Here is a 122,230-nt window from a genome sequence, read left to right as displayed (position 1 = left end):
TGTCTGGGCACAGTTGTCAGGGTCTGTAGAGATGGAAGTGTCCTTTCTGGTCACCATTTTACTGTGGGGAAAGGGGGAGGGGACAAGGAAGAAGTAATAGAGGGTTTGAGTCTGGGAGAAGAATACTTCATGTATAGTAACCGTAAGTTAGGGGGAGGTTCTGGTTGAACAGTTGATATGCTTGGTTGTAGATATAGCAGTATAGGGGTGGGGGGAACAGACGGCTATTTAGTGGGCATTGGAATTTGATTCTAGAACTCAGCAGTGATAGACTGGGGCCTTTGGTTCTAGATGCTACCCCCTGTACACACAGCCAGGGTCCCTCACCTTCATTCCTTTATCCCCTAGGTCCTCTGGACACAGATATGCAGCACACGGCCCGAGAGACCTCTGTGGACCCAGAACTAAGACTAAGACTACAGGAGCTGAAGACCAAAGGGGAGCTGGTGGACTGTGGACTCTCGGCCCAGAAACTGCTGAACTTGCTGCAAAAGGACACGTTCAAGTCTGGAGCCCATGTGGACTTCTATGATGAATAAGCCTCTGTCCTGGGCTTCCTGGGACTTTCTTCCCCCCTCTCTCAGGCACAGCCAGCAGCACTGTGCCTCCCCATATCCTTCCACAGTGGCACTGCCAGCCCTGCCTTACCCATACACAGATAAGCATCTGCACCTCCAGGCCTGTTAGCCCTGAGGACCTGGGTTAGTAGAAGGTTTAGGAGAGAGACATTGTAGGTGTTGGTGTTCTCTCTCCTCTGGAATTTGGGGGTGGGGAAAGCAGGTCAAGAAGCTGAAGTTTGAGAAGCGAAGGTACCCCCTGCTCCTCCCTGAGGTTTATGTATGAGAAGAGAGATGAGCTGGTGTCCTGTGAAAGGGCTCGTGTAAATTCAGGAATGGCCTGGAAGGTTGGCGGGGTGATACAGGCTCTGACCCACAGGGCTGCCCCGTGCTCAGGACTCTTCAATTTCACATTCTCAGTCTGATGCTATCTCCCTCCCTCCAGAGGGAAAGTAGGAAGGCAGTGCAGGTCCTGGAGAGTTTATAGACATGCCAAAGGCAGATGCAAATAAAATGTGATTATCCTTTATTGAGGTCTGCTTTTTTTCTCCCAGAGAGTCATGAGTAACTCCCCGGTTTGCAGTCACTCTGAACTGGAGGTGATGCCCTTAATTCCTGGAGTTGTTCTGGGGCTGTCTGTCTCCTCTCACCCACCTACTGGTGAGCCAGGTTCAAACAAAGATGGGCATGCCCAAACAGCCCTGCCTTCTTTGTTCTTATGCTAACCCTGCCCACCTGAGAGACATCCAGAGAAAGCAAGTGCAAAGAACTGTTCTGCTGTTGTACATGGTGCCTGATTCTAACCCAGGACATGGGCTTTACTGATGAGCCCCCACTCCTGGCTTCTGACCCGTTTTTACGACTGTCATCCTGTCTTCTGACCCGTTTTTACGACTGTCATCCTGTCTTCAGCTACTCACTTGACTCAGCCAGCCCATTCCACAAGCATGGAGCCTCCCATGGTTCTCTTGGATTTCCAGATCTACCCCTTGCCCATATGGCAATTCTCTGAGTGGGTCCAAATCTCTTAGGAGTCTGGGTATATGCCCTCTTGGTAAGGTGCATCTGGCCTGTGGTCCTGGTCCTCCGTGGAGTGGGCTTGTGACCAATGCATCTTTAGAGGGGGGCCCTGAGACACCGGCGGTGCAACCAAAGCCATCCTGCCAGTTAGTAGATGAGACCTGGGCTGGAGCTTTGTAGTGAAGGTAGTCCACACACAGCCAGCCATTTCCTCACCTCAGCCCATATTTAGGAGAGAGCATGGTTCCTGCCCTTTGCCTCCAGGACTCAGCCCTGCAAAGGGATCTCAAGCCGCTCTTTGCCCCTTGTGGACAGCAGAGGGCGCAGGAGGCCATACCTCCTGCAGAACGGGCACAGCCTCTTTCTGAAAGCAAGTCTTGGGATAGAGCTGGCAGTGCCCAGACAGCTTCCCTAGAGGGAGCCAGCAATGTACCTTCACCTCAGTTTGACCTCACTGGAGTCCAGAGTTGCTGTACTCATCCTTGCCTGCCCGCTGATAGATAACTAGCATGCTTCTCTAGGCCTCAGTTTCCCTATTTGAAACATGGATTATAATAAATTATAATTTGATCAGAATTGATAATCAGTTATGAAATTGTAAATCAATAACTGTAATAGAGTATAATGTGCTTCCATCAAGGAATCACTGTAGTAAATGACCGATGTTTGACATAGGGCCAAAGAAATAGATCATTTGGATAGTGTGCTGCTTTGCCATGTGCAAGATCCCAGGTTCAAGCCCAGCCTCCTCCACACTGAAGGAAGACAGTGTTATAGTCTCTTTCACTCTGCTTCTCTCTCTCTTTTAACCAGAACACTGTTCAGCCCTGGCTTATGGTGGTGCAGGAAATTGAACTTGGGACTCTGGAGCCTCAGTCATGAGAGTCTGTTTGCATAACCATTATGCTATCTACCCTTCACCCCTCTCTGTTTCTCTACCTCTCTGTCTGTATCCAAAATAAATAAAGTAAATAAATGGAAAAAATGGTTGACACAGTGCTAGCATTGCAGCAAATGCCCCCAAGATGCTAAAATAGTATTTATTGCTTTAGTTTTTTATTGTTGGTCATCACTAGGTCTTCACCAGTCTAGGATGACTTTTTCAGACAGAAAAACACAGAAATAGAAAGACACCACAGCTCTGAAACTTCCCTTAGTGTGGTGGGGATTAGGCTTGAATAGGGGAAACACCCAAGGCAAAGCAAGCACTTTACCCAAGTGAGCTATCTTGCCAGCTCTTTATTGACCTTTAATATCAAACCCCAGACCATCCTGGAGCCCCTTGTGCAGCTTCATCTCTGCAAGCAGATGCCTCTCTCTAGCTGCCTGTGACAAGAACTCTCACGGCGCTGCCGCTCTTCTGGACCTGGGTGAGGCTGAGGTTCAGTCTGTGCACCTTGTCCCACACTCACAGTACCCACATGTAAGTTGGTGAGCCCTAGAATTGGGAGCCCTTGGTCTCATTTTGTCTGCAAATGAGATGCTGCAGGCTTTCAGGCAGGACCTCTCTACCTGCCTCCAGTTTCCTCAGGACAAGGAGCTCTAAGACTCCTTCCTGAAAATCTTTCAAACTGTGGTCAGGCTGCATCAGATGGCGTTGAGTTTGTTTCTGCAGGGTGTTCTGGGATGTTCCTTCAGTAGTGGTGAGTGTTAGGTTTATTTCCCAGACCTGAACCCTTGTTTCTGAGGGACTGTGTGGGCAGTCAACACCAACCCAACCCAGGGGATGCTTAATGCAGATTGTCTCCACTTCTCACCAGGCTGCTTGATCAGGACTTGGAGAGGAGTAGTACCACAAGTCTCCATAAGGTGGCGAGGCCCTCCTCACCTCATACTTGAGTTCTCTGAGCCCAGGGATCTTTTTCTCCTTTCACTTTAGGACTGCACAATTTTGTGGGAGTCTCCTGGTTCCTGAAGGAGGCATACAGAGCCAGGATCGCTCTCTGCAGGGCCCAAGGCCTCTTTAGTTATCCATGGGCTTTGGCCTCAGCGATTTCCCAGGCCTCATTCCTTGGTTTGGCCTCAGACCTCCCAGTTCTCTCCCCCAATCCCCAACCCAGCAGAGACATCTGTGCTCCCAGAAAGCATGGCCTGACCTGGCCGTGGCCACTGCACACAGAAGCACATGTGAGCACATACACAATACATGCCTGTACACAGTAGCACAGCTGCCAGGTTAAGCACAGCCTCAGATTAGCCGAAAGACAAACAAGGTCTTGCTTTGTCTCTGGCATGAATGAGCTGGTCAGCGTTGTGATTTTTGTGTTTAATATTCCTGAGCTGGGGTGGGGGCAGCAGCTGGCCTGGGAGGGGGGATTGTCCAGGCCCACCCCTGGGAGCTCAGTACCTCTCTTTTCCTAAGCATGAATGACAGCTGGGCCTGGGCAGGTCAGGCGCTCGCCCCGTGACCCAATTCCTGTCCTTTGTCCTGTGAACACAAAGCAGGCTGGTGCCTCAGTCGAACCTCAACCAGACCAGGAGGTGCCCAGCCACTTATGCCTCCTGTTTCAGAACCAGTCCTCAGTGGCATGTCATAGAAGCCTCTTCCACGTCTCACATCAGGGACCTGGGCTCTAGGGTTCAGCCACCTGGCCTCTACCGACAGCCTCTCAAGAAAGCACCTTGATTGCTAATACAAGTACGCAGCAAGCCCCACTCATGTAACGCATTGCACACCCCTGTGTGGACATGCCCCTCACCACAGTGTTGACAGGAAGGTGAAGAGCAGTTCGAGTTGCTAGAGTGGAGACCCTATGGGTGGCAGTCTCCAGCTCCTATGGCATCTCTGGGGCCTGGGGAAGAGGACAGTGGATCAGAAGCCACTAGATAGCTTGCAGGGACATGAGCTGAGGACTGGCTTAGTATCCCGGCCTTGCTGGGGAAGGGTGAGAGGGTGGTTAAGGAAAGGCTGCAGTGAACCTTGGCTACTTCCCATCCTGGCCAGAGCACTTCTGCATGCAGTGCTGAGGAGTCAGGGCTGAGTATGGGCACTCTTAAACCTTGGATTTTTGTATTACGTGTATGATTTCACCACTCCCAAGTAAGAATTTTAAAATTCCTTTTATAGGGGGCTGGGTGGTAGCACACTGGGTTAAGTGCACGTAGTGCAAAGCACAAGGACTAGCACAAGGATCCCAGTTCGAGCCCCCCGCTCTCCACCTGCAGGGAGGTTGCTTCACAAGTGGTGAAGCAGGTCTGCAGGTATTTATCTTTCTCTTCCCCCGTCTTTCCCTCCCCTCTCAATTTCTGTCCTATCCAACAAAAACAATGGAAAAAATATGGCTTCCAGGAGCAGTGGATTTGTAGTGCAGGCACCAAACCTCAGCAATAACCCTGGAGGCAAAAAAAAAAAAATCCTTTTATTTCAGAGAGAGAGAGACAGAAACAGAGCTCTTTTGGTGTCATGGCATTTTCCATGTGGTACTAAGGCAGAAGTGCAACCAAGTAAGTTATCTTTTGCCCCCTCTTAGGTCTGTCTGTCTGTCTCTCTCTCTTTCTCTCTTTTAAATTTTAACTAGATCACTGCTCAGCTCTGGTTTATGGTGGTGCAGGGAACTAAACCTGGGGCTTCAGAACCTCAGGCATGAGAGTCTTTTTGCATAACCATTATGCTGTCTCCCCAGCCCTAAAATAATTACTTTTAAAAGTGAGTTATGAGCCTTGTGAGAATATAGGAAGTAATGACTGATCAGAAGGGGAAACTCAGAGGACAGAGTCCAGATTAAAGGTTAAGATTAATTGGAGGTCAGAATTGAACAGCCAGCAGGAGATAGCACACCAAGTAAAGCACATACTTGGCCATGAATGGGACTCTGGGTTTGAACCCCAGCACCATATGGGAGTACCAGGGACTGCAGTGAGAGAGCGCCATAGATGGTGGAGCTTCAGTGTTTCTCCTCTCTCTGCCTCTCCCTTCTTTTTCTTTCTTTCAAAAACCTTGACTGGGACAGCTGTTCAATGCAGTGAGCACATGTGCGGCCTGGGGGTTCATTTCTCAATGACACAAAAAGAAAAGAAAAAAGGGAAGGAGCAAGGAAAGAGTTCCTTAAGGAACAATACATGGTGGCCAGGTTGAGGCCACTGTGGGGCTCCATTTGGGGATCAGCACAGGACCCTGACTAGACTCAGTGTGTGGTGGGGGTGGGGAGGAGGTGGTGCAGGGGGCTAGGAATATGAAGAGGGAGACAGAACACTTTGAAAGGCAAAACAAAGAAGGCGTGCATTATTGGCTACTACAAAGACAATTTTCAGGTCTGGGTGGTCTGACTCACCCAATAGAATACATATGTTACAGGTTCAACCTACCCCTCCATCCCCACATACAAAGGGCCAGCTTTATAAGCAAAGCTGAGGATGTCTTTCTTTTTTTTTTTTTTAAAGGATATATATATTTATTTATTTATTCCCTTTTGTTGCCCTCGTTTTTTTATTGTTGTAATTATTATTGTTCTTGATGTTGTTGTTGTTGATAGGACAGAGAGAAATGGAGAGAGGAGGGGAAGACAGAGAGGGGGAGAGAAAGACAGACACCTGTAGACCTGCTTCACCGCCTGTGAAGCGACTCCCCTGCAGGTGAGGAGCCAGGGGCTCAAACTGGGATCCTTACGCCAGTCCTTGCGCTTTGCGCCACGTGCGCTTAACCCGCTGCTCTACCGCCCGACTCCCTGAGGATGTCTTTCTTTCTCTTCCTCCTTCTCTGTCTCTCACACTCTGTCAAAAAGAAAGAAAGAAAGAAAGAGAATGAAAAAAGTGGGGCTGGGTGGTGGCGCACCTGGTTGAGTGCACGTTATGATGCACTCAGGTTTGAGCCCCAAGCCCCCACATGCAGGGGGAAAGCTTTGCGAGTGGTGAAGCAGTGCTGCAGGTGTCTTTGTGTCTCTCTCCCTCACTATCTTCCCCTACCCTCTCCATTTCTGGTTGTCTCTATCCAATAAATAAAAATAATAAAAAAATAAATTTAAAAAAAGAGTATAAAAAAAACAACCATCAAGAACAGTGGAGTTGTGTAGGCCACTGAGTCCCAATGATAACGCATGTGGCAAATATATATGTTAATCCTATAAATGAATTTATATAATATGAATTATATAAAATATGAATGTTTGCAAATTCATATTTTAAAAATACATATTAGTTTTTATATAAATGATTCCATGAAGAGGAAGGTCAGACCTGACAGCAGTAGCCAAATATGGGGGGCTACCCTCTGGGCTCCAATACAGTCCCAGGCCTCCCATCTATCCCCTGGCTAGGAGCCAACAGCTGTTGAACAAAATGGGCTTTCTCTAAAGGGCCATTGCATCCTGCCTGGGTAGGACAGGAAAAGGACTGGGGCAAAGTGAGGGGGTTGAGAGGAATTGAGGTCCTTTGTTGGGTGCATCCAGACCCAAGACACAGACAGCGTGAAGTTAACAGACCCAGAGGGGCTGAGGCATGGGGAGACGGAGATTGAGAAGATAGCTACATGGGGAGGAAGATAGACAAAAAAATTCAAAAATAACGGAAGACATTTAGACGGAGAGAAATTGAGAGAATACACACACATACACACACACACACACACACACACACACATACACACACTCAAACACTCACACACACCCGGGCATGCGCTCATGTAGCCACCCTGAGCCTCGCTGGAAATAATCCCGCTCTTGATGCTGGGGCCTCAGCTGCACAGGCGGTGCCGAGCTGTTACCTTGCACATCTGTCAGCTCCAAATGTAGAAGCTGTCACAGGGTTGTGCGAGTGTGTGTGTGTGTGTGTGTGTGTGTGTGTGTGTGAGAGAGAGAGAGAGAGAGAGAGAGAGAGAGACAGAGTGTGTCTGTTTCTCCCAGAGAATTCTGAGGCCTTCGCCTGGCACAGGAAGACCCCTAAGGAGCTTGAGGTGCTCCAGGAAGTCCACGGTGTAGGAAGCAGGTTCTGCTCCTTCCTTCCCTGCACCAGGCCACACAATTTCAGGAGAGATTTCCCTGGGCTTGGCTTCTGTGGCTGGCCCCTCACAGCCATGGGAAAACAGCATCTCCTCATAAGTCAGGAGGGGATACAATTGAGCTATGCCACTGGGATCCCAGAGGGCTGGCCACATGTACAGGCCTTATGAATGCTGGTCACTCTGGGGATGTGAGGAGTATTTTCAGCCTGCTGGTCATAACAAAGAATCTCTTCAGTGTCTCACTCCCATCTTGCAGGGATGCATTGTGCTGACAGGTCCCTCTGGGGCTACTGAGGACACTGCCCTCCTCTGGCCTGCTATTATCAGCAGGACCTGAGGGTGGGCCCTGGGTGCTGACACTGGGTGCCAGGTATCTATCCAGGAGCAGAGGGCATTGGTACCAAGCCTGGGGTCACCAAAATGCTGGCCTCTTTCTTGTAAAGCTCCATGGAAGAAAGAACCCTGTGTCTTTTCTCTGTGGTGTCCCTTTTCAAGATTTTTAAAAAATATATTTATTTATTTATTCCCTTTTTTGTTGCCCTTGTTTTTTATTGTTGTAGTTATTATTGTTGTTGTTATTGATGTTGTTGTTGTTGGATAGGACAGAGAGAAATGGAGAGAGGAGGGGAAGACAGAGAGGGGGAGAGAAAGATAGACACTTGCAGACCTGCTTCACTTGCCTGTGAAGCCACTCCCTTGCAGGTGGGGAGCTGGGGGCTTGAACCAGGATCCTTAGGCTGGTCCTTGCACTTTGCGCCACCTGCACTTAATCCACTGTGCTGCCACACTCCTTTTCAAGATTTTGCTCCACACCTCACCACACCTCACATGCCAATGGCATGTGTAATTTTGCCACTTTGGGCTGCTTTTTCATTCAGGTAGAGAGACAAAGAGAGAGAGAGGGAAAGGCACTTCAACACCGGAGCTCACGCTGGGGCTAAACCTAAGCTGCGTGCATGGCAAGACACACGCCCTACCTGGCAAGCTGTCTCTCCTGCCCCAGGAAGTCCTGTCATGTGTTCATGCTCCCTCCTGCCTTAGTCTAAGCACATCGCAAAGGGGATTGACAGCCATGAGGAAGAGCCACAGGAAAAAAATCCAGGGAGTTCTCTCCAAAATTTTTTACAAGAGTCAGCCAGCCCTGTGTCAGAGTTTCTCCCATAGTTCCATGCCAGGCCTCCCCAGACTTGTGGAACTGGGCCTTCCAAGACATAACAGAGGACAAGGGTCCTGCCCCCACCCCACGGGCTGACCTGGCCTCATTCCAGCCCATCTTGACTGCAGGTCATCTCTCAGTCTTTCTTTAGAGCTGCCAACTTTGTGCTCAAAGAGTGAATGGAACATTCTCAGCACATTGTGGGTACTAAGGATGTTTAAAGCAGGGTGTCCTAAGAAAGAGGCAATGGAAGGTGAGCCCACCACCCAAGATCTTTTTTTCCTGTGCCCTCTGGGTACACATACATGGATGTCCATGACCCACATGTGTGGGCCTTCCCGGGGTATACCACCCACATACGGGGTATAGTATACATACCTTTGCCCCCTTGGTATTCGTAGCACAATACAGGTGCTTGCACATCTAGTTGTGTTTTGTGCATGGTGGGGTATAGCTACATACGTACCTGTGTGTGTTTTGGTGTGGAACTTGCCCGTTAGCAGTGTGTGCATTTGAATGTGGGTTTGGTTGTGTAAGCAGATTCACATATCTAATGCTAGTGTGTAAATGTTCAGTACAAAGAACTATAAGTGCACATCAGCATGTGCCTCAAGTAACAGTGGCTCTGTGTGTTTAAATCACACGCACATGCAAGAGTGTGCATTTATGTGATGATATGTCCCTGGGTTATTTTCAGTTGATAACTCTGTGTGTGTGTGTGTGTGTGTGTGTGTGTACACATGTATGCTTGGTGTAGGTATAGGCAGGAAACTATCTTGAAGCATGAAGCTGTGCATAGTTGTGCATGGAATTTATCGTGTGTGTGTGTGTGTGTGTATGTAACTTTGACATGATGCAGGTAGTCCTAGATAAAAACGTTGTGTTTGGGCCTGTGACTAAGTAACAACTGTGTGATAAATTCCAGTTACCCTTTAAGTCTTGTCCAGTGAGATGAAAATGTATACATGTTTTAACAGACCAGCAACAAAATGCCAGGTCCTGCAGCGGCAGGAGTGAATCAAGGAAGTCTCTCCCTCTCTCCCTCTCTCCAGCATCCCGGCCCCTCTCTGGCGTCGTTCCCTCACACCTAAGCCCAATGGTGTTTTGCAGTCTTTCAGCTGTTACCTCAGTCCCTCCTCGCCTCATTCCCGATTCACTCCGTTGCTATAGGTATGTTTGAAACCCCAGCGTGGTAGATTTTAATTAGTCTTCCTACAGATGGCCAATTAACATTCATTACTTTTGCCTTGAGCGATTAATTATGAGTTTGGATAGAAAAGGAGAGAAGAGGAGAGGAAGATGGGCAGGTGAATGAAAGGAGAAAAGAGAAGGGGGTTTGATTGGGAGTTTGGAATTTTTACACAGAGCAGGCTGGTGGGGGAGAGGGTGGGAAAGAGCTGTTTGAATCTCCTCAATCCCAAAGGCCTCCCTCAGCCCACAGCTGCTCTGGGCCCCTAATCGGCTTGGCTGGCCCAGCCCTCCAGGAAAATAGAGCTCACACCCTCCTTTGGGCATCCTTAAGCCTTTGGTGTTCCTTGACCCCAGCCCCTTTCATATTACTGACCCTCTTGTTCTTCCTGCCAGCGTTGGGTGGGAACCCTGTCAGGAATTGTCCAAAATGCAGCAGATAATCAATCCAGAAGTGAAGCTCAACTGATAGTCATTCACTCCTAGACTCAGAGTTGCTCATTGTACAGATGAGAAAACTGAGGCTCAGAGAGGAAATGAAAATGATGTGCCCAGACCAAGCATCTCAAGGAGAAGAGTCCAGCTTTGTCCACACCTGACTAAGCTGTCTACTGCCACCAGGGTGCTTGTGAGGAGCCACATTTCACTTTACCATCTGGAGCACACTCACCTGTACGGGCAGGCAGAGGAGTTCAAGGGTTCAAAGGTAATTCACAATCTCCAGTGAACACCCAACTGCTGAATGATCATGTGGCTTCCCAGCTTATTACAAGACTCCCTGGGTGATATTGCCAGGTTTAGGAATTGCAGCTATGTTCTTAATCCAAAATTCATTCTAAGAGTGGAGGAGAGACACATCTGATTGCAAAGCAATGATCTTTTGGGTGGAATGAATGTAAATGATTTTGTGTCCCTCTTTCAAACCACTTGTATTTAATTTTTTTCCTCTAGCACACAACACATTAATTGAGCAATATAGGGTACAACTACATGTTATGTGACAGGTTTTCAAAGTGTTATTTGTACAGAGAGAAAAGGAATCCATATTTGTTTATGATCTTAAAAAGAAGACCATAAATATGTACAGTTAATTTTCCCACCAAGGTTAGTGATGGGTTTCTATGCCTGCATGAATATACCACTCCTAGCAGCCTTTAAAAAAAAGTGGGGGGGAGAGTCAGGCGGTAGCACAGCGGGCTAAGTGCACATGGCGCAAAGCGCAAGAACTGGCATAAGGATCCCAGTTTGAGCCACCAGCTCCCCACCTGCAGGGGAGTCGCTTCACAGGTGGTGAAGCAGGTCTACAGGTGTCTTTCTCTCCCCATCTCTGTCTTCCCCATCTCTCTCCATTTCTCTGTCCTATCCAACAACAATGACATCAATAACAACAACAAGAAAACAACTAGGGCAACAAAAGGGAATAAATAAATAATTCTTAAAAAAAAAAAAAGAAAGTGAGAGTCAGAGAGAAGGAGAGATACTGCAGCTTCGTCCCTGCAGGCACTTCCATGTGGTAGTTGGGGGCTTGAACCTAGGTCCTTGCACATGGTAACGTGTGCATTCTACCTTCCAGGCCCTGTACATCAGTGCTTCAATCTTGCTTATCTCATAGTTATTGTCTATCTAGGTTCAAATTGCAGCTCTGATTTCAACTCAGTCTGTGTCTCAGTTTCCTCATCTGTTAGCTTGAGTTAAAAATAATAGGTGTTGGGGGCCGGGCAGTAGGGCAGTGGGTTAAGCGCACATGGTGCAAAGCACAAGAACCAGTGTAAGGATCCTGGTTCAAGTCCCCAGCTCTCCACCTGCAGGGGTTTGCTTCACAGGTGGTGAAGCAGGTCTGCAGGTGTCTATCTTTTTATCCCCCTCTCTGTCTTCTCCTCCTCTCTCATTTTCTCTTTGTCCAATCAAACAACAGCAACAACAATGGCAACAGTAACAATAATAACAAGGGCAACAAAATGGGGAGGATGGCCTCCAGGACCAGTGGATTCGTAGTTCAGGCACCGAGCACCAATGATAACCCTGGAGGCAAAAAACAAAAACAAAATAATAATAGATGTCTCATAGGGTCGAGAGAAGTGGAGGATGTAATGTATGGAAAGACTTAGAACAGCATTTTGCATCTAGAAAGATGTCAATAAAGATTATCTATTTTTAACATAAGCAACGTTCTTAATATTGAATGGTGGAATTTTGAAGAATTCTTATGCAGCTCTTCTTGCCTTACTGTATTAAAAAAAATCCACTAGTGAACATGCATTACCTTGGTGATAAGAAGACAGTGTAATAGGAGAATGGAAGGAGGTAGGAAAGAAGGGAGATGCATTTAGTTGGCTCAGAGCAAATGGAGTCCTGATGTTTTGAATTTCTGTTTGATCTCTCCTGTTATACTCATGCTCTGATGAGTGCATCGGCATGGTGTCTGTCTTCTGGAAGTCTTCCTCAAACCTTGGAAAACTTTCTGACCAGCAGGAGAACCCCTCCCTGTCCTTTCCAGAGTACCTATGTCTCTCTCTTTAAGTCCTTCATGTCCCCATGCATGCTATCTTGTCACAACCTCCTTTTTACTCAAGTCTGGTCTTGGGACCCATCTTGTGGCATATCTGTTTGGGGGTTGTGTGGCTCATGGTCCTGGTGAACAGGACTTGAGGGCCCAAGTCTCAATATCAGGGACCCACCAGCTGCTCCATTCGTCAATCTGCTCCCTTTTCCTCCCTCTCTCCCAGCACATAGCATCTTTGTTCCCTTGTGACATCAATGTGTGTGTGTGTGTGTGTGTGTGTGTGTGTTTGTGTGTGTGTGTGTGTGTTCATTCCTGTCAAGAAAGCTTAGGGCCTCATTTAACTGCAACTGCCCTTGGGTATCTTAGCTCACATTTCTAAGCATGAGAATCTGATGAACCTTGGTCCATTTGTTGGGTCCCTCTTTGAAAAGTCACTGACCAGGTCATAGATTGACTCCTGTGCACCACATGTCTATCCTTGTCTTGACCAACTATGGGGAGATGGGACAGTGATACATGATCTAGAATGTGACTGGGCCAGAGTAGCCTCAGATGGGGTGTGGGTGGAATAAGAAAATGGTTGGCATCTTTGATATTGTGCTCTTGCCATGTGCTCCCAAAATACTGCCTGCCACCCACTTAGCACTATTCACACTATACTATCGACATCCAGTTGCTTGTTCTATTCCACCCAATTCCCAGCATGCTAAGCTCCACAGGAGGGGCAGTCATGCTGTATCTTGTGCATTGCTGTCCTCAGCACCAGCGCAGGACTGAGCACAAGGTAGATGCTGAGTAAACACGCACTGAATGTTGGAAGAGGTGTCATGTAATCACACCTTTCTATCTGTTGATAAAGGTCTTCAATGATGTAAAAAGTGAGCTCATGTTTCAGAATCTCATACCTCTGGAGAGAACTGAAGGTCCGGTGAGCTAGAATAGTCAAAGAAAGCTTCTTAAAGGAAGCAAATTTAGTGAGATGAGGCTTCCATGGAAGTGAGAGGAAGGCTGGTTGAGCCTTTCTCGGCGATGCATGTCTGAGCAATCAAAGTCTTGTGTTGGTAAATCATAGTGTCAACACTGAGGACATCAGACAGGTGTGGATCTGGGGTTAGGTTTGGGGCTAGGTTCCTAGACATGGGGGACTGTGGCCTATGGTGCAGGGAAAGACAGGGTGGGAAGGCCTGTCTGTGATCCTTGGGGGGACAGGGAGGGTTTCCAGAAGCATTGCCAGTCGGCTCATTAGGATAATGAGAGGCTCGTCCAGCTCACTGAGATTCTGGGCTCGACACACCTGAGCACTAATGTGCTTATTAAAGAGTGGTGGTTGCCTGCCAGCTGCTAGGGCTGGGGGGTCCAGGTTAATGCTGTAGCATGGGGCAGAGACAGGAGTATCCCCAGGGTGGTTTGGGATGAGTGGTGGGCCTGGGAGAAGCATCCTGTGCCTTTGTAGAGGGAGAAAAGCTAAAGCCTGAGGCTTCTCAGACAAGAAGGATGAGTGGTGGGACCCAGGATGTGGCAGGAAGGAACTCATGACCCTCCTTCCTCTTGTGGGAGTACAGCAGAGAAACAGACAAAAGGGGTGTGGGAGAGACTGCTTACTCTTTTTATGCCATAAGCCTAAGGAGCCCTGGGTGTCTGCCACATGCCTTTCCTAAGTGACACAAATGCGAGCAGAGGTGGCCATGAGAAGACTTCAATAGGGAGACAGGGTGGCGGCACTTATGTGCAAAGACCCAGGTTAGAGGCCCTGATTTCCACCTGCAGGGGGAAAGCTTTGTGAGTGGTGAAGCAGTGTTGCAGGTGTCTCTCTTCTGCACTATCACTGTCAGAAGTGAGACTAGAATAGGCCTTGAAGATTGAGCATAGGCTTAGCAATGGTCAGTAGAAGAACAAAAGCCCTGGAGTGGGAGGTGAGCTGGTGTGTGGGGATAGGAACACAGCTAGCAAGGTGGCCTGTGGTCTGCAAAGAAGGTATGGCGTCTTTACTGGCGTCTTTAGGCAGCAGGGCTGAGGCACTGGGGCTGACAGGCTTACAGGGAGCTGTTCTCCTAAGGATAAGGGTCTACATCATCAGGCCTCCTATTCTCAACACCAGACTTTCCAGACTCTTCCAGGCTGTCTCATAACATTCCTCCAGTCACTGACACTGTGGGTACTTCCCAGAGAAATCCAACAAGAGGTCAAAAGTCATCTTCTGCAATGCCTTCCCCACTAATCCTATCCTAATTTCTAACTGTTTTTCTCTCTCTTTTCTTTCTTAAAATGTTTTATCTTTGCTTTTTTTATTGGATAGAAACAGCCAGAAATTGAGAGGGGCAGGAGAGATAGAGAGATAGAGAGGGAGAGAGATGAAGAGATACCTGCAGCCTTGCTTCGCCACTTACGAAGCTTTCCCCATGCAGGTGGGGAGCTGCGGGCTTGAACCTGGGTACTTGTGCATTGTAACATGTGTGTTCAATCAGGTGCACCACCACCTGGACCCCTACTGTTTTTCCTCTTTAAAAATATTTATTGAGGGAGTTGGGCGGTAGCACAGTGGGTTAAGTGCACATGCTGTGAAGCGCAAGGACCGAAGTAAGGATCCCAGTTCAAGACCCTGGCTCCCCACCTGCAGGGGAGTCACTTCACAAGTGGTGAAGCAGGTCTGCAAGTATCTTTTTCTCCCCCTCTCTGTCTTTCCCTCTCCATTTCTCTCTGTCCTATCTAACAACAATGACATCAATTACAACAACAATAAAAAAACAACAAGGGCAATAAAAAGGAAAACAAATAAATATAAAAAAATAGGGAGTTGAGTGGTAGCGCAGTGGGTTAAGTGCATGTGGCGTGCAGCGCAAAGACTGGAGCAAGGATCCTGATTTGAGCCCCTGGCTCCCACCTGCAGGGGAGTCGCTTCACAGGCGGTGAAGCAGGTCTGCAGGTGTCTTTCTCTACCCTCTCTGTCTTCCCCTTCTCTCGTTATTTCTCTCTGTCCTATCCAACAACAACCACATCCAACAACAATAATAGTAACAACCACAACAAATAAAAATAGCCTCTAGGAGCAGTGGATTCATGGTGCAGGCACTGAGCCCCAGCAATAACTCTGGAGGCAAATAAATAAATAATTTATTGGGAGTTGGGCGGTAGTGTAAGGAATTAAGTGCAGGTGGTGCAAAGCACAAGGACTGGAGTAAGGTTCACAATTTGAGCCCCTGGCTCCCCACCTGCAGGGGAGTCGCTTCACAGGCGGTGAAGCAGGTCTGCAGGTGTCTATCTTTCTCTCCCCCTCTCTGTCTTCCCCTCCTCTCTCCATTTCTCTCTGTCTTATCCAACAATGACTACAATAATAATAACTACAACAATAAAAAAACAGGAGCAACAAAAGGGAATAAATATTTTAAAAATGTATTTGTTAATATTAAATTGATAAGACAGAGAAATTGAGAGGGAAGGGGGAGATAAAGGAGAGAGAAAGATACCTGCAGCACTGCTTTACTCTTTGTGTCCTTTTACCCCTGCAGGTGGGGAGCAGGGGTTTGAATCTGGGTTCTTAGGCAAGGAAATGTATGTGCTCAACCAAGTGTACCACCACCTGGCCCTTCCTAATAATTTTTTCTTATTGTTTCTCCCAAGGGCATGGAGACATGAGATAGGATCTAATAAATGTTCGCAAATGCACACCTCATGAAAAAGTCGGTGCTCCTGACCTTCTAAGTAACGTGGGACTGAAGGCAGGACAGTTTCTTGGCAGGGACTCTCAGAGGCTCAGGGGCTCCAGGCACTCCCCCCCCCCTACTTTGCTGTAACCTCTGCCTTTCTATCTACACCTAAATCTCACTTCCCTCTGAGCCACTTAGTTTGAATGCTGGAAAGAGAATGTCATTGTTAGAGGTGAGCTCACGATGACCACCTGCATCCGGTGAGCCAGGCCTTGGAGTTCACACCAGACAGTAGGACTATGTGGAGGTGTGGGCAAGTAATGAACCTTTTCTTCCTTTAACATATTCCATGAAATGGTGTTTCTGAAGCATCTTTCATTTTGCTGTTCTTGGTTTTCAAGAACACACATTTAGTGATATGGGTACTATTGGAAATAAACATCACAAGTTTTTTTTTTTTTCCTTTCCCTAATATAGTAGGGAAGACAGACTACCTGAACTACCAGATGAGCTTTTATTGTCTTTAAAACATTTTTTCCCACTTTGAAACCTTTTGGGATTACAATTTTTGGCATGATTTCTCTGTTCTGTCCCAAATGGTTTTGAAATGTTTATCACTTCTGTCATGGAGTTTTGCTCCTGTTACTGATGGCAAAAAGAAAAATGTCTAGAGCTTCCACTAGAAACGCTTTAGGAAAACAAAATGCTTGGGAAAAGCCCAGCCCATAATTTATAAATTGTAAAAAAAAAGAAAGAAAGAAAAAAAGAAATAAGGAATTAAAAAATTTTTAAAAAATTTATTCTCTTTTGTTGCCCTTGCTGTTTTATCAGTTGTGGTTATTATTGTCATTGTTGTTGGATAGGACAGAGAGAAATGGAGAGAGGAGGGGAAGACAGAGAGGGGGAGAGAAAGATAGACACCTGCAGACCTGCTGCACCGCCTGTGAAGGGACTCCCCTGCAGGTGGGGAGCCGGGGGGTTCAAACCGGGATCCTTAAGCCAGTCCTTGCACTTTGCGCCATGCGTGCTTAACTGGCTGCGCTACCGCCCGACTCCCATAAAGAAAGAAATTTTATAAACAAACGGTGAATTTCAAATTTGGAAACCAGGGTCAGCTGAGACCTCACTGCACTAGCCACCTGTGTATTTCAAGCTTGACACAACTTCCCTCATCTGAATAATCTGTAGAAGTCCCTCAATTTCCACCAACAATCCAACATGTTTTCAGCAACCTTGGAGCTTCCTGTATGTTATGCCTTCACTGCGCTTACAAATGTTTTGAAAATTTGCCAGCTTTTCAAATGCCTGAATAGTGTCGTACAAAGAATTGACAGTACTGAGATCACTTTGGAGTTCTTTCATATTCCGACAAACCTCAACACCATTAAATCCCTAAGACGTGCATGACAATGTGTGTATAAAGCTCTTGGCTCATCTTCTGTAAACGTTGTAGCAACAACATTAAAGCTTCACTTGTGGCAGCAGCTCCAGTGTAGACATAACCATGCATTTTATCAAAATCAGTTTCCATCATAATTTAACAGAAGGACTTCTCAACGATCTTAGCCATGACCCATAACATACAGGAAAGTCTGCTGAATTTAGATGGTCTTGGGACAGGTTTCCGCCACAATCTTTGCAGAGAGCTTGGCATCATTACTCTTATCAGTTGTCTCATTATATCTCATGAGTAATTTATAGAAGCAATGCTCATCTTTACTATCTTATTAATGTTCTAAATGATTGCTATGTGTCAGACCCTATTTTAAGTGCTTTAGATTTATTCACTGAATCCTCCCAATGGACTCTTAACTGGCAGCTTATATGACTTACTCCTGCTTTTCAGGAAAGGAAACAGGTATTGAAAGAATAAGTAGATTTGCCCAAGTTTCACACTAAGTTTGCATAATTGGTAGAAACTACTTCAAAGTAGTTGTAGGTTTTCTTTATATTTCTTGAGTTTTAACTTACAACATTTGTTCACAAGTTATATTTCCTCATGCCCTTGATAGACAGTTTTCCCATAAATAAAATATTTAAAGCTTCAAATATATTTTGTTTTTCTCAAAAGCTTCCAGCTCATCAGAATACAGTTTACAAAAGACAATGTCACCAAAAAGTAGATGTTTACTACAAAACTCACTAATATGAATGCATTTCAGGTTTTTTCCTGAAATTTCCATAATTTGTCAAGTTTAAATTACTTCCACTCCTGAATTTGTTAGCAGAACAGCTAGGATGAGTCAGAAAAGTCCCATCTTTTATAATGCTCTGTTCTATTCACCAACAAATTTGATTACAAGGATTCCTTTTTTTTTTTTTTTGCCTCCGGGGTTATTGCTGCACTATGAATCCACTGTTCCTGGAGGCCATTTTTCCCATTTTGTTGCCCTTGTTGTTGGGCTTGTTGTAGTTGTTATTGTTATTATTGTTATAGCTGTTGTTGGATAGGACAGAGAGAAACGGAGAGAGGAGGGGAAGGCAGAGAGGAGGAGAGAAAGATAGACACCTGCAGACTTGCTTCACCGCTTGCAAAGTGACCCCTTGCAGATGGGGAACTGGGAGCTAAAACTGGGATCCTTACACTGGTCCATGTGCTTTGCTACCACCCAATCCCCTAAATATTTTTAATTCACCTTGAAGTTTTTACACTTTGAAGGTGGTCTTGGATTTATGAATTCTATTCCATTTGTTCATAAATTCCAAACCATGTGTGAAATCTTTGCTTGAAATGTGTTACTCTCTAAACAAACCCTCATGTCAACCCCTATTAACTCTTGATGGGAAAATACTTGATTACTCCTCACTACTGCTATTGGCATCATCCTATGATAGTAAACTCTTGGAAATTTTTATGGAAAATAGAAGCTCAAACTTTTGTTTTGACATCACTTTTTTAAATTCCTGTGATTTAAGTATTTATTTAGAATTTCTCAGTGATTGTATTCCATTTCCAAGAAGAGAATGCCAATGACAGATTCTCTAACACTTCTTGTTATGACACTTTCCATGTTTTCTCAGTTATTTTCTAAGTAGATTAATGTCCCAAAGCAGGGCTCTTTCAGCCTAGTGGCATGCTGCTGGTAAAGCCTAGAAATCATGAGTCTTTGATTTTACTTTAAGAAACTGTTTTATTGTTATTTCATTATTTTTCAGTTCCAATTTTTCTTTAAGGGTTTTTAAATTTTTCTATCTGGAAGTAATACTATATTTATAGTCCTTTGGTATTTTATTATTTTTTATTTTTACTTATTTATTGCTTCCAGTTGCTGGGGCTTGGTGCAGGCCCTAGGAATCCACTGCTTCTGTGTTTTTTGTTTTTTGTTTCTCCTTTTCATTCGATAGGACAGGGAGAAATTGAGAAGGGAAGGGGAGATAGAGGGAGAAGGATAAACACCTGCAGACCTACTTCACTCCTCATAAAGCGTCCCCCACAGCAGGTGGGGAGCAGGGACTCAAACCTGGTCCTTGTGTATCCTTGTGCATAGTACTATGTGCACTTAATCAGGTGTGCCACCACCCGCCCGGTCCTTTGGTATTTTACCAGGCATGTTTATCTTGAAAAAAACAAAAGTGAATTTCTACTTAACGCTCTCCATAAAAGAAAAAAGTGAGTCAGGCGGTAGTGCAGCGGGTTAAGCGCATGTGGCACAAAGTGCAAGGACCGGAGTAAGGATCCTGGTTCGAGGTTCTGGTTCGAGACCCTAGCTCCCCATCTGCAGGGGAGTTGCTTCACAGGTCGTGAAGCAGGTCTGCAGGTGTATATATCTCTCTCCCCCTCTCTGTCTTCCCCTCCAATGTCTTCTCACCATTTCTCTCTGTCCTGTCCAATAATGACGACATCAAAAACAACAATAATAACTACAACAATAAAAACAAGGGCAACAAAAGGTAATAAATAAATATTAATTTTTTTAAGTATGTTGGAGTAGGGCAACAAAGTAAAAATCTCTAGGTTGAGGGTGAGGGTGGATGTTTGACTTCTGGGGGGATGGAATGGGACACAATCTTTTGATGGTGGGAATGGTGTTCATGTACACTCCTATTAACTTGTAGTCATATAAATAACTATTTAATTAATATGACAGGGGTGTGGTCCAGGATGGCACAGTGGATAAAGCATTGGAGTCTCAAGCAAGAGGTCCTGAGTTCAGTCCCTGGTAGCACATGTACCATATGATGGCTGTTTCTTTCTCTCTTCTCCTATCTTTCTCATAAATAAATAAATATATATAAAATCTTTTAAAAATAATTAATATGAGAGGGGAAAATTGATTGAATGTCTCAAACTTTTTAATGCACAGACCATAGGCTGAGTCTTTGAAACGTTGACTCTCTTAAAAGCTTAGACCAGGGAGAACAGAAGCAAGCGGTGGCACAGCTATATACAAATAATGTCAAAAGACATAAATTATGGTGATGTGTATGATACAGCAAATTGAACAAACGGATTTTCAAAGTTAACCCAATTGCCAAATAATTTGATTACAGCAATATCTACCTATTGTCTTCTTAAACCCTAAGATAGCAGGAACCTCCCGCTTCCTCTATAGAGCCTATATTTCCCCTACTCCTCTAACCTCTAGGGTGGGGCTCATTTTCCTGCATGCTTCTCTCAATTCATACCAAATGATATTATATCTGCTGATCCCAACCTAACCAATGCAACGAGTACCACCTCAGCATGCTTCACTTCAGACTGAGTCCAGAGACGTCGGGCATGGAATGTCAACCCTTCAGCCTCATTATTCGGGTGAGGCCTTTCCTTTCTTAGGATTCTCTAATTCCATTTCAGGTGGTTCACTTCCTAACAAAGTCCCAAAACCTAGATATAGACCAGGTCCCATGAGATAGGGCATATGTTCACATGTATCCATAAATTAGGGCAAAATATATACCTGAAAGCAAAAGTGCACAATAGTCTGCAGTGAGTCAATATATGCAGCAAGCAAGTAGAAAGACCTAAAAAGACACCATAAAGTTCCTAATGAAATAGTGTCTACTTAGATATAGATACTCTCCTCACCTACTTCCTATTACACTTCCCTCACTCATTCCAAAGCTAACTTTATCAAAGCAAGGACTGCAAAAGCTAAATAAGGGCAAGAGACTGGCATACTTTAACGATAACTCTTTAGTCACTATCAGGCAACCCCATCAGCTGGGGCTCTAGTCGGGGGAGTCCTGAGAGTCCCAAACAGACATGATGGGCCTAGACCTCAAATAGATCCCTCTCTCCATTGTTATTGGTCATTTCTATCAGGAACAACACAATAGACCCCTTTGTGGGCCTCAACGTGGATCAACGATGGTAGAGAATGTTCCATCCTCCGAAGGGAGGCTGGACAACATACTCTATGTTCCACCTGAGGAAGCTGGGTCTTTCTGTCTCTTTTTCCATTCAAAAAAAAAAAAAGTCAACCTGGAGCAGTGAACCTCTGGCAATGACAAAAATATATATATGCAGGGAGTCGGGCTGTAGCGCAGCAGGTTAAGCGCAGTTGGCGCAAAGCACAAGGACCGGCATAAGGATCCCGGTTCGAACCCCAGCTCCCCACCTGCAGGGGAGTCGCTTCACAGGCGGTGAAGCAGGTCTGCAGGTGTCTATCTTTCTCTCCTCCTCTCTGTCTTCCCCTCCTCTCTCCATTTCTCTCTGTCCTATCCAACAATGACAACAACAATAACTATAACAATAAAACAAAAAGGGCAACAAAAGGGAATAAATAAATAAAATAAATATTAAAAATATATATATATGCAATTTAAATTATGTTAATTGTTCTTGTCACTTGATTTAACATTTTATTTCAGTAAAATGCAGATAACACAGAACTTACTGTCCTAATATTTTTAACTGTATAGTTCATTAGTATTCAGTACATTAATGTTGGTGTACAACCATAAGCACCATTCATCTCCAGAACTGTTTTCATCTTGCAGAACTAAACATCTATGCCAATTGCAAAATAACTCTTTATCTGTCCCCTCTTCCCCTACCACTAGTGACCACCATTTAATTTTGTCTCCATGATTCTGATTAGTCTAAGGGCTTTATACAAGTGGAATCATACAGCACCTGTACTTTGTGACTGATTTATTTCATGCAGCATAATGGTTTCGATCTTTCTCCTTTCCTTCTTTTCTTTTAATTTTTTAAAATTATCTTTATTTGTTGGATAAAGACAGAAATTGAAAGGAGATGGGGAGATAGAGAGGGTAAGAGAGAGACACCTGTGGTCCTGCTTCATCTCTTGCAAAGCTTTCCCCCTTGCAGGTGGGGACAGGGGGCTCAACCCTGGGTCCTTGTGCATTGTAACATGTCCACTCAACCAGGTGCACCACCACCTGGTTCTCCCTCCCTCCCTCCCTCCCTCCCTCCCTTCCTTCCTTCCTCCCTTCCTTTCTTCTTTCCTTCCTTCCATCCTTCTTCCTTCTTTCCTCTGGCTTATGGTGGTGTGGGGGATTGAACCTGAGACTGTGGAGCCTCAAGCATGACAGTCTCTTTGCATAAATATTATGCTATTTCCCCCACCATAGTGGTGAAGCATTAGCAGTGACCAAAAAAAAAGCAATTATTTTATATCCTATAGCTATATAGAATATAAATATATACAGTCTCTACAGGTGTCATCCTGCAGTTTGTGGTTTCTGCTAATTCTCAGAGCATTTTATTTTCCTTTGCAGTTTGTGATTTTTGGTTGTGAGATTATCTTTTTTGAAACTTTGTCTAGGGGAGTTACTTGAAGATTGGCTTTGAAGTATAACCTTCTCAAAAAGAGGAATAAATATCTTGTTGGATTCTGCCAGTGGATATTAAATTTTCATCTTGGAATTTTATAAGGGCTCCTAATATTTCTGGCCCCAAATTCAAGTATAGTGGGACTGTGGTTAGGAGCTCTTATGAAAACATCTTTTCTTCCTTTTTTACCCTGTCCCCCAACTGAAAGCTATGCCTGTCACATATGTCTACCACCTCCCTTTAGGGAAGTGAATTTTTTTTCTCTCATTCTCTCAGTAAAGAAGTAACTTTCCAGAATATTAATATCTGACATCTTATACCAAGCTTGTCCCCTGTCCCTTTCGCTGATGGACCCTAAAACCCAAGCTCTGGATTCCCAGTGAATTGGGATTTGTTCCAATACAAACTCTAACTTCACAATCTATTTATCTCAGTCCAAGCTTTCAATAATGTCTGGGCAACTGAGAATTTTTAAAAATTTTCATGCCAGTTCAGCCATCATTAAAAAAGTGATGATTTTAAGACTGACAAAAGACTGAAAATTGAAGTTGAGTGATAAATTTGTAGAGAGTCATTAAAATCATCCTCGAAAAAGTATATTAAAAAATACACAAGATAAAAAGTCTTGGCTTTGAAAAAAAAAGAATTCCCCATGGAGCTTCCTAGTAAGATACTTAAGAGTGAAACATCATAATGGCTAAATTTAGTTTATGACTTTTAGGGAAAACGGATGAAACAAAATGCTAATAGTTGTACCTAGGGAGCAGGGTATATAGGTATTCAGTATAGCACTTTGTCTATTTGTATATACATCTGGAAATTTAGGTATGCTGTATTGGGAAGGTTCTCTGGACATCTAGTCTGCTGTATTATTCAAAACAGATTAGACATTATATTCAATGACTGAACTAACAAAGAGAGACTCTACAAATGACCCTGACCAAATTGTTCACTAATGGAAGGAAACCGGGATCCTTAGGCCGGTCCTTGCACTTTAGTTACTTATTTTATAGAGACAGAAATTGAGAGGAAGGAGAGAGAGAGAACCCCACAGTAGTTCTTCACCATTCATGAAGCTTCCCCCTCCTGCAGGTGGGGGTGGAAATTTTTTTCTCAGTGAAATTCTGAGTGGGCATTAAGAACTCAGCAGAGTCAATAGCTTAGTATGACATATCTGGTCAAGGCTCCTGTTCCAGTCTGAGGCAAAGAGATTTCCATGTCTTTCCTTTTCCAGTTCTATAGAGAAATATTTGAATAATATCACATTTGTAATCCCAAGAGAGACCCCTAATTTTCAGGAACAGAACACCCTATACTTACATATTGAAGAGAAATAATGTATTAGTCTACAAAGGAAATGTCCTGTTATAGAGAAAACCCTTGTATTGTTATCCAGAACACAGAGCTTGTTCTCTAATTACTTCGTTTAAGAATTCTAAACTCGGGCCAGGTGGTGGCACACCTGATTGAGTGCACATGTTACAATGTGTAAGGACCCGGGTTCAAGCCCCTAGTCCCCACCTGCAGGGGGAAGGCTTTGCAAGTGGTGAAGCAGTCTTGCAGGCGTCTCTCTGTCTTTCTCCATATCACCCCCTTCCCTCTCAACTTCTGGCTGTCTCTATCCAATAAATAAATAAAGATAATACTAAAAACAATTTTAAAAAAGTCTAAACTCAGGGCCAGGTAGTGGCACACCTGGTTGAGTGCACATTACAATGCGCAAGGACCTGAGTTCAAGGCCCCACCAAGGCTCCTACCTGTAGGAAGGAAGCTTCACAAGTAGTAAAGTGTAGCTGCAGGTGTTTGTCTCTCTCCCTATCACCCCCTTCCTCTCGATTTCTGGCTGTCTCTATCCAATAAATACATAAATAAATATAATTTTAAAAATTTAAAAAGAAGTTTAAACTCTAGATATTAATTAATCAAAATTACTTAAAATCAAGCTTAATTTATTCAAAACGCAGCCTTTGGAGGTGGGGAGGGGAGGCATATAGTAGCTCAGAGGTAGAGGGTCTGCCTTGCATGTATGAGACCCTGGGTTCAATCCTGGTAGCACAAGAGAGCAAAAAAGAAATATAAGTCTGGAGCCAGGAAATAGTGCATCCACTTGAGCACATATGTCACAACTGGCAAAGTCCCAGGTTCAAGCCCTTTGTCCCCACATGAAAGGGGAAAGCTTCATGAGTGGTGAAGCAGTGCTGTAGGTATCTTTCTTTCTTTTTCTCTGTCTCTCATTTCCTTGTAGAATTCTCTATCTCTATCCAATAAATAAATCAATAGATAAATGTAAGTATGGAATTCATGTGTGGTGGAGTCATGCCTTGTGCTGACTCTATCTCACTGTCATAAAAACTAAAGTAGAAAATTAGGTTGGCAGCATGGGAGGTGGCACAGTGAATAAAGCACTGGACTCCCAAGCATGGGCTCCTAAATTTACTCCAATATACCATGTGCCAAAGTGATGTTTCAGCTCCTTCCTCCTCCTCTTCCTCCTCTTTCTCCTCCTCTTCTTCCTCTTTATCCTCTCTCGCTCCCTCCTTCCCTAATAAATAATTTTTTTAAGAAAATTTATACAGAAAATTGGGTTACAAAGCTCAAGTCTCTAACTTTGATCTCAGGTTATCACATTAGAAAAAATTAAGTCTCCAGCATTTGCTGCTGTTACCTTTTCTGATGTGTGACATTCTCACAGGAGTGAAGTGATATCTCATTGTTGTCTTGATTTGCATTTCTCTGACAATCAGAGACTTGGAGCATTTTTTCATGTGTTTCTCGGCCTTTTGGATCTCTTCTGTGGTGAATATTCTGTCCAATTCCTCCCCCGATTTTTGGATGGGGTTATTTGTTGTCTTGTTGTTGAGTCTGGTAAGCTCTTTATATATGTTGGTTATTAAACTCTTATCTGATGTATGGCATGTAAAGATCTTCTCCCATTCTGTGAGGGGTCTCTTGATTTGGGTAGTGGTTTCTTTTGCTGTGAAGAAGCTTTTTAATTTGATGTAGTCCCATAGGTTTATACTTGCCTTAGTCTTCCTTGTAATTGGATTCGTTTCATTGAAAATGTCTTTAAAATTCATGCGGAAAAAAGTTCTTCCAATATTTTCCTCTAAGTATCTGATAGTTTCTGGTCTAACATCCAAGTCCTTGATCCACTTGGAATTTACTTTTGTATTTGGTGAAATACAGTGATTCAGCTTCATTCTTCTGCATGTTTCAACCCATTGTTTCCAACACCATTTGTTGAAGAGACTCTGCTTTCCCCATGTAATAGTCTGGGCCCCTTTGTCAAAGATTAGATGTCCATAGGTGTGGGGCCTCATTTCTGGGCTCTCATTTCTATTCCACTGGTCAGTGTGTCTGTTCATGTTCCAGTACCAAGCAGTTTTGATGACAATGGCCCTATAATATAGTTTGAGATCTGGCAGTGTGATGCCTCCGGTTCTGTTCTTTTTTCTCAAGATTGTTTTGGCAATTCTAGGTCTTTTCTGGTTCCAGATAAACATTTGTAGCATTTGTAGCATGCTGGAGAGGATGTGGGGTCAAAGGAACCCTCCTGCACTGCTGGTGGGAATGTCAATTGGTCCAACCTCTGTGGAGAACAGTCTGGAGAACTCTCAGAAGGCTAGAAATGGACCTACCCTATGACCCTGCAATTCCCCTCCTGGGGATATATCCTAAGGAACCCAACACATCCATCCAAAAAGATCTGTGTACACATATGTTCTTGGCAGCACAATTTGTAATAGCCAAAACCTGGAAGCAACCCAGGTGTCCAACAACAGATGAGTGGCTGAGCAAGTTGTGGTATATATACACAATGGAATACTACTCAGCTGTAAAAAATGGTGACTTCACCGTTTTCAGCCGATCTTGGATGGACCTTGAAAAAATCATGTTGAGTGAAATAAGTCAGAAACAGAAGGATGAATATGGGATGATCTCACTCTCAGGCCGAAGTTGAAAAACAAGATTAGAAAAGAAAACACAAGTCGAACCTGAAATGGAATTGGAGTATTACACCAAAGTAAAAGACTCTGAGGTGGGTGGGTGGGTGGGGAGAATACAGGTCCATGAAAAATGATGAATGAAATAGTGGGGGTTGTATTGCTAAATGGGAATCTGGGGAATGTTATGCATGTAAAAAAAAAAAAAAAAAAAAAAAAAAGAAGTAGAAACGCAAAGCAGAAATTGACTGAGTTTGGAGTATGGCACCAAAGTAAGAAAGCAGAAGTATACTAGAGTTTGCAGTGAGTACCTCCCTAATACTTCCTCTCCACTTTTCCAAGCTTTGGGTCCATGATTGCTCAACAGTTTGTTTGGCTTTGTATGTTAACTCTCTTTTCAGTCACCAGGTTCCAGGTGTCATCAGGATGCCGGCCAGACTTCCCTGGATTGAAGACACCACCAATATGTCCTGGAGCTCAGCTTCCCCAGAGACCCATCCTACTAGGGAAAGAGAGAGGCAGACTGGGAGTATGGACCGACCAGTCAACGCCCATGTTCAGCGAGGAAGCAATTACAGAAGCCAGACCTTCTACCTTCTGCAACCCTCAATGACCCTGGGTCCATGCTCCCAGAGAGATAGAGAATGGGAAAGCTATCGGGGGAGGGGGTGAGATATGGAGATTGGGCGGTGGGAATTGTGTGGAGTTGTACCCCTCCTACCCTATGTTTTTGTTAAAAAAAAAAAAAAAAAAAGAAAAAATTAAGTCTTTGCTTTAAATTTGTAAAAACAAGGTATTCTTACAAGGTCTTCTTAAAAGGAAGAGATATTTGTTGTAAACCCACACATTTTACAGTGGAAATTTAAAATCCATAGTCCTCCCCACCTAAGAGTTTAGCTAACCAAATGGTCAGGGTTCAAGTTCAAAGTGTCTGGGCTTTGCTTGCATCATTTAGAGGCTCTGCAAGAGAAATCTTCAAAGCTGAGGGCTTGGTCCTGTTCTTTTTTCATTCTATTGTAATGGAAATTCATAGCTTTACACTGCTTCAAAACAAACATAGTCTTAAAGTCTTTCTCATATTAATATGTTTGAGCAACAAATCTTCCCTGAGTTCAGACAACTGTGTGGATATAGGGAATATAGAAATTAACAACATTAATGAAGTTCTTGTGTAGTTGACATTCTCACATTGTTTACTTCATAAGCTTTTGACAATTTTTCTCCCCTAAGAAGTTGGGCTGACATGGGGCCAGGTGATAGCTTACTGAGAAATGCTCATAGCCTGCTGTGCATGAGGCCCTGGTTGGAGCCAAAACATCACATGGGAACCCCATGAACAGCACTGGGGGAGCTCTGTGTATAGTGGAATAATTCTGTGGTGTCTCCTCACTGTCTTTCTCTCTCAAAATTAAAAAACAAAGAAACAAAGACAAAAAAAAAAAAAAGATATTTCAGACCAGGGAGTTTCCTCAGTGGTATTAACCTCTCACATGTGTGAAGTCCCTGATTTCACTCCTTGGTGCTACCTTTTAAAAGGGGGTGAGGGTCAGGAACAGAGCATGATGGTTGTACAAAAGACTTTAGTGCTTGAGGCTCTGAAGTTCCAGGTTCAATCCCCTCCATCACTATATACCCAAGCTGAACAACACTCTGGTGAAGGAGAAGAAAACACATATGTAACTTTCAATGTCCTAGTCATTAAAAAGGTAACAAGAACAGATAAAAATAATCTGGATGATATAGCTTATTTAACTCCAGTATACATCAAACATCATTATAACATGTAATCAACACTGAAAGTATTTTTTAAATATTTATTTATTCCCTTTTGTTGCCCTTGTTGTTTTATTGTTGTAGTTGTTGTTGTTGTTGATGTCATTGTTGTTGGATAGGGCAGAGAGAAATGGAGAGAGGAGGGGAACAGAGAGGGGGAGACCTGGTGACCTGCTTCACTGCTTGTGAAGTGACTCCCCTGCACGTGGGGAACCTGGGGCTCGAACCGGGATTCCTTTACCGGTCCTTGCGCTTTGTGCCACCTGCGCTTAACCCGCTGCGATACCGCCCAACTCCCCACTGAAAGTATCAATGACATTTCACTTTCTAAAAAGCACACAGCCTTCCATATCTAGCATAGACTTTTCATCTACAGAACACCTCAATCCAGACCATCTGCACCTCAAGCATTCAATAGCCACAAGGCATCCATATTGGAAAGCACAGCTCTATACCATAATAGTTAATGTTTATCAAATGCTCACTGCATGTCAGCCCTACTTAAGTTCATTCATGGGGATTATAAATTATTCACAATCACTTTATAAGTTTGTTGTTGTTGTAAGTTATCACTTTCAAGGCCATTTGCAACTGTAATAACATCATTCTAAAAAGTTTTGAAGGGATGGTCTTGTGTTTCCATTTTATAAATAAAAATTTAAAAAAGAATATATTCGGGGAGTCGGGCAGTAGCACAGCGGGTTAAGTGCAGGTGGCACAAAGCCCAGGGACCTGCATGAGGATCCCGGTTCAAGCCCCTGGCTCCCCACCTGCAGGGGAGTTGCTTCACAGGTGGTGAAGCTGGTCTGCAGGTGTCTATCTTTCTCTCCCCCTTTCTGTCTTCCCCTCCTCTCTCCATTTTCTCTCTGTCCTGTCCAACAACAATAGCATCAATAACAACAACAATGAAAAACAATTAAGGGCAACAGAAGGGAAAATAAATAAATAATAAAAAGAATATATTCATTTAAAACAGCTTAAATTAAGTTATTAAATATGTGTGTTGATATGGTATTAAAGCATAAGTTTATTGTGTATTATGTAATAAATATTGTGTATTATGTAATAAGTACTTTAAATATGTTAAGGATAATAATAAAATGTAAATGAAAATGCACCTTTTAAAGTGTCTGAGGTGTGTTGTATGTCAGAGGTTGATCTGTGCTGAAAGGACAGGATACATGTCCCAGGAGAGGGCTCAGTGGATGGGGTGTGTTGGGTATTCAAACATGAGGCCCCAAGTTCAATTCCTGGTATCAAATGTGCCAAAGAGACACGTTCTGGCTTCTCCATCCCACAGTTCTTAATAAATAAACGATTCCTTTAAAATGTCAAAAAATAAATAAATAAAAAGTCTTGAAGGGGGCCAGGTCTTGGTACACTTGGTAAAGTAGACATGCTACAGTGTGCAAGGACTCAGGTTCAAGCTCCGAGTCCCCATCTTCAGGAAGAAAGCTTCTCAAATGGTGAAGCAGTGCTACAGGTATCTTTCTCTCTCTAAGTTCTTATTTTATTTTCTTAATTTTTTATTATCTTTATTTACTGATAGAGATCGCCAGAAACTGAGAGGGTAGGGGGAGGGAGAGAGGGAGAGAGAAAGAGCGACACCTACAGACCTGCTTCGCCACTTACAAAGTTTTTCCTCTGCAGGCGAGGCCTGGGGCCTTGAACCTGGGTCCTTGCACACTGTAACATGTGTGCTCGGCCAGGTGTTCCACCACCCAGCCACCTTTCTTTCTCTCTCCATCTCTGTCTTCCCTGCTCCTCTCAACTTCTATCTCTATCCAATAAATAATATATATATATATTAAAGTTTTAAAGCTTTTGCGGGTCATTTTTCTAAATGATGAGAGTGGAAGTAAAATGCAAAGGATTTTACTGAGTGAAGTGGAAATGAAGGTGTTGGAAAGAGACTGAGACTCAAGTTTGTTGAAGAAGGAGAGTTAATGGAGTGAAGGAAACATAAGGACAGAGTCTACTTTTTTTTTTTTAACCAGATCACTTAATTGAAGACATGTTGATTTACAAGATTGTTGTTGTCACATAGGTAGTTTCACAACTCCTCAAGAGAGATGTCAGCACAACTCACCCACCAGCAAATTGTCTTCTCCCTCTACCATAGAACACTGGACCTCCAGTTGGTTCCCTTCACCCCACTCTCAGTTTCTCCCCCATTGAGCCCTTGGATCTGCGTAAATAGACCATAATTGATTACTGTTCCATTCTGTACTTCCCCTTGCTTTGCTTCTTCAGTTCCACCTGAGAGTGAGATCATCCTGTATTTCTCTTTCTCCTAGCTATTTTCACATAGCATGATTCTTATGTTGGGATCCATCCATATTGTAGCAAAAGAGATTATTTAATCATTTCTTACAGCTGAGTAGTATTCCATTGTATGCAATACTACAACAACCTATTCACTTATCTATCGTTGGACACATAAGTTGTTTACAAGTCTTGATTACTGCAAGAAGTGCTGTGATGAACACAGATATGCATAAATCTCTTTGCATATGTAGTTTTTTTTCCTCCAGGGTTATTGCTGGGGCTCAGTGCCTGCACCATTAATTCACTGCTCCTGGAGGCCATTTTCCCCCCTTTTGTTGTCCTTGTTGTAGCCTTGTGGTTATTATTGTTGTTGTTGATGTCGTTCCTTGTTGGATAGGACAGAGAGAAATGGAGAGAGGAGGGGAAGACAGAGAGGAGGAGAGAAAGATAGACAACTGCAGACCAGCTTCACCGCCTGTGAAGCGACTCCCCTGCAAGTGGGGAGCTGGGGACTCGAACTGAGATCCTTATGGCGGTCCTTGTGCTTTGTGCCACATGCGCTTAACCTGCTGCACTACCGCCTGACATATATATATATATATATATATATATATATATATGAAATGAATTTTCAGATAACATGGTAGATCTACTTTTAATATTTTGAGGACTCTCAGGACTGTTTTCCACAGGGGTTAGACCAACTTATGTCCCCCACCAACAGTGTAACAGAGTTCCTTTTTCACCACATTCTCATAAGCACTTGGCTGGACATAAGACTTTTTGTTGGGCAGACAGACATGAAGATGAATGAATCACTGGACACTTGGGAGACCAAAGATATAAGGGACTGGAGATGCTGTTGCACCAAGTTTTCTATAAGTGCAAAAGTTCTGTTGGATAAACACTGCTTGGTCTGGGCTGGAATTATGGTCACAACTTCCCAGGTGGAGGATGGGGACTTAGTAAGAGAGATTTGGGCACAGACAACTTCACCCTGCAATTATCTATGATAGAGCAATGAGAGGAAGGTCAGGTTGAAGTGAGTTGTGAAGAATGAAGTCAGTGAATGAAGAAACAAAAGGGGGTGTATGGGTGATATGGGCTTGAAAAGTGCTTGACTACAAGGACTAGCTGAGTAGCTGGATACAGAAGATTCCAGAGTGAGAGTTTGAAAACAATTCCCCAATCTCCTACCAGAGCAAAGGCAAGAGTAAAAGTTCCAGAGTGCCTCTCAAGTCAGGCATTGGTCCTGTGCATCATATTCTTCTGATTTCATTGCCACAGAGGTCCTACATAATTCCTGCTAGTTCACAGATGTATAAACAGATGAAAGATTATTGGTTGCAGTCTCCTTATTTCGAAGAGACAGGGTCTGGATCCAAGTTATCTCAGAGATAGATAGTGGGAAGGAGAAACACTGAGATGGGACCAGAGCCATGGTGGCTGGTCAGGGTCATAGCTTCTGATGACATGGTTCATAGAGGAATTTAGGCTCCTCTACAGGAAGTGAGGTGCTTGTTTTCAGATGAAAACCCGGGGTGGGGGGTGAGGGACAGGCAGGTTTGGGAAGGTAAATGAGGTAGTGCACCAGGTTAAGTGCACGTGGCACAAAGTGCAAGGACCGCTCAGGATCCTGGTTCAAGCCCCTGGCTCCCCACCTGCAGGGGAGTCGCTTCACAGGTGGTGAAGCAGGTCTGTAGGCGTCTCTCTGTCTCTCTATCTCCCCCTTCTCTCTCAATTTTTCTCTGTCTCTACCCAATAACAAATAAATAAAGTTAAACAAAAACAAAAACAATGAGGTACTCTAGCACAAGAGAGAAGTGTTCAGCCTAAGATCTCTGCAGGAACTCAGCAGCCTGGGAGGGGGTATGGGGGGTGATTGGGGAAAGTGAAGAAGAGACTACAGACTTTGGGCACGGTGGGAGGGAAAAGGCATGTATGCATACCATCAGCTATGGGGGGCAGTGTTGAGAAGGGCTGGAAAACTTAATAGAGAGACTAGGCAGAGCACAGACACAGGAGGACACTGGGGGAGGGACTGTCAATGATACTACATCCAGAAGGCAAAGGAAACTGAGGTTCCCTAAGGGTGTCAGATTCATCTTTTAACTATAAGAAGAAGAGGGGGAAAAAAACCAAAACTGGGTGAGGGGCAGGTAGAGATCTACAGCAGGTGAAATTGAGAGAAAGGGGCATTGGGTGAGGATTGGCAAAGATAGAACTGCCATTATCCAGCACACCCCAGCTTCCCATCCCTAATGTCACAAAGCTCTTGGGGGCCAAAGTGAGGTGAATGGGGTGGCACCTGAACCAGGTCAGGACCACTGGACTGTTCCAGCTCAACCCAGATAGTGATCAAATTTGTCACTATCTGTTTTACCTTCTTCCTCTATAAACTGGGCTGGCAGGCAGCTGAATATTTAAGTATGTTTAAAGTACCACACGTGGGGCAGAGGTAGATAGCATAATGGTTATGCAAAGAGACTCTCATGCCTGAGGCTGGAAGGTCCCAGGCTCACCAGGTCCAATCCCCCCCACACCACCATAAGTCAGAGTTGAGCAGCACTCTGGGAGAGAGAGACAGAGAGACAGAGAGACAGAGAGACAGAGACAGAGAGAGAGATGAATATATTGTAAAGATCTACTAATAGGGAATAACACATATAACTAGGAAGGGAAATAGATGTGGTCAGTGTTAGGTACAAGGCTAGAAATGACCCAGGTAGATTCTAAGCTTCTCTAGCCCAGTTTATTGAGTCTGAAGTCCATGTCTGAGATCGAAGTGGGGATGTGCAGCTGGAAAGATGGGGTTCATCTCCTGGCAAGGGATGCCAGGCCCTAGGGGCAGGTTCAAACTTATCTGGCTGCAGGTCCCTCCATCCCAGCCCCAACACATGGTGTGTCTCAGCACTGCTTACCCAACAGAACCCGCATCCCTGCGGAGACTTTGCTCCGACAAAAACCCACTCAGCTCCCACCAAACAGAATGGGGATTTCCTTGTTCTGTCCCTTTCCCCAGTTCTGCATCCCTGAGCCCTTAGTGATAGGACCATGTCTCCTCGGAATCTTCTCCCTTTCCAGAACTACGAGGATGGGGAAGAAACAGAGAAAAGGGGAAGGGAGGAGCAGGAGGTGTGATCGAGGCTGGGGGGGGGGGGGTAGACAGAGAGTCAGAGTAAGATTTTAGAAGAGTTGAGAAAAGAACCAGAGCACAGAGAATCGGAAAGATAGGGAGACCTGGAAAAGAGGCACTGGCGGGTGAGACTAATACGGTAACAATTCCCTCTGCTATCCGTGGCCCTGGGTGGCTCTGGACCGCAAAGGGCTGCAGGGGTGCGGTCGCCTCACCACCCCCCAGCCACCCCCTCCGCACCTTGCCCAAGGGGGGCCGGAACAGCGTCTGCGCGCTGGGGCTTTTCTGTGCAGTCGAGTGGAAAATAGACTTTAACCCGCTTTGTGGAGACCGAGGCGCCAGGAGCGCTCTCCAGAACCGGAGCTCCCCGGGCTTAGACGGGACACTCTCAAGACCCGGCCTGGAGTCCCTGCAAAGTCTCACGACCCTCTGACTCTCCGGCCTCCAGGCGCCAGGAGGCCGGGCGGGGATCTTAGCGGGCAGCAGCGAGGAGGCCCGAAGCGCGACGGTCCCCTTCTTGCAGTGCCCGGGTTGCAACCTCCCCACAGAACCCCCCACCTCCAGCCTGCAAGACCCGGCTGAAAAAGTTTGCAGAGCTCTGGTTTCCTCGCCAACCGCCTTCCCACCCACCCCACCCCCGGGAATTAATACACGAAATGGAAACTGGCCGGAGTCGAGTTGCGCGCTGCTCCGTGACTGCGGGTCGAAGGTGGGCGCGGGGGGAGGTCCAGGCTGCCTTCCTCGGATGACGGAGGTGTCTTCTTGGGGGCTTCTCAGAGCTCCTGGCCTGGCCTGACCCGACCCGCTTGCACCTGAACCTGGCGAAGGCGAGGGAGAAAATCTCTCCGGCCTTTGGCGACCAAAGCGGGGCCTCAGAGCTGCCTCTGAATCCCGCGAACCGCGGCTGGACGACCGCCGGGGTCGGCTGGGGGGGGGGGGGGGACTGCTGTGGGGATGGGGGAGGCTTCCCTCGCACCTTCTCCGCCCTGGCCTCTTGTGGGGGAGAACTGAACCACCCCTTTCTGGGGCTTTCCCCCCTGTAACACCCAGAATCACCAACCCTCACGAACTTCTCCAGACCGTGACCCCAGAGAGGCCAGGTGGGTGAGCGAAGGGGCGCGAGAGGCGGAGAGAGACGGGAGCTGCTCCCCGGGAGGACTTGTGTGACCCTAAACACCCAGCCTCCAAATTATCTGAGACCTGAAAATGACAGAATTAGAAAGGGCTCCGCGGAGTTCCCCGGGGAATGGGGCTGGCGCTCCTCCCCAGCCCCGGGCCCCTACGACACCGTCCTCCATCCTTCGCGGGAAGAGCTGGTCTCGGTGGCTTCCAGACTCTGCTCCGCGGTGGACGCGGGAGGAGAACCCCGCGGCAAAGTGGGAGAAGACTCAGCTCGCCGCGCCCAGGCTCCAGTCCGGTTTTTGCCTCCGACTGTCGGCTGCGTCCCCACCCGCAGCCCCTCGCCCCGCCCCTCCCGCCCCCCACCTTGGGGCAGGTGAGCGGCGGCCAATGGGCGAGCGCGGGGCAGGTGCCCGCTAACTCGCGCCTCGCACGGCGGCGGCCGAGGCCCGGCTGGGCAGTGCGGGGAGGACCCGGGGCGGGGGTCGGTCCAGGCTGGACTCCGCAGGGAGGGAGCCGGGCTCAGCCTCCGGGCCATAGGGGCTGCGGGCCGCCTCGCTCGAAGCAGCGCCGGTGCCCGCGCAGGAAGCCACCGGCTCGGCCGCAGAGGCCCGCGCGCCTTAGCTGTGCGCGGTGGCCCGGCCGGGTGTTCGCTAGCTCTCACGCCCCTGGCGGCTCAGCGCCCGGCTAGCCCGCAGCAGCTGAGCGCGGGCGGGCGGAGGAGGTGAGGGGTGCTGGTGTGTGTGCATGTGCCTGGCTGGGTGCACACCCCGCACGGCGGCGGCGCCTGGACGCGGAGCGCTCCCCAGAGCCCGGCTTCCAGGCTCGGCTCTGGCGGCCGCGACCATGTTCCAGCCCACGGCCAAGCGCGGCTTCACCATCGAGTCCTTGGTGGCCAAGGACGGCGGCACCGGCGCGGGCACTGGCGGCGGGGGCTCGGGTTCTCACCCTCTGGCACCGGCTGCCTCAGAGGAGCCGCTCCGGCCCACGGCACTCAATTACCCGCACCCCGGCGCGGCCGAGGCGGCCTTCGTGAGCGGCTTCCCCGCTGCCGCCGCGGGCGCCGGCCGCTCGCTCTACGGCGGGCCGGAGCTCGTGTTCCCCGAGGCCATGAATCACCCCGCGCTGACCGTGCACCCGGCGCACCAGCTGGGCGCCTCCCCGCTGCAGCCCCCGCACTCCTTCTTCGGCGCCCAGCACCGAGACCCTCTCCACTTCTACCCCTGGGTCCTGCGGAACCGCTTCTTCGGCCACCGCTTCCAAGGTGAGTGCCCACGCCGACCCCTCCTTGGCAGGCAACCCGCTCCCGCGCCGGGATGGCCCGGGGGGTGGACGCTTGCGGGCCCACCGAGCTGTTTAGAAGTTGCGCTTACAAGGCTGCGGGGCGACTGAGGCTGATTCGCAAGCCCCTGAGAGCCGTGCGGGATGCATCAGCCGCTCTGCCATGCGGGGGTCAGTACTAGAAAGGCAGGTCGAGTTTTCCCCTGGAACACTGCAGGTCCAGGTGCATCCTTGAAGGCTCTCTCGACCCTCCCCGCAGCCGGTGTCGTTTCCAGCCCCCCAGAGCCGGTCCTAGCTCAGCGTAGCGCAGCGCCCGCCTCCTTCCCTCCGCCCGAGCTGGACCTGGGACCGTCACCACCATATCCCAGGGAACCGCCCTCGAGAACCGGGGAAAGTCCAGCCGCCTGCCCTGGACTATGGGAAGAAGGGGCAACGGGGAGAGCTAACTGGAGAGTTAATGTTCAGTGCAGAGTGTTTTGGGTGTTTGTTTCTCAGCAGCCTTGGGCCGACTTAGCTAAGTCACACGCGCGCCTCTCGGACCAAGGTTGGGGAAGGGCTGTCTTTGCTGACCCGCTTCCTTTTCTGTAGCCTTCTTCCCCGGGGTTGGCGCAGCCCTCTAAGGCAGGGGGCGGGGGCAGAGGGCTTTTAAGGTCGTAGGCAGTCCGAACCCCCTTCAGTACCGGTCAATAGGTTTACTAATGAAGATCCCCCACTGGCAGCACACACACACACACACACACACACACACACACACACACACACACACACACACACACTCACTCACTCTCCCAAAAGGAGAGTTGCATTTGATGGAGTTCGTTTTCTTCCCAGAATGTGTAAATTCATCCCCCCTACCCCCAACAGCTTAATTTGCGCAGTAGTTGTCTTAGTTTCCGTTTTTATTTTGTCAGTCTAGACATATAGATGGAGCTCAGCCTGGTGAAGTTTTTGACTCAGAGCGAAGTAGCCTGGCTTTTAGTGAAACTAATGAAAAGGACCAGACTAGAACTTTGGGTCCTGAGCGAACTGGACAGTAAACCAGGTCTACACATAACAAACTGGGTAGATAGTGCAAATAACTAGATAATTGGAAGCAAATTATTTCTTGAAGTTCTGACAATAATAGTTGCTTAAGTGGCTCGTCGAAAAATCACTTCCTAGGTCAATTTATCAGATTTCTCAGTCCCACCTGGCTGGTCGATACTGAATTAGAAGACCCCACAAAATCAGAGGATGTAATAATCTGAACAAAAAAATTTCTGAGGAGAGGCTTGTCTCCTCCAAGGTTGCAAGGGTTGACCCAAATTATGTTTTTAATGTCTTATGACGTTAGCCACTCTGAACAGTAAGTACTATCTATTTTTTTAAAAGGGGGGGGGAGCTAGGTTTAGTGGTAATGGGAAGTTTTACTTAAAAATAAACAAGCCACTTTGATCTTCCATGGCTTCCATCCCAGGCCTGGGTCACAAATCCTGGCTGCGGTGAACTTTCAAACCAGAGAGGCGGAGAAACCTATAGTTAGGAGGCTGGTGGAGAGCCTGGGGCACGGAATAAAGGGAGAAACGCTGCTGAGCCGTGTGGTCTCAGCTCTTCAGCCCGGGTTTCGGATTCCGCTTCCCCACGGCGTCCGCGCCGCCTTTCCCGCCAGGTCCCTGGAGCGCGCGGGCTCGGGGCGCCACTGCTGGAGTCACCTCTCTTAGAACCCCAGCTCCGGCTCTGCGCATTCCCTTGTTAGGCGATATCAGTAAATCTATCGAAAACCCCTCTCTGAAATTGCAACCGCTCGCTGAGCCATCAGACCCAGTGAGTGAGCACATTATAGAGTTGCAGAAACGGTTGGATTTTTTTCCCCCTCTGAAAAACCGTATCTGGACGCGGAGATGGAGCCAAGAGTGGCTAAAATTTCAAAGTCAGAGATCTCTTGGGTCCTAGAAGACTTTGGGAACCCTAAACTGCGCTTTCTGGTTGCGCAGAGCCGGCTGCGCCCGACTGGTCCCGAAGTCTCCCGCCTGGCCCGGGCAGCCAGTGCACCCTGCGGAGCCTCGTTGCTGCAAGCCGAGTCTGCCCAGGCCCTCCGGCGCCGCGTTTTCTAGAGAACCGGGTCTCTGCGATGCTCATTTCAGCCCCGTTTGAGTGCAAGCAACTAAACCCTACAAGAACGAAAGGGAACGTGCCTGTGCGCTCAGAGCGCTGAGCTCTCTAGCTGCGCTGAGCCGGCTGCGCTCGGGAGCCGCTTCCCGGCTGCGCCTGGCAGTGAGAGAGGATGAGCGAGCGCGGGAGACTGGGAGCCAGGCGCCCGCACCCTAGAACCCGGGAAAGCGGGCGTTGGGGTGGGGGGTCGGTTTTCGAGACCCGAATAGGGAGGAGCCGGCGGAGACATGGAGCTGGCCTTACTTTAATGCTATTTCCCTGACCCCCCCCCCCCCCCAGGAACTTTCCAGGCCCGGGGAACAGCATCGGGAGGGGACCGGGGGAGACCCAGCCCTCCGGGACCGGCCACGGTAATGGGCCGGTGCTTCAAAGGGCGCCTTTGTTCCGGATGGAGGAGGGGGGAACAGGGTTATCTCCGCTTCCTGGCTGGCCTCTGCGTCTCCTAGCCCCAGGCTCCTCCACCCCGCCGTTCGTTCCCCACTGGTCTCTGCAGACTCCATCATCGCTGCTTCAGGCCCAGGCGGTTCAGGGCCCACTTGCTTGCCTAAATTACTTATTTCCAACCATTGCCTTGAAGAGACCAACAGAGTGAGGATGTCAGAAAATGGAAATGGGTGCTGTTCAAGGAAGGCTATATCAGCCCCTTTCTATGTTTCCAACTGCCCTTGTCTGAAACTGACAGCCTAGCCTAACAGCCCGGAATTACTACTTCCGTAAAGGCCACACCTCACTGGGCCCCAGACTTATTTTGTTCTTGTGGTCCAGTTGAGGGAAACCTAAGCCTTGATTCAGGTCTCCTCCCCATAAGTCAGAATGTAGCACACAGGTACTTAAAGTAACACCCTCACCCCTCCAAAAAACATGTAGCTACTGACCTCATTTTCATCATGATTTGTTTTGTGCCAAAGTTTTTTTTTTTTCAGGAAAAAAAATACCTGCTTACTTTTGAATTAGAATAATCTGTCATCATCTATCAGCACCTTGAGAATAATTTTCTTGCTGCCTTCCCCCTAGCCCTGTTGTTGGGGTCAGAAGTACACCTGTATTTCTGCACTACCTGCCAGACAGGCCACTACAGTGGACAATGAGACAGACCAGAGCAACCTAACTTTCCTCTAAAGTAGCCAATCTTAAGGCTAAGGGGTATGTGTATATTAAAAGCACAGAGAAACTTGTTGCTTCCACCATCCACTAAGAGTTTATAAAAAACAAACTAAGAGAAGCCCACTACACAAGTGACTGACACCAGAAACACAAAGCAGCCATGAGATCACACACACTGAAGTGGACTGCAGGCCTACTTTCTCAGCTGCACTGCTGTTTACACTTTTTATACCTGCATTCCATCCTCCCTCCTCTCTATGCTGCCACCTCACTTTGGACCAGCCTGGGCCAGTCAGAGCTGCTGAAGCTAACTAAGCCTTGTAAATGCTGGGATGAGTTGGGGTAGCTTTCTCCTCCTCCTTTTCTTTCTCTTTCTCCCCCTCCTTCTCTCCCCACCCCCTTCTTTTCCCATCTGTCCAGAGGAAACTGCTGTTGGGACTTCACCTGGGCTCAGAACAATCTTGGCTTTTCAAAGCCAATTGCTTTTAGTATCAAGAAGAAGTATTTGCGTCTGGCTTATCATGCTGGCCCCAGCACACTGGAGATCTTAATCCTCCTTATTCCTTATTTGTAGCTGGTCAAACTCCTTTTTCTCTTTCTCCTTCTCTCTCTCCCCCCCTCTCTTTCTTACCCTTCCTTACCAGAATGCCTCTCTCTAAATCCTCTGTCCTCCACCACCACAATCTAAACTTCTCTTCTTTCAATTGGACTTGAAGGACCTCTGGGCCTGGAATCATCTTGATGGGCCTGGTGTGTTCCTGTGATGCAGTCCTTTCCCCATGCCCCCTTTTGTAGCAGCATAGATCCAGCCACTTGAAATGGAAACAGTCAGCTGACTAGAAGTTAGTGACATCTCCCTGTCAGGAGGCTTTCTTTTCCCCTAGGATAAACACCACAATCTTTGGCAACTCTGTTCTACAGAAAGCCTCTGCTTATGTACGTGTCCAAATCCCAGGGGACTTGGGGAAAGTAATGTCAGGCTGTTTCCACCAGCAGAGGGACATGAACCATACCTGGAACATTGTAGCAACAGCATCTCCATTACTGTGGCCTTCTTTCACCTAAAAATAATTTGAAAAATGGGAGACCTCATCAGAATTATCCAGTTGTCTTAAGAACAAAACAACAGGTCAAGTTGAGTCAATCCAGTGGCCATTACTGAAAAACCTAATTGGATCAGTCAGTCTCAACAACTAACTGTCAAAACATTCCATCCAGGGCTCTTGTGTGGCTGATTGGTCAGGAGAATTGTTACATGCCATTGCATGAGAATACATGGGTGATGTCAGGCTCTGTTTTGATCCCATTAATATGTGTAGCCAAGCCAGAGATTGTGTGATGGCCTGGTGGTGGTGGTTAGGGTCTCACTTGAAAGTGGGACTATGAGTAGAAGTCTGATTGGTTTTTGTACTTTTTGACTCCACATCCCAATCTCATATAGTCCAATGTCAGCATCTTCTGAATGTAGGAGCTGGACCCCCACATGTTGGCCAAAATTTGACGAGGGACAATTATACTCTTTAGAAATTCTGTTTGGTAGATGGGGAAAAAATGCAGCAGGGAGGCTGAAGTATATATTTACACACACCCATGCAGAAACCAATATATCTATATCTATATATATTAGAGAGTAAGATGACAACTAGCTATTTATACATGTGCTTCTTTAGCTCAGAAGAAATCATGCAAGAAGGCCTTTGCCAACCAGAGAGCAGCAAGAGGTTCTTTTGTTTGTTTGTTTTTGTTTTTTACCTAAAGACTTCAGGAGGAATAGAGCTGATGAAGAAGCAAGAAAAAAAAAAAAGCCTGATCTTAGATTTCCAGAGTTAGCTACTGGCCTGTATTTTTGTTTTTGTTTTTTTGTAGTTGTTGTTTTTCCTGTGTGTAAGGTCTATTGGCAGGTAGTTTCTATAGGCTGGGAGTCTAAGCATTTAGCAGCAAGGCTGGGTTAGCAGGTGTGAAGGGGGAGTTCCTTGGATTCTCTCTCGTTCCTGAGTCTTTTGCCTTGGGGATGCCTAATAGCCTCTCTGTTCCTCTTATCACCTTCCTGACACACCACCCTGGCTCTACTCTTCATCTTCTTTGAGGCAGATATGACCAGGCCAGTTAATTAAAAGCAAATAGTTGTGGGCAAAGCGAGGTGGTGGCACCACTAGGAAAGGGTAAACAGAAGAGAAATGAGAGACCCCTTGGCTACTTCTGTTGCTCCAGGCATTGTGGATTTGGGCGTGTGATGTCTCACCAGCCCCGACTCACCTCCAGGCCCAAAGAGACCATTATGCTATCTCCCCCGCTCACTGCAATCCCGAGATCCTACCAGGGGATAGCAAGCATTTCCAGTATAGGGAATTGGGGGGGGGGGGAGAGAAGGGACTAAGGGAAGAGCCTCTAGAGAGAAGGGGAAGGCAGTGGAGTGGTGGTTTTGAGGATTAGAAAGAATAGCCAGTGCTAGCAGGGCTGGTGGGGGGGGAGGGGGGGCTGAGCTTGGCCGGCTCCCTGAGCTGCCTGGAGGCCGGACAGCAGCTCACAGCGCCCTTCTCTCTGTCTGTACCTGCGTGTGCTGCCGTCGGTGACGCGGCCGCAGCCAGCGACGTGCCCCAGGACGGACTGCTCCTGCACGGCCCCTTCGCGCGCAAGCCCAAGCGGATCCGCACGGCCTTCTCGCCCTCGCAGCTGCTGCGCCTGGAGCGCGCCTTCGAGAAGAACCACTACGTGGTGGGCGCCGAACGGAAGCAGCTGGCCGGCAGCCTCAGCCTCTCGGAGACACAGGTAATTAGCCGCCGCCCGCCTGGCCTGTGACAGCCCGGGGAGAGGTGGTGACCAGTGGGTGTGGGAGCCGCCGGAGCTTTGCCCCCAACTTCCCCAGCTTTCTCCAGAGCAGTTCCAAAAGTCACCCTGCTGCGCTCTCCTTAAATCCTTTCCTCCAACTGTGTTTAACTTCAGAGTCCACAGGGCTTTTGTAAAGCACTAAAGACACACCAGGAGCATGGGACCAAACTCACTCCCTAATCACAAGCCTGCTTCCTAATCACAGCAGGTGTGTCTGTCTTCTTGATGGAGGCTGCGGCGGCCTCCGGCCTCAGAGCGGCAGCCACAGCCGCTCCCGGCAGCACTAGTGCACGCAAGAGCCTGGCCTGACCCATCTCCGGAAACTGTTCTGGTGTGATCACAATTTGGGGGGATGTCCAGGCCTTTCCTTCACTTGCTTTGTTGGGTGTAGTCTCGCTGCTGGGCAGCAACGATGGTGTGTGGAGAAAGTCCACGTGTCAGAAATAGCAGAAGCAGAGGGGATTAGCCTGCCGGGTTTGGGGTTTAAGAGTGGCGCTGATCTTTGTGCTGGTAGTGCTCTGGAAACCAGTGATGTGTGCGTGGGGATATCAGAGGGTCCTGGAAATGGCGAGAAAGTAAATGCTGGGTGATCGGTGACTATTTTCAATCACTCCAAGGGCCACTAGGGGATAAAGTTCAGTGTGTTGGAGGGGTTTGAGCTGCTTGGGATTACAGACTATGTAATATTCTTGTAACTGATACTAGAGGCAAATATTAAAGGAATCAATGTGAGTTATAGGGAGGCAAATTTGGATTTGTTGTAAGGAAAAATTTTGCCATAAATAAATGCTTCCGGGAAGCACCTTCTAGGCTCATGGTCAGCCTGGAGTGTATTGAGCTGGAGGAGTTAGCTGCTAGCTACCCTGGAGGTGGATTTCAGGTCCTTACTCCATTCTGGCCCAGACAGCCTGCAGATTTGCACATTAGAGGTGGGATAGCCAGTCCCATCAGCTCCGGCTCTGCCTGCACTTACCCCTCTGTTCCCTGGCCCTCCTACTCCAATCAGCCTCCACCACAACCCCGGAGGTTGAGAGATCACCCAGCTATTTTGGGACAGTTTGGGATCTCTTGAATAGCAGAGAGGGTGGTAAGATGGCTTAGTGGGGAAGCCCCATACCTCACTTCCACATCCCCAGCTCACAGCACCAGCCTCACTCTCTCCTCTTTCCCTCTCATATTGCCTTGGTATCTGTTTGATGTCTCATTTAATCAAGGCTTCGCTTCTGTCTCTACTGCAAGCAGGACCTCGCTTTTTCAGATTAGTTGGGCTCTTTCTAACTGCCAACATAAAGCTTACAAAACAACAGAGTTAATATTAAAAACATTTTTGAATATGTTTTTTAAAATTAATAAAACAATACCACCAACTGTCGTGAAATTGTCTAAAACAAGGTGTTGGCTTAAGGGTGGTGTTTATAGTTAATTTCATTTAAAAAGGAATGGATATTAAATTTTCACTGCAGAAGTGTAAGAAAACAAAAATAGGCTATTATCCCAACACCCACGGATTAACACTTGTTGAAACAATATTATTATTTTTTTAATTTTCAGGGTTTTTCTTTATTTTTAGCTCATTGGGAGTGATTTAAATTAACTTTTTTGCAAATCAAACCTGCCTGTCAATATTTGCTCCTAATTATATGTCAAACATATTTCAAAGAAAAGCAGAGCAATATAGAGTGGAATAGAAGAAGATAATGTCAAAACTAATAGGTAGTTATGTTCCACCTGCAAATGAGCTGGTTTTAGCATATAGAACAAAGCAACAATAAGAACAGAACTCTAGGAGGCTAGAACCCTGTAGAGGCCTGTCTGTCCAGGTCAGGGTTGTGAGGTAAAGAGATAGACTGAGCAGGGAACCCCCAGACAGGTAGAAGCAATTTTAATATCTTACCCTCACTTAAAGTTATAGTGTTGTTAGTGTTACAGTAAAGTTCAAACCCAGGCTTCTTTCTGCCATGTCCATTCTTCTTCATTATTACAGCTATCTTTCTATACCTCTCATAACTTGTGTAACTAAGTAATGATGGGCCTGGAGTAGATAAGCAACTAAGTTTTTATTCAACTCTGAGTGTTTGCCAGCCAAGCTTACCTTTCCTATTCATCTTCCAGCTACCTGTTAAGCGTCTGTCACTGTCATCTATCTGTCTGCTGTCTAATTCTACTGGCATTATCTTTATGAGTCTTTCAGAGCTCTCACTGATGACTTTTTTTTACATCTAGCCAGGTACTTCTGTCTGCTCTCATTAAACCACCTCCTCAAAGCTGCTTGTTTTATAGTTTCTAGTTTTGATTAATTATTTCTTCTTCCCAACAATAACCCAGCTACACAACCCTCTATCTCTTTGTCCTCTGTTCTGCTTCATTTTAGATGTATCTCCATCTATCTCAAACAGCTCTATACATCTATTAAGAACTTACAGTAAATTATACATCTGTCAATGATTACCTATCATCTCATTAGTTTTTTTTTTTTTTCCCTCAGTCTCATTTACTGTATTTGTAAAATTAATGAAATCAACTCCATGGTTCTTTCCAGCCTAAGCTTCTGGCTCATCTATATTCTACTTCTCTGCATTTCTATATAATCCCTCCTCCAAGTTCTCAGAGCTCACAGTATATCTCCCACATGTCATAATATGCATAGGACTTTACTGTTGTTTAATTATCTGTGCCATTTCCAAATGTCACTCTATAGACCGGCTGCATCCATTGCAAAGAAATCTTAAAATACAGATTCCTGGACCCCACTCAGACAATTTTCATAGGAATTCCAGGATGGAACCCAGGGAAAGTTTATATGGAAAAAACACAAAACAATTCTGGGGATGATTTTGATGAAAAAAAAAACAGGCCAGATCATCTCAGTTCTAGGAGGCAGAGACCAAGCCGTTCTATTTCTTGCTGTATCCCAGGACCCAGTTCAGTGGCCAACAAAGAACAGATGCTCCATAAACAAGATGGGAATACCCACAGGTCCACTTTATCAGCCACTTCCCCCTGATGCTGCTTCTCCCTCTCTGCCTTCCTTCTGTCTTTTCCTTAAATGTTCATAGCTGCTAATTGCTTTAGATTAGGGCTGGGGAATTTTTTTTTTCCCTTCAAGGACCATTTGAATACTTATAACATCATTCGAGGATGATACAAAATTATTAACTTAAAAATCAGCACTTACTGTTGCTATGAAAAAAGCTCCTAAATTTATTGAATGTCCCACCTGTGACTCTCTTGGTAGGACCAGACAAACCAATTTCATAGGCCATGTATGGCCTGTAGGCAGTATAATCCCCACTTCTATGCTATATGAATGTATTTTATCCATCAGGTCTCTGGTATCTTCTTGGAGGGTTAAACCGATTATTATGAGGATGTTAGTCAGAGTGTTGGGGGTCTCTGCGCACCTAAGACTTTAGCATGGAGTGTGGCAGGGTGAGCAGTCTGAGCTGCTTTGCTGTGGAAGTGCCTCATGGCAGGTTGGAAGTGGGGTGTTTATGCTGGAATTACCTTGGTCCACTGGGAGGTAGAAGGAAGCGCCCTGAACAAGGGCTCCTTCTCCCATCTAGCATTAATTCATTAATTACTTGTGCCTCGTTACTGTGCTACAGCCCTAGAGGCTGGCCAGTTTGCTGGTGTTCAGTTCTGGTTGCTGATGAAGGCAGACCTGGGCCTGTGTTAGATGTGAGTTGTGAATATAAGTAGAGAGTATGTATGTGTGTATACCGGGTGTGAAGAACGTGTCTGTCCTCAATGCAGGACACATATGTGCTTAAAGTGAATACTATCCACAGGTGATATCATCTACATGCATAGGAGGCCAGGAGGCAGTCATATGGTATGGAATGTAATTTGTGTGCTTCTGTGTGTGCCTGTAGATTCTAGAGGAGTGAGATAAAACATTTGCTTTCTTCAGGCTGACCCATTGGTCAGTGCTTCCAGCTGCCCCTCTTGTTCTGAACAGTTCAATGTGGTTTCTGGACTTTCCCTGACTTTGAGTTTAACTGAGCTGTAAGTGAAGTGGGTGTAGTAGTGAGGCCTCAGTGCGAAGTAGGTTATGTTCGCCATGCACAGGTTGAGTGCCTAGAACCTCCTTGAAGTGAACAGCTGTGGGCTGAGGAACTGCAGGTCAGACCTGACAGGAAGTGTCAGACCTAGAAGGTTCCCAGGGATGTGTAAGATTCGAGGTTGTGGGAAACAAACAGAGGAGCTGGCAAGCTGGCAAGCATCTTGGAGTCTAAAAGCAACGGGGAGGTCTTAGAAGACAGCAATGTGTGGTCGCCTGCCTTTGTGTGTCTCCTCAACTGCCTGCCCCCATGGAAAGGAGACTTCTAGGGCCCGTTTCCTGATTTGAAATGCATGTTCTGCTGTTTGGGGAAATAGATGAAAGGAGATCAAGTGGTTTGAATGTTAGGGAAGGATCCAGAGACCGTTGTTATGAGTTCACTGGGTGTTCTGAGCAGGACTCATCCTTTCTCTGTCTTTATATTTCTCCAAACACTGCACCTATGAAGTTCTAAGCATCCATGGGAGCCGATGGGACAGAGGAGATCAGGGAGAGTGGAGTGGTTTTCTGAAAATATGGTCCTGAGGATGCAGGAAGATCATGTGATGTCTCCCTGAGGCTGAGAACAAATATCCAGACTGGCTGAGAGAGGAGACAAGCCTTGAAAAGAATAAGAACTGTAGGGTCGGGAAGATGGCATAGGGGTTATGCAAAAGATGTTGTGCCTGAAGTTCTGAGGTCCTAGGTTCAATCCTTGGCACAACCGTAAACCAGAGCTGAGTAGTACTATGAATAGAAAAATTAAAACATTTTTAAGAAGCTATGATTGGGGGTTGGTCAGAAGTGACATCAGTTTGGTGGGATGAGGGTTGAGCTTAGCATGGTACTGGGTTTGACCCTGATGTTGGGAGCAACTCCCATGATCATATGATAGAAGTGGATCCCCAGGAAAAAAGATGTGACAGAGAGCAAACTAGGGGATGTTGTTAGCTCTATCCATGCCCTCTACTCTGAGGACTTTGTGTCTGAAAATGATAAGCCAAAGAGATAATTTTAGGGCTTAAGGGGGAACTTGTATCCAGTTTAAGGATTTAAATATCCTTTCCTAGAGGTATTTGAATTTCTTGAGGTGTGTACAGGTCTTTATCCAAAAGTATATAGGAGCCTGGAGGCACAGACATTTCTTTTTTTCTTTTTGCCTCCGGGGTTATCACTGGGATTCAGTGCCTGAACGACAAATCCACTGCTCCTGGAGGTCATTTTCCCCCATTTTTGTTGCCTTTGTTGTTGTTATTATTGTTACTGTTGTTATTGCTTTGTTGTTATTGGATAGGACAGAGAGAAATCAAGAGGAGGGGAAGACAGAGAGGGGAAGAGAAATATAGACACCTGCAGACCTGCTTCACCGCCCATGAAGTGACCCCCCCCTCAGGTGGGGAGCCAGGGGCTAGAACCCAGATCCTTACACCGGTCCTTGTGCTTCTCATCATGTGTGCTTAACCAGGTGCGCTACCACCCAGCCCCTGAAGCATAGGCATTTCTTTTGGAGTGGGCTAACTTTGGGGACTAAAAGCAAAGAAAGGACAAAAATCTAGCACATTCAAACAGCAAATTATTCATAAGTCAAGTTTGAAACATTGGCTAGAGCTGTAGTTTGCTTGCTAGTTCATTTGTCCACTCACTCATGCACAAAGACAGGCAACCATCATCCACTGATGCACATATTGACCAGTTCTCTAGACACACTGACATCATCTTGTATTTAGTCCTCTACCTATAGTGCTTCTACCTTCTCCATCCAACATTAACTCAAGTTGATTCTTGTCTTCCCCACCTTCAACAATGAATCTTCCTCTTCCAGCTTCCTTTTAGTAATGGTTAGTTCAGTGGAGAATTAAGAATGGCCCTTGTCCCCTGGCTCCCCAACTGCAGGGGAGTCGCTTCACAAGCAGTAAAGCAGGTCTGTAGGTGTCTGTCCTTCTCTCCCCTTCTCTGTCTTCCCCTCCTCTCTCCATTTCTCTCTGTCCTATCTAACAAGGATGGCATCAACAACAACAACAACAATAACTACAACAATAAAACAACAAGGGCAAAAAAGGGGAATAAATAAATAAATACTAAAAAAAAATATTTAAAAAGAAAAAAAGAATGGCCCTTGTGTAGAAGTATCCACCAAACTGAACCAAAAAAGAATCCCATTTCTCTTGCAGTTAGTGTTTTTCTCAAGCCCTTGCCTGATTAGTCTTCAATCCCTCTGCTACTGATTTTCACTTGTTTTCTAGGTCTGGCTGAGGCACCTCTTGCCTAAAGCACAGAACTGGTTTACCTCACCTCTGCCCAGCTAAACATACCTGAGCTGTGCCATCTCCAAAAGCATATATGATGCCACTTTAGTTCTTCAGGTGCCTGTAGTCTTGTGAGAAGACAGAAGTTCCAAGAAACAAATTAACACTCTGTGGGGTCACTGTGACAGTGACAGTAAACTTCTAAGGAAGTATGGGCAGGCAGTGGGGCAGGTGCAGTCTAGGACATCTGGACAGAATTTTGGAAGCTAAGCAAGAGTATTCTACATAAAAGCAGAGAATCTAACTTATCTGAAAACAAAACAAAACAGAACAACTTAGTGATCTTCATTAAGGTGGAGACTTGGGAAACTGAAAAGAATCTGTCTCCATACACAGAAGGCTCAGATATGGGTGACAGGTTCTTTCAGTCAACATCTTGACTGTGCCTGTGGGATAGATAGCACCATAAGTCAGAGCTGAACAGTGCTCTGGAAAAAAATAATAAGAAAGAAACAAAAGAAACAAAGGAAGACTGAAAGAGAAAAGGAGTGGTCCAGGAGGTGGTGCAGTGGATAAAGCACTGGACTCTCAAGTATGAGGTTCAGGGTTCAATCCCCAGTAGCACATGTACCAGAGTGATGTCTGGTTCCTTCTCTCTCTCCTCCTATCTTTCTCATTAGTAAATAAATAAAATCTTAAAAAAAAAAGGGAAAAGATAAATATATATACAAATATCTGACTGTGCCTTTAGAGAGTAGTGAGTAGTGTGCTGCTGTTGGGAAGGGGAAGGCCCAATAAGCCCAGTCTCCCAAGGCTGCCTAGCTGGGCAACTTTCACAGAGTGGGTAGCCACACTTTGTTAGGTCCCCTGTCCTCTAGGAAACAGGTTATGGAAAGATACCACAACCACCTGGCTGGATTAGAGAGGTCATGGGATGACGCTCTCATCTCCTCTGACACTTAGAGCCCAGTTCCTCTTCTCTTTCCAAGTGGAAAACAGCTATTAGTTGTTATCAGTAATGCACTGAAGACAATTCAAAAATGCAGAAAGGAAAGCCACCCACACTTTGTGTACACTTCCTTCTAGTCTTTTTTCCTCCGTGCATCAAATTTGTTTTTCCGTGGTTATGATCACACTGTGCCCAAACTGTGCATCCTACCAGTTTCACTGATATTACTAAGTCATAAGCACACCCCCCCTTGTTATAACAGTCTTTGTAAACAGCATCTGGACACTCAGCCCAAGGCTGTTCTCCGGAAGATAGCCAGGATGCCGAGGAGAGAGAATTTCCCTCCCTGTTTTCAGAATATTGCCTCCTTGACTCTGGCTGCTTTCATGAAGGGAATTTTCAGTCTTACCCTTCCTTTGGGTCTGTCAGGCAGCTGCCTCTGGCCTCAACACATTTCTTGAGCCTGAAGTTCCAACAGTGAAGCTCTCCACCTTTGGGTCAGTCAGTATAGCTGGGCAAGGACATTGGGCTAGCTAGAAGCAAGTGTGGTGGTCAGAGTCTCCCTCCTGGACAGGACTTGGGAGTGCATCTGAGAGGCAGAAAGGGCCCCTCTGTCCACAATGCTTCCTGCTCACCTCATCACCAGGCTGGCCACACCCTACCCTCTGCCAGCCTCTCGGGCTCTCCGCAATGCCTCCCCAGCATAGCAGCCAGCCTTGAGTCGTGCACATGCCCTGTACAGGAGGCAGGGTGAGCTCACCCACCCACTGGCTGGTGCAGCCACAGTAGGCGGGGGTGGGGTGGGGTGGGTAGAGGCCCAGGCTGGCTGCCAAACGGTCATGCTGAGAACCACCCTGGGCCCATCCAGTCCCTGGTGCAATGGAAGACAGGCATGGACTCCAGATGTCCTGCGTCTAGAGCATTTGCCATCACTGACACAGGCAGTGGATTTGAACCCTGTCCTGGAAATGAGTGCAGATGGCCCTCCTTTCACAGCACCCACCGTCTCCTCCTGTCCGTGACTAGCTGCTCTAACACTGAGCAAGCACTGGCTGCCCGCAGCCTTCTCCTAGTGCTTTCAAATCAAGAAGCTAGGCAAATGGTGTCATGGAAGCCCTGGGGAGTGGGTGTCATCAGAGGCAGCTCTGGGTTGATGGGATTTCCTGAAACAAACAGAGAGAATGTGAGGGTGGGGCACCCAGGGCATGAAACTGCACCCTAGTTCTAGATACCAAACCTGCCGTGGCAGCCACTGACAGGCTCTGTGGGGTAGGCCTGCGCCTTTCACCCATTCTCAGGAATAGGTGGTGGACTGCAGAGTCTTTCTGGGCACTGGCCTTGGTCCTGCCTAGGGTTTAACGATCTGCCCTCAGCAGTCACTGTTGCTGCCAGAATAGAGGTGCCTGCCATGATATCACACACACAACTCACCACTCACCCCTAATCTGGGCACCATGGATCTTGCGCCACTGTTGGCAACACCCAGTTGTCTTTTAAGCATGCTGCAATTTCCAGGAAAGTTTCCCCACCTTGTAACCCTGCCCTTTCTGCCTCACCATCTCCAGTGGCCTTCTGGACCTCAAGCCCAGGACGTACCCCAGAACTGTTAGGACCCCAGAAAGCGTCTCTGCTATGGGTGAGGAAATTAAGCCCACAGAGGGGAAGGAAGTTAGCCTATGTTGCTGGTGCTGAGGATGATCTGGTCTGGCCTGGTTTTGCAAGCCCAAGCAAGAACAGGAGTCAGGAGGAGTTGATCGCTGAAGTCCTTCTCCTTAGTCCTCCAGCACTGAGGCTAATTAGGGAGACATGATGACACTGTGCCATGTCACACATGATCTGTGTCCTACACAGTGAGTAAATGCCAAAGGAGGAGGGAGAAGCAAGGGGTGATCAGAGATGGCACTAAATCTCAGGAGGCTTCCAGGAGGAGGTAAACATGTCATTGGGATAGTTGTCTGGTCTGTTTGAACTCTCCCGCTGTCAGGGCTCTCACTACCTGACTCAGAGGTTAGGGATTCTCTATATGTTTAGAGGGAAGTCCAATTCTGTTCCCTGTGATTTCTCCTGACCATTCCTTGTGTCATGTGTTCCCATGTCTGGCTGGGCTGCAGGGGCCAGGAGTACTGTGGGTCAGAAGTACTGCCCTGGGAGGGGCCTCATACACCCCCTTTCCAAAGAAGGTAAAGCCCGATTTATGGATTTCAGACTGGCACCTAAGAGACCAGTGTTCCTTATTCCCCATGCCCCAGATCTGACTGATGTGGAATAGGGGAGTTCCACCTGAGATTGCTAAGGTAAGGGGAGCAGACTGACTGAGATGACCTGTGGGCTGTGATTCTAGACGCTGCTTAGCTGGCCCAGTGGCTCACGGTGTAGACGCCATCTCTCAGTTATGTAGCCAAGTCCACTCTGCTTCAGTGCTGCCGAGAGCACAAGGGTCCCAGGGGCTGAGGCAGGGTCTCAGGTTGCTCATCAGGTCCCGGTTGATGACTTTACATGTTTCTCATCTGTCTTTCACGTTAGCCCTATGGAGGAGTGACTATTATTTATTTTAGAAATTATTTGTAGAAAATAGTAGACACTTAGGTCTGCAGGGGCTCCAGTGCTTGGGCTTGTTACCTCTGCTTTGCTCTGCCTACAGGAAGCATCACTGTTCCATGTCCCTTCCCTTCCCTCTTTGGAGGACAAGAGGCCCATCCCTCTCCAGCCCTGTCTTATTTGCATCTGAAAGAGCTGTTTCCAGACCTAGCTGGTAGTCACTGGCCAGGGAAGAGGATCCTGGCCTCAGTCTCCCCACCTGGCTCCCAGCACAACCTGAATGCAGAGGCCCCTGTGGTCATGCTCCAGACCTCCTGGGTATTTCTCACCTGTGTCCCTCCCTTCCTGGCCCAGGTGAAGGTGTGGTTCCAGAACCGAAGGACAAAGTACAAGCGGCAGAAGCTGGAGGAGGAGGGGCCTGAGTCTGAGCAGAAGAAGAAGGGCTCCCACCACATCAACCGGTGGCGCATTGCCACGAAGCAGGCCAACGGGGAGGACATCGATGTCACCTCCAATGACTAGAGCAGGCAGCCACGAACCCATGAGGGCAGAGTGCTGCTCACCGCTGACCAGGCCCCTGGCTGGGCCCAGCTGGACTCTGGCCACAACCCTGTCGGGTGTGGGGGAGACCTCTAGTCACAGCCCCACAGGGCTTGGAGCCTGGGGCCACTGCTGACAGATGGACAAGAAATGGGCTGGCTGAGACCTGGGACTGCTCGACCTTCTCCTCGGAGAGCCTACCTGCCTGCCTGGACAGGCCATCGGCCACTGCAGCCGCTCTCTTCCTCTCATCTCTTTTTCGTTTTGATGCCTTCCTGTTTTAATTTATTTTCCAGGTGCCCACTGTAGTTCCTAGTGATCCCTTTGTGTCTCCCTTCCCTATGGGAACAATAAAAGTCTCTCTCTAAATGACCTGGCATCTAGTTCTGACCCCAGAGCTCATGAGCCCAGAGTGGTGGATTAAGCTCCAGGGCCAGTGGGGACTGTGGAGCAAGCTTGTTCAGGGCCTGGGAGATGCAAGTCATTAACTCCTTTCCTTTGTTGGTGGTTGACCTTGGTCTCTAGCTCCAACCCCACAATGAGAGACAAGGAGGCTAGACACAGGGAGAGACTGTGCCCAAGTGGTCAGGGGAGAGATGACACACATACTTCCCTGTGATTAGGAACTCTGGTGGCCTCTCCAGTTGAGGAGAAACCAGAGGGAAAAGGGAACATTGAGGATAGGGTCAAGAGGGAACCATTCACAGAGGTCAACAGTCTCTGACCCAAGTTCTGTCCCCATCAGGATGCTCACCTGTCCCTTGAGAACTTTCTGGGTAGATGAAAGCTTCAGAGGCAGGTCTAGAGGCTGAGCCTGCATCTGGCCCCTGTGATTCAGGGCCTCCCAGCCAAGGAGAGAACTACAAGGCCAGGCCCATGAAGCTGTTGGGTTCGTCTGCTTTTCAGTTTGTCCATTTGCCTTTCCCACTTATCAAATGGCAAACATCCCTGCATCTTAAAAAAGCAAAATCTGTATTCCTGCCAGCCTTCCCCTTGCCATGTCCCTTACAAGGTTCCATGTCTCCCATTTCCCCACCCCCCATGTGCTCCCGAGTCCTGTTTGACCTGCCCCTACCACTTCTGCTGACGATAGTCACTAAGCCTGACTACCACCAGCCCCTTGTAGCTGAACAATAGCCTCCTGCCTGGTTTCACCCCACCCTTGGCCATTTCCCCACTAGATTGTTCCACCCCATCCCCCTTCGTTTCTGTACCTCTGACATTACTTCTCTCACCTCTCCATCCCTGTCACCCATACCTCATTATCTCTGTCTACCAGAGGGTCAGTTCTGGCTCCTTCGGCCGCTCTGCTTATAGCTTCATGTTAGGAACCTCTGCTAGGGCTTCATGTTCATTTCCGCAACTTCTCTGTGGCTCCCCAGTCAGTCCACACCTTCAGCTGACCTCTGCTGAGCGGCAGACCCACCAAATCAGCTATGGACTCCTCTCCAGGCCCTTCAGCCCCTCACACCCAAGATGTTCGCAGCTGACTCAACTCTGCACCTGTTCTCCAGGATGAAGCAAAGGACCAAGATTACATCTACCTCAGGAAATGGTGGATAGGACTCCTGGGGGTGGTTGGGGGAGGAGGAGGGAGTCATAGACATAATGAAGTTTGTGTGGTTGTTCAAGGGTGAACTCCCTTCAAAGTAGACTCTCCCTGTGACATCTCAGGTCCTTCTCCTTGAGCCCAATTGTGTCCGTGTTATCCCCTTTCTAAGTCCCCTGACTCTGTTTCCACTTCCTTCCCACCACTGGCCACACTCCTGATGTCCTCTGCTTCTGTCTAGCTTTGTCATCCTTGCCTCTGATGAGCCATGGGTTTCCCCTGTGCTGTGCCTTTATCTAACTGTGCTTTTCTTGGCACCTGGGATGTCGTGGGGGATTGATCAGTGGTGAGGTCACTGGAAAGATGTCACAGGCCCAGCCTTGTTGCCTCAGGTATATGTAGGGATCCCACATACCTAGAGGTTCACCTGTTGGGACTGTCTGTGTCTTACTGTGTCTAGTCAATGCTAGAAACCAAAGGGTCTGTCCCATCCCTGACACCCTGTCCCCTCAACTAGGACAGCATGTCCCTTGCATCATCAAAGTCCTCAGCAGAATAAATCTAGGTTAAACCTGGCAGTAAGACTCTCTCACTGCCAGACAGGTGCGATGACCTCTAAGGAGCATATAAGCACCTAGGGTGGGGGGAAGTGAGGGTGGGAAGGAAGAGGCATCTTTGTAGCTCCCGTAGGGTAGAGGGATGGGGGAACTGTTTCAAGATTCTTTCACTTGGTGGGGGAGGGGGTGCAAAAAGATCACAGCAGAGCATACCCCATCATCTAGATAAAGGGCTGGAAAGGACCCAAGGGAACCTGCCAAGCTTCGGAAGCCAGGCCTGTACAGGGTGGGGTGGAAGTCCCTGCTTCACTCTTATCCATCCCCCATGTTGTGCCTCTCCCCACAGACGGTAAATATTGGTGTTGTGACTTCATTAATAAAGGCTTCTGTGAGCCTGAAAAACATGGAATCAGGATGAACTATTTTCTGAGCTGTGGGCTTGCCAGGTTTGCTAATTTGGGAGTTTTTGGGCCCTCTCCAGGGAACAAACCAAAGAGTCTCTCGAAGAGACACAGATGCAGCCGGGAAAGGGAGAAGAAGCTGAGGAATGATGCTCCCTCCCCTCCCCCGACTCCTCTTTCAACTCCTCCTCCCCTCTGGGGTGCTGGTGTGTGTATGTGTGTAGGGGGGGGAGACAGGACACTGCAGGGATGCAGGGTGGTAGGCAGGAGCTTCTTGGCCAGGCCTTCCCTGAGTGAGCCTGGCTTGGTCTAGCCTCCCAGGCCCTGCAGAGTCTGATGGGCTGGGGTCTTGCTGAGTACCTGCCAGAACCCCACATACAAATCACTGAAGTGGAAGGAATGACAGGGGGAGGTGGTATTCGAGACTCTCATGACTTAAGTCAGGTACCTCACCTGCAGAGAGCAGTCTTTGTCCATCCTCTTGTCTATAGAAGTTTCCAGGATTAACCTCTGTGGCCTCTGCAGTTGCACAACCCATGCTCTTAACATCTCTGCACTTGGCTTACATTGACGACTCCTCACAGGTGCTATGATTGCTCTCCTCATGCAGTGGGCTGGGCTTCTTCTGCCCAGGAGGTAGCCAGGGTCCAGTTCACAGCCTTTTCCTGGAACCCCAGCTCCAGGGCAGCCATGCAGGGGGAGGGGTGGGGAGGCCAGCAGGCTGATGGGTGCAGACCCAGCCAGCTTTCCTGTCAGACGAGTGCTGCCAATGCGGAGCCAGACATCGGGAACAGGTTTAACCAATTACCCGGGCACCCCATCTGCTGTCTGGGGTGTGTGTGAGGGTGAGTGCATGTGAGGGTGTCTGGGAGGGCTGTGTGTGTGTGTGTGTGATTGTGTGGGCACACGTGGGTATATGGCTGTGCACTTACTTGTGCTGTATGGAGCTGCAAGTCCCTATCAGATACACACCCCTCCCCCACATATGTCAAAGACTGTGGCAACAAATTTATGGTCTTCCTGGGGGGGGGGCGGTAATTTCTGTGGGAAACCCACACTACAACCCCGACCTCCTATCATCGCCCATTTTGGGGATTTATCAGAGCCTGGACCTGTGTCTTCTCTTCAGTCACACTGTCAGGTGTCTTTTTTCTAGCAAACCTTACCTTCTTCCTGCTCATTCACTTAATTTTCTCCTACATTCATGCTTTGACCTACTGCCCCCTCTATTCTCTTTCTGACACCACCTTGTTCTACTGTTCCTTAGTCATGCCTGTTTGGCAAAATCACAAGGCTGCTTGAACCGGCTATGTCTAAATCCCAGCTGCCTTTGTGGCTGAGTCCCTGAGGACGCCAGGCTAGCATGCTTAATGGGGGCTACTGGGAGAGTAGAAGGAGGAACAGAACGGATCTGGAGAAGCTAGCCCCTCACCCTCAAACCCACACTATCTGCATCCATTCCCACCTCCACTTGCTTCTTACCACTGAGACCCTTCTGGCTAGAAGGACTCTTTCATTTCCTGGGGTACCTCATTCCTGAGTGGTTCTTCTTCTCTCCTGCTGTTACAGTCCTTTCTACTCTTATCTGTTAGTTTCCACATGCCCAAGAGTTTCCCTTCTAACGCCTGTCACACGGTCATTGCCATGTTTCTCTACTCAACTCACAGCCTCTTTTCCTTTTTAATTTTTTATATTTATTTTCCCTTTTGTTGCCTTTGTTTTTTATTGTTATTGTAGTTACTATTGTTGTTATTGATGTCATTGTTAGGACAGAGAGAAATGGAGAGAGGAGGGGAAGATAGAGAGGGGGAGAGAAAGATAGACACCTGCAGACCTGCTTCACCGCCTGTGAAGTGATTCCTCTGCAGGTGGGGAGCTGGGGGCTCGAACCAGCATCCTTCAGCCAGCCCTTGTGCTTTGCGCCACATGTGCTTAACTTGCTGCATTAACTGCCCGACTCCCTTTTCTTTTCTTTTCTTTTCTTTTCTTTTCTTTTCTTACCAGAGCACTGCTTGGCTCTGGCTTATGATGGTAATGGGGGTTGAACCAGGAACCTCAGGAATAAAATTCTCTTTTGTGTAACTATTATGCTATCTTCTCAGCGCCATAACCACATTTCTTTAAATAATTGAATTGTCTACACTGACAGACTCAAGAGTATCCACTAATCTGTCAACTACAGAAATCTGGTGTTTTCCCTGACCACACACAACAGATACCATTCTATCTGGGTCCTTCCAAGAGATATACCTTGGTCTTCATCTCCCCCCAGCACTCAGGGCCTCCTAAGTATGTGGAGAAGCTCTTTGACATGAAGCACTCTCATCTCTTGTCCTTGTTTTCCTCTTATTTGCCAGGGTTACCATGACAAGTGCCATAGACTGTGGTCCAGGAGATGGCACAGTAGATAAAGTACTAGATTCTCAAACAGGAGGTCCAGAGTTCAATCCTTGGCAGCACATGTACCAGAGTGAGTCTGGTTCTTTCTCTCTCTCTCTCCTCCTTTCTCATTAATGAATAAATAAAATCTTAAAATCAAACAAACAAAAAATGACAAGTGCGACAGACTAGTGTTTTAAACAATAGAACTTTATTCTTCAGTCTTGGAGTATGGAGGTCAGAGGGCAGGGTTTTTTTCTGAGGCCTCTCTCCCTAGATTGCAGATGGCTGACTTTATGTTCATGTGGTATTCTCTCTCTCTGGTGTCTGTGTCCAAATACCTCTTTCTTAGAAGGAGGACACCAGTCTCACTGGACTAGGAACCAGCTGATGATCTCATTTTATTTTAACTGCCCCCTTAGAGACCCTATCTCCAAGTACAGTCACATTCTGAGGTACTTACTGGGTATTAAGATTTTAAAATTTAAAAATATATATATATTTATTTATTTTCCCTTTTTGTTGCTCTTGTTTTTTTATTGTTGTAGTTATCATTGTTGTTGTTATTGATGTCATCGTTGTTAGATAGGACAGAGAGAAATGGAAAGGGGAAAACAGAGGGGGAGAGAAAGATAGATATCTGCAGACCCTGCAGGTGGGGAGCCAGGGGCTTGAACCAGGATCCTTAGGCTGGTCCTTGTGCTTTGCGCCACGTGCACTTAACCCGTTGTGCTACCACCCGACTCCCAGGTATTAAGACTTCTATGTATAAAATTGGGGGAACACAATTCAGCACAGAACCTCTCTCCTGAGGCCGAGCCTCCTTAGAAGCATGCAGACCATAGAGATGGGAGCTCCTCAACTCTTTTATTTTTATTTTTTTACCAGAGCACTGCTCAGCTCTGGCTTATGGTGGTGCAGGGAATTGAACCTGGGACTTTGGAGCCTCAGGCATGAGAGTCTCTTTGCATAACCATTATGCTATCTACCCCTGTCTGCTCCTCAACTCTTTGTGGAGGATCTCAATAAATGGCAGCATGACAGTGTACAATGTCCAGTTTTCCCCTCCTGGGTGCCAAACACAACCAAATGTCTCCTGACATCTTGACTTGGTTATTGCACAGGGACCTCTAAAAACATGCGAAACAGAATGCATCCTTCTTCCTTCTCTATTCCTTAGTTCAGAGCAACACCAGAACTACGTCTTTAATTGACCAAGCCAGAAACTTCTCAGGATGACTCCTCTCAGTCATTGCCCCCACCCCCACCCCTAGTCACCCAAATCAGGAAAGTCCTGCATTGGTTTACTTCTCTTTATTCCCCTCTCACCACCTGCTCCATGTCCCTCACCTTGACCTTCATGGTGGCCTCCTATCTTGTCTTCCTGAAGTCTTGTCTCTGTCCATGGTACCTTACATTCTGCTGCCAGAAGAATCCACACCCCTAGTGAAAGACACCAAGGGCTCTCAACTGTCCAGGGGTAGCAGCTGCCCCAGGACCTCCCCAGTGGCTTGTCCCTTATTCTCTGATGACACTGAGCTCCCTGCACTCACTCCTGGAGTGATGCCACCCTTACAAGTGGAGGGGGGTACTTTTCAACCCCTTTCCTTGCCTTACTCCCTTACTGGGTTTGCATAGGGGTGTTAGGGGAAGGCAGCTGGTGCCTCTGTTTATCCATTTATCCACTTTGCCTCTCCTTTCTTTTTAAAATTTTTTATATTTATTTATTTTCCCTTTTGTTGCCCTTGTTTTTTTATTGTTATCATAGTCATTACTGTTGTTGTTATTGATGTCATCGTTGTTAGGATAGAGAGAAGTGGAGAGAGGAAGGGAAGATTGAGATGGGAAGAGAAAGACAGACACCTGCAGGCCTGCTTCACCGCCTGTAAAGTGACTCCCCTGCAGGTGGGGAGCCAGATCCTTCAGCCGGTCAGTCGTTGCGCTTTGCGCCATGTGTGCTTAACCCACTGCGCTACCGCCGGACTCTCTACTCTCCTTCTCTCTCTCTCTTTCTTTCTCTCTTCCTTTCTTCTTTTCTTTTTAAACAATGCTTAGGACACTGATGAAGATTGTGAATCATCTTTAAATAAATCAGTGTCTAGACACTGAATTCTTATAAAAAATATTTACTTATTGGATACAGATTGAAATCAAAAGGGAACAGGGAGATAGAGCAGGAGAGAGAGAGAGAGAGAGAGAGAGAAATACTTGCAGTACCTACTTCATCACTTGTGAAGCTCCCCCCACTCGCAAGTACAGAGTGGGGGGCTTGAATCTGGGTCTTTGTGCATTATAATATGCATGCTCAATTGGGTGTGTCATCACTGGCCTTGTCTTTTCCTTCCTTTCTTTTTTCTTTCTATTTCATCTTTTCTTTTCTTGTTCTTGTTCTTTTTTTTTTTTTTAATTTACCAGAGCACTGCTCATGTCTGGCTTACAGTGGTGCTGGGGATTGAACCTGGGAACTCTAAGCCTCAGGCTTGAAAGTTGTTTGCATAACCATCATGCTGTTTCCCCATCCTTGTCTACCTTTTCTATGCCCTCTTGGTTCTTGCTTTCATTCAGTCTTCTCTTCCATGAGGCTAGGGTCTGAGGGTAGGAGGAGGCTCAAATTCTCACTCTAGCAGAGCAAGTGTCTTTGTTGAGAAGCCAGGCTGACCTTGGACAAAGCTGCCAGCAGCTACTATGGAGTAGGACCACTGGCTTGCGAGAGACTCCTGGCACTGCAAGGAAGCACAGACATGTCGGGGTCATGTCTTACAGGGAGTGACTGAGACTTTTCTGTTTGGGGGGTCTAATCAGTGGCAGAGGAATGGATGGGTAAGATGGCAGGACCAACAGTAGCTCTGGGTCGCTGAGGGAAGTTTCATTCTGAAAATGAGGCTGAACTCTCTGGGGCCTTGGGAAAGGGTCACTCATCACTGCCTAGCATTCTGGCTCTTTCTAACCATGGCCTGAGTTGGAGGAGGGAGGCCCTAGGGGCCAGTGGGGGATGGAGGGCTGGGGAGACTGCATTCCTGGAGTGTCAGTGATCCCTGGGCAGGGCAGGAGCTGAGCCCCCAAACCAGCTAAAAACAACAAACAGCTCCCAGGAGGGATTTGTGTCTGTCCTGAGAGTCAAGGATTTCCGCCTGCCCCACCTGATGATGAAGGCTCTTAGCAAAGAAATTCCCCAGGGACCAGAAGCCCCCTGACCTAGTAGTATCACTGTGAGAGCAGACCCACCTCCCCCCAGCCCCCTCCCTTCTCCCACTCTCTTCTGGAGGGACAGCTCTCAGGTGAGAGGGGCAGCAGCAATTCTGATAGCTGGAAGGATTGAGGAGACTGATAGCTGAGGATTGTGGGTGCCTTTCTTGCCTGGACTCTTCAGTACCTGCACCTGTCCAGTGGGGACGCTGTTCTTGACTACAGCTCAGGACATCAAGGCAGTGCTAGAGAAGCCTCAGACTCAAGGAAGACACTCCATCTGATCAAGTGAATGGGTGAGAAAGGGGGTGACCAGCTGGAAGTTAGAGTCTCTCTGGGGTTGGGCTGAGGTAAGAACCTGGGTCTATCTGAGCCAACCATGATGACTTTTCTCCACTCAACGGTTCCCCTGATATGGGTGGCTATGACTTCTGCCTGTATTGGTGGGAGATACTCTGAAATCCCAGAGAAAAGACCAGGACCCACTCACTCCCTTGGAACTCTGGAGGGCTGCCTGGAAGAAGATAAGTCATGGCTGAAAAGAAGTCCTGAGTCTGGGTTGTAGAGGGATACGTACGGAGCAATCAAGGGCGGAGTTCCAGAGTTGATGTGCTGCAGATATAAGGTAGTTTTCCACTTGACCCACCTCACCCCCAAGGTCTCCAGAATGTTGAGGAATGACTCTTCCCTTTCCAGTAGCAGAGGTATAAACAGGATGAGAACCAACCAAATTTCCTTATTGAGTGGGTCCTTAATTAGCTCTCCACAGCTGTGAAGGGGCATTTACTTGGAGAGTTTCATTCTACCCATTTTGCCCAGCTCTTTGCCTTTACACGTTCTGCTGTTCTTCCCTCTCTCCTTCCCTCCAGACCTCCCTGGAAAATCTGACCTGCTCTTGGGTCCTGGGTCTACACTTTCCTTCTATGAAATCTGCAGGCAGCTGTTAGCTTGTTCCCACTGCTTTCTGTACTCTTACCACAATTCACAAAGCCAGGTTCTGGTGCTTTAAATCCATCATTTATTGCCCACAGTGTGTTAGTATGATAAAAAACACAGAGACAGAGACGTGTTCTGAGCAGGTGAAGAAGATATAGCAAAGTTTCCCACTTGTGGCTGAGACACGTGTTGATGCCTCACTCTCACTAGCCCAGGGCTAGAGAACCACATTGCTTCTGTCTACTCACTTCTCCTTCTCAGGACCCCACCCTTCTCCCAGGCAAGATGCACAGGACAGGAAGCAGGCCTGCTCACCATCAGGAAGTGGTTAAAGGGTCTGTCAACCATCTTGGTTCAGCAGCCATCTTGAGCTTTTGGCTTTGTGTTCTCAGAACAGTCTCTAGAAATGGGAAAAGGGCATCCCCAAGCCTGAAAGGAATGTTCAAAGTGACCAGAGGATGGTCAGACAGGTACACAAGCACTAGAGAACCAGTTGCAGCTATGCCCTGTATTCTGGAATAGCAGGGTGAACCATGTCCTAAGGGTGGGTCCAGATATGCATCCATCTCAGCTATGATATAACCTGCCCACTAGACTTCCCCTCCTCTAAAATGGTCCACTGAATCTGTCCCCATCATCTAGAAAGACAAATATCTTTTGAAACTCACCTAAAATCACATTTGAAAGCATGACTAAAGACAAAGTAGCTAGCTTATGAGATGCTGAATGTCACAGGACTTGGGTAGTCATAATGGAGGGGGAGGCCTTTGGAGAGGGTGAGAGTAGGGCTGCGGTAGGCAAATTTTGGTCCCACAGTAAAGTGCACAAGAACATGACCCTATGAGAGGTGAGGCAGGGTGAACCTGTTGTGGAGTGGGATACAGACCTCCACTTTTCAAAAGAGAACCCGGATAGACCCACCCCATCATTGGCACATTCACATTGTGGCGGGATTGGTTCATCTACCTGCCCCTCCAGTACTCAGCATCTTCCCCTCTGCTGTCTTGTCCTCTGTGCTTATCTCTGCTTTCTCCCTTCCTCATAGGCAGGAGACACAGTGTCCTCAGGTAGCATCCTGCAGAGCTAACTGTGGAAGGGGGCACAGTTACCTGGCTGGGAGGTTCTTGGGGAGGTACGTGATGTCAGCCCATGGAGGAACTCCAGTATAGCCATCCAACTCTTAGACATGAGCCCTTCTTGCATATGAGGTGTATGTGTCACCTCTGGGCAGCTCTCTCCCCAGATGGGGTGCAGGGTGAGATATAGCATGTGGGTGTGGCCCCACACTGAGCTATAACAACACTTCCTTTTTCACAGCTGTCAAGTGTTTGGCAAAAGTCAAGAGATCCCGGGATGTGGGAACAATACAGAGACATGATCCAGATTCTCAGGTCAGTTGCTGACTATTTCCAAAAGGACCCGCCTCTCTCTCAGTCCAGTGTCCATTTTCAGGATGTGTCTGGGATGAGCAGCATTGAACAGGACAGGCAAAGGCAAGGTCTAGCTAGAAGAGTCACTGGGAACCCCTTGATCCAGTCCTCTGGTTCCAGAAAGAAGTGGAGGCTCCAAGAAGGGCATTGGCTTGTCCGAGGCTACAGTCTCCTGGCATCAGGGCTACAGTTCACCATTCCTGCTGCCTCTTGGGTGCCTGCAGATCTGGCTTCTGTGCACTCAGGCATAATACTCTCCTGCTCAGGAGGCAGAGGGCGGGGGCAGGCAACCTCAAGGGTTAGAAGACTGTACACCCACAGCTGTCACTCAGTATCATTTCTTCTGAGGGTTTTCTGTCAGGAGTTGGGCTCATTGCAGAGGCCTCAAATGGCTCAGAGGGTCCATGAAGAGTGACCCAGCCCCATTGTGTCACTGGACTTCACTCTGTGGGACTGGTTCTGAAGGTATGGCATGAATAAAGGCCAGATGCCAGCTGTCCATGGAATCTTCCAGAGGCTCCCCTTGCTGACTCCCTGAGTCAGCTCCCTCCCATCCTCTCCCCAGACAGGGAGCCATCAGATCTAGTCACTGGAACATCTCAGCTCTCCCAGCCTAGCCACCAAATCTGCCAGCCCCCAGCCTACTTCACTCCCACCACCTGCCCATCTGTCACATCTGGGCAGCTGCAACCAAGGCTCAGACTTGCTTCTGATTTAAAAAAAAAAAAATGAAAGAAAGAAAAAAAGAAACCAAAATATAAAAGGATCCTAATTCTACCCTGTGGGCACTCTACAGTTTTTTCAGCTTCACACGTAATTGTGCTGAGTAGAGTTTTGACAACCCCAGGTAAGGCCCAGAAATGCACTTGATTATTTTTTTTATAGGAAATGTGTCAGAATTCTTCTCCCTTATGTTATCATGTGAACAGATTAGTCCCTACCACTGCAGGCCCAGTGCTCCCCTCCCAGAACAGGCGGCCCAGAACAGTTGGGGTCTGTGTACTCCTCTCCTATAGGCACAGCCCAGGAGACTCTGTCCCCTCCCCAACTCTCCAGCCTAGGACACCGCTCCGTCCTGGGGCCAGCAGCCCCCCCCCCCCCAGCCCCCCTCACAGCCCCTTGTTGTACACCACCGTCCGGCTGCTTGTGGCTCGGGCAATCTCAGGCTCTAACTGGGATGTTTCAATCTGTGGAGAGAGTGAGAGGAAATGTGAGCAGCAGGACTACCCTGGTTACCAGCTTACCCCTTCTTCCTGGTACCCCTTCCCCCCATAATGCCAAATGAACCCACATGTTGCTTCTTTCCAGGGCACTCACAACACTGCCACCTGCCCAGGGCCTCATGCTCTGACCATGCTCCTGGCTGGGTGGATGCCTTGCATTCTGGCCTGTGTCTCTCTCACTGCCATGGACATTGTCCATGAGACTGCACAGTCCCACAGTCCTAGAGTTATCCCATCCCTTGATCTAGTCACCACCGAGGGCTGCTCACTGAGCCTCTTTAAATTCAAACCCCCCAGTTTGCCCCCTTGACTCTCATAGTCCTTTCTCCTTCTAGCACTCTTCTCACTCTCCCTATTTACCTTTAGCTCAAAGAGATCTCAGACCCTAGATTCTGAACAACTCAATCTTGATACCCTGCCCCTCAAACCCAGGCATAGTGGCCTAGAGGCCACCACTTCAGCCATGCCCTAGATCCAAGCTCTTTCTAGCCCCAACTGTCAGAATGCCCATGTGGCTGATTCACATTCTCTGGGCTTGAGCCTGATCACCCAATGAGGACCATGTAGAATTCACCATTTCCAGCAACCAGTAGTGCCCATGTCCAGACCACATTCTACCTATTTCCTCTTCTTCTCAGTGACCTCCCTAAATCTTCCTCCTCAGCCACCCTTCCCTCAGCTCCCGACTTATCCCAGCAGACAAGCCTTCTTTCTACTTCTGGAAAAAGGCAGAAGGTATCAGAAGAAGCCCCTTGGTATCCCATCATCAAACCCACACCTGCCTTCCCACTACTCCCCATAGCAGAGGTCCCTCCCCTGGGGAAGACAGGCCCCCTCCACCCCCTAACCTCTACCTGGAGAGTACACCCCTGCATTACTGTCCCCCTCTAGGCCTTTCCATTCTCCTGACTCCTCCCCATCTGCAAGTTAACATCACAAGATCTCTCCTCAGCCCCACCCCAAACTCCAGCTACCAAACTGCCTGAAGGTGCCACCTCCTCACCTCCCAAAGGCAGTTTAATTCACAGTAAATGTAGCTTTTGCCATCACCCCACCCAACTCCACAAGTCTTTTTGTCCCCCAAGGTTACTGCTGCCTCCTTTTGTGACATGGACTGGGCATTTCTCTGGACCCCTCTCCCCCAACACCAGGTGACAACTCTTCTGATCTGAGGACCCTGGGATCTCACTGGCCCCAACTTTGGTCTGGTGTTCACAGGGACCAGCACCCCACCCTCTTACCACTCCCCTCCCCCAATGCTGATCCACAACCTCTCCTCCATGGAGACCTCCCTAAACCTTCTCTGTGCTCCTCAGCTACCCCTCCCTCAGAGCTCCCCACTCACTCATCCAGCTGCTTATAGAACTTTCTGTGACTGTCTCACAGGCACATGGAGCTGGGTCCATGACAGAAGTGAACTCACTGTCTTCTCCTTCCCCACAGACGCCCTACATCTTCACCCAGTGGTGCTCCTTGCCTCCTCTTTCCTTTCTTTCCCACAAACCTCAGCTGCTCAGCCTATACACAGCCAATGAGAGGCTTCTTCACTGCAAATGCCCCTCATGGACAGCTTCCAGGCCCTGACCTGTCCCTTGGACTAGAGACATGGGAACAGCTACTCACTTCAGTGCCTGGGGCAGTTCCACCCTGACTCTTGGCCTGAGCTAACCCAGCCTCCTTGCCCATTTCCTCTAGTCTTTGGCTTATTTTCCAAGCCTTACTTTAGACATTTTTCCCTTATGCAGTTGGGTGGGGCCCTCTTTCCAGGCCCTCACAGAACCTTTCTTATACCTGAGTTGTAATGTCATGATTTTGAGATTTCTCTCTCTCTGTTCTCCATGTTAGACTGTGAATGTGTGATCTTATGTGTTGCTGTACCCTCAGTGCTGAGTGCTGGTACACAGTAGGTATTCAGAAGTGTTGGGCAAATGAGTGGAAAGAAGAGAAGCAGAAGGCACTGGGGTGATGAGGTTGCTCTTGGAGGCTCTTCTGCAGCCTAGATATTGCTCCAGGGATTGATCTGGTGGTGATGTCTGAGCATCCCCCATGGGGGGCCAAGGAGAAAGAGAGGAGTTATGCTGATGGGGACTGGGGGGGGTTCTCAGTCCCTGACATTAACTACGGGCAGAGTCAAGGTGCTGGACCTTTGTAAGTCGGCTCAGCTAAACTTGCCTTGCAGGTACCTGCCATATCAAGACATGGCAAGCCTGGGGAGGAGGCAGAAGGTACTGTAGACAGACCAAGAATTCAGTCACGCCTAGGTGGACCTCAGAGGCCAGACAAGAAGGGCACAGTATGGACTAAAGCCACTGTATATCATGGAGGTTCCAGAGAAGGGGGATCCTGTCCCTAGAGCTCCTGGTCCCCAATGCTCAGGTTCTGACCACTTGAGAGGGCCAAAGAGACAAGAGCTACATTGAGGGCACAGGCCTGTTCCCCACCCCCTTCTTCAAACCCTCCCCACCCCAGCCGGCCTCCGGGTCCCCTCCACCCCACCCGCTCCCCTCATCTCCACGCTGCCACTGACACAATGCACAGCGCCCACGCTTAAAAATCTAAATGCTTTTGAAAATGTTTAACCTAGTTAGACAAATTAGCAAAAATTTGTGCAAAACAATTTAGGTATTTAAAATATTCAATGTTTTTAAAAAACTGGAAAACTGTTCTTAGCTTTCAGCTGCAAAAACCAACAAAATATAACATCCCAGCAATCTTACCATGAGGTGTAACATAACCCTTCGGGAAAGCTGTTAAACAGCTACTGAGGCATCCTGGGAAATAGCACTTCATTTATTCAAATGCACATATGTCAGGCTTTTGCACCATATGTCATTCCAAGCTATTTACAGTAATAATTAAATCTTAATCAACGTTTAACCTCTGTAAAATGTTTGAAGAATCCTAATCACCCTTCAGACTGCACTAATGAAGGAGAAATATATAAACATAAAAGGAAAATGATGCATAGATATCACACTGGAAAGAACAGTAATTGCAAAATTGTATTTCTTTTAAATATAATCAGTAAATGATGTAAAGTAAGCCAAGGAGTATTTTAAGTTAAGACATCTTGGATGTCAGAGGTGTGAGCAGCTAATTTTGTTCTGCTACCCATAACAGATGTAGCATATTTTATTTTAGTGCCATTATTAGCAACTTCCCATGCCGGCTTTCACTGAAGCTCTGAGGCCCACATTAAAATCAGAGAGGCTGATCACCACCACAGTGGAGGACCACGGGCCAGGGCCACAGCCTGCTCGACCCACTCCCTGGAAAGCGACGGCCCGGGGCGAAGACCAGGGCCTCACTGGCCCAGCAGTGGCTGCCAGGGACCCAACCCCCCTCCCCCACCCCCTCCAGGCTCTCTGCCACTGTGCTGAGAGCTATAGGTGGAAGGAGACCTGGGGGGGGGGAGGGCGTGGAGAAGCAGACAGTGAGAAGGCTGGTGGTCAGTGAGATGAGTCTGGCATTCAAGGCTTTCTCTCTCATTCCAATCCCATTAACCCTCGAGTCCTAAGATGTTTCTGACGACTGCCATCTCCAAGTCCTAGGACAAAGCAGAGATGGACAAAAGTAGCCCATGCCCTGGAGAAGCTCCACGTCTGGGGGGAAGAGTCAAATATCTAAGCAGATGGAGCCTAAGGAGAGTGCCATGGAAACTGGGGAGTTAGCATCGATTGACAAAAGAACAAGGAAGGAAGGAAGGAAGGAAGGGAGGAAGGGAGGGAGGGAAGAATGGAAGAAGGCAAGCTTTTTAAAATATTTATTTATTTATTTATTTATTCCCTTTTGTTGTCCTTGTTGTTTTATTGTTGTAATTATTATTGGTGTTATTGATGTCGTCATTGTTGGATAGGACAGAGAGAAATGGAAGGAGGGGAAGACAGAGAGGTGGAGAGAAAGATAGACACATGCAGACCTGCTTCACCGCCTGTGAAATGACTTCCCTGCAAGTGGGGAGCTGGGGCTTGAACCACAATCCTCATGCTGGTCCATTAACGCTTTGCGCCACGTGTGCTTAACCCGCTGCGCTACCGCCCAACTCCCGGTAGGCAAGATTCTAAGAGGAGGTGGGCCAGGAAGAAAATGTTGGGTTTTTGACAAGAGAGGCAAGGAAAAGCTTGCAGGTTGGGCAAAGGGAAGCTTCACTTAGCTAGCATGGACTGTATGATGTGGTAAAGTTGGGGATGTGGAAGAAATTGGAGGTGGGGTGGGGTCAGACATGGCTTTGTAGGCCACATGAAAGTGTTGGCACTTTTTCTGAGGGTCATGGGGAGCCAAAGAATTCAGAGTGGGGGTGGGGGGTACATGATCTAGGTTCCATTTCAAAGAGGTCCCTCTCGTGGTGGTGGGTATGGACGGTGCACCAGGACAGTGAGTGAGTGAGCGAACAGAGCGGGTCCTGCCCTGTGAGGCTGCTGGTGGGGGCTGAGACTCCAGTGAGCCTTGCTGAGGATGAAACCCATAGGAGTTGATGACCAATTCCATGTGGGGGTGAGAGGGAGGTGTTGAGGATGACTGTGTGCTGAATGACTCCTAATTCTAGCTCGGGAGCCGGGGTGGCTGGTGACGCCATCCTCAGAGGCAGAGAGAATGCAGGAGGCGGTGGGTCAGGGTGGCGGTGGGTGGGGAGGTGATGGGCCTGGGTGGAGGGGCTGGGAGGCAGACAGGTTCTGGGTATGGGGTCCCACATGGGGGGGGTAGTCTGGGCAGGAGAGCGAGCCTGGGTTGTAGAGCACAGCCACAGCCCCAGGAGAAGAAGTGTGGCCAGGAAAGCAGATGGAAGAGGCCGGCGCCAGGCCTGGGGAACGGGTACAAATGAGAGGTGGGTGCAGGGAATGAGCCATGATGGCGGCTTGGGGGACCGGCCCCAGGAGCAGGGAACAGCAACAGAGGGTGTCACAGACACTCCGCAGTGTGGACACTAGACCAGTCATTTTCTGAGTGCCCCCTAGAAGGGCTGAGAGGCCCAGATCTTCACCTGTTCAGTGCTGCTGTGGCCACAGCCTCTTGGATCCATCCTGGATCAAATCAACTTCCCATTTGCTAAGGCCCGGCTGCGTCTCTGGACAAAGACCTCTCAGCATTTTCAGATCTGATGGGTACTGGGATTGTGGGGGAGTCTTCATCACTAGGCTCAGCAGGCAAGACTGAGCAGAGACCCCCTGGAGATCATTTCTCTGAGGCTGGGGTGGGGGAACATGGGGTGGTGCTGGTAAGTGGATATGGTGTAGGCACTAGGTGAGGGCCAGTGTGTCCTGCTGCCCTGACCAGTCTTGGGACTCAAGGGCTAAGGTCAAAGGGCTGTGCTGTGGGGTCCCTTACTGCCTTTATTTAATTTAATTTTATTTTTTGGGGGGGCAATGAGTAAAATGCAGAACCAGTTTTACATACCATGTCAGCAGTAGAATGAATGGTGTGGTGGCCATAGTGGCTCATGGGTAGGCTGTGTTAGGCAGGGGTGCCAAGGCCCAGTTCTGAGAAGTAGGGTTGCCCATGTCAACCTGGTGAGATTAGAACTCTAGAAGAACAGGCTGAACATAGGACTTGGTGCTGCCAACAAACAAGCTTTGAGAGAAAAAGGGGCTGGACAAGGTTTAGCCACAAGGACAAAAGGTAACCCAGTCCCAGGTGGTGGGTATACAGAAACCCAGGGGTCCCTCTGTTCATCTTCACAGGCATTGGATGGGCAGTTGGCAGCTACCAGAAGGAATGGGGTATCTGGGCTGGGGAGTCAGAGCTCTAGAGGGTGCAAGGATCAGTGAGGAAGCTGAAGTTATTAGTCTACATTGATCAATAGCTCCCCAAAAGCCCCCAAACTGGAAAGGAAACATGCCCATTCTGCCAGGTGACAAGTGGGGTTGTTTGCACTCACTGACTCCAAGGCAGAACCTTCATCCTGGATCCCAGATGGACTCAGCTGGACCCCACATGTCAGAGCCCCAACACCCTTGTAAAGAGTCCCAGACTGAGGCTATGTGTGAGAGCAGACAGGTCCAGTACCTCCCCAGCCTCCCCCAAGCAGCCACCCCCCAACCCCCCACCCTCCGCACACATCAGTTATCTCCCCTTCTTTCTCCCAACCCCCTAGATCAGCTTGACAGCCTTTTTAGTGGCACGGGAAGGGTTAACCCGAGAGCAGTTTGCCTGTCTCCAGGCTCATCCCTGGGTGGGGAGGCAGAGTCAGGAATGCATGTGGGGCCAGCTCTGCCCCGCAGCCTGGGAGCACACACACACCTGCAGCCAGCAGCCAGCAGCCAGTGGATAGTTTACATATTTGAACCTGGAGCTAAGGTGCCGAGACATAAACAGGAAACTGGATCCCCGGCCTGTGCCCCCTTCTCAGGGGGCTTTTACCTACTACAAAGAACTTCCTCCTCCCCCTTGCTTTTCTTTGGGTGGCTTTTCTGCCTCCTTTTCAAAGACGCAGGGATGGGGGGGGGTGGGGGTTTCGGCATGACCCTGTGACATGCCTTAAAGCTGCCTCCTGTTCCTGGACAGGGATCCGGGCCTTTGAGGGTCTGCAGGTGATGGCAACATTGACACACAGTCCAACACCCAGGCCAGCACCTGGCTGACCTTGGTCTGCCTGGGGCTTCTGCCAGGCCTAGAGGCAATCTGCCTACTAGGCAGCCACATCCTCACCTCACCTCACCAGGGCTGGGCAGGCCTCAGTCCTGCTCACACACATCCAGGCCATCTTTAGGGAGACTCTCCTGGACGCCCTGGAGAATAAGGAGGTTAGTTTGAGGCTGGAGAGCCACTGAGGCCTGATTCTGGATCCCTGGGTCAGGCACCTGGGCTCCCGCTGCCTTCCCAGTAAAAGTCAGGCTCCTTGGCTAGCCACTAAGTTCTTCTTAGGATCCTCACCCCTATGAATAGATCTGCTTTCCACTCATACACATTGTGTGTTTAAACTTTGGGGGCTGAGTACTATATCCTCATCTTTAAGGCTGCCTCTTCCAGGAAGCCTCCTCTGATTTTCTCAGGCCCTACTTATTGCTGCCCCCTCTGGTGCCATTCTCTGCCTCCTTCCACCCCGAGTTTTGCATGTCTATCTCACTTCTAGTTGCAGGCTAATGTGTATCCTAACCTGCTGTAGATAGTAGTGGTCATTTACCCCACCTGTGAACCTCCCAAATTTGCCCTGTGCATAGTCTGTTCTTGCTAAAAGTTAACCCAACTGATTTGCAGCTCCCAAGTCCAGGGATCCTGTCATCTACTGTTCCAGCTCACCTGTACCATGTGCACCCAGATGATCCTCAGGACACCCCCCTCCATCCCTATTGGAGTTTTACAGTGTTCCAGATGCCCTCTGGTGGACCAACCTCAGACTCATTCTCTGTCCTCCCTCTTCTCAGTCTCAAGGCCTCTGTATTCCTACAAGGACAGTGAAGGAAAACAAAACTGAGAGATGGGTGACAAGTCAGGGGTGGGGGGCAGGTTCTGACAGCCCAGGAGGTGTTGCTGTGTAAGACCCCCATCTTACTCACAGGAGTCCCCAAAGGCTGCCGGGACTGAGCCCTCGCCGTGGCCAATCATACTCTCAACACCTCACTTGCAAGAAAGGAGGGCCAGGGAGGGACTGGGTTTCCTTAACTCAGCTGGCTGGGACGGTCACGGGGCAGGCACGTGTGTGTGCATGGCGTGTGCTTGTGTGTGGGCCTGCGTGCACACGCAGGTTTGGGGCGGGGGTGTGTAGGGAGCAGGCAGCATGACAGGTGGCGTTGGCGTTCCTGGGCTCTGAGTGGCTTTGCCATCCCCATCCGTCCCTCCTGGGGGGTCCTGTGGGCAAACTCCAAGAAAGCAGCGGGCGGGGAGGCGGCAGATTTCTGATGGCAAAAATAGCCCACTTTGGAGTTCAGTCGGGACTGATTAAACCAGTCAGTGAGAAAAACCCCAAACAAACATCTCCAAGTGAAGTTGGAGAAGGATTTGAGACTCCTGGGGAGGAGGGGGCCTCTGCTCTGGTTGACAGCCATTGCTTGTGAGCTCAAGACATGACCATCTCCCTGACATTGCCTCTGGCATCACCTCAGTCCTGGAAGAGTGAGGGAAGCAGGACCCACAAAGTCAAGGTGAGCCCAGATGGATCCATGTCTGTTTTGGATACTGCTAAAGAATGCCAGATCTGTCTTAGGTACATCCTGGGTGTCAAGGAAAGGTGGAGGAAAGGATTGTTGTCTCAAGGAGGGAGATGGACATAGAAAACACAAACCATTAGTGTCTACGATGTGTGAGGTGTAACATCCTGGTGGGGGTTATCAGGGAGGACTTCCTGGAAGAGGGGCTAGTTAGATCGACTAGAATACGGACCTGACTTCCTTTCCAACAAGAAGGGTCATCTCATAATGAGTAAGAAGGAAGCTGGCTGAGCTTGACAACAGGTACCTCACTTAAAACATGGGAATGTGCTAAAGAGTGTCTTGGACAGTTCCTCAGAAATGCCTTCTTGCTCTGGAGAAACAGCTTATGAATAGGGCAGGTGCCTTGTCATGCTCAAGGACCAGATCTGAATTTGGGCACCACATGGGAAAGCCCGCTCTCCTTCTCTCTTTCTCTATCTGAATGAAAAAAAAATCTAGTGAAATCACATGTGCATGAGGCCTCAGCTTCAAAAAGGAGAGAGAGAGAGAAAGAGAAGGAGAGAAGGAGAGAGAGAGAGGAGAGAGAGAGAGAGAGAGGCTTTCTAGTGCTATGGACCTCTGGGAGGAGCTGAAAAGGGGGCTAAGCTGAGGGGGGCTCAGGGACGCTGGTGGGAGGGGGGTTGACAAGAGTCTCAGAGCAGAAAGCCCTGGGGGGCTCTCATGTTGCTATTTCTTGCAGTCAAGGTGGTTGGGAGGAGCTGGAAGGGTAGAGAAGGAGGGGAAGATTTCCCTTGCTGAAGAGCCAGGAAGGTCAAAGGGCAAAAGCCAACACTCACAATCACCGGACAGCGACTGAGCAAACAGGCCAAACAGGAAACAATCCTCTGCTAGTGAACCTGACTCATGTTCCCCAAGCAGCTGGGGGTGGGGTGGGAGGATGGGGAGTGGTAAAGGGGAGACCCCAGTACTACAAAAAGCAGCGTAAGACCCTCTCCTGTCCTGTAACCTCACCCCAGAATCAGTAGAGTGAGGGTTCAGTGAGCCACAAGTCTTTTCTTAATTATTTAATTTATATTTATTTATTTTTGTATTGTCACCAGAATTATTTCTGGGGCTCAATGCCTGCACTATGTTTCCACATCTCCCTGAAGTAATTTTTCCCTATTTACTTATTTATTTATTTTTGCCTCCGGGGTTACTGCTGGGGCTCAGTGCCTGCACTATGAATCCACTGCTCCTGGAGGCTACGTTTCCCCTTTTGCTGCCCTTGTTGTTTATCATTGTTGTTGTTATTATTGTTGTTGTTGTTGGATAGGACAGAAAGAACTCGAGAGAGGAGGGGAAGGCAGAGAAGGGGGAGAGAAAGATAGACACCTGCAGAACTGCTTCACCACTTGTGAAACACCCCTCTGCAGGTGGGGAGCTGGGGCCTCGAACCATAATCCTTATGCCGGTCCTTGTGCTTTGTGCCATGTGCACTTAACCCGCTGCGCTACCTCCCCATCCCTTTTTCCTTTTCCTTAACTTTATAAAACAGAGAGAAATTGAGAGAGAAGGGTGAGACAAAGAGATATCTTCACCACTGCTTTATCACTCATAAAGCTTCCCCCCTGCAAATGGAGACTGGGGGTTTGAACCTGAATCTTTATGCATTGCAACATGTGTGCTCAACCTGGTATGCCACTACCTGGTCCCCTTATGAACAGAGCTATGTTCTACCCATTTACCATTTGGCACCATTCATGAGTGCTCAAGGGCACACGGGTATTGTAGATTAGGTGTCTGAGTTCACACCTGACCTGAGGTCATTAGTACCAGGCCCAGTCTCCTTTCAATATCAGAATCCCAATAGGCAGACAGAGCCAGCAAAAAATCCCCTCAGTTTTAACACCTTATCTCATGACTGGGGAAACTGAGGCCTTTGAGGTCAAGATCAAGGTCATATGGAGAGCTAAAGCTGAAGGATACCTGGTATAGAAGGAGGAAGGGAAGACTGGAGGGCAAAGGGATGTCACCCCCAGCTCCACCCAGGGGCAGGGCAGGGCAGGGCAGGGCCTTCAGTGGCCCTCACTCTCCCAAACTTCACTCATCCACAAAAACCCCACCTTTTCCTGTGGACACATTTCAACCTCACCAAATCAGCTAATTATTGACAGTTGGTGAAGAGGAGATTTCACTTTTTCCTCCTGTTAAACTGCTCCTAATTAGTTCCCTGTCACCATGGCTGGCTCGCCCGCCGCTCGCCCGTTCACGCGGTAATCCCGCTGCACAGTGCCTCATTAACCTTTTGCTCCTCTCCTGCCGCCTGCCAACAAGATGAAGACAAAAACAGATTGTGGAACAATGGCTCCTGCTTGTATGTGCAGCCCCGTCCCCCAGCCCCTGAGCTCCCAGGAGGGATAGTGGGGGAAAAGAGAGGGGAAGAGGGGCTTTTTTTTTGGGGGGGGATGCCCAAGAGGAATCTTTGAAGACAGAAAAGAAGCACAAAGAAAGACAGAGACAGACATCAGCAGAGGCATGGGGAGGGGGTCTTGGCCAAGGCATTGCTTCTTGCTCCGGGGAGACGTTAGGTTCATTAGCTGGGATTGGAAGCACTCCCAGGTAGGGAACTCTGGCTGCCAGAGCTGGAGGGACATTCTCCAACTCCTGGTCCAGTTTCTTGCGTCAGTCAGGCCCATGTGTCCAGAGATAGGATCCTGGACATCGCCCTTGAGGAACGTGAAGCGCGTGTGCGTGCATGCGTGAGTGTGCATGTGCGTGTGTGTGTCTGGGGGAGGACATTGATATTTGGACCCGGGCCAGGTGTTATGCATCTGGTTGAGCACATGTTACAAGGCTCAAGGACCCGGGTTCGAGCCCTCCAGTTCCCACCTGCAGGGGGAAAGCTTTATGAGTGGTGAAGCAGTGCTGCAGGTGTGTCTCTGTCTCTCTCCCTCTCTGTCACCCCCTTCCTCTCAATTTCTGGCTGTTTCTATCTAATACATAAGGAAGAAAAGGTGATTTTTTTAAAAAAGAGATATTTGGACCCCAGAACCCCAATCTCCAGAGAGGAAAGTAGCCCCCAAAGTTCTCTCTAGGCACAGGGAGGCCTCCACAACCTGCCTTAGTGAGCGCAGCCCCTGGGCAAGCACTAGCAGCATGTCGGTGTTATTTTCATCATCATTATACGACTACCCGCCATTTTGCATTTGCTGAATTTCTGTCACCCATCAGGATGAAGTCTCCTGAGGCTAGGACATGGGCCTTCTAAGTACCTATTGGGTTCATCTATGCCTGGGAACTACTTGGTTGGCCAGTGTCTTAAGCTGAAGGTCACAGGGTTGACTGGAGCAGACTCTATGCTTCAAGTATGGGTGACAGGATTAGGGTCAAGAAGATAGGTTGGACTTTACTTCTTTGTTCTCATGTGCAAGCTCCTCTGGTGACTCTCTGCCCCACTTGCTGGCCAACCAGATTTTCTCAGCCAGTCTCCAGCTCTAGGTTAGAGAGCAAAGTGACAAACACTTTCCCCAGCAGGCCCCTGTGAGTTTGGGGATGAGTTTCTCCATGAAAGGCGAGGAGCTGAGTGAGGGCACTTGAATGTTTCTACTGATAAATTAACTGGAAGAATCTGGGGCTCTGATCTAGGTCTTCTGTTTTAGAGTAAGTAGGGGTTATGGAATCCTGCTGGATACAGAGCCCTCTCCATCCCTACAAACTCTGAACCTTAGGCAAAAAACAAACAAACAAACAAATACAACCTTGATATGCCTCAGTTTTCTAACTTGTAAGCAAAGACCAATATTTCATAAGACTGCCATGTTCAGGAAGTCAGGCGGTAGCGCAGTGGGTTAAGTGCACGTGGTGTGAAGTGCAAGGACCTGTGTAAGGATCCTGGTTCGAGCCTCCGGCTCCCCACCTGCAGGAGAGTCGCTTCACAAGTGGTAAAGCAGGTCTGCAGGTATCTTTCTCTCCTCCTCTCTGTCTTTATTTCTCTGTCCTACCCAACAATAACGACATCAATAACAACAGCAATAATAACTACAACAGCAATTAAAAAAAAAAAAAAAAACAAGAGCAACAAAAGGGAAAATAAATAAATAGTAAAAAAAAAAAAAAAAAAAAGACTGCCATGTTTTGGGCCCTCACTTCCACACCACAGCCAACCAGGCCCCTATACTTAGTGGGCTAAGGGGCCCTGCAGAAGCAATGCCTTTCCCCTCTGGATTTAGCTAATTCCCTTCTTACCACTTTCCTCTTTCCAGTTCCCCAGTTCCCACATCATGGAACACCCAGCTGGTGAAACATTCTCTGCTTTTCTCCAGTGGTTTCCTATCCCCTAGTTCACTTCTCTAAACAGAACGAGAAAGTTAACTGCCATGCTTACTCCCATCACCACTTGACCAGTCTCACCAGCTCCTTCTTGTCCCCTCTGCAATCGTTCACACACAGCAGGCTTCTTCTCTTTGAAGCACCCTTGTTTTCAGCAGCCATGAAGCCACTCTGTCTAGGTTCTCTCCTCAGTGCTGGCTGCTCTTGCCCTTTCTTGATGCCTTTTCTTCCTCCCACAGCAACAGCACCACTTTCTTGCCTTCTGCTCCTCCTTCCCAACCCATGCTCTGAAGCTACCTTATCCCTGGCCAAAATCTCCCCCCCAGAGACAAAGATGCATATATCTGTCTAGGGAAAATCCCATAACATTCAATCACACATTGGATCTACAGGGCCTTAGGAGGATTTAACACAAGATGTACACAGTTTCCAAGATGCTGCTATAGTTCTTATTTGCGATCTTAATTTTAAAATCAGCACAAATATATTTTATTTCTTTTTTCCTTTTTTAAATATTTATTTATTTCCTTTTGTTACCGTTGTTGTTTTATTGTTGTAGTTATTATTGTTGTTGTTATTGATGTCATTGTTGTTAGATAGGACAGAGATAAATGGAGAGAGGAGGGAAAGACAGAGAGGGGGAAGTGACTTGTGAAGTGACTCCCCTGCAGGTGGGGAGCTGGGGGCTCAAACAGGGATCCTTATGCTGGTCCTTGCGCTTTGCGCCACCTGCACTTAACCAGCTCTTTTTTTCCTTTTTTAAGTATTTTTTTTTATTCATTTTGGATAGAGATGGAGAGAACTTGAGAGGAAAAGGGGGAGATAGAGAGGAATAGAAAAAGAGAGACACCTTCAGCACTGCTTCTTTACTTGTTATGTTTTCCCCCTGAAGATGGGGAGTGAGGGATTGAACTGGGTCCTTGCATACTGTAACGTATATGCTTAACTTGGTATGCCACTGCCTGACCCTGATCAGCACCACTTAACAGATGGAAATACTAATTTGGAAAGATCAGGCCAAACTTCCTCCTAGGGGGCTGAAGGAAGAATTGAAGTTTTTTCCTTAACCTCTAGGCCAAGCAGGTTGGAAACCTCACACCTACTGCTCCAGGCCAGCCATTCTAGGAACGAGTTCCTAACCAGTTCCACTTCCAAGTCCTCTAATTAATTAATTTGTGTTCCAGAGATTACTCCTGTTGACAACCTTGGTGGCTCTTGGCAAGGTTGGGTCAGCCCAAGCAAGTCCAGACTCATTGTGACAAATCCCACTGGTTTCTAGAATGTGAGATATGATCCCCACATGGCAGAAGAAGCACCTCGTTAGAGAGAATTAATTGGGAGAATGGATGGGGGAACAGAGTTCTCTGAGCCAATTGAATAATGGTGTGGGTGCCGCTGGTCACAGACAGGCTTCAGAACACCCCATAATGCCCAGGTCCACCTGCATTGTATTGGGGCTGATCAAGTGAGGAGGGAGCTCTGAAAAGCATGTCCCTGTGCTTCCTTTCCAGAGAAAAAGACTTACTTATTGTGCAGTGAAGATATTATTCCCAGTTTAGAGAGAGAGCATAGGTTGCAATCAGAGGAGCTCCCGATAGACATACAAAGCTAACTCCAGTGCCCATTTCAAACAGATCTGGGGAAGGGAAGGGTCTGGATGTAGACATGGCGCCTGTGAGGACAGGAATGCTGTGCAGATGGAGGTCCGAGTGAGTGTCCTTTGCCCTTTCTCCATTCTTTGCCCTAGAGTAACGGTGGCCTTGACATCCTGAGACAGTTGTCCTAACCAGTCAGTTTCCTTCCAAAGTTTAGGACTCAGTGGAGGGAAGCAACTCCAATTCTTACACACTCCTAGAATCTTCGGCATGGAGATGGGTCCCACCTGCTACTCTAAGACCCTGGGTCTCCAGTGCCCAGAGACTGGGTATAACACCCCATATTTTCACCATCCCTTACTCCCTTCTGAGAACCCGAATCTCTTCTACTTCCCCTCGAGGTCCTACCTGAAGCAAGATCAGTCTGGCCATCTTAAATTCAGAAGTGCCCATCTCTGGCCACAACCTCTATTTCCTCCAACCTCATAGTTTTAACTTCTCAAGAGGGTCTAACCCTAAGGATGTTCGTCACCTCCTGGTCCCAGTGGGCTCTGTCTTTACCTCCCTGGTCACACTCAAGTCACTGCTCTATCCCCATGGCTTCTTCTCTCCACAGATTCTTGGCTGATCTCACCCACCACCCTCAGTTGCATTACCATTTTCATAACTGATGCTTCTAGTCCATCCATCCACCCCAGACATCTTTTAGACTCAGCCAGCTTCCCACAGGCACCACCATGTATATTTTCCATCTGTCCATCTGACTTGACACACCACTGACCTCCCTCAAGCCATCCCTCCTTGAGTCTCCCTCACACAGTGCTTCCTTGAGTCTCCCTCTTGGGAGTGATACCTATACCCGTCCAGCTATTCAAAGCCAGGAGGCCCAACACATACCTAGTAGGAACCTTTGCTCTCACTACAAGTATTCCCTACTCATGCCTGGGGAAGCTGCCTCCTCACTCTCCCTGAAGGAACAACCACTGCTCACTTTGACCCCTATCAACAGCCTGGTTGAGGCTGCCAAATGCTATAGGGTCCCACATGCTATAGGGTCTTGAAGGCTCATCTTGAGAAGTCAGGGGTCCAGCCCAGTCTTGAAGTGCAGGGGCCATCCAAAGGCATATATCTCTGGTCCTGCTTTGCATAGCCTCTCTTCTCACTTTTCTACTTTCTGCTTTGGCTTCCAACTTCCCATACCAGCTGTCCCCAGCCCCCTCCCCTGGCTACCTCATCTTACTCACTCTGTGCATAAGACAGCCTTTGCTAGATTCTTGGAACATACAGACCAGGTGGCCCCATCCTACCTGTCTTTTCTGTCCCCAAGCACCTGGTCAACTCCAACCCTTCCTCCAGGCCCAAGTGAAATACTACTTCTCTATAGGCTCTGTTTGGCTCCCTCCAGTCTTCTCACTAGTCCAGAGGCTTTCTCCCATCCTAACACTCCTGTTGCCTGCTTGAACCTCAGCTCTGGGAGGTCAGGACCTAGACCAGTCTTATTTCTGGGCCTCATCCTAGTTCCTAGCCAGTGCTCAGAAGTTAGCACTGAACAAATATTTAATTTTAATTAGTTACTATTTTTTTTTAAGTGAGAGCACTGCTTAGCATTGGTTTATGGTGCTGCTGGGGATTGAACCTGGGACCTTTGGTGCCTCAGGTATGGATGTCTTTTCACATAACCACTATTCTTTTTTTTTTAATTTTATTTATTTATTCCCTTTTGTTGCCCTTGTTGTTTTATTGTTGTAGTTATTATTGTTGTTGTCGTTGTTGGATAGGACAGAGAGAAATGGAGAGAGGAGGGGAAGACAGAGAGGAGGAGAGAAAGATAGACACCTGCAGACCTGCTTCACCGCCTGTGAAGCAACTCCCCTGCAGGTGGGGAGCCGGGGTTAGAACCGGGATCCTTATGCCGGTCCTTGTGCTTTGCGCCACCTGCGCTTAACCCGCTGCACTACAGCCCGACTCTCCTAACCACTGTTCTATCTTTATGCTGGTCCTTGCGCTTAGTGCAATATGTGCTTAACCCACTGCGCAACCACCTGACTCCCACCGCTATTCTATCTTAACAAATACTTTTTATTTGGTGACCAAACCACAGCCCACCCTTGTCACACCTGGAACCCCTTGTTTCACTGACCTCTGACATCTGTGGGAAGAGGCTAATGGCCAGCGGCAGGGCCAGGCCGAAGGCTGCCAGGCACACGAGGCTTTGCACGGGTAGGAGCAGCCGGGGGCGCGCCTGTAGGAGAGCTGTCCTGTAGGAGAGAGAGAAGGGGAGAGATCCAGGGTGCTGATGCAGTGACTGCCAGCCATCAGGCTAAGTCCCACATGGAGTCCTGGGACATCCTGGTTCTGGCCAGCTCCCATCTGTCACTAGATAATTATGGTGGAATTCTGCCTATAGGCTTGCTTGATCAGCATGTCTTTCCCCAGGCCCTGTTCTGAAGATCATCACCATTTCAACTCTCAACCATATGTGCATCCAGCCCTGCATAGAAGGACACATGTGGGGAAAGAGGATAGAGGGGGCTGCTGGTCGCTGCTCCTGGGGAGATACACAAAACAGCAAGATTGCTCCTAAAGTAGCACATAGTGAAAACGGCAAACAAACCAGAATGGACGCCACATTCACAGCAGCAGACAGACCTCACAGATTCTCTCACACAGACACACAATGCACACACAAAACATATACATAGATATATATACACACATGCAAACACTGACATACACAGCTGGATAGTCCAGTTCTGTGTGTCGAAACAGAACACACTCTACTGGTCACTTAGCCAGCTTCTTCCCAGGAGCTGCACAGAGGGCACTGAGTGACTTGCCCAAGGCCAAGACCAAGGCTAACTCTACAGGAGGCTACAGTCTAGACTCCTGGCTCCCTGCAAGTACTGTCACTCCTTACTACTCCTGGCTCCCAAATTCAATATCAGCATGTCATAACTGACATCCATATGAAAAGCCTTCCTCCAGGACCTTGGGTGGCCCAAAACATTGGGCTGTCCAGTCTAGTGAGGGTCACATGAGAGGACAAATGCATCTTTCCTATGTTGTCCACCAAAGCTTGGTGTTTTCCACAGTCCAGTGGGGGAATCACCAGGATTCTTTTTGGGCAGCCTGGGGCCAAAGTACCAGTGGAGTAGATGGTTATTCACCAGGGCATGTTGAGTGACATCAAATCCGATCAAGGTAACTGCATTGCCTCCACATAACTAAGACTGACTTTTAGTGAAATGATTTAGTGGGGCCCTGGGCCTTCCCCGAGGAGACAGAGGGAGGGAAGTAGGGAGACAGAGACACAGAGAGAGACACACACACACAGAGAGAGAGAGAGACTGAGACTAGTAGGGTGAGGGTAACTATGGCCACAGGCAGAGAGAGGCAGTCCTGGGGGCAGGTAAAGCCCACACCATCTTCACCTCCTGGGGCAAGAGACTCTATAGCACCTGATGGCAGATGGCAACACTGGGAGCAGCAGTTCTCACATTCCAGGCAGCTGATTAAAGATGCAGATTCCCAAGTAACTCTTGCCCTCATGAAATCCTGGTTCTGCTGCTACTAGATCTGGGACTCGGCACACCAAGTATGTCTCTACTAACTAGTCAAAAACCAGAGATTCCCTAGATCACACTTCTGAGAGCCCTGGTCCAGGAGGTTCCTGCTAAGATAAAGGCCCAGTTATTTGTAAATTCTATGCAAATAAAAGAATTGAACACAGCAGGCGCTCAGGAATTGTGAGCTATTGCTGCAGTTATAACCCTTATCAGTGAAGTAAGAAGGGAGATCCTGGTGGTTGGGCTATCCTGTGACCTTTCCAGCTGACCTGGACCCCCAAATCTAGCCAGCTGTTAAGTCCTGAACTGAGCCTAGAAGGGGGTGGGTATCAGGGTGGGGGGAGTTTTCACAGACATAAGAGCAGCAGAACAACGATGCCTCCACTTGGGTTAGCATCCCCCAGCATCCCCATCCTCTCCTTCTCCTCCAGATGCTTTACCTTACCTACACACACACACACACACACACACACACACACACCCCAACTCCCCATGGGCTCACCCTAAAGGTTCTTGGGTTCCCATGAGAGTCATTGAGGGTTAGGGAGTAAGGCTAACATGAGCTATGATTGTTTTTGACTCAGATCAACTTCTCCAGCAGGACAAGGAGGTGGCACATAAGTGTACAGCCAGACTTGCACTGGGTACAAGTGCAAGTGGCCTTGTGGAAGGTGAGACTGTTTGTCCAGTCTTCTGGTAGAAACTGAAATCTCAAATGAAACCAGAAGGTGTGACAAGGTCCTGGGAACACAGGCCTGAGGGTCACCTAGCATGAGGAAAGTGTCAGGGAAAAAGAGCAAAGCACCTCAGGACAGGTGAGGGGCAGACCCTGAAGAACTCCTAGTGGGAATACTGGACAGACCTCTTACCCCTTCCACATGGGGGCTTTGACCTAGGGCTGGCTGAAGCCCACACTGGGGGGGGGGGGGTCTCAGAAGTCCCAGACTTGTGTTCCTACCTCAGGAAGAAGGCAACACAACAGGAGCCTCTGAAGGCCCAGCCCTGAGAAGGCAGAGCGGATATAGCAGGACAGGGGGAGGGGAGGAGGGAAATGGCAGGGAGGGAATGGAGAGGCAGCTGGGAGAGTTAAAATATGCAGATGGAGAGATGTGCGACTGCTTGGGAGAGAGGAAAGACCCGGATCCCAGGGAAGGAGGAAGCCTGAGGACCGGCCTCAGGAACCACGGTGGCTGAGTTTGTGACCTGACCATCCCCTAACCAGGCTTAGACCAAACCTGGGGGCCTGCAGGACTGAGAGGAGAGCTCCTGGAAGAAGCCTGGTCCAGCACAGGCAACTGCCTCAGAGCTGGGGGGACTGTCTAGGGGGCTGATCTCTGGAGGCCCCTCAGGAAGAGACCAGAGCTCTGGACTATCGGCAAAAGTTTTTCCATTTCTAGCTCTTTTCCTTTCAGCCTCAAAGTAGGGGACACTTGATCTTACAAGGCTCCCCCCTCTTGTCTTCACAGGAAACCCAGGGAGGGGCCTTGTCTCTGAATGCTCCTCCCCACAGAGGATAAACTGAGGCCAGAGCCCAGCCCCCAGCTGCCACACAACAGCTTGTCTTCCCATTGCGGTGCATTCCCTCAGCACTTGGAGTGCAGTTTTACTTTGCACTCCATTAATTTGCAAGTAGGCTGCTTTGTAAGTGTTCTTTTGTCTTTTCTTCCCTGGCTGTCCTGACTCTCTCACTCAGCCGGGGCTCCCTCAGGGGCTCCTGTCAGTGGGGAGCTGCCTCTGACACCAACCCTCTCCTTAGCAGTCTTGCCACTGGCACCCCTGCATTTTGGTAAGGTTATGGGGTCCTCGAGAGAGTTTTCTCGGTCATCCTGGCATGAAAGTGGTGGAGTAGGAATCTGAAATTTTCTTTTCCTACTAGAAGTTTCAGCTGACACTGCTACACCACCCTGCCACTTCCATAATACGGTCTTGTTGTTCCTCCCATGTGCGTGAGGTTAGCAGGCCTTTGAGGGCACAGACTGGACCTCTGTCATTTTGATATGCTTCACGATGCCCAAACTGGACTCTTTTTCCCCTCTATCAACTCTCTGGGGAGCAAATGAGCAGCCAAGTACAAGTAACACCAAATGGCTACTATCTCCACTTACAACTTCTCTGGATCCTGAACTGAACTAGACCCATACCCTTGGCAGTTCCCAGGCTGGGGAGACCTGGAGCTAGAATGATCCCACTCCGCCTCCCAGGTCTCCGAAAGACAAGTGTGAGCCCTCCAGTTTCTGACATGCTAACTACCACCTCACTTTCTGCAAAAACAACAGATGTCCCTGAGGAAAGCATGGAAGACAATGTTTCCCCCCCAAAAAACTCTAGGTTTAGGACTTAGCATCCTAGAAGACAGAAGCTCTACTAACTAACAGAAGCTCTACTAACTAACCCTGTTGTCTCCTATGTGTACCTCCTGCTATCACTGGTATTTGGGGGCCGTGTTAGGACACAGAGGAATGGTGATGGGGGGTAAGGGGGACAACATATATAAGGATCAAGAGCACAAAGGTAATTGTTCTTCCAGGATCTGTTTATTTCATACAAATTTATTTTAAATGGTGTCAATGTTTCCTTTTTATAAATAAAAAAATTAAACAAAAAATGTTTATAATTTCCATAGGGGATTATTTTTATTTTCTTTCTTTTTTTTTTTTTTACCTCCAGGGTTATTGCTGGGGCTCGGTGCCTGCACCACTGCTCCTGGAGGCTACCCCCCCCTTTTGTTGCCCTGATCATTTTATCGTTGTTGTGGTTATTATTATTGTTGTTATTGATGTCATTGTTGTTGGATAGGACAGAGAGAAATCGAGAGAGGAAAACAGAGAGGGGAGAGAAAGCTAGACACCTGCAGATCTGCTTCACCGCTTATGAAGCAACCCCCCTGCAGGTGGGGAGCCAGGGGCTCGAACTGGGATGCTTACACTTACGCTTTGCGCCATGTGCACTTAACCCACTGGGCTACCGCCCAACCTCCAGGAGATGAATTTTCTTAAGTCCTAGGTCACAACACACCACATCCCTGCTTAGTCACCCCCTGGTCCCTTAAGGCATGCTAATGGTTTGCTTCCATCAGACTGAATGAACTCTGATGTCCCTATAACAGGTCCAAATTCTGCCCAGAAAGTCTTCCCTTCTACAAAATTCTACCCTGTTTTCAGTCAGCTGCAGGCCCTTTCTGCTGGACCAGATTACCCTGCTGCTGGGTCAAGGTGACCCTGGCCCCATTGACACACTGGCTGGCCACACCTATAACTGGCTTGTGTGTGGGTCCTGAGCCTCTCCCTTATCAGAACACAAGCTCCCTGAGGCCAGGTGCCGGGCTAGCTTCGGAGGCGGGAGAACAGATGACCAGGGACTCATGGCTGAGCTGGGAAGCAGTATCTCTTTATTCATGTGGAACGCAGCACAATCTAAGCCATCTAAACTATATATAATCACAATCCTGTCCTATACCCGCCAAGTAGGGTGGAAACAGGATATGACGTAGAGAAGGTGGAGCGAAAAGAGACTGGTGCAAATGAGGGTGACTACGAGAGAGGGTGGAGCAAAAAGACATCATGAACCAGTGGGGATTAAACCAATGCCCTGCAGGCAGAGCGGTGCTTAGTTAACAGTGGTTATGTAAATAGAATACAGTGTTAAGCAGGGGGGATTAAACCAATGAAACAGAAGGGGTCTTAGAAGCAGAATTTAGAAGCATACCAATACCAGGCCCCCAATCTATTCCTCCCCTGTCTCCCTCTATGCCAGGGTTCAGAGACACTCTGATTACATGATGTAACCTGCATACCCAAGAGACACCCAGTGTGCTAATGAGAACCCCACTTGACAGCCATGGTCCTGAGCCCCTCCTGGCTTTATCATTTTCTAGTGTATAACTGTGAGCAGGTGATGCAACCTCCCTGCCTTTGCTTCTCTGTGAAAAGTAGTCATCAAACTTCTCTTAATTCACTAATGGAAGAGTTCATGAGACTGTACAATCATTCAAAAAAAAAAAAAAAGAAAGAAAGAGAGAAAATACTGAGCACCTACCATGGGTCAGGAACAGAACTAGAGGCTGTGCAGAGCAGTAAGCAAAAACAACTGTCTCCATGAAGATTTCATGGTGGATAACAAGCAACTACATAAGAAAATTTCTCAGATATTGGGAAGAGCTGTGAATAAATACAAAGCAGTGTGGGGAAAGGACTGGTGGTGGCTGTTACCTGATGGGGAAGTAACTGAGGGCTTCCGGGAGGAGATGGCACTGTGCAGAGACCTGGCTGAAAAGCTAATTAATTGCTTAATCAATGTTAGCTTCTATAATTCGAACTGTGGGAATAAGAACCCCCCTATAGAGTATCTCCCACCCTGGGTTTGTCCTACATGGCCCCAGCAGTGCTCACTGCCCTGAGGTGGTCCATCCCAGGCTGAGCCTGGGGAAAGGAGAAAGCCATCAGATTTCTTTTTTTTTTTTTTTTTTTTTTTGCCTCCAGGGTTATCACTGGGGCTTGGTGCCTACACTACAAATCCACTACTCCTGGTGGCCACATTTTCCCATTATTGTTATTGCTGTTACTTTTGTTGGATAGGACAGAGAAATTGAGGGAGGAGGGGAAGACAGAGAGGGAGAGAGAAAGATAGACACCTACAGACCTGCTTCACCACTTGTGAAGCGACTCCCCCCTGCAGGTGAGGAGCCGGGCACTTGGACCGGGATCCTTGTGCAGGTCCTTGCACTTCACACTATGTGCATTTAACTTGGTGCACTACCGCCTGGCCCCACAGATTCTCATTTTTACCTGTACTTCCAGACTTTTCTTTTTTGCCCCCTCCCTCCCTCTCTTCCTTCCTTCCTTTTTTCTTTTTACTTTATACTGAGTTTTCCCTCTAAAACACCATGAAACACTCTTACCTCCAGCTTTTTCACCATCATGTACCAGGACAAGGTCCCCTTGTACCCACTCTCCTCCCCTCTTTCCTCAGAATTCCTTGCTTTGCTGCAGTGCACCACACCCAGCCCACACCTCACAACTTTTCTTCATTGCTCACTATACCTAAGACCCTCCCTGGTTGTCTGCCAGCCTCTCAGGTCCACCTTGATCCTCAGGACTCACCCAGTCTCTCCTGAGGACCCTGGTTCTGCCTTTCTGCTTGGCCTCTCCTCCCGGCATCCCCTTAGCATGCACCATTCCGTGTCACTCATTGATGAATACAATCCATGAATTTTGTTACTATTGTGTCCCTTATTTCTTTAGTCATGATAAATGTGTCTTCTCAAAAATATCCCTGTAAGGGAGGCAGAGGAGTTTGCACTGCTTTGTCTTAATAAAGGAAAAACTGAGGTAGGGACCTCTCTCTTGGTGGATGCCTAAAGGGGAGTGAACTGACTCTCAGATTTAGCCTTCCTATCGCAGCCTTCAGACTGGCTCTTTGCAAGAAATGCTGCCGTGCGTTTGTGCGTGTGTGCGTGTGTGTGTGTGTGCGCGCGTGCAGGCACACATGCATATGCACACACCAGATCCTGGGGCTGAGGCGGGGCCAGCCTTGTCCATAAGGCATTAATGCAGCAACCAGCACAAGGTCCTATACAGTTAATGTTCACAGATTCTTGCCTAATGATTCCAGTGGACTGGGAGTCTGTACAGCCCTGCTGGGCTGCTAGTTGCTGTCACCTGTCCTGGGAAAGCTGGTTCTACCCCTCCCCCCACCCCACAGCCCTCCCCAGCAGAGTTTCCTCTCTTCTGCCCCAACTCACTTCTCCAGCATGGACATGACGATTGGGGGTAGCACCAGGATAGGCATGGGGAGGACCACTCGGGTCAGTGCCGTCTCCAGCAGGGCCTGTGGGACAAGCAGAGGCTGTAGTGAGGAGGGTTGGGGTGGTCCCTGGGTGGGGGATAGCCACCTAGTAGCAAGTTCCACCCTGGAGCCTAAATGTGTGTCTACTGATGCTGCTAAGCACATCTGGCTGAATGGAATAGTTCATGGTGCTAAGCACATCTGGCTGAATGGAATAATTCATGGGCTTGCCCATAAAGACACACTCCAAACAATAGGAAAAAACAAAAACAAAACAAAAACCCTATCGGAGCTGGGTGGTGGCACACCTGGTTGAGCACACACTTTATAATGTGCAAGGAACCAGGTTCAAGCCCCCAGCCCCCACCTGCAGGGGGGAAGCTTTGTGAGTGGTGAAGCAGGACTGCAGGTATCTCTCTGTCTCTCTCCTTCTCTATCACCCCCTCCCCTCTCAGTTTCTCTCTGTCCTATCCAATAAATAAGTAAATACAATGTAAAAAAAAAAAATCCAAATAAACACTGCCATCTTTCCACCACAATCTGAAAAGAGCAGATTCTAGCACCTATGGTGTGGGGGAGGGGTGGTAACACAGAAGTGTCCCAGGAAGGTGCTGAGGTATGGCTGTGGGTGCAGGGGCTAGAAGGCAGCATCTGGAGTACTAGGGATGCTGGAATAACAAAGCAGGAGCAGGAAGGGCCAGAGCAAACAGCTGGGCCCATGTGCTTGGCTCATGCTGCCAAGGAAGACAGATTCTGGGAAATGATTCTTTCTGATACACCTTAAAGACAGAAATTCAGACGATCTTGTACACCTTGACTGGGGTGAAAGTTCTTAGTGACAAAAGGTTGACTATGTAAGGGGAAATATTTCTGCTGAGAGCTCACAGATTCTGGCTGCTTCTTGCTCTGGGAGCTCCTTCAGGAGTTAGAGGGAACAGTGGAGGTTCAGAGTCCTGCTTTCTGCATTCCTTTTATTTTATTTTATTTTATTTTATTTTATTTTATTTACCAGAGCACTGCTCAGCTCTGGCTTATGGTGGTGCAGGGGACTGAACCTGTAACTTTGAAGCCTCAGACATGAGAGTCTCTCTGCATAACCACTATGCTATATCCCCCACCTTGCTTTCTGCATTCTGATATAAGTCCATGCAGGGACTCCTAGCTCTCAGAAAATGCTATGATATTTGGACTTTTTTTCCTAGACACATGACTGGATAATGGGCCCTGTAGCCCAGGACTGACCACAGAAGAGCCTGCCCCCTCCCACCCTCACAGTTCGGGCTGGGAGGTGCTGCCATGTTCTGCCTCCCTCACAGCATGTCCAGGCAAAGGTTAAAGTGGGATAAACTTGGAGTCAGGTTGGAAATTGAGGCCAAGGGTAGGTAGACAAGATAATGGTTATGCAAAAAAAGATTGTCATGCCCAAGGCTCCCTAAGTCCCAGGTTTAATTTCTGGCATCACCATAAGCCAACGCTGAGTAGTGCACTGGTTTAAGGGTTAAAAAAAGAAAGAAAGAAAGAAAGAAAGAAAGAAAGAAAAAAGAAAGTAGGGCTGGGGAGATAGCATAATTGTTAAGATTCTCATGCATGAGGCTCAGATCCCAGGTTCAATCCCAGTACCATCATAAGCCAGAGCCAAGCAGTGCTCTTATCTCTCTTTGTAACTTTTGCGGTATTTCTCTCTCTCATAAAAATAAAATAAATGGGAGTTGGGTAGTAGCACAGCGGGTTAAGCGCACGTGGCGCAAAGCACAACAACTGGCATAAGAATCCTGGTTAGAGCTCCCGGCTCCCCACCTGTAGGGAAGTTGCTTCACAGGTGGTGAAGCAGGTCTGCAAGTGTCTATCTTTCTCTCCCCCTCTCTGTCTTCCCCTCCTCTCTCCATTTCTTTCTGTCCTAATGACGACGGCATCAATAACAACAGCAATAATAACTACTACAACAATAAAAAACAAGGGTAGGAGTCGGATGTTAGAACAGCAGGTTAATTGCACGTGGACCAGTATAAGGATCCCGGTTCAAGCCCCCGGCTCCCCACCTGGAGGGGAGTCGCTTCACAAGCAGTGAAGAAGGTCTGCACGTGTCTATCTTTCTCTTCCTCTCTCTGTCTTCCCCTCCTGTCCATTTCTCTCTGTCCTGTCCAACAGTGATGACATCAATAACTACAACAACAGCAACAAAAACCAACAAGGGCAACAAAAAGGGAAAACAAATAAATAAATATTTTTAAAAAATTTAAAAAACAAGGGCAACAGATGGGAAAATAAATAAATATAAAAAAATTAAACAAGAAGTATTTGTTAAAAAATAAAATAAATATAATATTTTCAAAAGTAAGAAAAAAGCTTTGATAAAAAAAGAAAGAAAAGAAAAAAATGGAAGTTGAGGCCAAATCTCTTCAGATGATGAGCTGAGGCCTAAATGTTCCTCTTAAATGTTCCTCCTAGGAACGCTGGTCCTTTGTGAAGGACCAGCCTCAGGAAGGCCAGGGAGACCTCTAGGAGTCCCCCCCCCCCCCCCCCCGCATACCTAAATAGGTATGGGAATGATGGAGCAGAGACTGCAATGTTAGCTTTGCCTCGCAAGCCCCCTGTTCCACAGCAGCCTTGGGTGGGCACTTATATTCTGAGGCCAGAGAGGAGGGGAGAACCATAACAAGAGAGGGAGTTTCCCCACCTCAGAGGCTCATGGGAAAAGGCCCTGTGGGCAGAGGGAGGTTGATGAGGGGTGATAGGGTGTCCCTGGAGCAAAGGTTAATGTTTGCCTACCTCATAGCTAGATCAGGAGGAGCCAGTAGGCATCCTCAGGGTGACGCAGGAAGAGCACAGGGAGATGGACAATGGACCAGGCTTACCACACTTAGGGAAACACAAAGGGTTGTTGGAGTGTGTGAGGCTCATGAAACCAGAAGTGAGAGTCTTCTCTTCCCCAAACCTCCCTGTGGCTGGCCTCCTGAAAGCTGGAGACCCCCACCCCCACTCCATCCCACTTGTTTCTTTGTGGGGTATCACCTGCAGCCCTGCCTATTAGTACAGAACCACAAACTGCTGGCACCCAGCTTCCTCTTCTCACCCAGGGGGCTATGAAGCCCCAGGGAGCAGGGCCCTAGGGTTTTAGGGAAGAGGAAAGATAGTTCTGGGGGGACCCCTCCTTTGCCCTCACCAATTAACAGATCAGAGAAGCTGGGCCCTGGAGGCTGGGGTGAGGGAGGGGGCTAATTCATAGTGATGGTGAGAGAAAGGTTGAGAGGATGATGTTGAGTTGAAAGGAGGTGTGCCGGGGACCTGGTCTGCAGACCTGGGGCTCCTATAGATGGGACGTGGGGGCAGGGTAAGGAAGAGAGAGAAGAGGACAAAGCAGGGGTGCGGTGGACAAGTCCCTAAAGAGGAGCTGGGTGGTGGCCCACCTGAGTGAGTGCACAAGTTACAATGTATAAGGACATGGGTTCAAGTGCCCATCCCCACCTGCAGGGGGAAGCTTCACAAGTGGTGAAGCAGTGCTACAAGCCTTTCTCTCTCTACCCCTTCCCCACTCAATTTCTCTGTGTCTCTATCCAAAAAAAAAAAAAAAAGATAAAAAGAAAAATAAGTCCATGAGAAATGAAGCCCACCATTCCAGAATAGCTGGTCTCTCCCCACTAGTGCCCACGCCCCCCGGCTCCCAGCAGACCCACATGTCTGGCTGCGATCTTGGAGGAGCCCACGAGGTTGCCATCACCATCCAGGACATCGATCCCTTCCTCCAGCTCCCCGTAGCGCATCAGGACCACGTTGCAGATGTTGGCACTGGCTGCAAAGAGGGGGAGCAGGGAGCAGGAATGAGTGAGGGAGGACCCTGTTCCTGGTGGAGAAAGCCACGCAGCGCTACCCTTACCCAAGCCTCCCAACCCCAAGTGACAAAGATGTCTAATAAACAGCGAGTCAGTGTGCAAATGCAGCGGCTCTGTGTCCCTCTGCCTATCAGCCTGCAGAGAGATTCAAATGCCCTGGAAGCTGGAGAGCAAAAATGAAAAACAAGCAGCATTAGGCAGGGCGGGGCCACTGTCCAGAAAAGCCAGTTATTATTAAGGTGTGCTTTCCTCTCCTTGAGAACAGGCTTCCCCACTGGCACCGGATGTGCTGCCATCAGCATCTCTTGGGCTGCCTGGCCTTCAGGACAGTCTCTTGAAATGCCAACTCCCCACATTCAGCCCCTCGCTCCTCAGAGTTAATCGAGTTCTCAGAGATTTGCTTCCCTGACAGCAGGTGCCAGAGCAGGCAGGAACCTCAATGCTCACCCAGCACCGCCCCCTCATCATATGGATGGAAAATGGAGGCTCAGAGAGGGTGGGGGGACTGCTCTGAGGTCACACAGCAAATTGGGACCGAGCTGAAAGGCTACAACACTTAATCCATTAGGAACCGGGTAGACAGAGGTCGAGAGGGTCAGACAGAGTAAAATGTGGACTGTCTGCATTCTTGTTTCAGAGGGTTAGGTTCCCTTTTCTCATCCCAAATTCAGCTGTGATCATGGGGACCTGGGCCCAGGAGGGTTCCTAGCTCCTTAATTAAGCAGAGATGTAAGATTTGGGGATCTGGGGGGCATCCATAAGCTTGTGACTAGCATGGGGAGCCTATCACTAGGTGACTCACGTGGTTGAGCCTAGGCGCTAACCTCACTTGAACTTCTTCAGCCCTGCTTAGGATGGAAGTGGGGGGACTTGGGGTGGTGGGTGGGTGGGGAGTAGTGGGGGGGTGACAAATGTGGAACCCGCTGCTTCACTCCTCCCCCAAAAGCGCCTTGCTGTGTTTAAAGTTTTAATTTTTGCTAATTAATGTCAATTAATTTTGTATAATGAGTGTTTAATTTTGGGGAGTGTGTGAGCCTGGGAGCGACTGCAGTTCTGGGCTGTGAACGCTGATTAGCATCAACACCTGCTGCTTCCCCGCTCCCTCCAGTGTGTGTGGGGGGGCATCAGTGTTTGGGGAGCTGAAGGGTGGTGGGGCCCTGTGGGCAGGTGGGGGGGAAGACTGCAGACGCTCCCAGTGCTGGAGCCAAAGGCAGGGAGCAGGGCAGTCCAGGGGTGAAATCCTGGAGGTGAAAGGTGGTCTCTTGTTTCAATAGAGTGGGGAAGTGGGGTAACAGAGGGGAAGACCGAGATGCTCGGCAGTATTTGGAGAAGAAAAGCAGGAGACTGAATTCAGTTTTTAAATGCATTTACAGCACATATGCCGTCTCTGAGTCTCTCTCATATTGCCTCATGATACTTTACCGTAATGGGAACTGCCGGCAGACTCTTCTGTGTCAAGCCCTGTGCCACCTCCTGTCCCCTCCCTGGGCATGTTCACCTGCCTTATGCAGTGGCTTTGAGTTGGGGCAATTCTATAAGCCATTTGGCAATATGGGGAGATATTTTTGATCATCACAACCTGAGGTGGGAGGTGCTACTGGCATCTAGTGGGTAGAGACCAGAGATGCAGTTAGACCTCCAACAATGCACAGGACAGCTCCAAAATGAAGGATTACCCATCCTAGAGTGTTTGCAGTACTGAGGTTGAGAGATTTTTTTTTTTTTTTGTCTTAGGCACTTTCAGAGGCTGATGGAACCAGGATGGTGAATTTGTGGTAAAGGGAGATGGAAAGTTTGGGAGCTTGGGTTGCAGGCCAGTTAGGCTTGGGTTTGAATTGTCCCCTCCTTGTCCTCTGAGGTGAGATTCTGCCAGCCCCCAGGGTGTTCTAGGGCTCCAAGTCCAGAAGTACCTTCAGACTAACCTTGACAAGCTGACTCCTGGTCTGCTTGTTTGTGACACACCCTCTAGTGGTAAAAGAAGTGTACTGCATGCCTCCTGCACCTAGGACTGCAGGCTCTGGGTTCCCAGGAAACCCCACAAAACCACTGGAGAATGTGTTGGGATCTTTCTGTCCTCTAAGAAGTACTCTCAGTAGTCTGGGGATGTAGCTCACTGGTAGAGCACATGATTCATACATATGACACCTTGGATTCAATCCCTGGCACCACTCTTCCTCCACACCTACCCCAAAGCACACACACAGAACCTCTTCCACCATCACCCTTCCAGGAAAGGCCAGGGGACAAGCATCTGCTTAAAGTCAGGAGCCCTGTCCAGCTCACTCTGTGACTGCCCCCATCCCAGCCTCTGCCTGGTTTCCCTAGATGTGAAAGAGGGGCTGCTTTTTGTGTCTCCTCCAGATCTAAAGGTGCTGGACCTATCCCCATATCAGGTCAGAATGGCTGATATCCCCCCTCCGTGTGTGTGGAAGGGTCAAAGAAAAGAGAAAAAAAAAGCTGGATTTGGAGGTAGGTGATTGTTGACTGACCCCAGGCTCATGGTGGCATCTCACTTGTTCTCTGCAATTTCCAGATATGAGATGGAGTCATAGCAGAACAGAGCATGACTTTGGGTCCAACACAAAACAAAGCTGCTTGAGATGAAGGATAAAGTGAAAGTCCAGCATCGTTCATCTCAGACATTTTTTTTTTGGGGGGTTGGGTAATAGTGCCCTCCTCTTATTTAAGCTGCCTGGGTAGAAAAATGACAGAAAACCTCAAAATTCAACGACAGATTATGGCAACCCTCGGTCTCTTCCTTGCAATATCCACAGTTCTCACTGCTTAGTACAATGTCTTTTTGTCGACTGTGGTTCACTGAATGCCTGCTATCAACACACAAGTGACTAACCACCCCTGTCTTTGAACAATGAAAACAACAGGCTGCTGCAGTGACTTCAGAAACTTGAATCATTTAATCCAGAACATTCAATTCTATTGTTGTGCCCCTTTCAAATCCTTTCTGGGTCCCTCACATCTGACTCCTGTTTGGTCCAGCTCCCAAGAGACTGACAGTAAAAGCCTAAGCAAATGAGAGAGAGAGAAAGAGAAAGAGAGAGAAAGAGAGAGAGAGAGAGAGAGAACAATGATGGGCCACGGGTCTCCTTGCTAGCACACCAGCAAGATCTATTATTGACAGTATCAGCAGGTTAATTAAGCAGTCTGTTAGTGATAATGTTAAGAAAGCTGGCACATTTTCAACTCAGATTGACACCATTCAAGACTCAGGCATAACTGATGTTGGAGCATCAATGCTGGGAGATGTCACAGGATGGGAGAGAAAGGGAGAGAGAGCTCACTTCATGCTGATGGCAAGCTCGGTGTCAAGTCCTGAGGAAAATATGCTCTTGGCTGCTGCAGATGTTCTCACATCAGACCTATCATGATGCAAAATCATGCAGATTGTGAACAGCTAATGAAGCACCCCGTGTAAAAAGGACAATGTGGGGAAGAAGAAAGAGCAGCATACAGGAAGACAAATGTGCATGAACAATGCTCAAAAAGGAGACTACAGGGTAGCTTGTCCCACAGAAATGGGCACATACATCAGTGAAGTTAATAGTCCAGACATATGCCCAGCTGTCAGGGCAGTGTGCAGACATAGCAACTCGCAGGGAATGGATCATTCAGACTTGGAGGTGAAGCAGCAGGTTATTTATTTAGAAAAAACAGAATACCATAACTCAGGCCTAGGTAGTGGCTCACCTGGATAAACTGCACACATTACCATGTATGAGGACGAGGGTTCAAATCCCCAGTCTCAACCTGCACAAGTAGGGGGATGGGTGGGTTCATGAATAGAGCAGTGTTGCAGGTCTCTCTCTCTCTCTCTCTTTTTCCTTCCCATCCTCTATTTGATGTAACCATGTTGAAAAATGCTATTTTTTTAATTAATTAATTTTCCCTTTTGTTGCCCTTGTTGTTTTATTGTTGTAGCTATTATTGTTGTTGTTATTGATGTTAGATAGGACAGAAGGAAATGGAGAGGAGGGGAAGACAGAGATGGGTAGAGAAAGACAGACACCTGCAGACCTGCTTCACCACTTGTGAAGCGTCTCCCCTGCAGGTGGGGAGCTAGGAGCTCGAACCAGGATCCTTAAGCTGGCCCTTGCGCTTTGCACAATGTGCACTTAACCTGCTGCACTACCGCCTGACTCCCGAAAAATGCTATTTAAACCTGTGCTGTTCCTTTGTTTGGGGCAGAGAAACTTTCTGAAGAGATTTGGTTCTCCTGACCACTAGTGTAATAAAAATCCTGTCTTTTCACCATAAAAAGTAAGAGAAAGAGAGAAAGAAAGAAAAGAAAGAAGGAAGGGAGGGAGGGAGGGAGGAAGGAAGGAAGGAAGGAAAAAAGAAAGAAAGAAAGAAAAAGTTAAAATGGCCATTGGGAATGATACAGCAGAGCAGGCACCATGTCCCACAGACAACCCTGGTGGCAATAACTAACTAGATAATAATGAAATAACATACCACAACTCTTCAATTCTGTTTTCCCCCTATGTTTTATTTTATCTTATTCCTATTGTGCTTGCTGAGGCCTTACACCTATGTGATTCAACTGCCCTTTCAACTTCAGACACAAGAGAGGGAGAAGAAGACAGAGACAGAGAGAGGAGAGACACCATAGCACTACTCTACCATTGGTGGAGCTTCTGTCAGTGCTTTCAAGGGGTGCTAGGGGCTCAAATCAGGGTTCTTGTGCACAGTGAAGTGTGTGCTCTATTGGGTGAGCCATCTACTTCCATATTTTAACAATTGAAAAGTTAAATGTGCCTTCCAGTGGATGCTGGGGAAGGGGCATTATTTGTTCCCCACCATAACTGTCTTGCACATGTCAACTTAACTATGTGTAGAGTTATCTGTTCATTTAAGTGTCACCTCAGCTGCCCACAGCAAGCTACAGAGAATGTGAACTTAAACTTAGATTTCTAATTGTTGCCTGCAACATCTTTTTAAAACTTACGCTATAATGGAGCACGGACACGGAAAGTTATTGTACATGCAGAAGATCGTCTGCCAGATACAAGGCAATGCAATTAAAGGCAGCAGAAATTGCCAAACCATAGATAGCTATCCTAAAGAAATGCTTGCCCATATGCACAAAGAGACATTTACAAAGATGTTAATTATAGCACTGTTTGTAAGAGCAAATAATTAGAAACAACCTAAATGCCCACCATTAGGGAACTCACATGGGGAAAATCTTCAAAACAAACTTAGATGAAGACAACTACTGACTATGTACATGATGGTTTGCTGTGTCAAATCCCATAATGAACACACACATGGCTCTGTGTGTGGAAAGTTGCAGGTAGTGTTTTGATCGGTTCACATTTGAGAGTGATTCCTTCCTCAAGGGAGATACATTTAGGAGTTGGGGATTTCTGAATGACTTTCCTTTTATTTTTTAATTAGTGATTTGATCATAGTTTACAAGATAATGAGAACCTTATTTTTTTTTAACTGTTGGCAGTTTTTACAATAAGAATAGAGTCATGTGCTATTTGTCTAAAAAGTTCAAATTGCTAAATTTCTTGATAGATGATAAAAAATGTAAAACCCCTGAAAATCTGCCTGAAATCTGAAATGCAGGTGGATCCTAGTTATTGTCTGGGGAGATGATGTCATGGCTGGAAAAAGGACCAGAAAGCTGGATCAGGGAAGAGAGTAGCTCCCAAATATGGAAAAGGTGTACAGATATTGTTGACTGTAAACCCCATATTCAGCTTAGGAGCCTATATGACTTCTGCATCTCTGTAGATCTGAGCTCACATTCTGTGGTCATGAGTAAGAACATTCCAAGCTGCCCCAATTTCAGGACCCATCTTTGTCAGGTGTAGCATAGAATATGTTGTCCAGCCTTCCTTCAGAAGATGGAACATTCTCTACCATATAACTCAAATATGCCTACTGGCTAGCTACAAAACGGAGACCTCCCCATTCATCTGCACTATTCCAGCCTTTAGGTTCAAGATTAGTCAACAATTTGTTTGGCTTTATATGTTAACTCTCTTTTCAGCCACCAGGTTCCAGATGCTACCATGATGCCAACTAGACTTCCTTGGACAGACAGCCCCATCAATGTGTCCTGGGGCTCCACTTCCCCAGAGCCCCGCCCCACCAGGGAAAGAGAGAGGCAGGCTGCGAGTATGGATCAACCTGTCAACGCCCATGTTCAGCGGGGAAGCAATTACAGAAGCCAGAACTTCCACCTTCTGCATCCCACAGTGACCTTGGGTTCATACTCCCAGAGGGTTAAAGAATAGGAAAGCTATAAGGGGAGGGGATGGGATAGGGAGTTCTGATGATGGGAATTGTGTGAAGTTGTACCCCTCTTATCCTATGGTTTTGTCAATGTTTCCTTTTTATAAATAAAAAAAAGTAAAACTAGCAATAATTTGGTATGAACTATATTCATGAGCCCTACATTAAGGCCCCTACATGTCAGAAATTTCCTAAAGAAGCTTACTGATTGAGTGTATTGCACCAAAGTAAAAGACTCTGGGGTGAGGGGAGGGTTCAGGTCCTGGAACACGATAGCAGGGGAGGACCTAGTGGGGACTGAATTGTTAAGTGGAAAACTGGGAAATGTTATGTATGTACAAACTATTGTATTTTACTGTCAATTGTAAACCATTAATACCCCAATAAGGAAATTTAAAAAAAAGGAGAAGGAGGAGGAGGAGGAGAAGAAGAAGAAGAAGAAGAAGAAGAAGAAGCTGACTGAATAGGGGCCGGGTGGTAACACACCTGGTTAAGCACATATACTACAATGCCCAAGGACTTGGGGTCAGGCCTCCAGTCTTTATGTGCAGGTTGGGGAGGGAGCTTTATGACAGGTGAAGCAGTGCTGCTGGTGTCTCTCTTTCTTCCTTCCTCTTTATCATCCTTCCCCTTTCAATTTATCTCTTTCCTATCAAGTTAATTAATTACAAATAAAATAAATGACTTTAGGTCTATACTTCCAGAGGGTTACAGAATAGAAAAGCTATCAGGGGAGGGGAGGGGATGGGATACGGAGTTCTGGTGGTGGGAACTGTGTGGAGTTGTACCCCTTCTTATCCTATGGTTTTGTCAATGTTTCCTTTTTAGAAATAAAATTAATTAAAATAAAATAAAGTTAAAAAAAGCTGATTGACTTCATATCATTTTCCTTCCAAGTAAAGGATAAAAAGAAACTACAAGTATAACTAAACAGAAAATGCAAGTCAATCCTTGCCCCCACTCTTAGTATTTTTTATAGGCTTTGAAATTACTGTGCCTGTCCTTTTTTAAGGAGCAAAGAGGTTGAAATAAGCTGATACTACAAAAAAGCACAAATGGAGTGGAGGGGCAGAGTTGGGCAGTAGCGCATTAGGTTAACTACACATAGTACAAAGCTTAAGGACCCACACAAGGATCCCAGTTGGAGCCCCGGGTTCCCCACCTGCTTGTGTGGGGGGGTCACCTCACAAGCGATGAAGCAGGTCTGAAAATGTCTATCTTTCTTTCCCCCTCTCTACTTTCCTTTTCCCTCCCTTTCAGTTTCTCTCTGTCCTAGCCATTAAAAATGGGGGGAAAGGGGGTCAGGCGGTAGTGCAGCGAGTTAAGCGCAGGTGGCGCAAAGCTCAAAGACCTGCTGAAGGATCCTGGTTCAAGCCCCTGGCTCCCCACCTGCAGGGGAATCGATTCACAAGCGGTGAAGCAGGTCTGCAGGTGTCTATCTTTCTCTCCCCCTCTGTCTTCTCCTCCTCTCTCCATTTCTCTCTGTCCTATCTAACAACGACATCAATAACAACTGAAGAAATACCCACAATGCTAGCCCGGCAAACAACAATAACTACAACAATAAAACAAGGGCAACGAAAGGGAATAAATAAATAAATAAATAAATAAATATTAAAAAATGGGGGGATAGCAAGAGGAGAAAGGAAAGTAGAAAAGAGACTGTTCTCTGGGCAGCATGATGGTCTCGATGTGATACTTGAACTTGCTCCTGCCATATGACAACCACAGGGGGGTTAGCCTACAGATAAGCCTTCTGACATGCACACAAAGATACCTCTCCTGGAAACCGATCTTTTATAGCTGTAAATCATTTTATTGCCTAAGCCATCTTGAGTCTATTACTTTCAGTCAAAGACACCCATAAAATCTATAAAGAACTCCAAAAATATTAAGATATAGTGATTTAAAAAAAAAAATCACAGAAACATACTTGAATAGGAGTCACTAAAGGATTTTTTTTAAAAAAGATTTCAATGAACCTGAACTCAGAGCAGTAGCTAGATTTTTGAAGTAAAACGAGTCTGAAGGAGACTGAAAGAGAGATCAATAGCAGAGGGCAGGCTTTGCTAGGCATGAGGCCCTCGGTTTAATGCCTGGCACTGCATAGGAACACCCTGGGAGCAGCAAGGGGAACTCCATGGATGGTGGAGCAGAGCTTAGTTCTCTCTCCCCCTTACCTTCTTCCTCTCCTCTCCTCTCCTCTCCTCTCCTCTCCTCTCCTCTCCTCTCCTCTCCTCTCCTCTCCTCTCCTCTCCTCTCCTCTCCTCTCCTCTCCTCTCCTCTCCTCTCCTCTCCTCTCTCCCTTCCTGATATAGAGAATTAAAAAAAAAAAAGGTGTATCAGGAAGGCCAATTGGGGTCTTTAGTTCATTCCCCAGTGCCACATTAAAAAAAAAATCGGGGGTCGGGCGGTGGCACAGTGGGTTAAGCGCATGTGGCGCAAAGTGCAGGGACCGGCGTAAGGATCCCGGTTCGAGCCCCCGGCTCCCCACCTGCAGGGGAGTCGCTTCACAGGCGGTGAAGCAGGTCTGCAGGTGTCTATCTTTCTCTCCCCTTCACTGTCTTCCCTTCCTCTCTCCATTTCTCTCTGTCCTATCCAACAACGAATTGCGTCAACAAGGGCAATAATAATAGCCACAATGAAGCTACAACAAAAGGGGGAAAAAAAATGGCCTCCAGGAGCGGTGGATTCATGGTGCAGGCACCAAGCCCAGCAATAACCCTGGAGGAGGAAAAAAAAAATTAAAAAAAAAATCAATCTGAGATATGGCTATGGAGTAAGAGCCATTTCAGATTGCTCTCCTGATAAACCAGGGGAAAAAAAAGAAAAGAAAAGAAATCACCTGAAAACTCAATGAAATGCAACCAGGATTTCTCCAGAAACTCACTTAGCCACAGCCACCAAGTTGCAGATGCTACCATGATTCCATACTGACCTCTGGGCAGATGGGGTTCTGGGCAATGTGCCCCAGAACCTCACCTCCAGAGCCCTACCCAGCCAGGGAAACATAGAAACAGCTTAGGGATATGGATCAACCTGCCAACGTCTATGTCCAGTGGAGAAGCAATTACAGAAGCCAGAACTTCTACCTTTCGCACCCCAGAATAATTTGGTCCATACTCCTAGAGGGGAAGAAATGTTAGGGAAAGATGACCAAAGGGCTCTGAAACCCAATTCCATCAGGACTCTGAGAGAGAAGGGGGTGGGGGTGGGGGAGGAAGGATACTCAAAAGTAATAAAAGGTATAGGTGTTACTTAGAAAGGAAGAGAAGACAGGACCATAGGGGGAAAATGGGCAAATATATATATGTAGATAGTTATAGAAGTAATAGTCAACTCATATATTTGATCTTGGAAAAACTATGATTGTTTCTAATGGAGGGAATGGGGATGTGAAAGTCTGGTGATGAGAAAGGTGGGGAAATTATACCCCTGTTGTCTTATAATTTTTAAATCAATATTAAATCATGAATAAAAAAAAATCAATCTGTAGTTCTCTAGCAGGTTTAAGAGACTAATCCTTACTGGCTGAATAATTTACAATTAGCTGAGGCTTGTTTTCTCACATTGTTGATGGTGGCTTCTGTCAAGTGCTTTAATATGCTGCCAAATAAGCAGCTTTTCTTTTCTGGTATATTTCTGTGTCATTAAGAAATCTGACCTTAACCCAGTGCTCATCCGTATTTTCTTCAAGAAGCTTTAAAACTTTACTTTTTTCTTCAGTTAGGTCTTTAATCTATTTGAGATCTACTTTTGTGTATGGCAGGAATTGATAATCTTCTCTCTCTTTTTTTTAACCAGAGCACTGCTCAGCTCTGGCCTATGGTGGTATGGGGGATTAAACCCGGGACTTTGGAGCCTCAGGCATGAGAGTCTCTTTGCATAACCATTATGCTATCTATCTCCACCCTCTCTTTCTCTTCTATACAGAAGTCTCAATGCTCAATAATGATAAAGAAAGCTTAGTGACACTAGCAGTTAAAAAAAAATACAAGTTATAATGAGGTGGAAAAAATAAATTCAGATAGACAAGAAAAACTCCACACTATCAAATGTTGAAGAGTATGTAGAGAAGCAGAAATATGGGGCCAGGTGGTTGCACACCTGGTTAATTGCTCACATTACAGCGTGCAAGGACCCAAGTTCAAGCGCCTGGTCCCCACCTGCAGTGGTAAAGCAGGGCTGTGGGTATGTCTCTGCCTCTCTTTCTCTCCTTCTCTATCTCCTCTTCCCTCTCATGTTCTCTCTACCCCATCAAATAAAGGGGAGGAAATGGCTGCCATGAGCTATTAATTCATCTGCAAGCACCAAGCAATAACCCTGGTGGTGCAAAAAAAAAAAAAAAAAAAAAAAAAAAAAGCAGTGATCTGAGTCCAATTCAGTTCTGTTTTCACCTATGTAACCTAATATGAAGAATCAACAAGTGAGGGCCTACATCTGGACATGAAATATCAGGTTATGGGGCGTGTACAGTTCTAGCTGCACTGAAGTTTGCTAGACAAGCATGTTGGCTTTTACTCCAGCTGCAGGCTTTGTGTTTTGTTTCTCTTTTTTTTATTTTTTAAAAAATTTTATAGGATAAAATATAAAACCATAAATGGGGAGAATACAAGTTAACAGTCATCCCAGGGAAAGGAAAAAACTAGAATGAAAAAATGGTAAACACAGAAGACTTTGGGTATACCTACTGTATTTTTTATGTCTTTTCTATCATTTGCCCTGTGTTTGAAATGATATTTCATGTTTTTTGAAGTAGTCATGTAATAAATATTGTAGTTTTTAAAAAGGATTAAGTTAGAATTTCATGACAGTGAAAGATATCCGAAGTATATTTTGAGGTTAGAAAGTAGTTTTCAGGGAGTCAGGCAGTAGCACAGCGGGTTAAGTGCATGTGGTGCAAAGCGCAAGGACCAGTGTAAGGATCCCGGTTCGAGCTCCCGGCTCCCCACCTGCAGGGGAGTCACTTCACAGTCGGTGAAGCATGTCTGCAGGCGTCGATCTTTCTCTCCCCGTCTTTGTCTTCCCCTCCTCTCTCCATTTCTCTCTGTCCTATCCAACAACGACAACATCAGTAACTACAACAACAATAAAAAACAACAAAGGCCAACAAAAGGGAAAATAAATATTTAAATAAGTAGTTTTCAGAAATCATCCATATTTTAGATAGATACAATAAGTAGGCAGAGATTTATATACTTTCAGATATTAACTTGAATTTAAAGTGATACATTCCAAACCTATTTTGGGGGCATGGAATAAGAATTATTTAACTTGATAAAATGATCATTATTACAAAGACAAAAATATTAAGACAAAATAAAAAGCACTCTGGTGGCAATCAGGAGACCTGAGCTTCCTTCCTGGTCTAGGACATTGGACAAAGTTCTTCCAATTCCACTTCCCATCTCTCTTCTATTTTGTAGGTAACATATACAAAGTATCTAATAAAAAATAAACCTTCTGGGACTGGATGATGGTGCACCTAGTTGAGCACACAAATTACCCTGTATAGGACCTAGGCTCAAGCCCCCAGTCCTCAGCTGCAGAGGGGGAGCCTGATGAGCAGTACTGCAGGTGTCTCTCTCTTCTCTATCTTCCTGTCAGTTCTTCTGTTTCTATTAAGTAAATAAAGAAAATTAAAAAAAAAAAACACCTCTCTAGAGACAGGCTGGAAGGATGAATTGACCTGCCAATGCCCATATTCAGTGGAGAAGCAATTACAGAAGCCAGACCTTCTACCTTCTGCACCCCACAATGATTCTGGGTCCATGCTTCCAGAGGGATAAAGAATAGGAAAGCTTCAAGGGTGGGGATGGGATACAGAGTTCTGGCGGTTGGAATTGTGTGGAATTGTACCTCTCTTATCCTATGGTTGTCAATGTGTCCATTTTATAAATAAATTAAGAATATATCTCTCTGACCCCTTCCTCAGAAGTCATCACTGTTGCCAGGTTTTCATGTCCTTGCCAAACATGGCCTACATTTACAGGTGGATGTGTATTTACATTCATACACACACACATACACACACACACACACACACACACACACACACACACGGCACCATAATATAATCACTTTGCCTCTGGAGCAGTGAGGATTATCAAATGAGGATGCGCATACTAATGTACACTTGATTTCACGATATTCCCCATTCCTTCTCCAGAGAGGCATTAACTTCTAGCACAGGTTTTCTTTTAAATAGCTTGAGAGTTTGGGGAGAGTTTCACAGCCCATACTGAGGTGTCACAAACTCAGGACTGGGAATTTCTGGGTTGAAAAGAACCTGTAAATTTAGGTGTAGGTTTACTCTGAAGTCCTGCCGACATATTCAACTACTAGAAAGCTCCCTTTTCCCACAGCTGCTCCTTAGTTTGAGTTTTCCTGTGGCTTCCCATCAACTATCAGCTACATCTTGAACTCTAAGCTGATAGCCAAGGTCTTTGAGTGCTAAGTTGCTGTGGCTCTTCCTTGAACATGACCCAGAGGCTTCCTCTGACTGAGAAGTTAACAAAATCTCTGAAGGGGTTGAGACTGAAGACAGAGATGCAGAACACAACACAACGGATTTCCCTCTGACTACCTTGGTCCCACTGCCCATGTCTTCTTGGAGCCTGATGTACACCAGGGGCTGTCCGAGTTCTAGCACTGCCTCTAATTCTGGCACTCAGTTTACTTTACTTATCCTCTCAGATCCAACCCAGAATGGCTGGTGCTAAATATAAACATATAACTTTAAAAAAAAAACAATTATCTATATTTACTTATTGGATAGAGACAGCCAGAAATTGAGAGGGAAGGAGAAGACAGAGAGGGAGAAAGACAAAGAGACACCTGCAGTCCTGCTTCACCACTTGTGAAGCTTTCCCCCTGCAGGTGGGGACCAGGGGCTTGAAGCTGGGTCCCTGCGCATTGTAACATGTGCACTCAACCAGATGCGCCACTGCCTGGTCCCTTAACTATAAATATATATATGGGCCCTGGGTTGGGTGGATGGAGGTAAATAGTTAATTCTGTCCACAGAATTTTTCAAGAATGGGAGCTACTCTCTGCCCCAATCCAATTTTCTAGCCCCTTTCTCTACTCTGACACCATTTTCTCAGACAATGTTTCCATTCAACTTATGCTAGCTATCAAACTCAAGCAAAAACTACCATAGTCAAGAGCCCCTAGAAACATGCCTAAAATGGGACTTCCTAGCTTTCTTCCATCCTAAGATCCCTAATCTCACCTGCTCTGTTTCTACTTTTTAAATTTCTGACCATTAACCATGTTGTCTCACTTTATTTCCTACCACATTCCAGACACTAAGTTGCAGATGCTACTATGATTTCATCCTGACTTCTCTGGGCAGATGACCTCACCAATGTGTCTTGGAACCATACCTCTCCAGAGCTCTACTACATTAGGGAAAGATACAAACAGGCTGGGGCATGGACCCACCTGCCAATGCCTATGTCCAGCAAAGAAGCAGTTACAGAAATCAGAACTCCTACTTTCTACACCCTCAAAACAATTTTGATCCATACTCCCAGTGAGGGAGAAGTGATAGGAGGAAGAGGCTCAGAGGGCTCTGAACTCCAGCTCCATCAGGACCCACAGAGAGAGGAGGGAAAAGGAAGGAACATTTGGATGTAGTCATAGGATCATGAGTGGCTTGGAAGGGAAAAGAGGGCTGGACTGGAAGAAAAACGGGGCAATTATGTGCAAATTTAGACAGGTGATTGTAGAAATGATACTTAACCCATGTCTGCAACTTTGAGAGAATCGTGGTGGTTTGCAGTGGAGGGATTGGGGATTCTGAACTCTGGTGGTGGGAACAGTGTGGAATTATACTCCTGCTGACATGTAACTTTGTAAATAAATAGTAAATCATAAAAAAAAAAATAAAGAAATAAAGGCCTGGGGACCACAAAGAGAGGCAGGAGAGGTCACAGGACTCATTATAGCTATAATGGATATAAATGGTTCCTCTGGGGTATAAGCATGATGGGACCAAGAGCCAGGCTGAAGGATTCATAGGTGTCAGAGGAGCTGCAGGGGTGCAGATGCCCACTATGATCACTGGCTGGAGGGTGAGGTGCAGCATGGAGACGGGGACATGAGGCACATTGATGTGAAGGAATAGAAGGCTTTCTCCCAAAGACTGCCCAGACATTCTGAGGATGACACTCGTAGTAATACAGAGCTCTTACATATCACCTGGAAGAAGTACACCGTGACATCTTATTTTTATTTATTTATTTATGCCCTTTTGTTGCTCTTGTTGTTTTATTGTTGTAGTTATTATTGATGTTGTTGTTGTTGGATAGGACAGAGAGAAATGGAGAGAGGAGGGGAAGACAGAGAGGAGGAGAGAAAGACAGACACCTGCAGACCAGCTTCACCACCTGTGAAGCAACTCCCCTGCAGGTGGGGATCCTTGCCAGTCCTTACACTTTGCGCCACCCGCTGCACTACCGCTCGACTCCCATTTTATTATTTTTTAATTTTTTTTGCCTCCTGGGTTGCTGGGGCTCGGTGCCTGCACCATGAATCCACTGCTCCTGGAGGCCATTCCCCCCTCCCCTTTGTTGCCCTTGTTGTTGTAGCCTTGTTGTGGTTACTATTGTTGCTGTTGATGTTGTTGGTTGTTGGATAGGACAGAGAGAAATAGAGAGAGGAAGGGAAGACAGAGAGGGGGAGAGAAAGATCGACACCTGCAGACCTGCTTCACTGCCTGTGAAGCGACTCCCCTGCAGGTGAGAAACTGGGGGCTCCATCTGTGAGCGGTCCTTGCACTTTGCGCCACGTGCGCTTAATCCGCTGCACTACCGCCCAACCCCCTATTTTATTTTATTTTTACTTATTCCCTTTTGTTGCCCTTATTGTTTTATTGTTGTAGTTATTATTGTTGTTGTTGATGATGTCCTTGTTGTTGGATAGGAAAGAGAGAAATGGAGAGAGGAGCGGAAGACAGAGAGGGGGAGAGAAAGACACCTGCAGACTTGCTTCACCGCCTGTGAAGTGACTCCCTTCTAGGTGCGGAGCCAGGGGCTCTAACCGGGATCTTTACACCGGTTCCTTGCGCTTTGCACTATATGCACTTAATGCGGCGCCCAACTCTGTGACATTTTATACAAGGAACTGCAGTGAGCAGCACAGCAAGAAGGTGGGCTGGGTGGGTGGGAGGCTGGCATTTCTGGTCCATAAGGAATTAAAAAAAATATCTTATTTATGGGGACAGTCGGTGGTGCACTTGGTTAAACACACACATTACAGTCCACAAGGACCCAGGTTCAAGATCCTGGTCCCCACCTGCAGAGGGAGGAAAGCTTCACAAGTGGTGAATCAGGGCTGCAGGCGTCTCTGTCTCTTTCTCTATCTCCCCCTTCCCTCTCAATTTCTCTGTCTCTATCGAATAAATAAATAAATAAAACTTAAAAAAGAAAAGAAATTTAAAATAAAAATTATTTAAAATACATAAAATATTTTATTTTTAATGAGACATGGATGGATAGATAAACTAGATAGATACCAGAGCACTGCTCAGCTCTGGCTTATGGTGGTACTGGGGACTGAACCTGGAACCTCAGAGCCTCAGGTATAAAAATCTTTTGCATAACTATTATGCTGTCTCCTCAGCCTGAAAGAATTTTTTCTTTTTCTTTCCCACAGTGCAAATAGTTAGCTAGTTGGTGCTGAGACTCTGACCACTCCTACTGGGAATTCAGCCCAGATGGGCTTTTATTAGCAGACACTCCACCCCCTGCTCTGTGCAGATTCAGCCACACAGCTTGGTAGTAACCCTACCTCTACACACATACACACACCTACTCTATAGGCGTGCTTGCCAAGTGACACCTGGGGTCTCCACCAGTCAGCTCCTAGCTACAGCACCTCCACCACCCCAGGTGTTTATAGTATTCATCATAGCACCTGGCACTTCCTTTAGATGGTCACTCTTCCCAGCCCCACCCCACCCCTCTCCCCAAGGCTATCTATGGGGTCTGCCTCCCTTGGAATGGACTCTGCTCACAGAGACTAGTGACTGAACTTGGGAGTGTGTATTTTTCTGAGGCCTCCTCTATTGACCTTTAATTACATTGTTTGCCCAGCTCCCCAAACCATTAACCTCCTCCTCACAGCAACCGCATGTCAATTAATGGAGGGCCTGCTCCTAGCTCAAGCTCCTTAACACAATTAAGCGTGACAGTCCACAAATAAGAAAGAACTGGAGAATTAATTAAGGTCTAAACAAATTAATTACCAGTCCCCAATCGATTCTGATGCCAGCACACATGCTCCTGGGCTCACCGTCTTATTCCTAACATCGCTGTGTATAAATAGAAACTGAGAGCTCCCACATGATTTCTGTTCTAGACCAGGGCCCAGAAAGGCTTGAAACCAGCTTGAGGGAGAGAAGGGGTTGCATGGGCATTCTCAGGGCTTCCTACAATCTTGGCATCCACATGCAAGTCACATACACACACATGCAGGCACAACTGAGGCTGGAACCAGGGGCAAACCTGGAGAGCTCACAGAGGGACACTGAGGATCTGCTTATCCAAGTGGGTTTGAAATAGCCCCTGGGACTGACTTTATCCAGCTCTAGTATAACTGCCGATGAATCTGACTGTGTGTATTTTTCTGTAAAATTGGGGTGGTTTGCTCTGCTGTGGGGTCTTCCTTGGGAGGGAATGAGGAAAGCTAAGGAGGAACAGAAGCCTGTTGGGGGAAACATCGAGTGTGTGGCTCCTCTGGGAGTCCCAGGCTCTGCAAGCCCAGGGAAGACCTGTAGTGGCCGTCCGGGACTTCTGGGTAGAAAGGAGCTGTAGATCAGACAGGGAGGGGTCGGAGCATCAAAATCAGGCACAGGAGCTAGGCATCCTGTATTAGGAGCCTCAAACTTCTGTTCTGGACAGCATGTCAGGCTCAGAAAGATAGATCTCCTCCCTGCTTCTATATTTCAAGTTGGAGCAGGAGTCTCCAAAGGAGCAGAGCACACTAGCAGGAAGAAAGAGGAGCTCCCACCACCACAGAGCCTGCATTCCCAACTGCCCCACTGGGACTGAGTTAGGATGCAGTCTCTGAGCAAAGGGCACACAAGCCCCTTCAGGATTCTTCATTACCCTGAAGACTGTCTGCCTATACTTCTCTCTCCCTCTCTCTCTCACCAACAAATAGCTTAATCAGATCATTTCTACTTGCCTCAACCTACTTCCTGTGTGTATTCAGGAGGAGTGCTTGTCCAGTGTCCCCATCCGGTCAGGGGGAAAACTGAACAAATAAGCCTCTATAGACAAAACAAGTCCCAAGCAGGCTTCTCAGGGGTCATAATGAAAGCCTGGCTTAGTCTGGCCTAACCTGCTGTACAAAGCAGAGTTGGGATTTAGGCCCTGCCAGCATGCAGTAGGGCTCAGGGATGTCCTGTCCTGGTCAAAGGGCACCTTGAGATAAGGTGAAGAAAGGATAAGTTCAGGGACAGAGAGCCTTTGAATCCCTGGAGGGTGAGGGCCGTGCCTATCCACCTTGAACACCACTATGTCAGCCTCAATCAAGGGAACATGTGCCCATTTTAAGTGGTCCTAGATGGGCATCAGGGTCAGAGCTGGAAGCTTGTTAGTGGAGGAGAGAGATTGGAGCTGAGAGGCAAGCAGGCCCATGGCCAGGATTTGGGTAGTGAGCCTGAGAAAGCAGGCAGAAAGGGACTGCTTCTCCTGAGATCCTGGGGCACTAGGACTATGAGGGCTGCAAACCACACTGTGTGTGATCTGTGCAGCTGACCAGAACACTGGGCATCCCCAGAGTGGCTGAGCCAGTTCAAGGGTGCTGCAGGCTCTTCCCTAATAAAACAGGACAGGATTTGGTCAGAAGCTCAAAAATGGCCAGGTCAGAAAAATCCCAGATGGTGAAGACAGAAAGGGTCAAACTTCATAGCAGGAACCCTGTTTCTGCAGGAACCCCCCAGAGAGGTTAAGACCATCTCCAAGGTCACACAGCAAGATGGCCAGGCAGAGCAGGGCTGGAATGGGCCCCTGGCAAAGTCCTTATCTAAAGTTGGGCTCAAGGACAGATAACATCTCACAAAACCCAAATCCAGTCCAGGGCAGCTAGGAATTGTCCCCTTCTCAGGTTGCATTTGACCCTCCAGCCCAGGACGGGGAGGAACGCAAGATCTGCAGCTGTGTTCGCTCAATTAGGCCCCTTAACAAAGCCAGATCTAAAGAGTTATTCCATTAATGGCCCACACCAGAAATAGCTGAGAGTTCATTAAAAGTGTGGAGTTGCTATAGCAATTATCTGGGTCTACTGAGGTTTAGCCAGTTGGTTGGACCCGGGAGTTCATTAGCCTCTGGGTGATGAAGGAGGTGGGGCTGCTGGGTAATGATCTCCCACCTTCTCATGGGGCTTTTCAGGTACTTCAAAGCACTTTCCTATGAATGGAGTCTGGTCGGCAGTCTCATTAGAGCCTCCAACATTTCTGGACTACAGGAAGGTAGGGACTGGCCCATCATGCAGATGTGGAAGCTGAGTCCTGGAAGTGGAGAATGGGATTGAGACGAGGACCCTGGATTGGGCTAGCAGCTCTTCAGACTGAGTCTTGGCGCCAGGGAGGTCACAGGAAATCACACATCTCCTTTTGTGCTGGGAATTTGCCTGACAGTCTGCTGTCAGGGCCTATACAATCACCTTGATGTTTCTAAGTGCATAAAGTGACACACATAGGATTGCACTGAAATAAGTTATCAAAAAGGTTTTTCTATTTGTAACATGGTAATAGATGTACTTTAAAACTAGTAAATCGAAAAAACAAGAGCTATCAGCAGATCAACCAGATATCCTAATTTTGAATTAGTGGTGAGCAGAAATGATACTCTAAGATCTCTTTAACCACTGGAATGGAAGATGGAAGTGCCTCCGATTTCTATTTGTGACTAAGTCACAGGTCCTGCTCATTACTGTGGTTTGCTGCCTACATTCATGGGGGGGAGTGTTGAATTTCAGTTAGAGGTTAATGTAAATATCTTCCCCCAACAAAGCTCACAGAACCCACTTCATTTTGGGGTCTTGGGGGCTAAGAAGAGCATCTCTGGCACATTGGTCAGTTGGCATCCATCACTCTTCTGCTGCTTCTTTTTTTCTTTTATTAGTGACATACAAAATCACAAAATAACGGGTACAATTCCACACCGTTCCCACCACTAGAGCTCTGTGTTCCCGTTCCTTCCATTGGAAACTGCAGTGGTTCTCCCAAGGTCATAGATGTGGGTTGACTATTATTTCTCTGTCTATATTTCTATAAATTTTCCCATTCTTTCTATGGTCCTGCCTTCTCTACCATTTTAAGTCACACTTATACCTATTATTACCTCCAAATGTCCTTCCTTTTTTCCTCTTCTCTCTCTGGGTCCTGATGAAATTGGGTTTAGAGCCCTGTGATCATCTTCCCCTAACATTCTTCCCCCTCTGGGAGTATGGACCAAAATTCATTTTGGGATGCAGAAGGTGAGAGTCTGGCTTCTGTAATTGCTTCTCTGCTGGACATGGGCACTGGCAGGTCGATCCACACCCCAGCTTGTGTCTATCTTTCCCTAGTGGGCTCCATCACTCTTCTATCGGCACATGTTTTATTCCAGTTGCTCCAGTCAGGGGGACCCCAGATGTCAGGAGAGGTATGGAGGATCAACCAGCTCTACATGCACCTGCCTGACACCCACACCCAGAGACACTCCACAAGTTCAGGTCTTACCCACAGCAGGGAACGGAACAAATCTCTGGACGAGAAGGCGGGTAGCTGGGGTGAACTTGTTGGCTTTCTGAACCAGGACATTAAGGCCCACCTTGAAAAGAGAAAACAAATGGTTCATGGAGCTATAGTAGCCCAGGGGGAGAAACTGAGGTGTAGGGAGTGGAAAGGCATCACTTCTTTCGGCAACTGTACCCTAGACTCCACATCCTGTGTCATCTGATGCTGCAGAGTTCCGGAGTGGCTATTTATAACACCACTGCACCCAGTCCTTCCAGCTAACTGACTAGTGATTAAAAGGGGGTTGGGGAGGAGGAACATCACACACACACACACACACACACACACACACACACACACACACACACACACACTGAAAATATGGGGGGGGGGTGCTGTTGTCGAGAAAAATGCATAATCTGCAAGTAGATGAAGTTTTAGAAGCCCTTGCCCCTACCCAGCCTGTAAGCACTACTTTCCTGAGGTCCCTGCTGTGAGACCAACCTGGAGACTAAATCTTACACGAAGTCACCTGTGGGGTGACCAAGTAGAGATGCTGGGAGCAGGATAGGAGTGTCTGTGCACCTCCTGGGTTCACTGCTCATCATCTTCAGATCCCAACTGCCTTCAATCAGCCCTGATCATTGTCCCCATGCCCACATTCACCCTGGGTCTGCCCTACCCAACTCATTCTGTATGCTGCCCCTTATCTTTCGAGAATACAGGTCTAATCACATCTACCATTATTCCCCACAACCCATGAACAAGGACACAGAGGCCAGTTGGTTGAGTGCACATGCTGCAATATGCAAGGACCTGGGTTTAAACACCTGGTCCCTACCTGTAGGGGGGGAAGCTTTACAAGCAGTAAAGCAGTGTTACAGGTATCTTGCTTTTTCTCTCCCCCTTTATTTCCATCTTCTCTCTCAATTTCTGTCTCTATCCAATAAAAAAAAAAATAATTAAAACATATTAAAAGAAAGAAAAGGCAAGAAGTATTTGGCCATTTAAGAAAACCAAGTTAAGGCCAAGTGTATAGAGGCTTCTATACCCTAAAATGGAAGTCAGAGCCAGGCCATGCCCTGTGATCTTTTCCAGGAGGAGGGGCAGCAGGGACCTCCACAGGGTTCCTGGCCTGAGGGGAATGGGGTAGCCTGCTCTCTGAGCTGGCACACCTGGTGGCTCAGCATGCCACCCTGCACCCAGACCCTGGCTCCATCCTCAGCCGTCTGGGTTGTCAGGGAAGATGCAGAGTTGTGGGAAGGCCTCCAGGGCTGCCAGGTGCCCGCAGCAGTCAAAGCAGGGCACGACTTGGCAGGGCTGGCTCTGTGATCTGCAAAGACAGGAAGTGGCATCCAGGTCCCTGCTGAATGCGGAGAGCTGGCAGGAGACCTAGCATGGATTCGTGGATCCTTGATCCCCATTGAAAGCCTCAAGCTGATGCTCAGAGTCCAGTCCTTGTTCTCTCTGGGAGACTGGGAGGTAGGGAGACGTGTAGGTGCTGGGGGTGACCAGCACCTCTGTCCCTGTTTCAGGACCACCCAGCACATAGATGAATTGCATCAAGTCTAGCCTCCTCCAGTTCTCAGCAGCAAGTGATTATCTATTCTGTGACTCGGAAGTAGTCCCTCCTGGATTGCAAAGTAGTATTCCACTGTATCTGCATCCCACAATTTCTCTATCTAGTCATCTGTCATTGGGCATTTAGGTTGCTTTCATAGTTTAGCTGTTGCAAATAATGCAGCTAGTTGGAGGTGATTATGCTGAGTGAAGGTGAAGGATGGTTTCACTTCGGTATGCAGATGACTAAAACAAGCAAGCTTGCAAAAAAGAAAAAGAAAGAAAGAAAGAGAGAAAAGGAATATGAGTCCTAAGATGGTTACCAGGAGTGGGGGCTGGGGTAGGGGAGACAGAACCTATGAATAAACACCTGAAGGGCTGGGGAGCCAGCATAGTGATTATGCAAAATAGTCCCAAGCCTGAGGCTCTACAGTCCCTGGTAAAATAGCCAGCACCACCATATACCAGAACTGAGCAGTGCTCTGTTCTCTCTCTGTATCTCTCTCTCAAAAAAAATTTTTTTAAAAGAAAATACAGGGGGCTGGGTGGTGGCACACTCAGCTAAGTGCACATGTTATTGTACACAAGGATTGGAGCAAGGACCCTGGTTCGAACCCCCACCCTCCCCACCTGCAGAGGGATGCTTCACAAGTGGTGATGCAGGTCTGTGGGTGTCTGTCTTTCTCTCCCTCCCTCCCCTCTCAATTTCTTTCTGCCCTATTGAATAAAAGGAAATAAAGAAAATACACATGACATCTGATAATTTTGTAAAACAATGCTAACTCAGAAAGAAAAAAAATAGGAGCAATTGTTTAAAAAAAGGAAAAAGAAAAAGAAAGAGTCCCTCCATTCCCAATAACCCCAAATAAATAAAACGTGTACCTACAGAGTGCAGAGGAGAAATGTGAAGGGAGGCCAGAGGACATACAGGTGGGCATTGGTGAGGAAGAGGAGGGAAGAGCCTGCGAGATGACAGTGGGCACCTGTTCTTCAGCAGGCTCTGAGCTGGTCACGACACAGGAAAACCTTCATTAAATCCCCCTTAAGATATGGGCCCCAGATCAAATTGATAGGGTTTACAATTAACAAAATTTATTTATTTATTTGAAATATTTATTTATTCCCTTTTGTTGCCCTTGTTTTGTTGTAGTTATTGTTGTTGTTCTTGACATCGTCATTGTTGGATAGGACAGAGAGAAATGGAGAGAGGAGGGGAAGACAGAGAGGGAGAGAGAATGATAGACACCTGCAGACCTGCTTCACCACTTGTGAAACGACTCCCCTGTAGGTGGGGAGCTGGGGGCTTGAACCGGGATCCTTACGCTTTGTGCCACCTGAGTTTAACTCGCTGCACTGCCACCTGACTCCCAATTAACAATATTTATTACTTTCCCCATATTTGGGGGCTATTCTCTTCCCTGATCTGGCACTTTAGTCCTGTTTCCAACTCTGACACCATCCCCCAGACAGTACCTTTGGTCCACCTGCATGTTAGCTGTCGGGCTCAGGCAAAAATTAGTAAAGTCATGGGCCCCTTGGAATACACCTAAAATAGACCTACTAGCTTTTTCCAAAATGGAAATCCCAAATCTCATCTGCTGTATTCTTGCCTTTAGGTTCCTGATTATTGAACAATTTGTTCTTCTTTATATCTTAAAGCTTTTTCAGCCACCAGGTTGCAGATGCTACCATGATGCCAACCTGACTTCCCCAGACAGAGGACCTCACCAATGTGTCCTGGAACCCCACCTCTCCAGAGCCCTGCCCCACTTGAGAAAGATAGAAACAGGCTTGGAGTATGGATTGACTTGTTAATGCCCATGTCCAGTGGAGAAGCAATTACAGAAGCCAGACCTTCTACCTTCTGCACCCCATAATGATCCTGGGTCCATGCTCCCAGAGGAATAAAGAATAGGAAAGCTTTCAAGGGAGGGAATGGAATATGTAAAATGAAACTATGGTGGTAGAAATTGTGTGGAATTACTGTACCCCTCTTATCCTAAGGTCTTGTCAATATTTTTATTTTATAAATAATTTTTTAAAATCTCCCTTAGAGACTTGAAGACAGTGTAATTCAGTTCAGGCACATTCAGTGTGGTTAAGTAATTTTGTCCAAGGACACACACCTATTATGAGGCAGGTTAAGCAAAAAATTGAGCCCCGAGCTTGCTAATTCTAAAGCTTACCCTTAATGGCTGTGCTTATTTATTTTCTAATTGCCTTCCATCTCAGTGAGGAATGTTGTAATGTTTGACAAGCCAGTTGAAACTGACTGCATGGCACAAGACCAATTTGGGGCCAGTGACTTAGCTGTGTTAAAAACAGAAGGCAGCTATGTCGGGAAAGGTAGGGTCCTCAGAAATTGAACCAGGGTCATTCCACTTCAATTGGGAAAGGTACAGGAAATGTTGGAGGAATGGGAGCTCTGGGATGGGGGTGGGGGAGTCAGGAACTCTCTGAGAAGGCAGCAGGGAGTTCAGACCCTGGTGGGGGGGAGGGGCAGTAGGGCTGAGTGTGGTGGAAGGACAAGGAGAACAAAGGCTGTGGGTGGTGGTAGCAAACATTCTGACTTGCCCATTGCCTTCAAGCCCCCCCCCCCTTCCTGGCTGCTGTCTTCTCCATTTGCAAGGATGGGCACAGTCCAGAGTGAGTGAGCCAGCCTGTGATTTCACTCCAGGGCCCAGGAGTAGGGTGAGGACCAGAAAAGTGGAGCGATGTGGGCAGTGTGTAGCTATGAGCTTGAGGTCACCCTGCCCACAGTGATGATAACCTGGAGGCCTGAACGATGATGTGTGAGTGGGCCGCAGGAAGGTGCAAGCCCAGGGGAGGCAACTGGCGACTCACCCCTGCTCATCTCATTGTCCCCAACCTAGGCCGCCCTGTCTCAGCAGCTAGGATGGCCACAGCCTGGGAAGTAACCCAGGGTGGGCTGTGGAACACGGCTGGGGAGCCCGTCTGTTCTGGTTCCTCAGGGGCCCTTTGGCCTGGAACATTTGGTGGAGCCCATTAAAATTAAAAAGCCAAGTGACTGGTGGCTTCGAATGCCAGCTCGTTTTCCCTGGCATGGTGGGTCCTGTTTAAGGGAACCAGCTGGCATTAATGGCACACAACTCATCACGAACAGCAGCTAGCGATCAGAAAAATCTGAGCTAATAATCGGGTTCAGGAAAGATAATGAGATATGGAACAATCACTGCTGAGGGTCCCCCAGGGTCTGTTTTAACAGCCTCCAAATAAGCCACAAAGCAGAAATTAACCAAACAGGGGCTCCATTTTGGCAGTGGGGAAAACAAACAGGGTATGGATTTTGTACAAGAATTCCCCTTGTGGCAGCAGATGGGGGGTAGGGGTTCCTGGGAGAAACTAGGGTCTAGTATCCGTGGGACATCTGCAATGGCCTGAGGAAGCATGGGCACTCTTCTAGACATTTCTCTCCTCACTCTGCCTGGCAGGAGACAGGAGAAGATGAAAAGAATGGTTTCCTCAAAAGTCCTTACACTGCGGGCAGCGCTGCTAACATCAAGAGCTACTGGGTGACATGGGCAGCCTGTAGCACAAAACCTGTGGCATGTGAGTGACAAAGCTATGAGCTGTCTCCTCAAGTACTCTGATCCTCCCCATGCCAACAGCAGCCTGATTTCTACAAAGCCAGTGAGGAGACACTGGATGAGACTCAAGCAATGCACATTCCCCTCTCACCCAGACTGTGTTCCCAGTTCCAGACCATACATCGCAGCCCCTGGAGGCTGTCTTGGTGTTGATGGGCTTCAGAAACTCCACCTGCACACACCACGAACAAAGGTTACTCTCTTTCCCTTGTCTACGCCCTGCTTTCTGCTCCCACTCCCATCTCTACTTCTCATGCCAGAAACCCAGGATTCTTCTGGGATAGGAGCCCCACCCACCCTGCTCCCAGCCCATGGCACATAGTTACCTTTCTCCTGGATAGCTATTCTCTCTACTGGATATCTCTCTACAGGCTACTTTTTTCTCTGCTCCTACCACTTGGCTTATACACCCAGCCCTTCTCCCTGGATGACTGCCCATCTCCTAACTTGGCTCCCTTGCCCATACTTGCTCCCCTCCAATCCACTCTCTACATGGCAGCCAGAGTGGTCTCTAAAAATGGATAGCAAGTAAAAGAAAGTCTCTCCTTGGCTCTTCACTGCACGCAAAGACCAGCACAACTTTGACTGCCCAGCCTTGTTTGAAACACTCCAACAACCTGGCATCACCCCACTCCACCACCCCAGTCTCTCTCTTCTCAGACCCTTTAGCACTGCTCCTCCATCACTTTAAAGCTAACATGTCAGACCCTCAGAGAGGTCCATCTCTTCACTCAGGGCTCCCCATTCACATTCTCTCACAGAACTGGAACTCTCTGTGTACCTATCACAGTTTCTAGGTACAAATTTATTCACCTTCCTAAATTTATTCAAAGTAGTACACATGAGTGACTCACATAAAAATATTTTTTATGTGAGGAATCTTTACTAAACATGAATCTCTGCTAATGGGCCCTCAGTGCTGGGCTCAGGAGTTTGTGTAAGCTCCATGGTGCCAAGGATTAGGGCAAGTTAAAGAATCATTTAATATACAAAAATGCCCACCAGAGGGCGCACGTTATAGATAAGATCTTGGAAACCAAGTGGACTCATGACCCTCTCTCAATGAAGGTCAATATTCCCCCAACCCCAGTCAGCCTGTTACTTAATAGCTCAGGGAACAAAGTACCAAGGTGGCTAGGACAGTTAAGCACAGTCTAAAACACCAGTCAGCACTAGATGCTGCTGAGTGACTCTTACTAGTAACAGTGAACTTGACACCCTGGATTATGACCCTCAGAGATCCAGTGGCCACCTGCTGGGAAACCAGACTTCTTTCATATAGAGAGGGGCACCATCTTGTGAGACATTTCACTGCTAGCACCATCTGTAAGCTTCCCGAACACTTAAGATTCTGCTACAGGGTCCACACAATGGGACCTCCAACCTGGAAGCCATTCACAGCAAAAGCAGTGAGGTAATAGTCTAATCCAGGATTTTCAGGCTGTCAGTCCCCTACCTCCACTGGATCCAGAGAATGACATCCTGGACTGGTAAGAATGCCACAGAGAACACCCTGAGGTACACCCTTGACCACAGAGAACACCCAGAGTTACATCCTCAACTACAAAGAATACTCCTGAGGAGTACCCTCAACCACAAAAAAATGCCCTGAGGTACACTCTCAACCACAGAGTCAGACATAGTCTTGCAGAAGTGGGGCATGGCCTGAGCCAGGGACAAAGACATGCTGCTGCTCATCTCTGTTTAGAACACACAGACCGAAAACCAAGTATGAAGGTAAAAAGCCTCTCAGTCTTTCTTTCTTTCTTTCTTTCTTTCTTTCTTTCTTTCTTTCTTTCTTTCTTTCTTTCTTCTCCTCCTCCTCCTCTTCTTCTTCTTCTTCTTCTTCTTCTTCTTCTTCTTCTTCTTCTCTCTCTCTTTTTAATTTTTATTTATAAAAAGGAAACCTTGACAAAACCATAGGATAAGAGGGGTACAGCTCCACACAGTTCCCACCACCAGATCTCTGTATCCTCTTTCTTTTTTCCTTCCTTCCTCCTTCACTCCCTCCCTTCCTTCCTTTCTTCCTTCCTTCCTTTCTTTCTTTCCACCAGGGTTATCCTTGGAGCTCAGTGCCTACATGACAAATCCATTGCTCCCAGTGGCCATTTCTTCTATTTTTTTTCCTAGTTTTATTTGACAGGACAGAGAGAGAGAGAGAAATTAAGAGGGAGAAAGATAGACACCTGCAGATCCACTTTACCGCTCATGAAACAGCCCCCCTGCATTGGGGAGTAGGGGATTGAACCTGGGTCCGTGCACGTGGTGATAGGACCCACTAGGTGCACCACTGCCCAGCCCATCTTTCAGTTTTTCTACCAGGGAATACAGAACAGTTCCTGCAGTCTGGAAACTGACAACACTGCAGGACTTTTTCCACTTCCATATGTGATGGAGGATCACGAAGAGAAAGACTATTGTGTTAGAAAAACAGTGTGGGTAAGCCGAGGTTTGAATCATAGCTCTGTCACTGATTTCTGTGCATTGGTGTCCTCATCTGTTGAACAGAGGTGAACACCTAACTACTGTGCTACTGTGTATGACAGACACTTTATCATTATGATGTTAGAGTTATGTGCCAATCTGACCATCAGTGATCATTACTCCAGATAAACATTGGGAACTACGAGGGGTAGGGGTTGAATCCAGGAGTCTCCTGGGATACCTCCTATACTCCAGTGTTTAGTAAACATGAACAGTAAATAAATTCATCCTGTGCAGAAAGGGTACTCCCCGCCCCCCACCCCCACTTACCCCTAGCACAAGCCATGGCATGAGAGTTTAAAGAAAAGGCATGATGCATCCCTCATACTCTGGTTCCTCTAGCCACCTCCTGACTAATCATAAAGGACATTAACCACCCCCCCCCAGCCTTCCTCCCCAGCCTCAGGTCCAATCTCATTCAGGATCCTGTATCCACAGGGTGGGCCATCTCTTGGATATGACAGTTCCTCATGACTTCTTCTCTTGCCCACTTCTGCCTATAATCCCCTAAAGTAACCCAGGTCTCTGAGCCCAGGCAGGCTCAGCGCAAGGCAATCAACTGCTTCACGATATGTGTCATCTTATCATAGTCACCCTTATGTGGCAGCCAGGTTCACTCTCTGACATACTGTCTTTCTCTGTATGCATTTTCTTGTACTGTGCCCTCTTGGGGGGATAGGTGGTGGCCCTGTCTATCCTTGACTCTCTCCACCCTGCCCTGTGTGAATTAGGGCTCCCTCCTCCAGGTGCCATCACATCCAAGAATCACCTTCTGCATAGCTCTGGCTAGATCTCAGAGTATCCACAGCTGCCCCATTTGCCATCCTGAAGAAAACATCATTCTGAGTGACCCCAGGAAGGCGCAAATGACACGTGGGTCTCTGCCTTGTACAGCCATGTCTAGTGGGAGCCAACTACAGAAGTGCTCGATACCAACTCCTGAACTGAAAACACAGTGAGGACTGACAAAGGCCTCCTTTGTTAAAAGACGACAAACTGTTAGACTTCAAAAATAACTGAAGACGAAATTTCTTTTTATTCTTGAGCAAGAAACCAGACATTGCCAAATCTATTTAGGGGGTTTACCAAAAGACTGCTAACCCTGAGTCTATGGTCCTCCTACCAGCATGAGACTCATTTGGTGGTTGGGGGGGTACAGACTGGAAGTCTCTGATTCTGGGGGCTGCTGGCTCAGGTCAAAGGCTTTTTTGGGAGATGGACAGGGCTTTCCAGGGTGGAGGCTGGACTCCTCAGGCCTGGCCTCCATGTCAGCTCTTCCTCAACCCTAGGCCTGCCGGCCCCCCATCCACACTGCCTGCTTGTAGGGACTCATTTTAATTAATGCCAGAGTCGGGCCAACCACTGAGGCCGTGACACTTGTTTGCAGGTCATCTCCTCCTAACAGGCTCGCCCTGGGAGGGGATTTGTCACTAATTGAAGCAGAGATCAGTTAATGAGGCCGCAGGGCCTGGGGTTCCAGAGAACAGGGGAAAGGAAAATAAAATAAAGCTCCTTTCTTTGGAGGCTTTGTAATTTATACACACAAAAGAAAGGCAAGCAAGCTGCAGATTTTTCCAAGTCAGAAACTCCGTTCCATCTGCCGGAGTTAGACCGTCACTGTGTGAAGACGTCAGGCGGAGGGACGCGACTGCTGAGACTCATGGATGGAAAGGAGTGGGGCCTCCTGAGTCCAGCAATCAATCAGCAACCTAATTAACAAGTATTTATGGAGCAGTGCTCTGAGCCCCCCTCCACAGGGGAGAAGACACAGAGCCTGTCCCTGGTTTCACTTGTAATCCGGGAGAACAATAAGCAAGTGGACAGGACATACCAGTGGGTGTGTGGGAAGAAGTTTCTAGGACTTGGGGCAGGGGAAAAGCATGGGCTGGTGGGGTCAGGGAAAAGTCCCTCTACAGCTAAGTGGGGAGGAAGAAGAGGAGTGTCCTTAGCACAGGTATAGCCCCAGCCCCTGGGGTCTGTGACAGCCTTTGGCAACACCCTGGTTTAGTCAATGAGAGTCTGGCTCTGTGAGTTCCCAGAAGGCCCCAAGTTCCCAGTCACTGTGACTTGGGTCTCAGAATACCCACCCCACAATCTGGGCTAGCTTTGGCCGTCAAAAGTAGTTGGGTTAGGATGACAAAGGGTCACTTGGGTGGGATAGCAGGCGGAGGGGCAGAAAGCTCCAAGTCCTGGGAATGAGCCATGTTCTGTTCCCAGAAACCACATCCTGTTCGTGGTGCCCTAGGAAATCACCCCACCAGGACACTGAGCCCTTCGTCAAGCCCTTCCCACTCAGAGGCGCTCAATACTCCCCAAGTGATTTCCTCACTACTAAATCTCAGAGATGGAAAATGTGATTTTCTTTTTTTATTATTATTATCTTTATTTATTGGATAGAGACAGCCAGAAATTGAGAGAAGGGGAGAAAGAGACAGAGAGACACTTGCAGCACTGCTTCACCACTCACTAAGCTTTTCCACTGCAGGTGGGGACTGAAGGCTTGAACCTGTGTCCTTGCACATTGTAACATATGTGGTCAACCAGGTGCACCACCACCCGGCCCCGAAAATGTGATTTTCAAGCTGCTAAAGTATCAGAGAAACACTGAGGTTTCTCTTGTGACAAGTAGCAAGGAAGAAATAACATTCTTTCTTCCCTCACAAGAGCCCCTGATCTTGGTCAGAACTCTCATAGAATCAGGGACCCCCCCCCCCCCCAATTTGTTTTACCCCAAAGGAAGTCTCACGCTGGGCCATTTGTATGACTAATAGGTTTGGCAGCACCTGGTTTCTTACTTGCATTATAGTATTTAAAGAAAAGCAATTTGGGGGAGGCCAGCGGTAGTGCAGCGGGTTAAGCACACATGGAGAGAATTGCAAAGACCTGAGTAAGGATCCCAGTTCGAGCCCCTGGCTCCCCACCTGCAGGGGGGTCGCTTCACAGCTGGTGAAGCAGGTCTGCAGGTGTTTATCTATCTTCTCCTCTCTCCATTTCTCTCTGTCCTATCTAAAAAAAAAAAAAAAAGCATTTGGATCATGGAATGAGAACTCTTCCCTACCCAAACACTATTTGGAGATAACCTAATCCAA

General features: G+C 47.6%; 3 protein-coding genes across 5 annotated transcripts in view; 2 read left to right on the top strand and 1 right to left on the bottom strand.

Annotated features, from left to right (window-relative positions):
* SPR (sepiapterin reductase) overlaps window positions 1–1,086 on the top strand; it is a 6,825-nt gene extending 5,739 nt beyond the window's left edge. The window contains exon 3 of the mRNA XM_007523678.3: window positions 349–1,086. Coding sequence (XP_007523740.1) covers window positions 349–539 — 191 coding nt within the window. The 3' untranslated portion in view covers window positions 540–1,086. The remainder of the gene's footprint in view (window positions 1–348) is intronic.
* A 34,275-nt stretch (window positions 1,087–35,361) lies between these two features.
* EMX1 (empty spiracles homeobox 1) lies at window positions 35,362–53,028 on the top strand. The gene is made up of 3 exons (XM_007523679.3): window positions 35,362–36,246; window positions 42,103–42,287; window positions 52,474–53,028. The coding sequence occupies exons 1-3, from the start codon at window positions 35,730–35,732 to the stop codon at window positions 52,639–52,641; spliced, it is 870 nt and encodes a 289-aa protein (XP_007523741.1). The 5' UTR covers window positions 35,362–35,729; the 3' UTR covers window positions 52,642–53,028.
* An 8,698-nt stretch (window positions 53,029–61,726) lies between these two features.
* SFXN5 (sideroflexin 5) lies at window positions 61,727–111,741 on the bottom strand. 3 transcript variants are annotated; one of them, XM_060187098.1, is made up of 5 exons: window positions 111,493–111,733; window positions 91,338–91,453; window positions 87,620–87,705; window positions 80,454–80,571; window positions 61,727–64,284 (listed from the first exon to the last, which is right to left on the bottom strand). In XM_060187098.1, the coding sequence occupies exons 1-5, from the start codon at window positions 111,608–111,610 to the stop codon at window positions 64,207–64,209; spliced, it is 516 nt and encodes a 171-aa protein (XP_060043081.1). In that variant the 5' UTR covers window positions 111,611–111,733; the 3' UTR covers window positions 61,727–64,206. The 3 variants fall into 3 exon arrangements, with proteins under 3 accessions (XP_060043081.1, XP_060043082.1, XP_060043083.1); XM_060187099.1 differs by lacking the exon at window positions 61,727–64,284 and adding an exon at window positions 70,389–71,700 and having other exon boundaries at window positions 111,493–111,741; XM_060187100.1 differs by lacking the exon at window positions 61,727–64,284 and adding an exon at window positions 76,024–76,112 and having other exon boundaries at window positions 111,493–111,738.
* Window positions 111,742–122,230: the final 10,489 nt, after the last annotated feature.

The sequence above is a fragment of the Erinaceus europaeus genome, chromosome 3 (assembly GCF_950295315.1).
Source record: "Erinaceus europaeus chromosome 3, mEriEur2.1, whole genome shotgun sequence".
In the NCBI taxonomy this organism is placed as follows: domain Eukaryota; kingdom Metazoa; phylum Chordata; class Mammalia; order Eulipotyphla; family Erinaceidae; genus Erinaceus; species Erinaceus europaeus.
This window is presented reverse-complemented; position numbering and strand designations above follow the sequence as displayed.

Coding starts and splice junctions, on each gene's coding strand:
- EMX1 (XM_007523679.3), top strand. CDS start 35,730: ATGTGCCTGGCTGGGTGCACACCCCGCACGGCGGCGGCGCCTGGACGC. Junction 36,247..42,102: donor CTTCGGCCACCGCTTCCAAG/GTGAGTGCCCAC, acceptor ACGCGGCCGCAG/CCAGCGACGTGCCCCAGGAC. Junction 42,288..52,473: donor TCAGCCTCTCGGAGACACAG/GTAATTAGCCGC, acceptor TTCCTGGCCCAG/GTGAAGGTGTGGTTCCAGAA.
- SFXN5 (XM_060187098.1), bottom strand. CDS start 111,610: ATGAACCATTTGTTTTCTCTTTTCAAGGTGGGCCTTAATGTCCTGGTT. Junction 91,454..111,492: donor TGTTCCGTTCCCTGCTGTGG/GTAAGACCTGAA, acceptor CCCTCTTTGCAG/CCAGTGCCAACATCTGCAAC. Junction 80,572..87,619: donor GTCATGTCCATGCTGGAGAA/GTGAGTTGGGGC, acceptor TCTCTCCTACAG/GACAGCTCTCCTACAGGCGC.